General features: G+C 39.4%; 11 protein-coding genes and 4 long non-coding RNA genes across 20 annotated transcripts; 6 read left to right on the top strand and 9 right to left on the bottom strand.

Annotated features, from left to right (window-relative positions):
- The first annotated feature begins 6,176 nt into the window (after positions 1–6,176).
- On the top strand, positions 6,177–9,741 carry LOC125192158 (putative late blight resistance protein homolog R1B-14). Of its 2 annotated transcripts, none has more exons than XM_089069690.1 (4): positions 6,177–7,481; positions 7,581–8,160; positions 8,520–9,439; positions 9,516–9,741. In XM_089069690.1, exons 1-3 carry the CDS (start codon positions 6,401–6,403, stop codon positions 9,436–9,438), a joined length of 2,580 nt encoding a protein of 859 aa, XP_088925816.1. In that variant the 5' UTR covers positions 6,177–6,400; the 3' UTR covers position 9,439; positions 9,516–9,741. The 2 variants fall into 2 exon arrangements, with proteins under 2 accessions (XP_088925816.1, XP_088925815.1); XM_089069689.1 differs by having other exon boundaries at positions 6,181–7,481; positions 9,508–9,741.
- A 3,337-nt stretch (positions 9,742–13,078) lies between these two features.
- LOC125192160 (disease resistance protein RPP8-like) lies at positions 13,079–19,714 on the top strand. Its single transcript, XM_048089648.2, has 3 exons — positions 13,079–13,201; positions 16,253–16,990; positions 17,617–19,714. The coding sequence occupies exons 2-3, from the start codon at positions 16,435–16,437 to the stop codon at positions 19,368–19,370; spliced, it is 2,310 nt and encodes a 769-aa protein (XP_047945605.2). The 5' UTR covers positions 13,079–13,201; positions 16,253–16,434; the 3' UTR covers positions 19,371–19,714.
- A 3,214-nt stretch (positions 19,715–22,928) lies between these two features.
- LOC148929815 (uncharacterized) lies at positions 22,929–27,635 on the top strand. The gene is made up of 2 exons (XM_089057056.1): positions 22,929–23,031; positions 26,429–27,635. The coding sequence occupies exon 2, from the start codon at positions 26,871–26,873 to the stop codon at positions 27,633–27,635; it is 765 nt and encodes a 254-aa protein (XP_088913182.1). The 5' UTR covers positions 22,929–23,031; positions 26,429–26,870.
- On the bottom strand, positions 23,380–23,820 carry LOC125192162 (uncharacterized). The gene is made up of 2 exons (XR_016137622.1): positions 23,777–23,820; positions 23,380–23,681 (listed from the first exon to the last, which is right to left on the bottom strand). It is a non-coding gene; the product is annotated as an uncharacterized LOC125192162 (long non-coding RNA).
- LOC148929816 (putative late blight resistance protein homolog R1B-16) lies at positions 23,905–26,141 on the bottom strand. The gene has a single exon (XM_089057055.1). The coding sequence runs from the start codon at positions 26,029–26,031 to the stop codon at positions 23,923–23,925; it is 2,109 nt and encodes a 702-aa protein (XP_088913181.1). The 5' UTR covers positions 26,032–26,141; the 3' UTR covers positions 23,905–23,922.
- A 3,207-nt stretch (positions 27,636–30,842) lies between the features above and the next one.
- On the top strand, positions 30,843–36,603 carry LOC125192161 (putative disease resistance protein At1g59620). Of its 4 annotated transcripts, none has more exons than XM_048089652.2 (6): positions 30,843–30,946; positions 31,032–31,126; positions 32,361–32,458; positions 33,401–34,143; positions 34,324–36,071; positions 36,166–36,603. In XM_048089652.2, exons 4-5 carry the CDS (start codon positions 33,414–33,416, stop codon positions 36,048–36,050), a joined length of 2,457 nt encoding a protein of 818 aa, XP_047945609.2. In that variant the 5' UTR covers positions 30,843–30,946; positions 31,032–31,126; positions 32,361–32,458; positions 33,401–33,413; the 3' UTR covers positions 36,051–36,071; positions 36,166–36,603. The 4 variants fall into 4 exon arrangements, with proteins under 4 accessions (XP_047945609.2, XP_047945608.2, XP_088913180.1 ...); XM_048089651.2 differs by having other exon boundaries at positions 33,410–34,143; XM_089057054.1 differs by having other exon boundaries at positions 31,032–31,115.
- Positions 36,604–40,685: 4,082 nt separating this feature from the next.
- LOC148929817 (late blight resistance protein R1-A-like) lies at positions 40,686–46,251 on the top strand. The gene is made up of 2 exons (XM_089057053.1): positions 40,686–41,174; positions 44,020–46,251. The coding sequence occupies exons 1-2, from the start codon at positions 40,749–40,751 to the stop codon at positions 46,249–46,251; spliced, it is 2,658 nt and encodes an 885-aa protein (XP_088913179.1). The 5' UTR covers positions 40,686–40,748.
- Positions 46,252–49,328: 3,077 nt separating this feature from the next.
- Positions 49,329–52,712, bottom strand: LOC125193230 (putative late blight resistance protein homolog R1B-14). The gene is made up of 4 exons (XM_048090992.2): positions 51,605–52,712; positions 50,906–51,485; positions 49,592–50,493; positions 49,329–49,524 (listed from the first exon to the last, which is right to left on the bottom strand). Exons 1-3 carry the CDS (start codon positions 52,692–52,694, stop codon positions 49,593–49,595), a joined length of 2,571 nt encoding a protein of 856 aa, XP_047946949.2. The 5' UTR covers positions 52,695–52,712; the 3' UTR covers positions 49,329–49,524; position 49,592.
- A 25,174-nt stretch (positions 52,713–77,886) lies between these two features.
- LOC148929818 (disease resistance RPP8-like protein 3) lies at positions 77,887–78,801 on the bottom strand. The gene has a single exon (XM_089057044.1). The coding sequence runs from the start codon at positions 78,799–78,801 to the stop codon at positions 77,887–77,889; it is 915 nt and encodes a 304-aa protein (XP_088913170.1).
- Positions 78,802–79,095: 294 nt separating this feature from the next.
- Positions 79,096–82,456, bottom strand: LOC125192789 (putative late blight resistance protein homolog R1B-14). 2 transcript variants are annotated; one of them, XM_048090441.2, is made up of 4 exons: positions 81,370–82,456; positions 80,691–81,270; positions 79,443–80,314; positions 79,096–79,355 (listed from the first exon to the last, which is right to left on the bottom strand). In XM_048090441.2, exons 1-3 carry the CDS (start codon positions 82,454–82,456, stop codon positions 79,444–79,446), a joined length of 2,538 nt encoding a protein of 845 aa, XP_047946398.2. In that variant the 3' UTR covers positions 79,096–79,355; position 79,443. The 2 variants fall into 2 exon arrangements, with proteins under 2 accessions (XP_047946398.2, XP_047946397.2); XM_048090440.2 differs by having other exon boundaries at positions 79,096–79,363.
- A 9,104-nt stretch (positions 82,457–91,560) lies between these two features.
- LOC125191595 (putative late blight resistance protein homolog R1A-3) lies at positions 91,561–96,822 on the top strand. The gene is made up of 4 exons (XM_048088986.2): positions 91,561–92,039; positions 94,142–96,385; positions 96,477–96,507; positions 96,597–96,822. The coding sequence occupies exons 1-2, from the start codon at positions 91,614–91,616 to the stop codon at positions 96,359–96,361; spliced, it is 2,646 nt and encodes an 881-aa protein (XP_047944943.2). The 5' UTR covers positions 91,561–91,613; the 3' UTR covers positions 96,362–96,385; positions 96,477–96,507; positions 96,597–96,822.
- LOC148929819 (uncharacterized) lies at positions 93,395–97,370 on the bottom strand. Its single transcript, XR_016137516.1, has 2 exons — positions 97,250–97,370; positions 93,395–96,350 (listed from the first exon to the last, which is right to left on the bottom strand). It is a non-coding gene; the product is annotated as an uncharacterized LOC148929819 (long non-coding RNA).
- Positions 97,371–98,523: 1,153 nt separating this feature from the next.
- On the bottom strand, positions 98,524–99,156 carry LOC125195575 (uncharacterized). Its single transcript, XM_048093713.1, has one exon. It carries the CDS (start codon positions 99,154–99,156, stop codon positions 98,524–98,526), a length of 633 nt encoding a protein of 210 aa, XP_047949670.1.
- Positions 99,157–101,591: 2,435 nt separating this feature from the next.
- On the bottom strand, positions 101,592–103,353 carry LOC148929820 (uncharacterized). Its single transcript, XR_016137506.1, has 3 exons — positions 102,099–103,353; positions 101,921–101,988; positions 101,592–101,844 (listed from the first exon to the last, which is right to left on the bottom strand). It is a non-coding gene; the product is annotated as an uncharacterized LOC148929820 (long non-coding RNA).
- An 8,332-nt stretch (positions 103,354–111,685) lies between these two features.
- Positions 111,686–113,451, bottom strand: LOC148929821 (uncharacterized). The gene is made up of 3 exons (XR_016137507.1): positions 112,197–113,451; positions 112,019–112,086; positions 111,686–111,942 (listed from the first exon to the last, which is right to left on the bottom strand). It is a non-coding gene; the product is annotated as an uncharacterized LOC148929821 (long non-coding RNA).
- Positions 113,452–134,248: the final 20,797 nt, after the last annotated feature.

Here is a 134,248-nt window from a genome sequence, read left to right on the forward strand (position 1 = left end):
ATTGACATTTAAAACAAGTCAAATCTAGCCCTTAAAAACATGAAAAATCCGTGTTTGTCAGTGATCAAGGTAGTACTATTGACTATCTAAGTTGGGTTGTGCCATTGTCAAGCTCTTCGATTGAGGATCTAACAGAACCAGTTGTCACTACCGCCGAGCAAGTCTTACCACAAGACTCATCTCAGCCACTAACCCGAAGTCCCCCTCCGACGATATCCGAGGTAATCCCTGACTCAGAACCTGCTTCTGTACCTATTTCCACTAACCCAGTTGAAACAGAACCTCCAGTGGAGGAAAATGGCATCGATGGAGATACTGGACGGTATATACTCCCACATCGGATTACAAGGTTGGATACCGCCAAAAAGATACTCCCCTGAAAAGATAGGGAAGGAAAGCCGATACGGAGTGGCGAACTTCGTACAAGGAAATTTGACTAAAATGGCAAGAGCATTTGCGGTTGCGTTGTATGAAGAGGGAGAAATTCCACAGAACGCCGAGGAAGCAATGAGACATAAACACTGAAGAGAAACTATGTTTACTGAAATGAAGGCTTTGATGAAAAATAACACGTGGGTGAAAGGCAAGCTACCTGAAGGAGTAAAAACTGTTGGGTGCAGATGGGTGTTCACGATCAAGAGAAGGCCAGATGGCACGATAGAGAGGTATAAAGCCCGACTTGTAGCAAAGAGATATACTCAGACGTATGACGTGGATTATGCTGAAACATTCTCCCCAGTAGCCAAGATTAACACTGTGAGAGTACTCTTCTCCATTGCCGTTAATAAGGATTGGCCACTTCATCAGTTTGATGTGACTAGTGACTTTCTCCATGGAGAGTTGCCAAATCCTGTCTTTATGGAACCCCCTCCTGGGTTCACATAAGAGTTCCAAGGGGGTGAAGTATGCCAATTGAAGAAGACGTTTTACGGATTGAAACAGTCTCCAGCGAGCATGGTTTAGAAGGTTCACTGAAGTAATGAAGAAGTATGGGTACAAGCAGAGCAATTCAGATCATACTCTATTCCTCAAGAAGAAAGGGGGTAAGATCACGTGTCGGATTATATATGTAGATGATATGATCATTACAGGAGATGACGAAGAAGAAATTGGCGAGTTGAGAAAAAACTTGTTTCGAGAATTCGAGATGAAGGATTTGGGACTGCTCAAGTACTTTCTGGGGATAGAAGTACTACGGTCAAACAAGGGGATCTTCATAAATCAGAGGAAATATATACTAGACCTATTGGCCGAGATCGGGATGATAGATTGCAAGCCAGCAGACACCCCAATAGTTCAAAATCATGGGCTACAATTGAAGGAAGGAGCAAGATAGGCGGATAAGGAGAGATATCAGAGATTAGTTGGGAAACTGATCTATCTATCCCAACAAGGCCGGACATTGCCTATGCAGTGGAAGTAGTAAGTCAGTTCATGCATGCACCACATGAAGAACATTGGGAGGCGGCTCTGCGGATAGTTCGATACTTGAAGGGAACAGTTCATGCATGCACCACATGAAGAACATTGGGAGGCGGCTCTGCGGATAGTTCGATACTTGAAGGGAACAGCTGAACATGGACTTATGTTTGAAAAGCAAGGTCACATGGAGGTCCATGGTTTCACTGATGCTGATTGGACAGGCAACCCAAATGACAGAAAATCAATTGCCGGTTATTTTACCTTTGTGGGAGGTAATCTTGTGACGTGGTGAAGTAAGAAGTAGAAAGTGGTGGCGTTGTCTAGTGCAGAGGCAGAATTCCGAGGAATCAAAAGTGGGTTGACAGAGATATTATGGCTAAGAGCACTCCCAATGGGGGTGGCGAAAATCCGACGAAAAATCGCCGAACATCGCCGTATTATCGCCGGCCGTTGTGGTGAAATCGGCGATAATTCGGCGATAATCCTACCGTTATTTCGCCAAGCAGCATTTTTTCGCCGGATTATCGCCGAGCGATCGCCGGCCACTGTGGGCGACGATCGGCGATAAATCGGCGATATTTAAATTTATTTTTTTTTCGGCCCAACGGCTATTTTTACATCCCAACCCTATAAATATTTCCTCCACTTCCTCCATTCATCACCCACAATCTTCATTCTCTCCATTTTCAATCTCTTCTCCCAATCTTCAATCTTCATCAATCTTCCAAAAATTATGAGCTTTTGGAAGAAAAATTCCCGCTCGGGTAAGGGTAAGGGTAAGGGGAAAGAGTCGAGTTCACAAATTCCCAACACGGATGAAGCAAACGAGCAGTGGATGCACTCGTTGTTGGCGATGGGTTCTCCTCCCGGCCAACTTCCATACGCGGGTCCGTCTCCTTTGCAGACTCCTCCGGCGCGGAGACTTTCTCCGTACTTCAACTCCGCCGGCAGAATGCCCTCTCCAGCCGACGATGTGTATCGGCCCCAGTTCGACACCCCCGGATCAACCCCATGCGACCAAGAATCTCAGGCCGCGACACTGAGCGCGGAGGACTTCGATATGGAAGAAACGCCCACCGAGCTGCCTTCTAGGAGCGGGAGGGGGAAGGCGCCGGCGTCGTCGGCTGCGACTGATACGGGTTCCGATGAGAGGCCGAAGCGGGTAAGGACTACTTACACTCTGCAAGAGTCCGAGCTGATAGCCACCTGCTGGGCGGACACGTCACAGAACGCGGAGCACAGCAACTACCAAGACTGAGATCATATTCTGGGAGCGGGTTGCCGCGAAGTACAGGAGCCACAAGACTACCTCAATGAAGGACCATGGCAGCGAGGCGATCCGTCGGCATTGGGAGCGCCTCATGAGGGACTGCGGCCACTTCAACGGTATTTATTCTAACTTGTTGGCGAACATGCCCAGTGGCCAGAACGAGCATATGGTCTGAGATGAGGCCATGAAGAGGTATTGTGGCAAGTACTTGTCGAAGGGGTTCAAGTATTGGAACATCTACGATAAGCTGAAGGATCTCCCCAAATTCCGGACGGGGATGCACGTCGCGCTGCACGGGAAATCGGTGCGCTCGCGACTTAGCGTTTCGGAGAGCGAGGGGAGCGCGACCCACATCGACTTGAGTGGGGATGGTCCGCACGAGCGCCCGGAGGGAGCGAAGAAGGCGAAGGGGAGGCGGAAGGGGAAGGGCACAACGTCGGAAGTCGAGTCGGAACCCCACATCGACTTAGAAAAAGCCACTTATTCGAGCAATGTCGCCAATCTGACGCAGATGTACACGTTGTACTTCACCGGCGGCGGGACCCCTGAAGAAAAGGCGGCCCTCTGGAAATGCATCCAAAGCCTGCAGATTACGATGGGCCTCGATCCCGACGCCCCTCCGGCCCCTCCGTCTTAGTTTTTTTTTTTTTAAATCTTTGTTTATTTGCGTTTTTTATTTGTAGTTTTTTTTTTCTCGTTGTATTATATTTTCCAATGATTAATACAACGATGAATTGTTCATTATTAGTCTATTTATTAAATACATTTGTAGGGAAAATTAAATAATGTAAAAAATAATGATGTAAAAATGAAATGTTGAGTTAGGGAGAAATAAGGGAGAAATAAGGGAGAAACCAATGTAGCAGTTGGCTAAAAACTGGGGATAAAATGTGATGCTGATGTGGCGCTGATGTGGCAGGAGTTAGGGAGAAATAAGGGAGAAATAAGGGAGTGCCATTGGGAGTGCTCTAAGGAGACTTATGACAGAGTTGGATCTTCAGCCTACACAACCATGTAGGCTTTTCTGTGATAACAAGGCAGCAATCAGTATATCCGAGAACCCAGTTCAGTATGATCCAACCAAACATATGGAAGCAGATAGGCACTTTATCAAGGAGAACATTAGAGTTAAGGTGGTGGAGATGCCATATGTTAAATCTGAAGACCAATTGGCTGATATTCTGACAAAGGCTGTGAACTCGAAGTCATTTCGAGAAGCATTGAGCAAGTTGAGTATCGGAAATCCCGTTACTTAACTTGAGGGGGAGTGTAGGAAAGAAATCAGGAGTATGATATGTAATTAATATGCAAGAATCTTTTACCATAGATAAAATATCATTAATATAAATTAGGTTTACTATATATATTGTGTAGATGTAGCCTATATAAGATGTATAATCTCTATATATTAATCAGTGAATAAGAACGAGTTTTACCGATTTCTACGGATATACATACATGATACGTGTAGTTTCGCAATTATTCAAAATCATTATTGTTCTCGTCAAGATGATAAGGAGCTTCACATTCATAATCTAATGCCATTTTAGTAATTTATATCTAGTACCAAAAATTTCATGTTCACATATACAATTGTATCGCTATCTTTAAACTTAATATTGCAATTCAAAAAATAGCAAAGTCTACATTAATAAATTAATTTGGTAGTACAATTTAATGTAAAATTGTTTACTTTTAAAATAGGAGTACTACTTTTTGGTTCCTTCATAGTTAAGACACTCTTTTTTGGCACGTAGTTTAAATGGATACGTAAAAAATAGATCTAAGTAAGAAAAAGAAAAAAATAAAAAATTAAATAAAGTAAAAAATGAATAAAATAAAGAGAGTAGAGTCTACTGCAGTAGAAAAGAAAAATGAGTTAATTATTACCGTAATATATAAACTTATAAATTGATTGCTAATCGCTCTTCTACACCTCATAGTTGGATCTTCAAATTTGTTTGTCCCATTTGTACTCAAGATAATGTATTTAGTGATCATAAAAGTAAGATGATTGCTCTTCTACACCTAGTTGTCGACTATTATAATGTTTTTTTTCCTCATTTTGTTGTAAACTTAATACTCAACCACTTGCCGTTGGAATTATTTTTAAAGCACAAATAATGATTTAATTTATTATACGCAAGTCTAATTACACTTTTATAGTACTTTCTTTGTCCCATAAAAATACATACACTTTTTAACTCTGTCTGTCATATAAAATATAAGTATTTTAATTTATGAAAAATTATCTCTAACTCATTATTTATATACATCTATTTATTTTTATTTACATCTAATACACTATGACATATCATTACAACTCAGTTAAACAATAATAATAATAATGTGTATCTCAGTATTCACTATAACTACTTTAGCTATCTTTTCCTCATTCTCAGTTATGCATTAATCCGCGTGTATCCGCGTGTCATTTCAAACCCTGAACCCTTATTTAAGAAAACAAATACTATCAACTTGCCATTTAATATTAATGTGTCACATTCTACAAAGTGCTGGTGGGGGTGGCATTGAATTAAAATAATTGACCGTCCCATCGAAATTATCAGTCATAGAAAATTAGAAAAATGTAACTTGTCATTAAAAACTGTTTGTTCTTTAAATTAGCCATCGAAGATGACCTCTCACGTTCCTAACAAAAAAATAAAACCCACTTGCAGTTTACTAACTCTAACAACCAGCTTCATGATTCAAATCTCAAACAGATAAAATAAATTCTAACAACCATCCATTTTAGCATGTGAAATATTCACAGAATCGATGCACATGATCATTTATTGGTTAATCAAATGTCAATTTTTTTGTGTATCGAACGTTTGGCATCCAAAACCAATTAATAGTCTTAATAGTAAATGATATATACAAAGCATCATTTCTAATTAAATTTAATTAATTAATATCGAATTAGGATTTATTTCTTTCTAATTGGAACAATATAAAACTTGAGGTGGCAAACTATTTTATAAGGTAACTGATATTAATTTCTAGTTACATCATTAACTGGAGTATATTAATGAGAGTGGAATACTGAGCTTTTTAAATTCAACCTATTATTACAGCTGGTATCCCATGTTTTAAAAGTCAATGATCCTGATATTGAGCTACTAATGACTTTATGAAATTAATATTTATTTCCATAATTAATTTGGGAATCCCCATCAATGTCGACTTTAATTAAACATTGGGGCCAGATATTGATTCCTTCATTACATTATGTCGCTTAGTTAAATACTAATAAAACACAATTAGGTGTAATGCGCGTACACTAGCCAATATTTTATGCAATAATGACTCTATTTTGATTTATCCTCAATTTTCTTTTTCCTCAATAGTTTGCGACATCTCACTCTCATGTGAAATGGCTAGAAGAGCATAATCAAGCAACTATTTATCACTATTAGGCCTAATAGTAGGAAAATACACTGCCAACTTGAATATAGTGAAAAAATCCTTAACTTTGTACTTGTAGTAAATTTCTTATTATCAAGTATTTTAAATAGTTCGGAGATGACATGGCAAAATTAGTGTCGAAATTGAAAGTCAACGCAAGGTTGTTTCAATTTTTATGTATCATATGTGACAGAACGACGTCGTTTTGGTCTAGTCAGAGTTCTCATAATACAAAAACTTACTCATCAAAAACCCAACATTCCAAACTTCTTCTTCCTCTCTTCTTTCCTGCAAAATATGGCTTATGCTGTTTGCCATTCACTCATCCAAACCATAGACCGAATCCTAAATCTCGACCCTCAAAAGTACCCTATTTCCGATGAAGGAAAGAAACGGATTAAAGATCTTCTTGCACAGATCGAATTCGTCAAAGAGTTCCTCCGTAAGTATCCCAAGGAAGAAGTGATGGAGCACTTCAAGATTTCCGACGTCAGCAACGCTGCCAACCAAGCCGAAGACCTGATGGAGCACTTCATCTACGAGCACTACCGCTGGAACCTCAAGGCCGAGAAAATGGCCGCTGTCGGCCGCCCACGCAATCGCACAGAGATCCTGTACGATTTCCGTGAGCTGGACGTAGTGATGGACGAAATCTCCCCCATCGCTGAAAAGATGGCGAAGCTCCAACAACAGCTGGGTGTGCATCCAGTAACAACGGCCTCGTCCGACCCGGTGTCCAAGCCTGATCTTGATACTGAGACGGTTGGCCTCGAGGAGTATTTGAAGGATATTAAAGATTCGATGTGCGGACAGCCGTCGTCCCAACGCCAGATCATCCCCATCACGGGGATGGGTGGCATTGGGAAGACCACTCTGGCTAGAACTGTTTATAACGACGAGGACATCATCAACGAGTTTCCCGTCCGCGCTTGGATCGTTGTGTCCCATAATTATAAAGTGGAAAACATTTTTGGGGAGCTTCTGTATGCCCTGGAGCAACAGATCCCCGACACTCTTGTAGACAAAAGTGAGACTGTGGAGAATAAACTGCACAGGATTTTGACACTGAAGAAGTACCTGATTGTGGTGGATGATCTGTGGAGCGCCAAGGCGTGGGACGACATAAGGAAGGCATTTGGCGACCCCAAGAAGTGTGACGGGAGTCGGATTGTGATCACCACCAGGGATGAGACTGTGGCTAAAGATGTCACCACTTCCCCTCCTCACAAGATGGAGCTCATGAGTCGTGAGAATAGTTGGATTCTCCTCAAGAAAAAGGCGTTTCGAGACAGGGAACTTGAACCGGCTATTGAAAAGATCGCGTGGGAAGTTGTTGATGGTTGTCAAGGATTGCCCCTTGCGATCGTGCTTATTGGAGGTAATTATACAGATCTAGATTCATAATCAATATTGCGTGTTCAGTATGTAAACAGAGTAAGTAGACATATATCTTAATCTTGTTCATATATCTTTTCAGGTATCTTATTAGAGGAGAAAATGGAAGCATGGGGTGACATTGCAAGAGATGTGAAATTCGCGGTTGAGAGTACTACTGAGTTCGGAAAGAGAATCGCGTTGAGTTACACATATCTACCCGTTGATTTGAGGCCGTGTTTCTTGTACATGGGTGGTTTTCCGGAAGATCACGAGATCCGGATCTCGAAGCTTATCAAGTTATGGATAGCTGAAGGATTCGTTGGAAACGAAAATGAGGCTAAAGAGCACTTGTACAAGCTCGTGAGGCGAAATCTGCCCTTGATCACGTCTCTCAAGCCCAACGCCGATTTCAAAAGCTGCAACATACATGATATGGTCCGTGATATGGCCAAGTCGCAGTCTCTAGATGAGAACTATGAGCGCCGGCAGAGTATTGGCCATACGGATCTCACGCGCCTTGCTAGAGCTTATGCCTCAACGCTGCGGTCGTGTTTGACCTTCCAGCCTAATGAGAGCTCATTAGGCGGACTGCGAAAGTTCAAGTTGCTGAGGGTGCTGGATGTGGTGGACACTGATGCGTACTCGCTCCCAGCTCCCGTGTTCGAGCTGTTTCATTTGAGGTACTATTACATATTCTAATGCTCCATATTGGTTGTGAAAGTATCAATCCTCTATCGAATTCGCCCAAATTTAAAGCCTAGTCCAGATATACTGCTGGTTCATATTATTGGGTCAGTCTCAGTTTAAGTCCTGATATACTGTTAGGTTATATTTGGCCAAGTCAAATACCAACTCTGATACCATTATAGAAATCGACAGGGTTCCATACTAAAAGCAAACGGTGATAAGAGAATTGGCCATGAGACTTATATAGTGGTTTCAATTCTCTTTTGCTTATCGTATTTACGTACTATATGAACTTTCTCATCTAAAACATGCTAGTCTTTTGGGATAAGTTTTCATGTTTGGACTGTAACAGGTACCTTGCTTTCGGGTGTCCAATGGAGGTTCCATACGCCATATCAAGGCTTCAAAATCTTCGCGCCTTGATAGTTCGTCCTAGCAAGAGGCTGAGGCACCACTCAAGCGACAACGTGGATCTCCCCTTGGAGATCTGGATGTTGCCTCTTCTGAATCATCTCGTCTCCTTTTTCGATCTCCTGCCAGATCCAAAAGGAGCGGCCTCTGCTCTGGAGAAGCTGATCACACTGAATGTGGTGAAGAAGCTGATATGTACAGAACAGATGATGGGATTACTTTACAATTTGAAGAAATTGGCAATCACTTATTTTGGAGACAAATACCCAAATGAAGACTATCAGCTCCACAATCTTCATCTCCTGACACGACTTGAGAAGCTGACACTAGTTGTGAAAGAAGGCTCTCTTCTTAAGGTAAAATCTAAGCCTGTTTTCCCGAAGACGCTGAAGAAGTTAACCTTGAGTGGTTGGAGATTCCCTTGGGAATATATGAAGGGTATAGCTGCTCTGCCCGAGCTTCAAGTGCTCAAGCTGAGAGATCATGCCTTTGAAGGCGGTGCGTGGAGCACTATTAAAGAAGAAAGCAATGATGATGATGATGATGATGACAATGATAATGATGAAGAAGAAGAAGAGGAAGAAGAAGGGAAATTGTTTGTTGAACTGGAATATTTGCTACTTCAGGAATCTGACTTGGAGGTTTGGAAAACTAAAAAGGACCATTTCCCGGCACTGAAACGGCTAGTGCTCAATCGTTGTGGTAAGCTGAAGAAGATTTCGGAAGACATGGGTAACATTTTAGAGCTGAAACTGATTGAGGTTGATCGTACAAACGAATCTCTTCTCGAGTGTGCCAGAGCGATCCGTGACAAGCAGGAGGAGGACTATGGCAGAGTCCTTATAGTTCGACAGATATAAGGTTATCTCCTATTTAGATCTTCTTGTTATAAAGGAATTTGATCGCTAAACTGTGTTTTTGTGTTTTAGCTTTTTAGGTGCATAGACAAGAAGCTGAACTAAGGTGGATTTGATGATCAAGCTTTCAAATCAAAGGTTTTATGAAGACGTGAGATGCTCTGCTGTGGAGAAGTATCACCATTTGTGTTTTATTATGTGTCTTGCTTTCCTTTATTATTTATGTTTATGTATTTCAGAAATTGGACATGAAATGTTTACATTCTGCATATTTTGGTAGTACTTAATAAATGTTTGTTCCGTAAACGCTCGAAAGGTCTTCAGCCATGGGGAATAATCATGCAGGGAAATGATGATGTACTATTATTTGTTTGACGAAATCCCAAATCTTATGCGATTGGACTCTTGTTGAGAAAGAACCGACAAAGAAAATCCGAGAAGATTCCACAACTCCATATCTTATCATTTTTTTCTAAAAGGGGTGCAACACGAGGGGTCACCCATCCTGGTACTACTCTCGCCCAAGCACGCTTAACTTCGGAGTTTTGATGGGATCCGATGAACTCCATATCTTATCTTGCAAATAAAGCATATGCAAGATATGATTAGCTACCAACAGCACAATTTTAATTCAATCAATTAACTAGAATTTAAGTATGAAAATTAAATAACAATATTAAACTCCTAACATATAAGTATGATAAGCTATAGACCGAAAAATATTGGACTTAATTTGGGATTGTTAATTAGTTAGTAACTGATCACAACCTTTATTTATCAATAGCTCATTTTAAATTAAATCAATTAACTAGAAATAATTACGAGAATGATTAAACTAAATTAAACTCCTAGTAGTAGTATGATTAGCTCTAGACCAAAAATATAATGGGCATAACCTACATTAATATAGTGAGTTAGAAAGTTCTAATACAATGCAAGGATAATTATAGATATTAGGGCCCAATTTCGGCCCAATTAATATTGAAAGTTAATTTTTTTTAAAAAGTCAAAATTAGAGCTCTCCATACCGCCACCGCTGTTCTGTTACCCGGCGGCCGACGACGCCGCATCACTTTGTCACTTCCACCGTGTTCACCGCTCATTCCATATTAGAAATGGGCCACTCACCCCTTAAAAAACCTCATAAGGGGGGAGGGTTATCCACACTTATATAGAGAAGCTAGGATCATCACCAAGCCGATGTGGGACAATGATTTGGAGAATTTAACACGCCCCCTCACGTGTGGGCCGGAATGACATACCGGACTTCCATCACGTGGGTAGCAAGAGAAGAGATAAAGAGAATAAATTCATCATCGACTTGGGCCCTGCTTTGATACCATATTAGAAATGGGCCATTCACCCCTTAAAAGGCCTCATAAGGGGGAGGGTTATCCATACTTATATAGAGAAGCTAGGATCATCACCAAGCCGATGTGGGACAATGATTTGGAGAATTTAACATTCCATATTCTTCTATCTCCGCCAACCTTTATTGAAGGAGGAGGATTCATACCTTCAACTCAAATCCTGTGAAATTAAGGTATGAATTCATTATACTTCGCTTCAACATGTAGATTGAATTGAAGGAACTTCACCCCCTCTCTTAGCATTTGGTGACTGATTGCTAGAATTGGTGATGGATTAGTCTGATTTGGGCAGAAATTCTGAATAAAATTGGAAGGTACAAAATTTTGCAATAAACTCTATTTTCTTAGTTAATGATACATTTGTGGGGGTGTGATCAAATAAGTGATGTCAAAAATCAAAACAAATCTCAGTATTGGATCTTGTAATATAACCGTTAGATTAATGTCACGTGTCATCTAATAATGTAGATTGTGTAGTCTTAATAATGTAGCTCGGCTAATAATGTAGCGCGTTTTTAGTCTAATAATGTAGTTTGGCTAATAATGTAACGCTTTTAGTGTAATAATGTAGCTCGGATCACAACCATCCCATCTAAGAATTCAAGGACTGAGATTTGCATTGATTTTTGACAGGATTTTACTTATTGACTATAGTGCATCCCTACATTTATGTGAATTACTCCCTCCGTCCCGGATAATTCGGGTCACTTTGACCGGGCACGGGTTTTAAGAATTGTAATAAAAAGTGGTTGAAAAAGTTAGTGGAACGTGGGACCTATCTTTATATATTAGTTTTATAATAAAATGTGAGTAGGAGTGAGTTAGTGGAATATGGGGTCTACTACCAAAAATGGTAAAAGTGAAGTGGGACAAATTATGTGGGACGGACCGAAATGGAAAACTGGGACGAATTATCTGGGACGGAGGGAGTAAATAGCTCGTGAGATTAGTAAAACCATACACTGTTGTATATTCTGTCAACTCTCTGGGATTCTGTTGGATATGATTAAAGCATGAAAATGATGCCTCAGAAACAATCATATTCCATATGAAGATATGAACAATAATCATGGAAAACAACAAAACAATCACAAGAGGGACTAAATCAACAATTATTGAAACAACAACAGTCTGTCCACAGAGCTTCAAATTAGATATTCAATGTTCAAAATGTGCTCAATGAGCACATGCACATTAAGATGGTAAAAATAAATGATCTGATCCGCCACAAAGCGCGAAATAAGATCCAGTACAACACAACAAGGCAACATTTTGCAAGTTCAACGTACAAGCCGAATCAAGTGCGGCATCTATTCAAATCCGAGCAGACACACTCGACTACGCTTATATAATAACACTGCGGAATGCATACACTCGTAGAGAAATGGTGATCCAATGAAACGGGAAAGCTATTTGCATCAATGAGTTGTGGAATCCTACAAAAATACAAAGATCAGAAACACAGGCCTAACATCGAGAATAGTGGATGAAGATATCTATCCATGATTTGAAATTGTTTGTTTTGTGTATTTCATTTTTCTTTTACATTTCCTTGTTGTTTATTATGTGTTCGAAAAATAACTTCGTTTACATTTTTCATCTATAAACTATATGTACTTATTGGTGCAGTTGAAGATGATTGAAATCAGACATTAAATTTCTTTCTTATTCACCCTATTATTGCAGGTTTAGTTAGTTACCTATGCTTTGTCAAACTATATATTATATACACCATCCGTCCTGCATACAGCTGAACATTTCATTTTTCGGCACGAATTTTATGCAATTTTGTTTTGTTCTGTTTTTCAGCCCATGGCATTTAGGCCCTTTATGAATTGGGACTGCCAACCCTCAACTATGTATTCTGTCATCAATGATAATAGCAGTAATTATCATTTAATTTATAACTTTTTATTTCTAGTCAACTCTATAATGTTTTAAGCTGAAAAGTATTTTTCCAATTCTAGTTTTAATTTGCTAAAAGTAATTTTATGATTGCTTTTCCACACCTAATTCTTATGAATAATTATAATTAGAGGAGACTTATGGTGTCAAGATTCTTAAAGCAATTTATTGAGAAGGAGACTTATGGTGCAACAAAAAATTAATTTATCTGAAGGCCTCCCTTTCACATGTGATGTCTTAGATTGTTATATTATGTCTAAGCCAGCTAGTTCCCCCATTATTTTATTGTTAATTATTTCCCTTTCACATGGTTTACATTAAAGCCAGCTAATATTTGCATATTATTTTTATGTACTCCATTTACACCCAATGAATTAACTTCCTAAAGCTTGAGTTTATGAATTTGTAGTTCAAAATCCCTTTCAGCTATGAAAGAAATTGAAAGAAAGAGATAACGAAACCTGCAAAGATAAGAAGAGATTCACAAAAAGGTATTTCCTTGCCTTGCTTTGAATAGTGTCAAAATTCATCAAGATAATTATATATTTTGTTGTTGTGTTTTCTATTTAATCGAGAAGTTTGAATTTGAAATCGTTCATTTCAGAAATTTGATTCGGGCAGAATCATTTCTGTTAAATCGAGAGTTGTTAGAAGATTTAGTCAGTAATTCTGAACGGTTCAATCAAGTTAAACATTACCAAGCTTTATCTTAATTAAATTAATTAGTTTCATCTTTCATGTACCTTATTAGTTATTATTGTGTCTTTGCAAATAAGTCCGTTAACAGTTTTCATCATCAAAACAAACATCTCAACTATGATATAATGAAGGAATACTTTTTCATAATTTGATTTTTGGAGAATAAAGTTACATGATTGTAAAATTTTCAACTTTTCTAAATCTTCCATGGTGATTTTCAGAAGATTTCGTTGGTAAAACATGTAGGATTTAATTAACGCTATGTTTGTCATGTGAAGATCCAGAAGCATTATATTAATTGAAAAATGATGATTAAATCTTATTGAAATTATTTTTAATCAGGATTTTATAATTTTTTAGTTAATTAATCTCAACTTTTGCATCATACATCTGGATAGGCTGTGAAATCAGCTAAGAAGATTTACTAATTTAAGTTGAATGGAAATCTTGAACAGAGAAAATAAGCTATACAAAAACATGAATTTTCGGATACCTAAATTCCATGAAATTATGTATATTAAGAAAATAAAATATTTTCATTCATAAAATACTTTATTATTTACAATTTAATTTGATAAATACCACCACCAAAATAAAAATATCTCACTTCCTTAGGGTTCGAGTTGGGACTGTGAAAGGTCGGGATTTTGCACGCGTGTCGTAGGCGCGTGTCCCTTCCTATTCAACAAGATTTATAAGTTCCCACTTTCTAAAATACTATTAATTAGTATATGGTAAGTTAGGGTGTCGAACCCACGAGGAACGGTAGCATCCGTTATGCATTTCAACACTTAGAAAGGGTTTTGGCGATGCCGCCACGCTCTAAATTGGGGGTGAGAACTGAACTACAAAATATAAATAACACTTAAGCTAAGATTGTAACTAAACATGCAAATAAAATACAATAAGAAGAAAGCAATTAAACTGAAACGCAGACTGGGCAAGTTGGTAAACTGGGCAACTTAGCAGTGGCGAAAATAAGAACATTTCGGAAATGAAAGAGAGCAGCAACTTGCATGAGCATACTAAGTTCATAAAGCAAAAGGAACTAAGTTAAAAGACTAAGGAAAATAAACTAAGTGTTGGCTCCTAAAAGAAAGCTAGGAAACTAGGATAGTGACCCTTAAAAGTGGCTAGATTAATTAACTCCTAAAAGGTAAATTAAATCACATGCAAATGGAGGTTGAGTGCATAAATTAACTAAGCTAAAAGGGCTGCCAAAAGTGAAAAGAAAGCATGTACTTGTTGTCTCCTAAACCTTATTACCCAAGGTATAAAACCAATGGATAGCCTACAACTAATGGTCCTTTCACTTAACTTCTAAAAGTTGATATCTCTCCTAATTCTACATCATAAGGCACGAAAATATGGAGAAGAAAGAGAGTAGATGGCTGCTACATAATTAAAAATGCAAGAAAAACATAAAATCATCAATTAAACTACCTAAACATGCATTGGAAACACCAAATGAAAAGTTGAAAATTAAAGCACTTAAACATGATAGAAAGAAGCTTCAAGAACTCTTAAACATGGTGAAGAGAAACTGATTTTAAAAGCTTGAAAAAGGTTTTAACTAAACAAAAACATAACCAACACTAGAACTAAACAACAAGCTAAACCGGAAATCAAACAAGAACTAAACTTTAAAACACATTCAATACATAAACACTAAGAGCAATTACTACTTGAAATGAGCCTTTAAAACAAGTCCAACAACAACAACAACTAAGATTTAGAAAGGAGCAAAAGTACTACAAAGTTAAGAACAAGCTAACTAGAGAAGCAAACACTACTACTAAATTACTACTACTTCAACCCATGGTGAATTAAAGATCTTGGCAGCCTTGAAGTTGAAATCTCTCTTCTTAAGGAAGAGAGAAAAGTTTCCTAGAGAGAGAAATAGCTAAACTAAACTAAAGCTAAAGTGATAGAGTGATGGTTGTTCTTGGGGAAAAGCATAGTTAAGTATTTTGTTACATTTTTCCAATAAAAGTTATTTCCCCTTTCTCATGCCCTACGGACGGATGTGGACACGTGTAGCAACAAGGAAACAGTCTTGTAATTGTGCTCGAGTGGCTTCATGCAGTTTTCCCGTCGGGTGCAGCTTGGCCAAGCTTACAGCTTGGGCAATTTGCAATTTTTCTGATTTTCTTCAAATTCTTGCACTTTTTGCCTCCTTTTGGCATCACTCCACTACAAATGCCTTTCTACAATGCCTCCGAACCATAAGCTCAATTCCCTGCCAAAATAGCATCTTATCATGCAAATATTCAACTAATAAGTACGTAAAGTGATCTAATCCGAGTGACGAAAACTAGTCTATCACTGCCAAACCTCAAACTATATATTCTATCATCACTTATAATAGCAGCCTGGCCCGGCCCGGCCCGCTGTAAACTTATTTTAAGGCCCAATATTGAAAATTAGGCCCAGGTGGGAATTTACTTTGATTTGATTTATGATGCAAGCTGCATTGATTATTGGTATGGCTTTTGAAACTGGAAAGTAGGTAGTTCTAAATTCTAGCTATAATAAAAAATCAACTCACTTCCTTAGGTTGACTCAATGTTTATGTTATGGGTGGCGTGCTTAGAATAGCTAGGCTACCACATCGGATGGGACAGTTCCGAAAATTGCAAATTTTGTTAATTTTATTACTTAGGTTTTGAATTTCACTCTCTTTTGCCACTGTATCATAATAACACTCCCAATTTTTGAAACAATACACAAATAGGGGAACAAAACAAGGAAAAATACTAATTAGAAAGTTTTAAGTAAAAATGTAGGGTGCAATGGAGTATTATTTATGTATGCAACGATCTTATTAAGTGCAGTTATTGTAGAAGCATAAACATGGCGGAGGCTGCCGTAATGGGGATGATACAATATCTCGAGGGTTTGCATGTTACATGTCCATATACCTTCGAGCGTTGGATTTTTGGAATCAAAATTCAACTGCTGGAAGAGATGTTGGATTTCATGAAAGAGTTGAAAATGGAAGAGAGGGAGCAGGCTGAAATATTTAATGGCCGACTTGGTCGAGCTGGCTCAAGATGTTATGGACGTGCGAATTAAGTATAACAGTGATATGGCGTTAATGCTCATCAATGGTGACATCAAGATTACAAAGACACGGGTGATAAACTTTGTAGCTGATGAGAAAAATATTGGAGACGAAGAAGAAGCAGAAGAAGAAATTGTGGTGGGGTTGGAGGAAAACGTGAAGCAGTTGCTTGACAAAGCGATTTTGAACAATTATTCTAGCAAGCAGATTTTGTGTATAAAAGGCATGATTGGTATCGGGAAGACAACTCTGGCCAGACAAGTGTACAAGGCCGGGGCTGGCCAGTTTCAGCGTCATGCTTGGGTAAGCTATTCTAGTAACAAAGAGATGCTTATGAAACTGATACAGCAAATGGTGGTGGGATATGAAATACTTCCCTCATTGGAAGAAATGGACAACCGAAGTCTCCAATCGTTGCTTCAGCAGCATCTGCAAGGATTGTCATATTTCATAGTTTTGGACAATGTGTCAACAGAATCGCAATTGGACTACATCTTGAAATATCTTCCATACCAAGGTACTCCCTATGTTCCATAGTAGTGGAATCATTTTCTTTTTCAGTAAAAGTAATAACTCACTTACTTTTCCATCTCTTACTTTATTCTCTCTACTTTTTCCTCTCTTTTACTTTATTAGTATCTTTTTATTTAATACTCCCTCTGTCCCACTAGAAATGAAACGTTTTCCTTTTTGGGTTGTCCCATTAAAAATGAAACGTTTTGTTAAAATAGAAATAACTTTATCTCTACTTTTCGCTCTCTCTCTTACTTTACTCTCTCTTCTTTAACTCACAAAACAACACTACATAAAATCCTGTGCCGAAAAGCAAACGTTTCATATTTATTGGAATGGAGGGAGTATATTACACATTATTTTCTTAATCTCTGTGCCGAAAAGAAATGTCTATATTAATTATGGAACGTAGGGAGTATATACTTTGACCGTTTTGTTCATCTTAGAAATATATTTTTAACCGGACCATAATCGGAGTAGTAATAAACTGAAACTGAACAGAAAATTCAGACTACAATATATTTTACCAAATACCTATATCAAATAATCTAAAAATCAATCCAAATTGCACTGCTTATTAGCCTTCCAGTTAAGTTCCCTTCATGTAACAATTTTTCTTAATATATGCAGCAGGCACTAGAAGCAGGTTGCTGGTAACAAGTCGCTACAAGTTTAGAAGAATTGATGTCAGTTATACTCATGAGATGAAATCTTTGGATTCTGATAAGAGCTGGCAATTGTTTTTGAAAACAGTTGATAAAATTACAAGTGTTGAGAACAGATTCTCAAAGAACTTGGAGAGGAAGGGCAGAGAGATGTTAGAAAAATGTTGGGGTTTTCCGATGGCTATAATAGATGTTGCAAGGCAGAAAGCAAAGCAAAGACTCTCGGGGATTGAATGGGAAGAACTTTTTGATTCAATTGATTTGAGTGAATCATTGAAGTTATTGGAACCGATGTATCATCAATTGGAGGAAGATATCAAGCCACAATTCTTGCTTTTTTCCCTTTTCAAGGAAAATGCAATAACGAGAGAAAAAAAGTTAGAACAGATTTGGGCTGCAAAAGGATTACATTATACTAGAATTGCATTGGAATTTGCTGAACAATCGATTCTTGAGGTCGTAAAGCAGTACTATGAGAAAAGGAATTGTCGTCTCAATCCTCCTCTATTGCACATGATATCAATCAAAAAAGCAGAAGAGAAAATGGGTTTAGAGATCTTAAGGAGCAATGGAAACAGTAGGCCCTCTCAGAATGCCCGTCATTGTGTTATCCATTGTGGCAGAGACAAGTTTAATCATTTCACTAATGAAAATAGCAAACAACTTATTTCTCTCATCTTCCATGGAGGTGGTGGTTACTTAGACGAAGCTAGCTCGTCTTACTGGGGGAGTTTTGAAGTACTCAAGATACTTGACATGGATGATTTTGGGGTGAAGACTTTATCAGAAACAATCGGCGCATTAATTGAGTTAAGATACTTGGGATTGAGAAATAACTACATACAAGAGATCCCACACTCGTTGGGGGGCTTGAAAAAGCTTGAGGCTCTTGATATAGCTCAGAACTTTATGGTGGAGGTTCCGGATATTATACAGGAAATGGACGGTCTTCGTGATCTCCACATGTCTAATGTGATTTTTCGGAACCCTTTGAAAGTTGATGCGCTGCAGAAGCTGGGGACTCTAGCATACATCTCGATTTATGATTGGGCATATGAGGGCCCCGGCTTCGAAACAATGTATGGCTTCCGAACGTTGGGCATTGAAGAAGTTGATGAAAACTCGGATATAGGCACACTCTTTGCAACACTAGCTAAGTTTCCTTACTTTCGTCATCTTTTCATAAGAGGGTTTCGTTTTAGAAGCATGCCGAGTTTGGATGAAATTGGTGTTTTACGAGGTCTCGAGACACTAAAACTGGATGGGCGCATTGGTAGGCTACCAAGTGCAGATAACCTCCCTGAATGGATTAGGTACATAGCATTGGTAAATACTTGTCTTGATGAAGACCCCATGCAAATAATGGGGAATCTCCATTCCCTAACCCACCTCAAACTTCGAAATGCATACATTGGTCGAGAAATGGTGATCAATTACTGGGCATTTCCCAAGCTCGAAGTGCTTTGCATCAGAGAGTTGTGGAATCTTAGAAAGATACAAGTTGATGATGATGCAAAGCCTTTAGATTTCCTTCCAACAATGCGGAGTCTCCGGAAACTAGAAATCAATAACTGTCCACAGCTGGAGACACTCTCGGATCAGATTCAGTGGATGCCTAATCTGCAAGTGTTTAAAATGGTAACAACCAAACACATTGCAACAAAGATCAGAAATTCAGGTGTGACCTCCAAAATTTTGGAGGATGATATCAATCCATAATTTGAAGTTGACATATTTTGTTAGTTGTGTGTGTTTTTTTCTTCTTTCATTTTCCCTTTTTTGTATTTGCAAATAACTTGGTCTACAGGGTGCAATGTCGTGTACCTCGCGAGCAGAGGCAGAAGTTCGTATCTTGAAGATTTTGTCTATGATTGTTTCCTTGATTTATCCTTTGTATCTAATAAATTTCCATGTATCAAGTCGAGCATAATTATAAGCTCCATTCAGGGTTTTCTTTGTCGGTTCTTTCCCTGAAGGCAAAAGAGAGTCGAACCGCATTTGTACATAAGTACAAATATATTTATTGTATCCCATATCAATTATAATTTGTGAATTTCTTCTTCCCTCTTCTCTCTACCTCTGTCGTTCGAATTAGAGTTTCTAGTGTGTGTTTTAGAGCACTTCATTAAGTTATTTCATTGTTTGTGTTCAAGTTGGAAGTTGACTACGTGCACAGAAAAAGGTGGGATTGTTTATAACGATGAGGACGTCGTCCATGAGATTCATAATCAATGTTACTTGTTGTGGAATTTGCATCTTAATCTTGTACATATATCTTTCGGCGCAGAGGTGAATACGAAAGCATGCAGTGAAATTGCAAAAGATGTGAAATCTGCTGTTGAGAATAATAATGAGTTCGGAAAGAGAATTGTGTTGAGTTACACATATCTACCTGTTGATTTGAGGTCTCGTCTCCTTTTTCAATCTCCTGCCAGATCCAAAAGGAGCGGCCTCTGCTCTGAAGGAGCTGCTCACACTGAATGTGGTGAAGAAGCAAGGTAAAAGGTGAGCCTGTTTTCCCGGATATATGAAGGGTATAGCTGCTCTGCCTGAGCTTCAAGTGCTCAAACTGAGAGCCTTTGAAGGCGGTGCGTGGAGCACTATTAAAGAAGATAGTGATGATGATGATGATGACGATGATGATAATGATGAAGAAGAAGAAGAAGAAGAAGAGGAAGAAGAAGAAGAAGGGAAATTGTTTGTTGAACTGGAATATTTGCTACTTCAGGAATCTGACTTGGAGGTTTGGAAAACTAAAAAGGACCATTTCCCGGCACTGAAACGGCTAGTGCTCAATCGTTGTGGTAAGCTGAAGAAGATTTCGGAAGACATGGGTAACATTTTAGAGCTGAAACTGATTGAGGTTGATCGTACAAACGAATCTCTTCTCGAGTGTGCCAGGGGGATCTGCGACAAGCAGGAGGAGGACTATGGCAGAGTCCTTATAGTTCGGCAGATATAAGGTTACCCGATTTGATTCTCCTACTTAGATCTTCTTTTTATAAAGGAATTTGATAGTTAAACTGTGGTTTTTTGTTTTAGCTTTTTAGGTGCATTGACAAGAAGCTGAGCTAAGGTGGATTTGATGATCAAGCTTTCAAATCAAAGGTTTTATGCTCTGCTGTGGAGAAGCATCACCCTTTGTGTTTTATGTTTTCCCTTTTTATTTATGTTTATGTATTTCAAAAATTGGACATGAAATGTTTCCATTCTGCATATTTTGGTACTTAATAAATGTTGTTCTGATACGCTCGAATGGTCTTCATTAGACATGCAGGGAAATTGTGGAAATTCTAAACACAATAAAAAAAATTTCATCCAAGTTTAAATTCATTTGAAAATCTGGAATTCGGCCATAGTTCTATATTTTAACTACTAACAGCTCAAGTTTAATTCAATCAATTAACTAGAATTAAGTATGAAAATTAAGAGCATCGTCCGCCCCATTGTGGAGCATCGTCCGTCGCATCGTCTGCCACTGTGGCATCGCAGACGATGGTCTCTCCATCGTCCGCGCCCGATCCATCATCTGCAGACGATGCCTCATCGTCCGTCGCATCGTCCGCCACTGTGGCGTCGCGGACGATGCGACGGACGAAGGCGACGCGTTTTCGGTTATTATTTAATTTTATTCAATTTTCAAAACCTATATATACCTCTCACTTTTCACTTCATTTTTTACTCATTTCAATGGCAAATTCACACTACATTTTCTACATTTCAATCAAAATGAATCCCGGAGATTATCCAAGTCCGAATAGTCCGTTGTTCGGTGGTGCACGATGGCCGGGTACAGAACCCGATGAATACCGGCCATTAGACACCAATGTCCAGTACGATCCCGACTTCAGCACGGACTCGTACGGGCTGTCAGACATGGAGCCTTCTCCCAACCGCACACCCGCCACCGTCGCCGATCCCTCCGCCGCCGCGCTGCGTCAGGCTACGCCACCAAGAAGAAGCGGACCAAGGCACGAGCCCAGAAGTTGCCGCAAACGGCGGTGTGTGAAGAGTTCGCCCCGGGAAGGACGAACTACGCCCCGGAAGAATCCATCGTCTTGACGAGATGTTGGATTGATATTTCAGAGGATCCGGTGTTCGCCAACAACCAGAAGGTTAATGCGTATTGGGAGCGCATCGCCGAAAAATACAACGCGGCCAAGCCGCCGACCGCCTACAAGCGCCAAAGGGAGCCGCTCCGCAAGCACTGGGATCAAATAAAGAAGCAGGTCAATCGGTCAATCTGTTCGCGGGGGAGTACGACAAGTGCGAGAGGGAGCAGGGCACCGGCGAGAGTCTGTCAGATCTGCGCGACAAAGCGGTGCAATCGTACATGTCATTATACGGCGAATTCAAGCATTACCAGTCTTGGGCGCTCTTGAAGGAGAAACAGAAGTTCGTTGGTGGTGTGCTTCCCCAATCGACGACGGCGAAGAAGAGGGCGTCGAAGCGCACCTTCACTGATTATACAAGCAGCGAAAGCGGCGCATCTCCAATGTACCTCAACAATCCGGTGTTCGAGGATAAGAGTTCCGGCACACCGATGTCCTCCCGGCGTCCCCCTGGCATCAAGGCTGCCAAGGCCAGGGGCAAGGAGACCTCCTCCGTCGCGGCACCGCCTGACCAGGCCCCAAGCCCAACACCGAGCACGACCACGGTCCCGTCTTCGGCTGCGTCACATGCCTACACGGATTTGGTGGCCTCCTCCGACTACAGGACGTTGTTGGACGCGCACAACACCCTGATGCAGGCGACCAACCCGGCTCAAATCAAAGGCATCCAGCGGATGATCGATGGCCTCAGCCGCAGGTTGGGAGTCTAGTCAGTGTTCTTGTATATGTAGTGCACTTTTTTTTAAAATTTCTAATTTTGTAACTTTTGTTTGAATTAAGTAAATGTAGGATTTGCCTTAATTGTGTTGTTTTTATTTATTTATTTTGCTTGATATATTTGCATAAATTATATAAATATACAAAATATAAGTAAAATGCTTAGGGCAAGCTATAGTCCGTCCCATTACAAGTGTAAGGGGCAGAGGATAAAATGTTAATGTGGCAGTGCATAGGGCGGGGCTTAGTCCGCTCCACTGTGGATGCCCTAAATAACTAAATTAAACTCCTAATATAAAATAATGGGCTAATCCTACATTAAGATTAGGGTCCAATATCGGCCCAATTAGTATTGGAAGTTAATTTAAAAAGTCAAAATTAGAGCCACCGTTAGTTCTGTTACCCGACGGCCAAAGCCGCCGTATCACTTTGTCACTTCCACCGTGTTCACCGCTCATTCCATGTTCTTCTATCTCCGCCAACCTTTATTGAAGGAGGAGGATTCTAGCTTGAGGTTCCATCACCTTCAACTCAAATCCTGTGAAATTAAGGTATGAATTCATTATACCTTGCTTTTGTTTCAGCTTCAAAATATATATTGAATTGAAGGAACTTCACCCCTCTCTTAGGGTTTGGTGATTGATTGCTTGAATTGGTGATGGATTTAATCTGCTTTGGGCAGAAATTCTGAACAAAATTGAAATGTGCAAAATTTTGCAATAGAACTCTATTTTCTTAATTAAGTACATCTTATTGCTTATTGTTAATGATGCATTCATGTGATTATAAGTATGAAATTGATGGATTGAGCAAGATTCTGTTAAAATCATGATCTTCCTTGTTTATCCCTAGTGCTTCAGAGTGTCATTAAGAAAACAGAAACATTTATATTCAATATGAAGATATGATGAACAAAACAATCACAAAATGATCTCCAATGTTCAAACATGTGCATAATGAACACATAGTACATATTAAGATGGTAAAAGTAAAGGATCTGATTCGCCATAAAGAGCGAAATCAGGTCTAATACAAGTAACAACACAACAAGGCAATGTTTTGCTAGTTCAACGTACAAGCCGAATCAAGTGCGGCATTTATTCAAATCCGAGCAGACACGCTCGACTATTCGAAGAAGGGAAACAGTTCAACATAACAATGTGAAGAACAAGCCAAGTGCAGCAGTTATTCAAGCTAGCCCCTGTGAATCAATGCAAGCTATGTATCAACTATCAACCACTGAAACAACAAAAGTAATAAAAGATTTAGAAAAAGTTTAGGTTACAAAAACTCTACCTGATTAGAAGCTTGAAATGTATGACCTATGCTGCAAAAGACAGGTGATGGTAGATATGAGAGTATATAACATGAAATTATAAAAAGATTAAATTGTAGTAAGCAATTTAAAGATAACTCACCTGCCAATGGTAAATGAATCTTGATCATTTAGCAGGAGGAGGAGGAAAGATGGAGAGATTGAATTCAGAGCCTTCGCCAAATATAGTTTCCTTTTCCTTAGCAATATTCCTGGCCGCGTCAACTGCATCTTTGCATGTAGTCAAATCCAACATCTTGAAGCTCTGTATTTTAGCCAGATCAACTGGAATTTCACGAAGCTTGTCACAGTTCTTGAGCACAAGGCTTCTAAGCTTGGGGTAGTGATGGGATTTAGCCTTCCAAAAAGTTAAATCTGTCTGTTCAATCTGCAGGAATTGAAGAGACGGAAAGCCTCCATCCACATCTTCTAACTCCCAGGTGCTCCCGATAAATGCTTGATATTTTAGCTTGAGCACCTCAAGCTTCTGGAGCGATCTGAGAATAGAGATTTCTGCCCATTTGAGGGAAGTCGAGCACAGTGTGAGGCTTGTGAGTCCAGATGGGAATTGATCAACTTTAGGTAGGGAATTCAGTTGCTCCGTGTCCTGTGCCGTGTCGTTTACTAGTTTCAGCTTTCCCAGATATCTCATCTTCTTCACACTCTCAAAAGGTCCCTTTTCATCGGAAAGCAAGGCTAGTTTCCCACGGATGCCCAATTTCTTCAGATTGGGAGCCCGCTCATGAAGTCCCTTGCAACTCTCCACAGAGATTAAGCCGAGTGTTTGAAGCTCATTTGCACAATCAGATGATGACTTGGCCACGGGCAAAGTTGCAGAGGCATTTGTCTTAAAATACCTCAAGTACCTCATCTCCCATATGTTGGCTTTAACATTGAGGGTAGGAGATGTGGTGTTGATGATAAGAGTTTGCATGTTGCAAATCTTGTTGAAATCCGGAGATAGCATCGACAAAGTGATGGACAAGGCAATATACCTCATATGGATCAAAGTGTAGAGGTCAGTATCAATAGCCTTCAATATCAAGGGTTGAATATCAAAAACTCTGAGAAACTTAAAGGCTTTAATGAGGTTTGTGCTGTCTTTTCCAGACAGGTTATCACAGGGCTCCTTGGAGAAACAAACAAATGAGCGGGCTCGAGGAGTAGAAGGTTTTGATGAGATATAGCGCTTGCAATCGGAATGAATAGAAAGACGGCGGCACCACTCAGAGATTGGAGTTGCACATTGTCCATGTTCGTTGAGCCTGATCTCTTGGAGAAAGTTTTCAGTTGCAGCTTCAATGCGGCAGAAATCACGCAAGGTCTCGTGAATCTGGCATGTTTTAACATTGCCATCAGCTCTAAGCTTGAGAGTTTTGACTAAGTTTCTACTAATGAGATCCTTCAAATAATTCTGTCCGACCTCCTCCATTGGAATACGCACATCCTTCTGTTGTATGAACCCTTCTCCAATCCACATGCGGATTAATTTCGAAGCTGAAATTTCATAGTCTTCTGGGAACAGCCCCAGATAGAGAAAACAAGGTCGCAAGTAGTGAGGTAGACTCTCATAACTCAAAGATATGAATTTTGTCATGCGTTCTTGGGGGTCCTTCTCACTGAGATATGAGTTCACATCTTCCGACACTTCAGTCCAGTTCCGTTTAGTTGTATCCATATTATTTAAGTCTGATATCTCGCAAAGGATGCCTCCTATGACCACTATCGCAAGGGGCAGTCCATCACAATCGTATGCAATTTTATTCCCGACATTTACCAGTTGAGGAGGGCAATCGAGCATGCCCAATGCCTCCAACCGGAACAGCTCCCAGCTTTCTTCAGGCTCAAAGGCGCGCAATGGCACGAAAGGTCTTGGCTTACTAGCAGCCTCTCCCACAGTCTCTTCACGACTGGTGATCAAGACCTTACTTTTGTTTTCTTCTAATGGGAGAGCCTTTTTAAGTCGTTCCCAAGCAGGTATGCTCCATACATCATCCATCACTATTAGGAAAGTGCCCATCTGGAGATATTTGTATACGATTTCAGCTAATTCATCGCCATCTTTGGAGCGCAGATCGGCGTCTAGAGTGGTAAGTTGGCCGAGGATGCGTAGAAAAATATCTTTCTCTGTGAACATTGCTGAAACAGTAAGCCATATACGGGTAGGGAACTTTAAGATGATTTCAGGATCATTATAAATCTTCCATGCCAGCGTCGTCTTGCCCAGCCCAAACATACCAGTCAGAGAAATGACATCAAGACCGTCGGCTTCTTGAGTCAGACGGCGTATTAGGCGTTCAGACACGTCTGCGAAGCCCACCACATTCTTGTCCTTTCTTGGTGGTCGAGGCTGTTTGAAAAGTTTAAGTTGAGTTCAGTATACTTGTATCGTTTTTTATGGAACAGATAGGGCATGAACTATGCCACGACTCCCTCAAACATTCATAATCAGCTCAATTGGAACTTTCCACTAAATTATCTTGGTATCGTTAACGTTAAAATTCCTTGGTAAGAAGAAGAAGAATGTTACTGGTTTGGGTTTATAGACCAAGTTAGTCTTTTGTATAAGTTCTCCTATTTTGGTTTGTAATAAGGATCAAGAAGATGAGGCCATCATCGTCATCACTGTGCAGGGTAACAAGGAAGAGGAAGAATGAAGAAAGAAACAAGAAACATAACAGAAGAAGAAGAAGAACAAGAGGAGGAAAAAGGTAACAAGGAACATAACACAAAGAACAAGTAGAAGAAGGAGAAGAAGAGGCCATCATCTTGGATTGGAGCAATTGCGGGGATATCAATGAACATGAAGAAGATAACAAGGTACATAAAGAGGAAGAGGAAGACGCCATCATCGTCACTGTTGGCGATAAAGAACAGCGGATTGCAATCCAAGTTGGAGCAATTGCGGGATGCGAAAAGATGATGAAATCTTGAGGTGAAATTCGAACCGAGTCATCGCAGCCCGCTGCCACTGGCCGGAGGAAGTGGACGGAGGATGAGTACGTCGCGGTGGCCAAGGGGTGGTTGGAGGTGTGCGACGATCCACTGGTTGCGAACAACCAGCGGGTCATCAACATGTGGGCGAAGATCAAAGCTGCCTATAAGAGGCACTGCCCGCATGGGAAGGACTTCAGCAACGAGGAGGTCCGGAAGGGGTGGGAGCGCACCAGGGCCACGGTTGGCCGTTTTTCGAATTTGTACGCCAACACCCTCCGTCAGCTCAGAAGTGGGCAGACTGAGGACGACGCCCGGAGGATAGCCGCGAGTCAGTTCCCCTTGGAGGGGAGGTATAAGGAGTTCACCTTCTGGGAGTGCTTCTTGTTGTTGAAGGACTCCGAGAAGTTCCGGGCGGGGTGCGACGCTGGGTGGCCGAAGAAGCAGCGACTGAACTATAGCGGCGACTACAGCGGCAGCAGCGGCGGATCCCACGACCTCCCCCCAGATGCTGAGGAGTTTCCACACACTCCTTCATTTACTGGTCGCCCCCGCCCGGTTGGACAGAAGCGGGCGCAGCGGGCGGCGAGGGGCGGATCCCCCCTATCGCTCCGCGAGGTCCAGTCCTCCGCCCTCCCAGCCGCCCCACTCGAGTACACTCTCCATTCGCGTAACCAAACGCGGGCTCAGATGTTACAGGTCTTCCGAGAGTGGAAGAACGCCACTGACCCCACGGAGAAGAGGTTTCTTTACGAGATGCTCGAGAGCATGCGTGCTGATTTAGAGATCGCGAGGTCACGGCTGGGGGGTTCCGACGTGGGCTCAGATACCACGGATGGCGGCAACGGCGGCGGCGGCGGCAGCGGCGGCGACGACGAGGACGACGGCGACGGCGATGAGGAGTAGAGAGTGGCGGGGCTCGTGTGTTGAAGCCCATTTATTTTTTTAAAAAATCATGTATTTTTTTTTAAATCTCTGTACTTTTTTTTTATGAAATGGATTATTTTCCCGTATATGCGTCGTAAATTTAATTCCGTATATCGCAATTTTTTAATTCCGTAAATGTAGTATATTTTGAATTATTTTTATTGCGGCTGGCCTATGGCTGGCCTAAATCTGACGTGGCAGATGGTTTTTTTAGTGTTGCTGACGTGGCAGGGAAGAGAATGGCTGGCCTATTTGCCATTGCGGATGCTCTTAGAGTTCGAGAATAATTCTTAATATTTCTTTTAGCCGATCTATAATACTAACATGCCTATCTTTAATTAGTATTGAACTATTCAAAAAAATACTGTTTTAGTTAGCATAGTATTTCACCAAGGTAAGGTAACAACATTTGTAATGTGGGTCCTTCGTTTCTTATTTTATGTACATAATGTTATTGTAATATAACTAATAAGGTTGTTATATGTGAAGGTGTGTAAAGTCATGTGATTCTTATCAACAACGTATTAATCAGATTACTTAATTTGAATTACTCCGTAATTAAGGATCCGTTGACTTCACAATATAATATCGTGAGTTTTTTGAATAAATATAACTAAACTTTTATATACCAAAGTCATTAAACAGTCGAAATTTAGTATAGATTCATGTGATACAATATTCAATGGCAAGTTGATATTTGTTTATTTACATAAAGCAATAATGATGTCACTCATACCCTACCACATGACATCACTATATATTCAAATCATAAACTCTGGATATATTTACAATATCTATGCTGAAATTAGCTCATTGTAAAGGCCTAATGAGTTTGGGTTTGTTAATTATACTTTTAGGATAATAGAATTTGTATTTAAGATAAATTGTTAATGTTTAAATATAAAATTTTATTAGAAATCTAATACATGCAACTAAACCAAATTAAAAGTGTCAATAAATGAATTAAGGTTGAGCTGGTATCCAGCTTAATTTGTCTCGATCAAACCCTAATTTTATATTTATCAATATTGAACCGTCATTATATTTTTCAAAAAATAATTTAATTCATTGTTTTCATTTGAAAACTAATCCCACAAATTAAATCACTATAAGAATGAACCAGATACCAATTAGTCTATAGATGTACCTGTACCATATTAAATTCCAAGTGGTTTAATGTAAACTTACATTAATTAGTCAATGGTCATTTTTAATTAATTTTTAGGGGTGGGAATACGGGTAATCCGAAACACCGGGTATCCAAATTCGAAAATTATGTAAAATACCTATCCGATACACGAGTTGAGTTTTTTTTTGGGTACCCAAATACCCAATTCTTTACATTTGCTAATAACTAATTAAAATTTTAAATTAATATTATATTAATATTAATATTAATATAAATATAAATATAGAAAATATTTAAATAAACTAATAGATTTAATTTGCATATTTATATTGTATACAAAAAGGGGTCACATTTTTTTTGAATTACTTTATCCGTCCCACAATTAATGATATACTTGAATAATCACATAAGATTTGAAGAAAAGTATTGTTTTACTTCGTGTTCAGTGGAGACATCAACCTTGTTTATGTAAATAAACAAATATCAACTTGCATTTTGTAATTATTTTGTCACGTTCTGCAAACTGCTGATAGGGGTGGCAGTGAATTAAAATAATTAACCGTCCCACTGATTGTTTTGCATATAGTAGGCAGAGAAATTTAGAAATATGTAACTTGTCAGTAAACAATTGTTTCCTCTTTAAATTAGCCATCGGAGATGACCTCTCACGTTCCTAACAAAAAAATAAAACCTACTTGCAGTTTACTAACTCTACAACCTTCATTATTCAAACTGAAAAAATAAATTCTAACAACCATACCGTATGAGTTACTTCCTCGTATGTAATCTATTAATAATTTTAAATAGTAGTAAATGATATAAATTTTAATAAAAAATTGAGTACAATAGGGGAAAATGATTTCAGAAAAAGTTGCTAAAAATTAACTAATTGTGTTGTACAAACGAAAATGGAAAAACAAAATTAATGGATGAATGAGTATTGATTAAGTACATGACTATATATACAGTTCATCATTTTAATTAGGAGCATATTTTAATCCGATTGATATTAATCACTTACATCATTAATTAATTAATTAATTATATATTAATCTGATAGAATGGAAAATTGAGATTTTGAAAAGCATAAATAATTCAACTTATTATTACTACTGGTATACCATGTTTCTAAAGTCAATGATTTATAAAATTGTTATTTATTTCAATAATTAATTTGGAATCCCCCGTCAATGTCGACTTTTATTTAAAAATTGGGGTACATTATATCGCATTGTTGTAATAATAAAGCACAATTAGGTGTAATATGCTTTGTCAAACTATATATTATACTCTCTCCGTCCCATGCTACTCGCACTTTTCATTTTAGGCAATAAATTAGAGATTGATTTTTTTGTGTAATTAAATTAGATATTTAAGTGTAATGAGACATCACTTAATAAAGGACCTCTTAACTTAAACTAACATATTAATTAAATGCATTAATTCTAACTTAAACTATAAATAATGTAAGGAGTTTGTGACGTGCCGAAAAGTAAAAGTGCAAGTAACATGGGACGGAGGGAGAGTACCATTTAGCGAAACATTTATTTTTTCAACACGAATTTTACTTACTAAGTTTTGTTTTGTTTTTCAGCCCATGGCATTTAGGCCCTTTATGAATTGGGACTGCCACAACCTTCAACTATGCATTCTGTCATCAATGATAATAGCAGTATACTAAATTCACTTATTGAAAATAAAATAAATTATCATTTAAAATTATTATTTTTTATTTCTAGTTTTAATCTTCTAAAGTAATTTTATGATAGCTTTTCCACACCCAATCCTTAGGAATAATTATAATTAGGGGAGACTTATGGTGTCGAGATTCGTAAAGCAATTTATTGAGAAGTGCAGCAAAAAATTAATTTATCTTACATTATTATATTCGTCTAAGCCAGCTATTTACCCCATTATTTTATCGTTAATTGTATCCCTTTCACATGATTTACATTATTATTAAGCCAGCTAATTTTTGCAAATTATTTTTCTTTTCTCCATTTACTACCAATTAGTTAATCAACTTCCTAACATTTGAGTTTTGAATTTGCAATTCGAAATCCTTTTTGAGTTTTGAAAGATTTTTTTTTTTTAAAGAGAGTGACTGATTCGGAAAAGCAATTCGAAACCAGCAAAGATAAGAAGAAAGATCCATAAAAAGGTAATAATATTTTCTTTCCTTGCTTTGAATAGTTTCAAAATACATAATAGTTGAAATTGACAATATTGAGTTTATGAATTTGTAGTTCAAAATCCCTTCCAACTCTGAAAGAAATCGAAAAGAGAGTGATTGGATTGGAAAATCAATTCGAAACCAGCACAGATAAAAAGTAAGATTCAGGTAATTGTTTTACTATTTAATAATCTTTTAGACTAGAAATTTGATTAGAAGATCTGGTTCAGTTATTTAGTGTTGTTTTCTTCTTTCATTGGGGAATCTCGTTAAACATTTGGATCATTTTTGGCCAAATTCAGTGGGAATTTTCGTCGAACAGTGTATTCATTCCCCTTAGATTCAATTTATCAGTCTTAAATCCATGGATCATTGTGACCAAAGTCTTAAATTTACAAGTAAAATGAGAAAATTGCAAAATGCGAATTTATACTCCATCCGTTCAAGAAAATTAGTCTCATTTTGTCATTTTCCACGAAAATAGCCGCACTTCAAAAATGGAAACTTTCTCTCATACTCTCTTACTTTTTTTTCCCCTCTCTCTTACCTTTTATCTTTCTCATTCTTACTTTATCTACTTTTCTCCTCTCTACTTGCTTCACCAATTTCTCATTAAAACTCATGTCTTTAACAAATGAGACTATTTTTCATGCACATGAGTAGCAATTGATTATGCTTTATTAAAGTTTGATATTTATTTTTCCCTTAAAATCATAATATGCCCATTACAAAGTTCGGTTAAATTAATATTCTCTTAGTCTACTAAAATAGAAACTCATCATTTTTTTGTCCGTTTCCTAAAATTAGAAACTTTTCATTTTATGAAATGGACTCTGCAATCGACTAACACTAATTCCATTACTTTTTATCTTCTTTTGTCTTACATTACTCATTTTTCGCTTCTTTTCTCTTATTTCACCAATTTTGCATTAAAACTCATACATTTTAAAGTTCCTATTTTTAGAAAACGGAGAGAGTAGTAATTTTAGTTTTGGCTAATGAGGAAATAATATAGTTGTTCATATGGAAATTAAGTACTTTATCATTTTCTGGTTTTCTTGAAATTGTTAGTGTTGTTTCTAGCTTATGTATACATATTAGGATCAATAGTTGATACTCTATTCGTCTCATCGTAGTGGCGTTCTATTTGTTGATTCTTCGTCTCCATATAGTAATTGAGTCATTTTCCTTTATTTTCAATCAAGATTATTATTTTTCCTGATTTATTCTCTTTTCCGGTATCTATTTGACTCTTTCTTCTCTCTTTACTTATCTAATTTTTTTCAGGTACAGGGGACTCTTAAATTCTACTATTAAATATTTTAGTATTTTTAGTTATCATGCTAAAATTTGGCCATATTGAGTTTATTAATGTGTAGATCATAATCTCTCTCAACTCCAGATATATCACATTGCTCGTAGATACATCGTAAAAGGGAGTGACTGAATCGGAAAATCAATTCAACACCAATAAACAAAAAAAGAGAATTTCACAAAAAGGTATTTTCTCTACTATCTTTTATAAAATTCCTCACATGACTGTAAAATTTTTAACTTTTCTAAATCTTCCATGAAGATTTTCAGAAAATCTTGTTAGGTAAAACATGCATGATTCATTTAGTGCAATGTTCATCATGTTAAGATCCGAAAGCATAATCTTAATTGCAAAAAAAATTGTTAAATTTTAGTTAATTAATGTTAACTTGTGCATTGTACATCTGGATAGGCTGAAAAATCAGCTAAGAAGATTTACCAATTTAAGTTGGATTGAAATCTTAAACAGAGAAAAAAGGTTTAGATAAACATTACTTTTTGGACACCTAAATTACATATTCTGCAAATTATGTATATTAAGAATATAAAATATGTTCCTTTATAACCTTATTAATGATTATGATATGTAGTTAATTATCTATACAAATACAACCAATTACCAAATTCTTAAAAAGCACTCCCTCCGTTCCATTCTAATCAAAATATTTCTTTTTCGGCATGTGAGTTAATGCAGTGTTGTTTATAGTGTGTAAAATAGTGGGAGAAATAAACTAGAGAGAGTGTGTTTCTATTTTCAGCGAGGCAAATGGTCAAATTTTGGCCCATTTAATAATTACTCCCTCCGTCCACCATTAGAAGTCTCATTCATGGGCGACACGGGTTTTAAGAAATGTTAAGAAAAGTGGGTGGAAAAAAGTTAGTGGAATAGGGGTCCCACTTGTATATATTAATTTTAAATGAAATGTGATTGGAATGAGTTAGTGGAAGGTGAGACTCTATTACCATTTATGGTAAAAGTGAACCGAGACTCTTATTCGCGAACAGACTAAAATTGAAAAACGGGACTCTTATTTGCGGACGGGGGGAGTATATTATAAATCACGACGCATATTTTAGAATGGAGGGAGTAATTGTTTTTTATACATGCAACGATCTTATAGAGTGCAGTTATTGTAGAAGCATGGACACGATTGCCAGGGTGTCGGGGATGATAGAAGATCTCGAGAGTTTGCATGCTACATGTACGGATATCGACGAGCGTTTGATGTTCGAGAACAAAATTGAAGAGCTGAAAGAGATATTGGATTTCTTGAGAGACTTGAAATTGAAAGAGAGGAGCAGGCTAAAATATTTAATGGTTGAATTGGTTAAGTTGGCTCAAGATGTCATGGACGTGGGCATTAATGATTACCGTACCACTCGCAAGTATGCGAGCCTCCAGGATGAGATCAAGGCGACAAAGACGCGGATGATAAGCTTTGGAGATGGAGATGAAGCAGAGGAAATTGTGGTGGGGTTGGAGGAAGACGTGAAGAAGTTGCTTGACAATTATATTTTAACAAATTTTAAGTCCTTCCGGATGTTGTCTATAAAGGGAATGATTGGTATCGGGAAGACCACTCTCGCCAGACAACTGTACAAGGCCGGCGCTAGCCAGTTCCAGCGTCATGCTTGGTTACACATTTCTGAGTTCATGAGTGACAAAGAGATACTTATAAAACTGGTACAGAAAATGGTGGTAGGATATGTGGAACTCAATAAAAGAGAATTGGCATACGAAGAAATGGACACCGATAGGCTCCAATATATGCTTGGCTATCACCTGTACGGATTGTCATATTTCATAGTGTTGGACAATGTGTGGAAATATTCAGATTTGAAGTCCATCTTGGAAGCTCTTCCATCTAGAGGTATGTATCTCCGTCCGTTTTGTTTATCTTAGTAAGAAATTTTGTACAAAAAAGTAAATTAAAACTGAAATACCTTTCAAATAATCTAAAAAACATTCCAAATTTCACAGTTTATTACCCTTCCAAGTTTCCTTTTATGCAATAATTGTTCTTATCATGCATATGTATATATATATGCAGGCCAGACTGGAAGCAGGTTGTTGCTGGTAACAAGTTGTAACAGAATGAAAACATACGATTTTGGTTATAATTATGAGATGAATGTTTTGGATTCTAATAAGGGTTGGAAATTGTTTTTGAAAACAGTTGATAAAATTACAAGTGTTGAGAACAAATTCTCAAAGGAGTTGGAGAGGAAGGGAAGAGAGATGCTGAAAAAATGTTGGGGTTTGCCGATAGCTATAATAGATGTTGCAAGGCAGAAAGCAAAACAAAGACTTTCTGGGATTGAATGGGAAGTACTTTTTGATTCAATTGATTTGAGTGAAACGTTAAAGTTATTGGAACCGATGTATAGTTCCATGAACGATGATTACCAGGTACGTTTCTTGTATATGTCCTTTTTTAAGGAAAATGCAATAATGAGAGAAGAAAAGTTGGACCAGATTTGGGCTGCAAATGGATTAGGCTTAAGAAACCTTACAGAGGGTTTTGCTCAGATTTCGATTCTTAAAGTCGTGAAGAAGCACTTTAGAGAAATAAGGTGTCACCTCCATCCTCTATTACACATGATATCAATCCAAAAGGCAGAAGAGGAAATGGGCTTAGAGATATTAAGGAACAATGGAAACAACAGGCCCTCTCAGAATGCCCGTCATCTTGTTATCCATTGTGGCAGAGACAAGTTTAATCATTTCACGAATGAAGATAGCAACCAACTTATTTCTCTCATCTTCCATGGAGGTGGTGGCTACGTAGAAGGAGCTAGCTCGTCTTATTGGGAGAGTTTTGAACAACTCAAAATACTTGACATGGAAGATTTTGGGGTGAAGACTTTATTCGAAGAAATCGGAGCATTGATTGAGTTAAGATATTTGGGATTGAGAAACAATTACATACAAGAGATCCCAGACTCACTGGCACATCTGGAAAACCTCGAGGTTTTTGATATAGCTCGGAACTTTATGGTGGTGGTCCCAGATATTATATGGCGAATGGGCAACCTTCTTGCTCTCCACATGTCTAATGTGATTTTCCAGAAGCCTCTGAAAGTAGATGCGCTGCAGAATCTGGAGACCCTAACATCCATCTCGATTTATGATTGGTCGACATATGAGGTCTCGAGCTTGAAGCCATTGCGTAAATTCCGAAAGTTGGGCATTGAAGAAGTTGATGAAAACTCAGATGTAGGCACACTCTTTGCAACACTAGCTAAGATTGCCAACATTGAAGAGCTTTTCATAAGAGGGTTTCGTTATAGAAGCATGCCGTGTTTGGATGAAATTGGTGTTTTAGAAAGACTCAGTGTCCTAAAACTAGATGGGCGTATAGGTAGGCTACCATGTGCAGATTGTATGCCTCAGTTGCTTATGTACGTAGCATTGGTAAACACTTGTCTTGATGAAGACCCCATGCCAAATTTTGAGAAGCTCAGATCCCTAATCTACCTCAAACTGCAAAATGCATACACTGGTCGAGAAATGGTAATCCGTGGATTTCCAAGGTCCATAGAACTTTGCATCAATGAATTGTGGAATCTAAGAAAGATACAAGTTGATGATGATGCAATGTGGAGTTTCTGGAAACTAGAAATCAATAACTGTCCACATCTGGAGACACTCCCGGAACAAATTTCGAGGATGTCTGAACTGCAAGTGTTTAAGATGGTAACAACCAAATACATTGCAACAATGATCAGGAGCTCAGTTTTGACCTCCGAAATTTTTGAGGTGGATATTGATCCATAGTTTGAAGTTGATATATATCTGGTTAGTTGAGTGTATTTTTTTCTTCTTTCATTTTCCCTTTGTTTATTAGCAAATACTAACTTGGTCTACATTCTTCGTAAACAAAATGCGTTAGAGAGATACAAGTTGTAGAAGGTGCAATGTCGACTGATGTGTGTACCTCGATGAGCAGAGAGACAGAGGCCGAACTCACCGGCTTGGCCACTTCTTCACCACGGCCGACAGTTCATCGCACAACGGTATCTTGAAGATTTTGTCTACGATTGTTTCCATATTTTATCCTTTATTTTTGGTATCTCATTAGTTTCCATGAATCGAGTCGAGAATAATTATATGCTCCATTCAGGGTTTTCTTTGTCGGTTCTTTCCCTGAATGCAAAACAGAGTCGAACCGCATAGGTGTAAATAAGTATAAATAGATCTGTTGTATTCCATCTCAATCAGGAAACACAATATTACTGTATTTATCAATTTCTTCTCCCCTCTTTTCTCGACTTAGGGTTTCTAGTGTACTTTATTTCAATGTACTACGTATAACACTGGAGTTCAATTATTTATCCTTTAAAATGCAACTTATACAAGAACACAAATATACTTGAGGAGGTGTGATTAATTGCTAGCTTTCTTTAGATGATTGCTCCTCTACACCAAGTTGTTGACTGTTAAAATGTTCTTTTTTTTTTTGTTTTGACCTTTTTTGTTGTAAACTTAATACTTAAACCACTTGCCGTTGGAATTATTTTAAAGTGCAAATAATGATTTAATTTATTTTATGCAAGTCTAACTACGCTTCTATAAGTACTAATACTAATTAATACTAATCAGGTAATGAGATACATCAACATTGTTTTAATTTTATGTAAGAAAGCAAATATCAACTTGCCATTTAATATTAATGTGTCACATTGTATAAAGTGCTGGTGGGGGTGGCATTGAATTAAAATAATTGACCGTCCAACTGGTTGTTTTGCCATCGAAATTATTATATATAGTAATCATAGAAATTTAGAAAAATGTAACTTGTCACTAAAAATTGTTTGTTATTTAAATTAGCCATCAGAGATGACCTGTCATGTTCCTAACAAAAAAAAAATCAGGGAATATATCAATTTCCTAATTTGCGTGGTTCCTTCCAACAATCTCCTCTAATTATAATTATTCATAAGGATTAGGTGTGGAAAAGCAATCATAAAATTACTTTAGGAAATTAAAACTAGAATTGGAAAAATACTTTTCAGCTTTAAACAGTATAGAATTGACTAGAAATAAAGAGTTATAATTTAAATGATAATTATTTTTTTCAATAAAGTGAATTTAGTATACTGATATTATCATTGATGACAGAATACATAGTTGAGGGTTGGCAGTCCATACAGTGCCTAAATGTCATGGACTGAAAAACAAAACAAAACAACATAAAATTCGTGCTGAAAATGAAATGTTTCGCTCTATGCGGGGCGGATAGTGTAGAATAGTTGGAACTCTGATTTCAATGTTCTTGAACTTCACCAATAAGTACATATAGTTTATAGATGAAAACTGTAAACGAAAATCCTGGCTACGCCCCTAGCAGTGTATTTTCAGGCTATTTGCCCTAATAGCAATCAATAGTTACTTGATAATGCTCTTCTTGCCAGTTCACGTGAGAGTGAACATTGTCGCACGGATTAAAACACTAAATTCTTCATCAGAAAATTAAAATTGAAGACAAATTTAACGATAGAGTCATTATTACGTAGTTAGCTTACGAGTATTACACCTAAATTGTGTTTTATTATTACAACAATGCGATATAATGTACCCCAATTTTTAAATAAAAGTCGACATTCACGGGGGATTCCAAATTAATTATTGAAATACATAACTATTTTATAAAGTAATCAGTGGCACACTATCAGGATCATTGACTTTAGAAACATGGTACACCAGCAGTAATAATAAGTTGAATTTTTTATGCTTTTCAAAATCTCAAATTTTCACTCTATCATATTAATATATAATTAATTAATTATGTAAGTGATTAATATCAATAGGATTAAAATATGCTCCTAAATTGATTATTAATTAGATTTAATCAAAAATGATGAACTGTATATATAGTCATGTACTTAATCAATACTCATTCATCCATTAATTTTGTTTTTCCATTTTCGTTTGTATATATCACAATTATTTTATTTTTAGCAACTTTTTCTGAAATCATTTTTCCCTATTGTACTCATTTTTATATTAAAATTTCTATCATTTATTTAAAATTATTAATCCCTCCGTCCGCGATTAGGAGTCCCGGTCACTTTTGCGCACCCGTTTTATAAAAATAATAAAAAATAGTTAAAGTCGAGAAATGATAAATTAAGAGAGAGAATAATATTGACAAGTGTCTTCTCAACATTATTCTATTTTTAACTTTACTATTTCTCCACTTTAGCTATTTTTTATCATTTTTATAAAATAGGTGTGTAAAAGTGACCGGGACTCCTAATCGCGGACGGAGGGAGTAACAGATTACATACGAGGAAGCAACTCATACGGTATTTCACATGCTAAAATGGATGGTTATTAGAATTTATTTTTTCAGTTTGAATAATGAAGTTTGTTAGAGTTAGTAAACTGCAAGTGGGTTTTATTTTTTTGTTAGGAACGTGAGAGGTCATCTCTAATGGCTAAGTTAAAGAACAAACAATTGTTTAATAACAAGTTACATTTTTCTAAATTTCTATGTATAATAATTTCGATGGCAAAACAACCAGTGGGACGGTTAATTATTTTAATTCACTGCCACCCCTATCAGCGGTTTTTAGAACGTGACACAATAATTGTAAAATGCAAGTTGATATTTGTTTATTTACATAAACAAGGTTGATGTCTCTACTGATCACTTAGTAAAACAATACTTTTCCAAATATCTTATGTCATTATCCAAGTATATCATTTATTATGGGACCGATAAAGTAATTTAAAAAAAATGCGACCCCTTTTTGTATACAATATAAATATGCAAAAAAAATTTAATTAGTTATTAACATACGTAAAGAATTGGATATTTGGGTACCAAAAAATATACTCAAGTCGTGTATCGGATAGGTATTTTACATAATTTTCGAATCTGGATACCCGGTGTTTCGGATAGGATACCCATGAGTACCCGTATTCCCACACCTAAAAATTAATTAAAAATGACCATTGACTAATTAATGTATGTTTACATTAAACCACTTGGAATTTAATATGGTACAGGTACATCTATAGACTAATTGGTATCTGGTTCAGTCTTATAGTGATTTAATTTGTGGGATTAGTTTTAAAATGAAAACAACGAATTAAATTATTTTTTGAAAAATATAAAATTAGGGTTTGATCGAGACTAATTAAGCTGGATACCAGCTCAACCTTAATTCATCTATTGACACTTTTAATTTGGTTTAGTTGCATGCATTAGATTTCTAATAAAATTTTATATTTAAACATTAACAATTTATCTTAAATACAAATTCTATCATCCCAAAAGTATAATTAACAAACCCAAACTCATTAGGCCTTGACAATGAGCTAATTTCAGCATAATTTTGTATAATAACGTTCATATTCAAGTTTTAAAATCCTTCAACAAACATTACATTTATGATTTGAATATATAGTGATGTCATGTGGTAGGGTATGAGTGACATCATTATTGCTTTATGTAAATAAACAAATATATCAACTTGCCATTGAATATCATCGTATCACATGAATCTATACTAAATTTCGACTGTTTAATGACTTTGGTATATAAAAGTTTAGTTATATTTATTCAAAAAGCTCAAGATATTATATTGTGAAGTCAATGGATCCTTAATTACGGATTAATTCAAATTAAATAATCTGATTAATACGTTGTTGATAAGAATCATATGACTTTACCCACCTTCACATATAACAACCTTATTAGTTATTACAATAACATTATGTACATAAAATAAGAAACGAAAGGACCCACATTACAAATGTTGTTACCTTACCTAGGTGAAATACTATGCTAACTAAAACAGTATTTGTTTGAATAGTTCAATACTAATTAAAGATAGGCATGTTAGTATTATAGATCGGCTAAAAGAAATATTAAGAATTATTCTCAACTCTAAGATCGTAAAGATCTACGCTGATTCATAATTTTGTTGATTGAATTCGTAGTTTATGTTTGATTTCGCGTAAAATGTTTAATTTTTGAATTTATACAATTTTAGACAAACCATATATATTCCAATTTGGCAATTTCCACATATGATTTGTAACCTGCATTTCTATATTAAAGAGTACAATATAGCCGGTGAATGGAATTATATGTATGCATTTCCAAAAAATTAGAATCAAATAAATGTTGATTTAGTTTTAAATAAAAGGAAAATACATAAATTAAAAAAAATCCAAAGAAACAATAAAATAACATTTGCGCCCCCTTAAATGATCACAACCCTGTTTCGCAAGTCCCGTGTGAATTTCAAGTGTGACTTTTTCAACGTCGTCGACTGGAACCAGATCACATCCTAAGATGCTTTTGAAAACTAATTTGTTACGTGTGAAAGCTCAGAGTAAATTGCACTTATATATATACAAGAGTGGAGAGCATTCTACAAAAATGATGGCTACTTCTTCCCACTCCATCAAATAGAAAGATAAAAAGACATAAAGGAGAGAGACAAAGAGACAGAGAGAGAGATGGCGGACGCAGCAACAGAGTTCCTGCTGAACAACCTCAAGGAGCTCGTGCTGCACGAAGCCAATCTAATCAACGACACGGAGGGAAACATCAAGAAGTTGGAGAGCGATCTCCTCCACTTCCAAGCCTTCCTCAAGGACACAGTGAAGATGAGGAAAAGCAATGAGCGAATAAAGCAGATGCGGAAGGAGATTCACAATGTCGTTTATGATGTCGAAGACATCATTGATGCATTCACGGTAAAGAAGAAAGAAGCAGGGAAGAGTAATCGTTTTATCAAAAAAATCCTGACTGGCCACAAAAGCCAGCTCAATCTCCTCGGCATTGGGCAGAAGGTGGAGGAGATCAGCGGCCGAATCACACAGTTGAGGAATGAAATCAACCTCACCACCGATGACGACGACAAAAAGGATATACCCTCTGAGGTTACCTTTCTACACTCTTATTTTCATATTCTAACATTTACTTGATCAAGATTGGGGTTTTATTCTATATATATGATTTAATTATTGATGTAAGATATGCAAAATTAATAGTATAAATCAAATGTTATTTGGCATAGCTTTAACTTGGTACACCCAGACTATTTGCACCAGTCGTCGTGGTGTGCAACATCCCAGTACACTTGGTATGAGGGTGTTGCGTGCCACAACTGCCTCGAATAGTCCGCATTAGTACCAAGAGTGCAACATAAAAATAACTTAGAGAGCCACTAAACTATCCATCATGACTATATCAATTTCTGTCTCAGTTTTTATGTCTCTAGACTTTGATGAGTAACTTTTCTGCAGCTTATTGTAGAAAAAAGCTGCAGTATTTAAATGTCAAAAATATATTTTGGGTGCATTTCAACACAAGTCATTACATTTTTGTCTCCAATGTGTTTCCCTAAAATATTTATTTCTCTTATTGTTACTATTGATGTATCCAATGTGATTAATGTTCAAATTTAGTCTTGTGCGTTTGCTCAAAAAAACTTTTTGATCTAACACACAAAGTGTGTAAGCTTTTCGTCAAAAAATTGTTAGTTATGGAGCTTAAAGTTAACGGTCAACCATGTTCATCTCTTTTATATTTGTGATTGTATGTGTTTATTTTCAAAAAAATTAATGGTCAACCAAGTTCATCTCTTTTATACGTATTTGTTATTGTTTGTGTTTATTTCCCAACAAAATTAACCATCAACCGTGTTTTCAAGTTTAAAATTAGTCTTGAACATTTGAAAAAAAAACCTACTTGGTCCTACACATTTTGAGTGTATTAGCTTTTAGTCCTAGACTACTAAATCCATATTTTAACTCGTCGATCAAGTCAAAACTTGGTTGACTGTTAGTTTTTGACAGAACAATTTTATATAAACCCAAACATATGTTTTAGACCAAAAGCTAGCACATTTAATGAGTAGGACTAAAAAAAATTTGGACAAGTGTACAAGACCAATTTTAGACTTTAGTCTACTTTAGTTTTACTTTTACCATATTCATCTCATGTCCATTTGTCACATGTTAATTTTTGATCGTACGAATTAAGTTTGTTAGTTGTTAGTCTTAAACAATACTCTCTCCATCCGTGACATGCTGTCCAATTTTGCCATTTCGGTCCGTCCGCAAAATATTGTCCACTTTCTTTTTTCCATTTTTGGTAAATGAAGTCCACTTTCCACTAACTCATTACACTCACTTTCTATTATAAAATAAATATATAAATATGGAACCCACATTCCATATATTTTTTGCAACTAATTTTCTTCACATTTATTAAAACTCGTGTCGAGTCAAACGTGGATAACATTTCGCGGACGAAGGGAGTATGTTTTAGTCCATAACTTTTTGTCAAAAATTGACGGTCAATCATGTTTTAAAGTCCAAAATTAGTCACGAACACTTGCACAAAAATCCTATTTAGTCATGCACACTTTGAGTGTGTTTGCTTTTGGTCCATATTTTAACTCATCAATCAATTCAAAACTCGGTTGCCCGTTAATTTTTATGAAACTATTTAACATGGACTAAAACATAATGTTTGGGACCAAAAGCTAACAAAAACTTAATGTGTAGAACTAAAAAGTTTTTTTGGATAAATGTACTAGACCAATTTTAGACTTTAGTCTACTTCTGTTTTACCATTTTTCATCTCAAGTCCATATTGTCACATATTAATTTTCTAAGGATGCCTTCATGCTAGAAGCCTAGAGTGCAATAGGCTTATCTAAATTGCCAACAAATCTTCTAACTCTCAAAATCGGCTCAATATACGGAACCTTCCACTGGACGTCTTACTAACATTCTAATGTCTTTCCCACAGACATTAAATTCTTGATGCAATCATTTATCATCAAAACAAAAAACTGACTGCAATGCGGAACAAAACAGTTAGAGGTCCACAGACCGTGACATGATATGCCACTCTAGTGCAAGAAACATAAATCACCAAACCTTAAAGTCAATATTCTCGTGACCAAATGTCATCGGTTCGAATTTCACCTCAAGATTTCATAATTTTTTCGCATCCCGCAATTGCTCCAACTTGGATTGCATATCTATTATTCTTTATCGCCTACAGTGACGATGGTGGCCTCTTTCTCTTACTCTTTATGTACCTTGTTATCTTCTTCATGTTCATTGATACCCCCGCAATTGCTCCAATCCAGGATGATGGCCTCTTCTTCCTTCTCCTTCTTCTAAATGTTCTTTGTGTTATGTTCTTTGTTACCTTTTTCCTCCTCTTGTTCTTCTTTTATGTTTCTTGTTTCTTTCTTCATTCTTTATTTCCTCTCCTCTTCCTCTTCCTTGTCGATGATGACGATGATGGCCTCATCTTCATCATTATTACAAACCAAACTTATTCAAAAGACTAAGTAGTTAAGAGAAAGAACTCATTTGGTCTATAAACCCAAATCAGTTGCTCTTCTTCATCCTCTTCCCACTAAATTTATCTTGAATGCTCGAAGTCTCAGAGCTCGAGTCAACATAATTTTGATATTTAATATTTCCCATCTTTTCTCGGTTTCATAATTCCTAGAATGTGACAGTGGTGAGCATCGTACACACACAATGTCATGAGTCCTTAGGGTTAGGTTCTTGCACTAGGGATAACATTTTTGACCAAGGAATTTTAACGTTAATGATACCAAGATAATTTAGTGGAAAGTTCCTATTGAGCTGATTATGAATGTTTGAGGGAGTTGGGGCAATAGTTCATGTCCTATCTAACCATTTTTCCATAAAAATGATACAAGTATATTGAACTCAAAGTAAACTTTTCAAACAGCCTCGACCACCAAGAAAGGGCGAGAATGTGGTGGGCTTTGCAGATGTGACCGAACGTCTCATACACCGTTTGACTCAAGAAACCGATGGTCTTGATGTCATTTCTCTTACTGGTATGTTTGGGCTGGGCAAGACGACGCTGGCATGGAAGATTTTTAATGATCCTGAAATCATATTAAAGTTCCCTACCCGCATATGGCTTACTGTTTCAGCAAAATTCTCAGAGAAAGATATTTTTCTACGCATCCTCGGACAACTTACCACTCTAGACGCCGGCATGCGTGCCAAAGATGGCGATGAATTAGCTGATATTGTATCCGATTATCTCCAGATGGGCACTTTCCTAATAGTGATGGATGATGTATGGAGCATACCTGCTTGGGAACGACTTAGAAAGGCTCTCCCGTTACAAGAAAACAAAAGTAAGGTTTTGATCACTAGTCGTGAAGAGACTGTGGGATATGCTGCTAGTAAGCCAAGACCTTTCGTGCCATTGCGCGCCTTTGAGCCAGAAGAAAGCTGGGAGCTGTTCCGGTTGGAGGCACTGGGCAAGCTCGATTGCCCTCCTCAACTGGTAAAAGTCGGGAATAAAATTGCATACGATTGTGATGGACTGCCACTTGCGATAGTGGTCATAGGAGGCATCCTTTGCGAGTTATCAGACTCAAATAATGTGTTTACGACTAAAAGGAACTGGATTAAAGTGTCGGAAGATGTGAACTCATATCTCAGTGAGAAGGACCCGCAAAAACGCATGACAAAATTCATATCTTTGAGTTATGAGAGTCTACCTCACTACTTGCGACCTTGCTTTCTCTATCTGGGGCTGTTCCCAGAAGACTATGAGATTTCAGCTTCGAAATTGATCCGTATGTGGATTGGGGAAGGGTTCATACAACAAAAGGATGAACGTATACCATTGGAGGAGGTCGGACATAATTATTTGAAGGATCTCGTTAGTAGAAACTTAGTCAAAGCTCTCAAGTTTAGAGCTGATGGCAATGTTAAAATATGCCAGATTAGGGATACTGTGCGTGATTTCTGCCGCATTGAAGCTGCAACTGAACACTTTCTCCAAGAGATCAGGCTCAACGAACTAGGACAATGTGTACCTCCAATCTCTGAGTGGTGCCGCCGTCTTTCTATTCATTCCGATTGCAAGCGCTATATCTCATCAAAATCTTCTACTCCTCGTGCCCGCTCATTTGTTTGTTTCTCCAAGGAGCCCTGCGATGACCTGTCTGGGAAAGACAGCACAAACCTCATTAAAGCCTTTAAGTTTCTCAGAGTTTTTGATATTCAACCCTTGATATTGAAGGCTATTGATACTGACCTCTACACTTTGATCCATATGAGGTACATTGCCTTGTCCATCACTTTGTCGATGCTTTCTCCGGATTTCAACAAGATTTCCAACATGCAAACTCTTATCATCAACACCACATCTCCTACCCTCAATGTTAAAGCCAACATATGGGAGATGAGGTACTTGAGATATTTTAAGACAAATGCCTCTGCAACCTTGCCCGTGGCCAAGTCATCATCTGATTGTGCAAATGAGCTTCAAACACTCGGCTTAATCTCTGTGGAGAGTTGCAAGGGACTTCATGAGCGGGCTCCCAAACTGAAGAAATTGGGCATCCGTGGGAAACTAGCCTTGCTTTCCGAAGAAAAGGGACCTTTTGATAGTGTGAGGAAGATGAGATATCTGGAAAAGCTGAAACTAGTAAACGACAAGGCACAAGACACGGAGCGACTAAATTCCCTACCTAAAGCTCATCAATTCCCATCTGGACTCACAAGCCTCACACTGTGCTGGACTTCCCTCAAATGGCAAGAAATCTCCATTCTCAGATCGCTCCAGAAGCTTGAGGTGCTCAAGCTAAAATATCAAGCATTTTTCGGGAGCACCTGGGAGTTAGAAGATGCAGTTGGAGGCTTTCTGTCTCTTCAATTCCTGCAGATTGAACAGACAGATTTAGCTTTATGGAAGGCTAAATCCCATCACTTCCCCAAGCTTAGAAGCCTTGTGCTCAAGAACTGCGACAAGCTTCGTGAAATTCCAGTTGATCTGGCTAATGTAGAGAGCTTCAAGATGTTGGATTTAACCACATGCACAGATGCAGTTGACGCGGCCAGGAATATTGCTAAGGAAAAGGAAAATATATTTGGCGAAGGCTCTGAATTCAAGCTCTCCATCTTTCCTCCTCCTCCTCCTCCTCCAGCTCAATGATCTAGATTTGTTTATCATTGGCAGGTGAGTTATCTTTCATTTGCTTACTCCAACTTAATCTTTTTATAATTTCATGTTATATACTCTCATATCTGTCATCACTTGTCTTTTGCAGCATAGGTCACACATTTCAAGCTTCTAATCAGGTAGAGTTTTTGTAACCTAAACTTTTTCTATATCTTTTATTACTTTTGTTGTTTCAGTGGTTGATACGCAGCTTGCATTGATTCACAGGGGCTGGTGCAATGTAGCTCGCTTGAATAACTGCTGCACTTGGCTTGTTCTTCACATTGTTATGTTGAACTGTTTCCCTTCTTCGCATAGTCGAGCGCGTCTGCTCGGATTTGAATAAGTGCCGCACTTGATTCGGTTTGTACGTTGAACTTGCAAAACATTGCCTTGTTGTGTTGTTACTTGTATTAGACCTGATTTCGCTCTTTATGGCGAATCAGATCATTTATTTTTACCATCTTAATATGTATGTGCTCATTTGAACATTGGAGATCATTTATTCCCTCCTGTGTTTGTTTTGTTCATCATATCTTCATATGGAATATGAATATTTCTGTTTTCTTAATGACACTCTGAAGCACTAGGCATAAACATGGAAGATCATGATTTTAACAGAATCTTGCTCAATCCATCAATTTCACACTTATACTCACATGAATGCATCATTAACATAGAGTACTATCTGTATAAGCAATAATATGTACTACTTAATTAAGAAAATATAGTTCAATTGCAAAATTTTGCGCCTTTCGATTTTATTCAGAATTTCTGCCCAAATCAGACTAAATCCATCACCAATTCAAGCAATCATTCAACAAATCCTAAGAGAGGGGGTGAAGTTCCTTCAATGAGTCAATCAATCTACATTTTGAAGCTTAATGAAAAGCAATGTATAATGAATTCATACCTTAATTTCACAGGATTTGAGTTGAAGGTGATGGAACCTCAGGCTAGAATCCTCCTTCTATAATAAAGGTTGGAATGAGGTGTGTGAAATGTAGTGAACGCGGTGGAAGTGTAAGTGATACGGCGGCTTTGGCCGTCGGGTAACAGAACAGCGGTGGCGGTGTGCCGAGAGATCGGAGACAAAGTGGTTTAATTTTGACTTTTTAAAATTAACTTCCAAAATCAATTGGGCTTAAAGCCCATTATTTTCGGTCCATAGCAAATCATACTTCTAAGTTATATGTTAGGGCATTCAGAGTAGGACGGACTAAGCGACGTCCTAATCGACGTCCTATGTGCCGCCACATCAGTATTTTATCCTCCGCCACTTCCACCTGCAATGGGGCGAATTATAGCCCGCCCTAAGCCCCGCCCTAAGTATTTTACTTCTATTTTGTATTTATATAATTTATGCAAATATGTAAAGCAAAATAAATAAATAAAAACAACACAATTAAGGCAAATCCTAAATTTACTTAAATTTAAAAAAATTACAAAATAAGAAATTAAAAAAAAAAAAGGTTACAAACTATGAAATTAAAAAAAAAGGTGCACTACATATAAACTAAGTCCCAACTCGTCTAGAGTAGTCCCAACCTGCGGCTGAGGCCATCGATCATCCACTGGATGCCTCCGATTTGAGTGGGGTTGGTCGCCTGCATCAGGGGCGTTGTGCGCGTCCAACAACGTCCTGTAGTCGGAGGAGGTCACCAAATCCGTGTAGGCATGTGACGCAGCCGAAGTCTTGCTCGAGGTCGGGCTTGCGGCATGGTCAGGCGGCGCCGCGGCGGATGTGGTCGCCTTGCCCTTGCCCTTGGCAGCCTTGATGCCAGGGGACGCTGGGATATCGGAGTGTCGGAACTCTCATCCTCGAACACCGGATTGTTGAGGTCCATTGGAGACGTGCCGCTCTAGCTACTTGTATAATCAGCGGTGTGCTTCGACGCCCTCTTCTTCGCCGCCGTTGATTGGGGAATCATACCACCAACGAACTTCTGCTTCTCCTTCAAGATCACCCAGGACTGGTAGTGTTTGAACTCGCCGTACAATGACGTGTACGATCTCACCGCTTTGTCGCGCACATCCGACAGACTCTCGTCGCTGGCATGCTCCCTTTCACACTTGTCGTACTCCCCCGCAAACAGATTGACCTGCTTCTTTATTTGATCTCAGTGCTTGCGGAGCTGCTCCCTATGGCGCTTGTAGGCGGTCGGCGGCTTGGCCTCGTTGTATTTTTCGGCGATTCGCTCCCAATACGCAGTAACCTTCCGGTTGTTGGCCAACATCGGATCCTCTGAAACATCAATCCAACATCTCGTCAAGACGAAGGATTCGTCCGCGGCGTAGTTCGTCCTTCCCGGGGCGAACTCTTCACACACCACCGTTTGCGGCAATCTCTGGGCTCGTGCCTTGGGCCGCTTCTTCTTGGTGGTGGAGCCCGACGCGGCGGCGGCGGGTGTGCGGCTCGGAGAAGGCTCCATATCTGACAACCCGTATGAGTCCGTGCTGAACTCGGGATCGTACTGGGCGTTGGTGTCGAATGGCCGGTATTCGTCGGGTTCTGTACCCGACCATCGTGCACCACCGAACATCGGACTATTCGGATTTGGATAATCTCCGGGATTCATTTTGTTTGAAGTGTAGAATATGTAGTGTGAATTTGAGAGTGAAAAGTGAGAGGTATATATAGGTTTTGAAAATTAAATAAAATTAAATTAAAAATAAAAAACGCGTCGCATCATCCGTTGCATCGTCTGCGATGCCAAAGTGGCGGACGATGCGCATCGTCCGCGCTTCGTCCGCGGACGATTGTTAACCCACCCATTGTGGATGCTCTTAGTTGAAAAAATTAACGATATTTTTCGTGTTTGGAATTTCCACAATTAACATTGGATCATGCGTGCGATACACGGCCCACTTGCTGATGCAACAGCCCGATCCACCTGGCCCTCTACAGCGAGCCCAGTCAAGCCAGTTTGGTTCGGAGAAAGTTCCTATCTTTCATATGCTCTGTTATCATAATTGGTTATAGATTATGTTAATCTTCTCGGATTTTCTTTGTCAACTTTTGAGTAGTATCACAAGAGTCGAACCGCATAAAATTTTGGATTCTTATAAATGTTTGAATAGCTATAGACGTGATTTTCATGGACAAATAATACAGCACTATCTCCAGTGTTTATTGACACAAAATAAAACACAGAGGGTGATGTTTCTCCACAGCAGAACATCTCATGTCTTCATAACACCTTTAATTTGTAATCTTGATCATCAAATCCACCTTATCTCAGCTTCCTTGTTAATACACCTGCAAAACTAAAACAGAAAAACACAGTTAATTATCAATGTATGAATTTATAAAAAGAAGATCAAATCAACTAACCTTATAATAGTCGAACTTTAAGGACTCTGTCATATTCCCTATGTATGTCGCGGATTTCTTGGACAGACTCGAGAAGAGATTCATTTGTACGATCAACCTCGATCAGCTTAAGTTCTGAAATTTCACCTATGTCTTCCGGAATCTTCATCAGCTTATCACAACGATTGAGCACTAGCCGCTTCAGTGCTGGGAAATGGTCCTTTTCAGTCTCCCAATCCTCCAAATCAGATTCCTGAATTAGCAAATATTCCAGTTTAACAAACAAATCCTCTTCTTCTTCTTCATCATCATAATCATCATCATCATCATCATCATCGCTTTCTTCTTTAATAGTGCTCCACGCACCGCCTTCAAAGGCATGATCTCTCAGTTTGAGCACTTGAAGCTCGGGCAGAGCAGAAATAGCCTTCATATATTCCCAAGGGAATCGCCAACCGCTCAAGGTTAACTTCTTCAGTGTCTTCGGGAAAACAGGCTTAGCTTTTTTCTCAAGAAGAGAGCCTTTCTTCACAACTAGTGTCAGCTTCTCAAGTTGAGTCAGGAGATGAAGATTGTGGAGCTGATAGTCTTCATTTCGGTATTTGTCTCCAAAATAAGTGATTGCCAATTTCTTCAAATTGTAAAGTAATCCCATTATCTGTTCTGTACATATCAGCTTCTTCACCACGTTCAGTGTGATCAGCTCCTCCAAAGCAGAGGCTGCTCCTTCTGGATCTGGCAGAAGATCGAAAAAGGAGACGAGATGAGTCAGAAGCGGCAACAACCAGATCTCCTGTGGTAGATCCACGTTGTCCTTTGAGTGTTGCCTCAGTCTCTTGCTATGATGAACTATCAAAACACGAAGATTTTGAAGCCTTGATATGGCGTGCGGAACCTCCATTGGACATCCGAATGCAAGGTACCTGTTACAATCAAAACATGAAACTTATCCCAAAAGACTTGAATGTGTTAGAAGAGAAATTTCATTTAGTCTATAAATCCCACCCCGGTTGCCTTACAACCGACGTGGGACAATAGGTTCCGTAACAATTGACCCTCCCCCCTTAAGGCCAACATCCTCGTTGGTCATGACAGATCTTTGCCATACAACCATTCTGAGTTCTTGTTAGTCATAGCTGGTTTACTCCGAGTCAGCTCTAAAATGTTCGAGCGTCTAAGTCAAAGCACCAATGGACCAATGTTACAGATCAAACAAAAGAACTAAACAAAAAAAACTAACTAGCTTATTAGGGGAGAGAACTCATTTAGTCACCTATAAACCACACACCAATTGCTTTCACAGCTGATATGGTACACTAGAGTAAGTAACGGTACCTCAAATGAAACAGCTCAAACACGGGAGCTGGGAGCGAGTACGCGTCAGTATCCACCACATCAAGCACCCTCAGCAACTTGAACTTTCGCAGTCCGGCTAGCGAGCTCTCACTAGACTGGAAGGTCAAACACGAACGCAGCGTTGAGGCGTAAGCTCTAGCAAGGCGCTTAAGATCCGGATAACCAATACTCAGCCGCCGCTCATAGTTCTCATCTAGAGCTTGCGATTTGGCAAGATCACGGACCATATTTTGTATGATGCAGCTTTTAAATTCACCGTTGCACTTGAGAGCCGTGATCAAAGGAAGATTTCTCCTCACAAGCTTGTTCAAGTAATCTTTAGCCTCATTTTCATCTCGGACGAATCCTTCAGCTATCCATAACTTGATAAGCTTCGAGATCCGGATCTCGTGATCTTCTGGAAAGCCACCCATGTATAAGAAACATGGCCTCAGATCAACAGGTAGATATGTGTAACTCAACGCAATTCTCTTTCCGAACTCAGTAGTACTCTCAACTGCAGATTTCACATCTTTTGCAATTTCACCCCATGCTTCCATTGGTGCTTCTGATAAGATACCTGAAGGATACATGAAGTAGATTAAGATGCAAATTCCACAACAAGCTAAGTAAGCTCTCTATCTATTGTGTTTACATACTCAACACAAACACGCAATGAATCTAGATGTGTATAAATACCTCCAATGAGCACAATTGCAAGGGGCAATCCTTCACAACCGCTCACAACTTCCCTCATGATTCTATTCATATCCGGTGGTAGATCTCTGTCTCGAAAAGCCTTTTTCTTGAGCAGAGTCCAACAGTTGTCATAATCCATGAGCTGCATCCTGATAGGAGTACTAGTAGGGCTGACATCTTTAGCCACAGTCTCATCCCTGGTGGTGATCAAAATCCGACTCCCGTCACACTTCCTGGGGTCGCCAAACGCCTTCCTTATGTTGTTCCACGCCTTGGCGCTCCACAGATCATCCACCACGATCAGGTACTTCTTCAACGTCAAGATTCTGTGTAGCTTGTTTTCCACTGCCTCACTTTTGTCCACAAGAGTGTCAGGGATTTGTTTCTCCAAGGCATATAGGAGTTCTCCAAAAATATTTTCTGTGTTATAATTTTGAGACACAACGATCCAAGCTCGGACAGGAAACTCGTTGATGACGTCCTCATCGTTGTAAACAGCTCTAGCCAGAGTGGTCTTCCCAATCCCACCCATCCCCGTGATGGGGATGATCTGGCGTTGGGACGGCGGTTGTCCACAGAGCACATCTTTAATATTCTTCAAGTACTCCTCGAGACCAACCGTGTCAGTATCGATAACGGGTAGGGGCTTCTGGGCCAACGAGCTCATCGTCGTTGCTGGCTGCACAACGTGCTCCTCCTCCTCCTTTTGTTGGATCTCCGCCATCAGTTCAGCGATGGGGGATATTTTCTCCATCACTATGTCCAGGTCACGGAAATCGTACAGAATCTCTGTACGATTGCGTGGGCGGCCGACAGCGGCCATTTTCTCGGCCTGGAGGTTCCAGCGGTAGTGCTCGTAGATGAAGTGCTCCATCACGTCTTCGGCTTGGTTGGCGACGTTGGTGACATCTGTTAGGAAAGGCACTGCTTCCTTGGGATACTTTTGGAGGAACAGTTTGATGAATTCGATCCGTGCAAGAAGATCTTTAATCTTTCGCTTTCCTTCATCGGAGATAGGGTACTTTTGAGGGTCGAGATTCAGGATTCGGTCTATGGTTTGGATGAGTGAATGGCAAACAGCATAAGCCATATTTTGCAGAAATATCAAGAGAGGAACAACAAGTTTGGATTGTTGGGTTTTTGATGAGTAAGTTTTTGTATTATACTCATTTCATTAAAAATATATTCTCCATTCTATCGACTCATTTTTATTTATATTTTATTATAAAATTAAAATATAAAAATAACTTTTTAATTTACGTTTTATTTAAAATATGTGCTAGATCAAAATATAACAAATTTTGTGAAATAGAAGAGATTAGATTTTTTTTCGTTTGAAACATCAAAGTTGTTAGAGTTAGCTAGTAAACCACAAGTGGGTTTATAAATGTGAGATGTCATCTCTGAATTCTGATTGCTATTTTAAAGAAGAAACAATTGTTTAGTACTCCCTCCGTTCGCGAATAGGAGTCCCGGTTGAGTTGGGTGTGGGTTTTAAGAAAAGTTTGAGTGTAATAATTAAAGTGTGTGATAGTGGAATGTGGGACCCATTTATATTATTATTTGTTTTATTTTTTAGAATAATGAAATCTAACATCAAGAGAGAGAGTGAGAAATTGCAATCATAGTGGATTAAAATTAATTGCAGCTTCTAAATTAAGGGAACAATGGAGTCATTTTTATACTTCCAAGATAAAATGTCTAACCGGGACTCCTAATGGCGGACGGATGAAAATGGCCAACCGGGACTCCTATTCGCGGACGGAGGAGTATCAAGTTACATTTCTCACAATTGTTTATGACAACTATGTTGGACGGTTAATTATTTTAATTCACTGCCACCCCCACCGGCAGTTTGTAGAGCGTGACACATTAATACTATTAAATGGCATATTGATATTTGTTTATTTACATAAAACAATGTTGCTGCCTCTCATAACCTGATTATTAATTATTTTAATCATTATTTGCACTTTTGAAATAATTCCAACGGCAAGTGGTTGAGTATTAAGTTTACAACACAAATAGGAAAAACACATTTTAAGAGTTGTTGAGGTGTATGAGCAATCATCTTAATTTTTTGATCATTAAATACATTATCTTGAATACAAATAGAGAAGAGAAACACATTTCAAAGTCAACAATGAGGTGTAGAAGAGGAAATAGCAATAACATAACTTTAAGATCATTAAATACTTTGCGTGGAATACTAATAGAAAAACACATTTTGGAAGTCAACAACAATTTCACATTCTACAAAATTGTGCTACCAAAATTATTAAAATAATTTAGTATGTAGGCGTTGCTATTTTTTAAATTGCAATATTAAAATTTAAAGATCGCGATACAACTGTAAATATGAGCAACTGTAAATATTAACTTGGAGAACAGTTTAAACACCCTATTTTTAATCCTAAACATTTACCTGATCAATGACCAATTGAAAATGGTTAAATATAATTAGTAGATGAAAAATATAATGCAGTATTGGAAGAGTTATATTTTTAGTTTTATTTATTTTCTAGTTAATATAATTAGTAGATGAAAAATATAGAAGTATTTGTTTTTCCTACTACAAATTAGGTTTTTCTATTTTGCTTATTTTTCTTTTAGTTATTTTCCTTCTATTTTTATTTTCCATAAGTTTATTATTTCCCTTTGCCTATATAAAGGTATCATTGTTGAACTTGAAAGACAGACTTTGAATATATAATTTGATATTGAGTTTTTATACTCCGAAGTTCTCAATAAGTTTGAGTTCTTTATTTACCAGTTTAGTCATTCTCATGCGTTTCAGCATCATTTTGCAATATTGGAAGGATTATATTTTTGGTTTTATTTATTTCCTAGTTAATATAATTAGTAGATGAAAATTATTAGAAGTAATTGTTTTTCCTTCTACAAATTAGGTTTTCCTATTTTGATTATTTTCCTTTTAGTTATTTTCCTTCTAGTTTTATTTTTCATAAGTTTAGGATTTCCCTTTGCCTATATAAAGGTCTCATTGTTAAACTTGAAAGACAGACTTTGAATATATAATTTGATATTGAGTATTTATACTTCGAAGTTCTCAATAAGTTTAAATTCTTTATTTACCAGTTCAGTCATTCTCATACGTTTCGGCATCATTTTGCATCATTTCGTATAACGATCCAGGTTGATTATCAATGGCTGAACGTAGACATCGCGGCAGACGTGGCGATGCTCGTGGTGGCGGTCGTGGTGGGGGACGTGGAGATCTCCCAAATCGATGAGGCTGCACGACAGCGTGATCTGCGCGACAATGAGAACGATGATCTGAGACAACAGGTTCGAGACCTCCAGCGCGACATCGAGAACGGGGATCTGCGACAACAGGTTCGAGACCTACAGCGACGAATGGCGCGATTGGAGAGACATCGGGTGAAATCCAACCCGATGAGGTCTATTGCACCGGAGCGTCGTTCGATGGACGATCCAAAATTCAGCGTCGTCTTCACATCATATGATGCGGATGAACAGTCAAAGAATAGTGATAGCAATATATATTCGATGTCGGTGTATGATACATCTGTATATGATGAGGATATATTATATGAGCTCCCCGAACAACCGAAGAATAGTAACAACAATATATTGTCGATGCCGGTGTATGATAAGCCTGTATACAACGAGGATAAATTGCCAATGTTGGTGTATGATCAGCCCGTGTACGACACGAATATATGCTATGAGCTCCCTGGATTGATGAGCAAATGCCTGCCTCCTTCCGTGAAAGTGTTTATGTCGATAACGAGAAGTATGACAAGGCTGAAGGGGAAACCGCCTACTGGGGTTCATGTTTGGAAATGTAGTGGAGGAGACAGTTTAGGTTTAGCTGGTAATGGTGTGTTGAAAGTGAAAAGTTTTAGAATTGCAGATTCTGGGTGTATACATGAAAAAGAGAGTGAATATGACCTTTTTGTCATTGTCATGCTTTGATTATAGAGAAAGAATTATCCACTTGCATGGATTCTCATTCCAAATCCACTATGTCATGGAGTGCTACTACAAAAGCTTATACTGGGGCTAGGGCCTGGGCATACAATGGTGGCGCCAGGGGGAAGGAAAAACTGGGTAGTAGTGGTAAAGTACCTCACTTTTGGGTTATATGTAAGCTTGATAGTGTTCATGAGCTTCTAAATCGAGATAATCAGTTTCGGCTGATTGCTATTCAGATTTTTAGTATGGATGGTTGCAATGACCTATTGGTTTTCCACAAAAAGATCAATCAATTATATATGGAGTTGAACATTTGTTGTGCCTATTTGTGAAATTGCCAGAATTGTTGGTGTTATGACAAATAGGGCAATTGTGAATCGAGAAAAAAAAAAGAACGTAATAGACACAGAATTTACGTGGTTCACCAATATTGTGTTGGCTACGTCCACGGGTAAGAACGTAGAACAAATTGTATTATGACTGCGGTTTTCAGATACAGATTGGATCTGTCAAATCAAAGAATTATGTGCTCTACTCCCATATAAATAGTCACACATGAGACAGACTGGGCCTAGGAAACATAATCCTATCCCAAATAGGAAACATAATCCTATACAAATTCAAGGCATACTAACAAATCTCCACCTTGACTTGAATTCTCCATTGCAAACGCATCATCATAACACCAGACTAACAAAATTCTCCATTCTTGCCTCAAATTTGCCGTCTATGGGCAACTAACAGCTCATGACATTAAGCAAGTCCAAATAATGTTAGAACTTGCTCTGCGGGACTGACTTGGTGAACATATCAGCAGGATTATCAGCAATACCTACTTTCTACACCTCAATTCTCTCTCATCTCTTAGAAAATGATACCTCACATCAATATTCTCGGTCCTCTCGTGATGGACTTGATCCTTGGCTAAACAAATAGCGCTCTGGCTGTCACAGAACACAACAGCTTGATCTTGATGTAAACCAAGATCACCAACTAGCCCTTGCAACCATATTCCCTCTTTAGCAGCTTCTGTAAATGCCATATACTCTGCTTCAGTAGTAGACAAAGTAACTGCAACCTACAAGGTTGCTTTCCAACTAACAACAGAACCACTAAGAGTGAAAACATAACCAGTCATAGATCTTCTACTATCGACATCTCCAACGTAGTCAGAATCAGAATAACCAGTTACTAAACAGTGAATATCACCTCCATAAATGAGACCAACATCAGACGTACCTCTCAAGTAACGAAAGATCCTCTTCACAGCCTGTCAGTGCTCCTTTCCAGGAATTCCCATGAACCTGCTAACAACGCTGTCAGAATGCGCTATATCTGGCCTAGTATAGACCATGGCGTACATCAAAGTTCCTACTGCATTAGAGTATGGGACTCGAGACATGTACTCCTCTTCAACTTCAGATTTCGGTACAAGATCAGATGACAAATGAATGTTTGTGGCACTTGGAGTGTCAATAGCCTTAGATGCAGACATGTCAAATCTTGACAAAATCTTCTCAATGTAGCTCTTGTGACAGAAAAAACTTCTTCTTTTCTCTATCTCTAGAAATCTCCATGCCCAGAATTTTCTTCGCAACACCCAAATCCTTCATATCAAACTCAGCACTAAGATTAGCTTACAACTTCTGTACTTCAGACTTCGACTTCGCAGCTATGAGCATATCATCCAGATATAGAACAAGATAGACCATATAACCATCATCAGCTTTGTTGTGATATACACAGCAATCATACGGACTCCTGCAGAAAACCAGCTTGATCATGTAACTGTCAAACCTCTTATACCACTACCTCGGAGACTGCTTTAGTCCATACAAGGACTTCTTCAACTTGCACCCATAATCCTCATTGCCCGGAACCATAAATCCCTCTGGCTGAGTCATGTAGATATCCTCCTCAAGCAATCCGTGTAGGAAAGCCGTCTTCACATCTAGTTGCTCAAGCTCCAAATCATAATGTGCAACTATCGCAAGTAACACTCTGATGGAAGTGTGTCTGACCACTGGTGAGAATATCTCATTATAGTCAACCCCCTCCTTCTGCATGAACCCTCTTGCAACTAGATGAGCCTTGTATCTAATGCTCTCATCTGGCGTAGTGCCTTCCTTCTTCTTGAAAATACATTTGCAAGTGACAATCTTTCTCCTCTTAGGCCATGGAACCAATTCCCAAGTCAGAATCTTCAAAAGTGATTTTTATCTCTTCTTCTATTGCAGCGAGCCACTTGGCATGCTCACTGCCCAAAACAGCTTCCTTGTTGGTAGGTGGTGTTGGTGCACGCAGCGGAAGAGCATGTAAATAAATCACATAATAATCAGATCTATTTAGCAGATTATTTAGACAAAATCTATTCGCGTAATTATCACATGTATCATGCTCATAACTTGAATTAATCATGCTTTAAGAATATTGAAAACCTAAAACATGCTTTTCTACGGAGTAGAATAATACCTAATTAATTCTCCAAAGAATTGAAGATGGCTAGCGACTTCTCCACGTGTAGCTTTAAGTACTAGACCACAAATCTTCTCTCTGGTTCCCGAACTGTACTCTAATATCAGTGTGGGCTGATCTTACTAGAATACTAGGACTTAAATAAAGAAGACAGAAGAAATCCTTTTTGGAATAGGACTCAAATTCGAAATCTCCTACAGCTGGGAGAGATCGAAATTTTCGAAAATTGCAATATGAGATATTGTGTATTTTCTGTCTCCTTTATTCTCCTATTTATATTAAGTTCCTTTTGGGCCCAGACAGGGATCTATGGAAGGCTTTGGATATGGGCTCATCCAATTTACTTTTTACTAATTAAATTGAACCCACAATTTAATATAAGTTATAATTGGAATATTACGAGCAGCCACTACAGAAGTAATATTGAACTCTCCCCATCCAAATCCGAAATTATAAGTAATCCGGGTTTCCGTTTATCTTTCATTTCCCGTGCTTAAGATTAATATGTCCATTAATTAATTAATGTCTGCTATTGACTTAATTAATTAACTTCTTATTAATTCCAAGAGTGGACTTAGCATGAAACACTCATTTATTATTCATAGAGTAATCATACTCCAACTAGCTAGGTTCCGAATAATAAAACTTAGTTTCGCGCTCCTCTTGAGGACATTATCAAACGAGACTCACCTCGTGCACGATTCAATATAATAGCAATCCTAGCACCGCTAGATATCGATCACCACTGCCCAATATATCAGGATAATTGGGCTACGAAAAACCCGCACCATTTGATAAGTCAAAGCAATGCATAATCAATACCGTATGCTCAATGCTAACCTACATTGATTAAGAAATAAATATTTATCAAGACCTCGCCTTTCAGTAGATAGCCCAAGGCAAGTCTTGCTGTTAGATCCGTTCAGTGCTATACCACACCAATGTCATCTTATTTCAGTAAGGCTTAGAAATATACGGACTGACATTGCAACCTTTCTCGATGGGTAGTCTAATTCCATCTAGGTTGTGAAATTCATATTTTTCTTTGTTTAGAACTGACCGTATTACCTTAAAGTGGACGACGCCCACAACCGGTCTACTAAAACAAAGACTTAGACTTTGTTAAGTTAACTTATACATTTAAACATGCATTAACATCCATTAAATGTAAAACATAACAACATTATGACAAAAATAATCTGTTTTATTCATTGGAAAATAAAATAAGAGTTTTACAGTATTCAATCACTCGAAACGTGATTTCTAGTATACAAACTCTAACAATCTCCCACTTATACTCAAAACACTTTCGAGTATACAAAATGTGCTAACGTCTAAATCTCCCACTTATACTGAAAGCGGATTGAGGTCTTGAATTAGTCGAACTCCCATTCCTTCAACATGGCTTTCATACGGCTTTACCGCTAACGCCTTCGTGAAAGGATCTGCCAGGTTGTTTTCTGACTCAATCTTGACCACTTGTATGTCTCCTCTCTGCACTATATCTCGAATGATATGATACTTCCTCTCTATGTGCTTGCTCGCCTTATGAGCCCGTGGTTCCCTCGAATTTGCCACAGCACCAGAGTTATCACAATAAACGGTGATGCGCTTGGGCATATTCGTAACCACACCTAAGTCCAGAAGGAAGTTCTTAAGCCATACAGCCTCCTTTGCAGCCTCCGAAGCGGCTACATACTCGGCTTCCATGGTAGAGTCTGCAATGCATTTCTGCTTTACACTCTTCCAAACTATAGCTCCACCTCCTAAGGTAAACACATATCCGGAAGTTGATTTTCTCGAATCCAGATCAGCCTGAAAGTCTGAATCTGTATATCCTAAAGGACAGAGCTCGGCTGCATTGTAAACTAGAACATAGTCCTTAGTCCGATTAAGGTACTTGAGTATGTTCTTTACGGCAGTCCAATGTCCTTGGCCGGGATTTGATTGATATCTTGCTACCATGCCAACAGCAAAGCAGATATCGGGTCTAGTACAAAGCATAGCATACATGAGACTACCAACTGCCGAGGCATATGGTATTCTTCTCATCTCTGCTATCTCAGATGCTGTCTTAGGACACATCTCTTGAGACAACTGGATGCCATGTCTAAAAGGTAGGAAACCCTTCTTGGCATCTTGCATGCTAAAGCGTCTAAGTACCGTTTCGATGTAAGATTCTTGGGATAAGCACAACATTTTCTTACCTCGGTTCCTAAGAACCTTGATACCGAGAATGTGTCCCGCATCACCCATATCTTTCATCTCGAACTGGCTGGACAACCAAGTTCGCACTGATGACAACATCTTTTTATTGTTTCCAATTAGAAGAATGTCATCTACATACAAAACTAAGAACACAACATTTCCTTTTTCAACCTTCTTATACACGCAGCTTTCATTAGGGCATTTTTCGAATCCAAACTTTTGAACAGTTTGATCGAAACACTGGTTCCATGATCTAGATGCTTGCTTGAGACCATAAATGGCCTTCTTAAGCTTCCAAACCATGTGTTCCTTGCCCTTCACTACATAGCCTTCGGGTTGTTCCATGTAGATGGTCTCCTCAAGACTCCCGTTTAGAAACGCAGTCTTAACGTCCATCTGCCATACTTCCCAATCCATGTAAGCTGCTATAGACAAAAGTATACGGATCGATTTGAGCATGGCCACTGGGGAGAAGGTCTCATCGTAATCGATACCTTCCTTTTGGGTATACCCCTTAGCCACTAGTCTTGCCTTGAAGACTTTAACTCGTCCATCGGGTCCACGTTTACGTTTGTATATCCACTTGCTCCCAATGGCAGTACAGCCTTCGGGTAGGACAGACAAATCGTAGACGTCTTTGTCTAACATAGATTGTAGTTCCGAATCCATTGCTTTCACCCATTCGCAATGATCGACATCAGCCTGCGCCTCTGCAAAATTCCAGGGATCCAGTACATTGCTGTCCGAGGAGTGATCCATACACTCACCCAAACCAATGTATCTATCGGGCTCATGAGAGACCCTCCCACTGCGGCGCGGCACTACAATATCTGGAGTATTAGTTGAAGTTTCTGGAATTGTTGTTACACTTGGTAATTGTTCTTGGTTAATGGAAGTTGAAACTTGAGTTAGCTCTTCTAGAGCAATCTCACTGCTGGACTTATGATTCATTACATAGTCTTCCTCTAAGAATGTGGCATGAGTGCTCACAATCACTTTCTGATCTCTGAGACTATAGAATTCATAAGCTTTCGTTCCTCTAGGGTATCCTATAAACACGCAAACCTCAGTCCTAGATTCCAGCTTAGTTGGATCCTTTTCCAATACATGAGCCGGACACCCCCATACTCTGAGATGTTCTAGATTGGGCTTACGCCCATTCCACAACTCATATGGGGTAGTAGGAACAGATTTAGAAGGTAAGACGTCTAAGAGATAGTTTGCAGAAAGCAAAGCATGACCCCAAAACGAAACAGGTAACCGTGCATAACTCATCATCGATCTGACCATATTTAATAAGGTCCTATTCCTTCTTTCAGCCACGCCATTCTGCTGGGGTGTGCCCGGCGCAGTCGTTTGGGATTCAATCCCAGCTACCGATAAATAGTCCAAAAACTCGGCACTTAGGTATTCGCCTCCGCGATCAGATCGCAGGCATTTGATACTCTTACCATGTTGCGTCTCTACTTTAGCCTTAAACTCCTTGAACTTGTCAAAAGTTTCAGACTTGTAGCGCATCAAATAGATGTATCCGATTTTCGAGTAGTCATCTGTAAAGGTGACGAAATATCGAAAACCGCCCCTTGCCTCGGTTGACATTGGTCCACACACATCAGTATGAATGAGCTCAAGTACTTCTTTGGCCCTATTCCCCTTTGATCTAAAAGATCTCTTAGTCATCTTGCCTTCGAGACAGGACTCACACTTCGAAAACGGTTCCTTCTCAAGACCTTTAATAAGATCTTGATCAACCATCGCATGAATCCTTCTTTCGTTGGCATGACCAAGTCTAAGGTGCCATAAGTACGTTTCATTCATTGAAGTTGAAGGTTCTTTTCTTTTCTTAGAAATTTTCGATGTAGCATTGAGTTCTGATTTACGTTGATTAAATTGTGTAGAAGTGATCGTGTACAGATTGTTTTCCATGATACCGCGACAGATATAAGAACCATCTTTCTTAATAACGCAATTGTCATTAAAAGAAATCGAATATCCATCATAAGACAATTTAGAAACTGAAATTAAATTTCTTCTAAAAGAGGGTATCAACAAAACATTCTTCAAAATCAAAAATCTATCACTAGAAAAACGTAAATAAACGTCTCCCACTGCAACGGCCGCCACTTTCGTAGCGTCGCCCAGCTGGACCTCTATCTCACGATCATGTAGCCGTCTTGTCACCTGCATCAAGTCAGGATCAAAACATATATGATCAGTTGCTCCAGTATCAATAACCCAAGTATGAGTAGATGTCAAAGCCAAACATGACTCGACTACTAGAGCATGGTGCATACCTGTAGCCTTGCCCTTTTTAGGACAATCTGGCTTCCAATGACCTTTCTCTCCACACTTGAAGCATTTTCCAGTTTGCTTCTTGTCACCCCGCTGTTTCTTCTTTCCCTTAGCATTGTTGACTGCTACTTGGTTCGGTGCCTTTTTCTTTCCTCTTCTAGCCTTAGAGCCAGAGGAATTAGGCGCGATACTCATCATAGCTACTTTAGCTTGAACCATAAGGTCCTCCGCCGACTGAAGTTCAGTCAGCAACTCCGCTAAAGTATAATTCCGTTTGTTCATCTCAAAGTTGAGCTTGAACTGCTGGAAGCTAGGGGGAAGACTCTGAAGGATTATAGTAACCTGGGACTCGGGATCGATCGTCCCTCCCAATACCTCAATCTGGTTGAGGTGACTCATCATCTCGAGGACGTGTTGCCTCACAGACGAGCCTTCCTTCATAGACTTCGTCATGATACTCCGAAAGGCTTGAGACTTAGCCGTTCGATTCTGAGTACCAAAAAGATTTGCGAGATTTGTCATGATCTCGGCGGCAGTTTCCATGGCAGAATGCTGATGCTTGAGTACTGATGACATAGAAGCCAACATGTAGCACTTAGCCATCTCATTCGCCTTATGCCACCGTCTATGCGCATCTCGCAATGCTTGGCTGGCACTAGCAGCCGGGACAGCTGGGCGTGGAGTAGTGAGTACGAACTTGTACTCTTCTGCTGTGAGAACGATATCCAAGTTTTGTTTCCATTCGATGTAATTTTGGCCTTCGAGTTTGTTTTCTTTGAGAATGGCAGAAAGAGGATTAAAAGACATCTTGACGAATTTTATTGCACTGCAAACAGAAGATTTTACTATTTGTCATAAACTTATGTAAGGAAATTGAGTAGATTAACCATAAAACTTTTCAAAATCTTACAACAGCAAAATTAATAAATTGTATCCTCCTCAGGAGGTTAATACGCATTAATATTTCGACAATTTACTGGTCACAACACCGACATATCAATAGCTTCCTCCTCTGGAGGTTGACATGTCAAATGCTTCCTAAGCACGACCACCTGGTTTAGCATTACAGTATTTTATTTCTACAACACACTCCCATAACAATGTTCATGTGTTGATAACAAAATCAAGCTATCTCATAAATTCCGATTGAACCCTGAAACTCGCAATTCCTTAGGATTATTGTCCCTACTCTGTAGGTGGCGATAATATTAGGAATCACTTTCTAGTTCACTCTATTCATTATTTGAGAAGTCCGCCCTTATGAACTTACTGTTTTCGTAGGATTATTGTCCCTACTCTGTAGGTGGCGATAATATTAGAAAATCAGCTTCACAAAATTTGGCAGTCCAACCGATGGAGACCATATATAAACCATTAGTTCATAATTATCGCTTAGATATTTGGGTTATGGTTTTAATTAATTATCCTTTAGCCTTAAGGCAGATTAAGACTAATTAAATTCTGTTGGTATTTAATTTACTGGATAATTAAATCTTTTATAATCTTTAATATCTTAATATAGAAACTATTAATCTAGAATTTAATTCTCATTCATGTCTTACTATAAGATATATCTAAAATAAAATACATTATTTATAATCTTAATTAGACATGAAAAATCAAATTCATATAATTTCCAAGTTCAAGATTAGGAAGAATATCAATTATATTATTTAATGTATTCTTATATATATCATATCTTATAATAGATTCTAGATATATATTATAATTAGGAAACTATTAAATTATTCTTATCTATATCATCTAGGATATAAAATATTCATAGATATAGAAAATAATCCAAATATTCCTAAAATCTAGGGAAATCTTCCCAAAATGTTTTATTTCATTAAATAATATTATTTTTAATGATATCTATTAATTAAACAATTAAATAATCATTAAAATAATCTTTCGTCAATTTCTAGAGATTCGAGGTTGGCACGAATCTACACAACGAAGATACGAAGATATCCCCGGAGATTCTCGCCGGGACGGCGTGTTCGCCCCCCGACGACCGCCGGAAAACCCGCGCCTTACGGCGCGCTCTTCCTTCTCCCTTCTTCCTCCCGGCGGACAACCGCCGAGATTTCACCCTCCGTCGTCGTCGAGCCAGAAGGCGCAGCCAGAGCCACGACCTCCCGGCGATCTCCCACTGCCCGACGAGCTCGCGCGCACCAGCAGCCGGCGGCTGCTCTCGGTTGCGCCTCGCTAGGGCTGGGTCGGCTAGGGTTTCGGTATTAGGGTTAGGGTTAGGGTTTTGCGAAGAAGACCGGCGCCTCGGTGGTTCTCGGACGAGCCACCGTGCCAGGCTTCCTCCGTCCGACGCGTCTGGTGCCGCCTGGGCTCGCGGTCTCGATCGGCGGCGCGCGCGAGCCCCTGCTCGCATGCGCGTCGCCGCGTGATCGCACGTCCTCGGCTCCTGTCGCGTCGCATCGCGTTTGATCGGGGCCGGCTAGGGTTTGGCGGGCTTGGCCGGTGGCGCGCGCGAGCCCTTGCTCGCCGGCGCGTCGCCCCATGCCCGTCGCCCTCGGCTCCCACTCGATTGGCAACCCTCTTCGATCGATCATAGCGCAATTCGTCCCGGCGCAAGCGCCGACGAATCGCACATCTAGTTCGTTCGAATAATTCAAGTTCTATGATTCGAATGTTCTTGAGTTCAACATGCATAAACATAAAAAATAAAAACACAAGAACATGCTTCGTAATCAATCAAGACATGCATACATGAATTTCGCGAAATTTAAATCCAAATAATCAGAGCCAAAGACTGGCTCTGATACCAGTTGTTGGTGCACGCAGCGGAAGAGCATGTAAATAAATCACATAATAATCAGATCTATTTAGCAGATTATTTAGACAAAATCTATTCGCGTAATTATCACATGTATCATGCTCATAACTTGAATTAATCATGCTTTAAGAATATTGAAAACCTAAAACATGCTTTTCTACGGAGTAGAATAATACCTAATTAATTCTCCAAAGAATTGAAGATGGCTAGCGACTTCTCCACGTGTAGCTTTAAGTACTAGACCACAAATCTTCTCTCTGGTTCCCGAACTGTACTCTAATATCAGTGTGGGCTGATCTTACTAGAATACTAGGACTTAAATAAAGAAGACAGAAGAAATCCTTTTTGGAATAGGACTCAAATTCGAAATCTCCTACAGCTGGGAGAGATCGAAATTTTCGAAAATTGCAATATGAGATATTGTGTATTTTCTGTCTCCTTTATTCTCCTATTTATATTAAGTTCCTTTTGGGCCCAGACAGGGATCTATGGAAGGCTTTGGATATGGGCTCATCCAATTTACTTTTTACTAATTAAATTGAACCCACAATTTAATATAAGTTATAATTGGAATATTACGAGCAGCCACTACAGAAGTAATATTGAACTCTCCCCATCCAAATCCGAAATTATAAGTAATCCGGGTTTCCGTTTATCTTTCATTTCCCGTGCTTAAGATTAATATGTCCATTAATTAATTAATGTCTGCTATTGACTTAATTAATTAACTTCTTATTAATTCCAAGAGTGGACTTAGCATGAAACACTCATTTATTATTCATAGAGTAATCATACTCCAACTAGCTAGGTTCCGAATAATAAAACTTAGTTTCGCGCTCCTCTTGAGGACATTATCAAACGAGACTCACCTCGTGCACGATTCAATATAATAGCAATCCTAGCACCGCTAGATATCGATCACCACTGCCCAATATATCAGGATAATTGGGCTACGAAAAACCCGCACCATTTGATAAGTCAAAGCAATGCATAATCAATACCGTATGCTCAATGCTAACCTACATTGATTAAGAAATAAATATTTATCAAGACCTCGCCTTTCAGTAGATAGCCCAAGGCAAGTCTTGCTGTTAGATCCGTTCAGTGCTATACCACACCAATGTCATCTTATTTCAGTAAGGCTTAGAAATATACGGACTGACATTGCAACCTTTCTCGATGGGTAGTCTAATTCCATCTAGGTTGTGAAATTCATATTTTTCTTTGTTTAGAACTGACCGTATTACCTTAAAGTGGACGACGCCCACAACCGGTCTACTAAAACAAAGACTTAGACTTTGTTAAGTTAACTTATACATTTAAACATGCATTAACATCCATTAAATGTAAAACATAACAACATTATGACAAAAATAATCTGTTTTATTCATTGGAAAATAAAATAAGAGTTTTACAGTATTCAATCACTCGAAACGTGATTTCTAGTATACAAACTCTAACAGGTGGTTCATATGCCGAAGGCTCATCTTCGACCTCATTGGCAACCTGCAGTGCATATGCCATCATATCCTCAAAACCATACCTCAACGGAGGCTTCACATCTGTCCTCCTGGCTCTGTCAATAGCGATGCTTCTCTGACGAGCTTGTGGATGAACATCCGAACTAGAAGTATCAGCGGCTTCAGCAGTAGTGTGTTGATCTCCTCCACCTTGGAGTTGTGATTCACTCACGACTTGCAGCTCCACTTGTTCATCAACACCATCCAAATTCTCTGTAGTAATAAACTTCAGAGTAGAGTTAAGCATAGAATTTTCATCAAACATCACATTCCGACTGAGAATAATTCTACCCTCTGAAGATGACCAAATTCTGTACCCCTTAACTCCATCTCCATAACCAACAAATACTCCCTTCTTAGCTCTTGGCTCCAATTTACCTTCACTCACATGATAGTAAACGCACTCCCAAAAACTCTCAACATAGAGTAATCTGCAGGTGAATCAGACCATACCTCGTACGGTGTCTTGCAGTCAATGCCAGTGTGAGGTCCACGGTTGATCAGATAACAAGCCGTGTTTACTACCTATACCCAAAACTTCCTAGTCAAACCAGCTTGAAAAAGCATTCATCTAGCTCTCTCCAACAACGTCTGATTCATGCGCTCTGCCACACCATTCTGCTGTGGTGTATGTGTAACGGTGTGATGGCGAACGATCCCTTCACTCCTACAGAACTCATCGAACTCAAACGAACAAAATCCAGACTGTTATTTGTTCTCAATTGCTTGATCTTCTTCCCAGTCTGGTTTTCAATTAGCGTCTTCCACTCTTTGAACTTGTAGAATGCCTCACCTTTATATTTCATCATAAACACCAAAGTCATTGTCGAGTAGTCATCAATCATCGACACAAATACTTGTGTCCTCCAACAGACTCAACGCGTGAGGGACCCCAACAATCCATGTGAATGTAGTCAAGTGTCCCCTTCGTTCGATGAACACCCTTCTTTGGAAACTTGCTGCAATGAAGCTTCGCCAACACACAGTGTTCGCGGAAATCAAGTTTCTGCACCTTATGACCTGAAAGAAAATTGCAATTCGACATGATTCTCATTCCACGTTCTCCCATATGGTCGAGCCTCATATGCCACAGCTTGGTCATATCCTTGGTTGCAACCTCAGATGATGCAATATCAGCAGAATTTGCCACGATGGAACCTCTCAGAAAATACAAAGTACCCTGTTTCAACGCTGTCAAAACCACCTTCGAACCTTTCAGAATATGCATTACTCCACCTTCACCTTTGAAACTGAACCCCTTACTATCAAATGTACTCGGGGATATCAGATTCTTCGTCATCTGTGGAACATGCTTAACATCGTTCAAGGTGCAGAAGACCCCATCATGAGTCCTAATCCTGATTGAGTCGATGCCAACCACCTTGCAGCCAGCACTGTTGGCCATGGTAACATTGCCTCCATCTATCTGCTGATAGAGATTATATGACGCTCCAGAATCCAAAATCCACACATCATTATAGTGTGGTTGTTCATCCGCAACCAAGGCCAATTCTTCTTCCGAATTTGTGTCATCAGCTTCTGCCACAGTCGCAGAACCGTTAGCATCTTCCTTCTTGCCAAATTTCTTCTTTATCCTTGGACAATCAGCCTTTCAATGCCCTGGTTCTTCACAATATCTGCAGATATCATCTGGCTTAGGGCCTTTAGGACCTTTTGAACCTTTTGAGTTATGCTTCTTCTGTCCTTTACCCGTAACAGATTATCCCGATGGCAGATTTCTGTGGCTGAACTCATTGCCTGTTGACGATACTCTCTGATGTGGAGAGCAGATCGAACATCCTCCAACGAAAGAGTTTCATTGCCAGTCATAAAAGACTCAACAAAATTTTCGTAAGATTCAGGCAAAGACACAAGCAAAAGTAAAGGAGCATCCTCGTCTTCTACTTTAACTTAAACATTACACAAATCTAGCAAAATTTTATTCAAATTTTCCAGATGATCCCGAAGGGGCGTACCTTCCTGCATGCGTAACCGAAACTAACGTAGCTTCAAGAGCAACTTGTTGGTTAGAGACTTCGTCATGTATAGACTCTCCAACTTCGATGATAACATCGTTAGACAGGCTCAACATGATGGTCGAGTGGGCCTTTTCGCCTAGGGTTGTCCACTCCTTATCATCCTCCATAGCCTTTTTTGTTTTGAGCGGCTCCCACAAACCCTGCTGTGTCAACAGAGATCGCATCTTGATCCGCCATAAACCAAAACTATTTCTTCCAGTGAATTTGTCAACCTTCACGTTCAGAGCAGACATCTCGATTTACGAGACAAAACCCTTGCAGCGGAATTCAAAACCCTAGTTCGAAAACCAAGGCTCTAGATACCAGTTTGTTATGACAAATAGGGCAATTGTGAATCGAGAAACAAAAGAACGTAATAGACACAGAATTACGTGGTTCACCAACGTTGTGTTGGCTACGTCCACGGGCAAGAACGGAGAACAAATTGTATTATGACTGCGATTTTCAGATACAGATTGATGTGTCAGATCAAAGAATTATGTGCTCTACTCCAATATAAAAAGGCACACATGAGACAGACTGGGCCTAGGAAACATAATCTTATCCCAAATAGGAAACCTAATCCTATACAAATTCAAGGCATACTAACAGTTGGCATATGTGAAACGTGATGATGGAGACAAAGCAGACTCGAGGACGTGTCTTTTTCAAGAAGGGGCTTATGATGCAGTATTGGAAGAGTTATATTTTTGGTTTTATTAATTTCCTAGGTAATATAATTAGTAGATGAAAAATATTGGAAGTAATTGTTTTTTCTTCTACAAATTAATTAGGTTTTCCTATTTTGCTTAATTTCCTTTGTTGAACTTGAAAGACAAACTTTGAAGATATAATTTGATATTGAGTTTTTATATTCCGAAAGAAAAATAATTACTTCTAATATTTTCCATCTACTAATAATATTAACTAGGAAATAAATAAAACCAAAAATATAACTCTTCTAATACTGCATCAATTGATGCACATAGTAACAATAGTTGGACACCATGACCACTTGTGACCCGGTTGAGGACAAAAGTTACAATGATTTGGACAGGTTATGAAAGGAAGAGGTTTTACATGTGTGTTGTTTTCATGTGTCCCTTGTTGGTTTCTTGGATAAAAAGCCGGGCGTAATACAACCCAAAAGAAATACAAGAGAAATAACTGAAACTGAATTACAAGGAGATCGAAACTATAAACCGTAGGAAAAGGAAATAGCCGAGTCGAGGAGGCCTCTTTCCGCAAGACGAGATACGCCCCGGTAGTGCTCTTCGGATTGGCGTTTCGTCCGCAAAGATAAAATGGCTAGCGTCTCTGATGAAGCACCACTGCAATCAACAGAGCTCCGGCGAACTGGATGGAGGAGAGAGGCAGAGCTTCGACAGAAGAACAATGCAAAGAGGGAGAGAGCTTATGCTGTGAATGCTTTGTGAATTGGTGTGTGGAATGCATGGAATAACTAGCCTATTTATAGGCTCAGTCCACTGCAGGGTTCAACACAGCCTTGATGGCTGCCATCATGGTGAGGCTGTAACGGTCGGGCGTTACAAGCCGTTACGAGCTCAGAGCTGGAGAGGATGAATCTAGACGCGTCTAGGTTCATTCACAACGTGGACTATCACGTGTCAACCATGTTGGCTTTACCGCGTCACACTGACGAGGTGTCATCCCGCTTGGCTTGCTGACGTGGAAACGGTGGTGGTCTAAAAAGAACTAGACCCACTATCCTTGGGTCAAGCCCAAGCACCAAGCCCACGACCAGGCCCAAAGACCACCCAAAGACCAATTGCCAAGATCCCAGTCCAAGTCCAAGTCCAAGGACACGGGCATGGGCGCGGGCTCGGGCTCGAGGCTCAAGGCTCGCGGCACGCGGCGCGCGCGTGTGGGATCTACAGCCCATCTTAGTCCACTATAATTATTACATGTAGTAATCCTTCTTATTAAACACTAGTTTAATAAGGTTGTGACTTCCAATGTGAGCTTAATTATTCCCTAAGCTTCTCTCTTAGCTCATTAAGTTTAGTTTGCAATTTTGCACAACTTTAATCCATAATTTCTCACTCACCGGGAATCGGATTTGAGAAAATGAATATACCACGGTCATCTACTCCGAACGTAGATCGACGCTATATCATTTAATTTCACAAAATTAAATGTCTCGTTGAAATTATAACTGGTCAAAGTCCATTGACCGGACATAGATTCCAACAATCCCCCACATGAGTGGAAGTAGCCAAATGCATATGCATGCAGACACAAGCTCAACCCTCGAGAGGTATATAAGCACAAGGATAGGTAGCTTTTTGCTTTGAACCTTCCATAGTCAACGCCATCGGATACACAGGCGGCATAGTAGCGCGATGCTTTGAACTATCCCTCCACGGCGTGCACCGAGACAATGGTGTTAACACTTAAACACTTCAACCTCATCCGTTCTCACGTTTTGTGTCCTTTGCGGCCTTGGACACCACTTTGGATTCAAAAGTATGTAATTTGAAGCGGCCACACTTCACACTTACATAGGTGGTTCCTACTCGAGTATCTTGCCCTACTCGGTCTCTTTGAGAACTCAATCTCCTTGAGATCCTTAGTAATCATTAAAAGTCATAGACTTATTCTCACCACAAGGCAAACTTTCAACACTCTATTGCTCTTTAGGGAATAGATGTAGATGAGTGTTTCACACGAACTCTCGTAGCTTTGTTTTCCCATTGAACCAAGTTCTTGGGATCTCCAGTTATCATGGTTGGGTTACCACTATGACAATTCATTAGTTTGTGGATTTCAAACTCATTCCCTCTAGCAACTTATTCATTTGATCACAGTTTAACCCTTTAGTTAGCGGATCCGCCAGATTATCTATTGACTTCACATAGTCAATTGTAATCACGCCAGTTGTGATCAAATGTCTCACGGTATTATGTCGTCGACAAATATGTCGAGACTTACCATTGTAGAAGCGATTATTTGCCCTTCCGATAGCGGCTTGGCTATCACAGTGAATCAACACTGGAGGCACTGGCTTACACCAACCCGGAATATCTTCAAGGAAGTTCTTAAGCCATTCGGCTTCTTCCCCAGCTTTATCTAAAGCTATGAATTCTGATTCCATGGTTGAACGGGCTATACATGTGTGTTTCGTGGATTTCCACGAGACAACACCACCCCAATAGTAAAGACGTATCCACTTGTTGAAAGTGAGTCCTTATTGTCGAATATCCAATTCGTATCACAGTACCCTTCAAGTACCGGGGGTATCTTGAAAAGTGTAGCCCATGATTTTGAGTATGCTTTAGATATCTCAAAACCCTTGCAAGAGCTATCCAATGCTCTTTGCTTGGATTACTCGTGTAACGACTCAACTTGTTCACGGCGTAAGCAATGTCCGGCCGAGTGCAATTAGTCAAGTACATAATGCACCCTATGACCCGTGCATATTCTTCTTGTGCAACGGGGTTCGCCTTTGTTTTTGCTCAAGTGAACATCGAGTTCAATTGGAGTCTTAACCGGCGCGCCATCATAGGCATTGAATTTCTTCAATATCTTCTCAACATAATGGGATTGGTTTATGATGATTCCATCGGATGTTCTTAGAATTTTCATTCCAAGAATTACATCAGCTAGAACCATGTCTTTCATGTTAAAGTTTCTCTTTAACATGGCCTTTATCTCGTTAATCACTTGAGTGTTACTACCCATGATTAACCTTTCATCAACGTAAAGACATACTATAACATACCCGTTATCAGTGCTCTTAATATAGACACATTTGTCACACTCGTTGATTTTAAACCCATTTGATAACATCACATTATCAAACTTCAAGTGCCATTGCAACGGCGCTTGTTTCAATCCATAGAGGGACTTAACCAGTTTGCATACATTTTTCTCTTGTCCGGGTACTACAACCCTTCCATATAGATTTCGTCCTCTAGTTCACCATTTAGAAACGCAGCCTTAATATCCATTTGATGAATCTCAAGATTATGCAATGCAGCAATCGCGAGAAGCACTCGGATTGATGTAATCCTCGTTACAGGTGAATAGGTGTCGAAGAAGTCATGTCCTTCCTTTTGTTTAAAACCCTTTACAACCAGTCGGGCTGTATACTTATCCACTGTTCCATCGGCCTTAAATTTTCTTTTAAGCACCCATTTGCACCCTAAAGGTTTCGCACCTTCGGGAAAATAAACCAATACCCAAGTGTGGTTTAGCAAAATTGATTCAATTTCGCTTTGAACAGCTTCTCTCCAATGTAACCCATCTGGGCCATCGAAGGCTACTTTTATTGACGTTGGCTCTTCATCCAACTTAAAAGCAATGTAGTCGGGACCAAATGTTTATGGTGTTCTGACCCTACTACCACGTCTTAGTACCGCATCACTTGGATCAGGCCTCACTCGCTTGCGCGATTTAGACTCTTCTTCCGCGGATTTAGAACTGGTGGCTTCATCCACTGTTTTAGAACTAGTGGCCTCGTATTCAATTCTCTTCTCAGAATTGGTTGTGACCCCTTCTTGGTCTTTGCAAGGAAATGTATTTTCTAGAAATACGGCATTCCTTGACTCGATTGTTGTTCCTACTGTTATAGTCGATATTTCAGACTTGTGAACAACAAATCTATATGCACTACTGTTGAGTGCATATCCAATGAAGATACAATCAACTGTTTTGGGGCCAATTGTAACTTCTTTGGGTGGGGGAACCATCACCTTTGCCAAACACTACCACACTTTGAGGTATTTGTAAGATGGTTTCCTTCCTTTCCACAACTCATAAGGAGTGATGTCTTTTCCTTTGTGTGAAATTTTGTTTAGGATATAGTTGGCTGTCAAGATAGCCTCCCCCCACATTTTATGTGGTAATCTTGAACTCAGTAGCAGCGCATTCATCATCTCTTATTAGAGTTCGATTTTTGCGTTCTGCTACACCATTAGATTGTGGTGAGTATGATCTATAGAGCTATTGTTTGATGAATTATACCACTTGCGTTGCATAACTCCTCAAACAGGGCTACATACTCGCCTCTTCTATTGCTTCGAATCGCTTTGATTTTACAACTAAGTTGATTCTCAACCTCGTTCTTATAATTTTTGAACGCTTCAATTGCTTCATCTTTACTTCTTAAAAGATAAATGTAGCAATATCTCGTGCAATCATCTATAAAAGTGATAAAGTACTTTTTACCACCTCTAGTTTGCACCATTAAATCACATACATCCATGTGAATTAATTCAAGGGGTTTTGTTTTCAGTTCAACTGAGTGAAATGGTAACTTAGTCATTTTCGCTTCAAGACATATTTCACATTTGCCTTGAGTATCCACTTCAATTGCCTTTAGTAAATCCAAATTTACTAATCTTTTCACGTCTTTTGAATTTACATGTCTCAATCTACAATGCCACAAATTTGAAGACTCGGTCAAATAAGAGAAAGTAGATGCTTTATTATTAGCCAATGGCTTTGGAAGAAGGCGCGTAGCCACACTAAGCTTGAAAAGTCCGTCGGTTACATAACCTTTCCCGAGGGACTTCCCAAACTTGTACAAAACAAACCTATCAGACTCGAATACAAGTTTAAACCCTTTATTAACTAGTATTGATTGACACTAGGTTCTTGCGGATGTCCGGGACATGTAACATATCCTTCAAAGTGATCGTGACGCCAGACGTCATCATGAGGATCACATTGCCAATGCCGAGGAACTCGGACGATGCTTGATTCCCCATGTTGATCTTCTTCCCTTCAATAGCAGTGTAGGAGGCAAACTTGCTCCTATCTGAGCAGACATGAGCAGTAGCACCGGTATCGATGTACCAGCCGCCCTTGTTGTCAACAATGGTCACTTCTTCAGTGACCACGGCAACGAGGTCATCTTCATTCCAGTCCTTGAACTCTTTCTCAACGACGTGGGCTGCCAGCTTTTTCTTCTTGCTTCGGCAGTCTTTGGCAAAGTGGCCAATTTTGCCACACTTGTAGCATTTGCCTTCAAACTTCTTTGTAGGCTGCTTTCCCTTCCCCTTGTCCTTCTGATTTGGGCGAGGGCGTTTGTTGGAGGGACCGCCCCGCTCTAACAAGTTGGCTTTGGCATCAAGTGGGCTAAAGCCCTTAGCCTTTTGATCGATCTTGCGCACATCCGCTTCAATGCGCAGCTTCACGATCAAGTCTTCAAGAATCATCTTCTTTCGCTTGTGCTTAAGGTAGTGCTTGAAGTCCTTCCAACTAGGAGGAAGCTTTTCGATGAGTATGCACCGTACAAAGTTGTCGGGCAAAATCATCCCTTCAGCCACGAGTCCATGGATGATCATTTGGAACTTTTGAACTTGTTCCATGACTGGTCTAGAGTCGACCATTTTGTAGTCCGTAAATTTGGATACTACAACGTGTTCAGTACCTGTAGCATTATCGATATTGTACCTTCTCTCTAGGGTTTCCCACATCTCTTTGGATGTGGTTACAAGGGAGTATACATTGTACAAACTATCATCTAATGCACTTAGAATAAAATTTTTACAAAGATAATATCCCTTGCGCCATGCTTCATAGTCCGCCAAGATATCAAGCCTCGTCTCTTGATTACTTGGCGCGGGCGGCTCGTTCTTCCTGAGGAAGTTGGCGACGCCCAATGTTTTCAAATAGAACAACATCTTTTGGAACCACCTCTTGAAGTCAAATCCTCCAAATTAAGGTGGTTTTTCGGCGGGTGGCATCATTCTCGGTGCCAAAGGTGCCGCACTTGGTCCTTGGAGGGAACCAATTTCGTTGCCCCCGAAGGAGCCAACAACATGGTTGAGCATAGAGCCCCCACCATTCATGTTGGGCATAGAGCCCGCCATGGTCCACCGGACCCGAAGGAACCAGTACCCGTGTTGGAACCGAAGGCCCCAACACTCGATCCATTAAAGGATCCGAAGGAACCACTAAAAGTGGAACCAACCGATCCACTGGAGGATAATCCAACAGTGGGCCCAAAGGGGTTTGAAAACCCCCATGACAGTGTTGATGAAGAGGTGAACCCTGGGGTAGGGACCATCGTGGGGATCGGTCCAGTGTTCGCCATGGTGGAGGAGATGATGGCGGCGGTGGTGGCCGGAGTGGTGACAGCGGCAGTGTTGGATTCAGTCGACATCTTCAGCAAAGATGTTAAGGTTTCGAAAGTATTTAGGTTCAGTTATGTCCAAATTCCTTCAAAGGCAAGTTATATCTCGTTTTGCGATTGTTGGTTTCTGGATTACAAGAGATGAAAAGTCGGGGGTAATACAACCCAAAAGGAATACAAGAAAAATAACTGAAACTGAATTACAAAGAGATTGAAACTATAAACCGTAGGAAAAGGAAATAGCCGAGTCGAGGAGGCCTCTTTCCGCAAGACGAGATACGCCCCAGTAGTGCTCTTCGAATTGGCGTTTCATCCCCAAAGATAAAACGGCTAGCGTCTCTGATGAAGCAGCACAACAATGCAGAGATGGAGAGAGCTTATGTTGTGAATGCTTTGTGAATTGGTGTGTGGAATGCATGGAATGGCTAGCCTATTTATAGGCTCAGTCCACTGCAGGGGTCAACACAACCTTGATGGCTGCCATCATGGTGAGGCTGTAACGGTCGGGCGCTTGGCTTGCTGACGTGGAAACGGTGGTGGTCTAAAAAGAACTAAACCCACTATCCTTGGGTTGAGCCCAAGCACCAAGCCCACGACCAGGCCCAAAGAACAGCCCAAAGACCAATTGCCAAGATCCAAGTCCAAGTCCAAGTCCAAGGACACGAGCACGAGCATGGGCGCGGGCTCGGGCTCGAGGCTCGCGGCAGGGCGGTCAGCGGCGCGCGCGTGTGGGCTCTACAGCCCATTTTAGTCCACTATAATTATTACATGTAATAATCCTTCTTATTAAATACTAGTTTAATAAGGTTGTAACTTCCAATGTTGGATAATTAACTCTCTTAATTATTCCTTAAACTTCTCTCATAGCTAATTAAGTTTAGTTTGCAATTTTGTACAACTTTAATCCATTATTTCTCACTCACCGGGAATCGGATTTGAGAAAATGAATATACCACGGTCATCTACTCCGAACGTAGATCGACGCTATATCATTTAATTTCACAAAATTAAATGTCTCGTTGAAATTATAATTGGTCAAAGTCCATTGATGGGACATAGATTCCAACATCCCTTCCTATTCAACAATATTTATGCATTTCCACTTTCCAACATACTATTAATTAGCATATGGTAAGTTAGGGTGTCGAACCCATGAGGAATGGTAGTATCTGTTATATATTTCCATACTTAGAAGTTTTGGCGATGCTGTCACGCTCTAATTTAAGGGTAGGAAATGGAATACGAAATGTAAACAAGACTTAAACTAATGTGGGAACTAGAAGTGCAACGGAAATAAAAGTAAAACAAGCAAATAAACTGAAACGCAGACTGGGCAACTCAGACAGTGGCGAAAAAATTTTACACTTGAAAATAAGTACTTTTTGGAAATAAAAACAAAACAGCATGTTACACGAATATTACTATGTTCAGAAGCAAAAAGGAACTCAGTTAAAAACTAAGGAAGATAAACTAAGTTTTAGCTACTAAAGAAATCTAGAAACTAGGATTATAACCCCCAAAAGGTGGTCTAGAGTAACCTAAATTAATTGACTCCTAAAAGCTAAACTATATTATATGTAAATGGTGGTTGAGTGCAGTGTTTAATTAGCCTAAATGGTAGTTATTGGTTCACATGTCCCCAAGAGTAAAGTTGGTGTATTTTTGGTACATTTGTCTCAGTAAAAGATAGTCTCCCTTCCATTTAATCTCTAAGGGCATATATGGGCACGTGTAACAAGTGAGAGTTGTCTTTGAGAAGTGTTTGGAAGTGGCTTCAATCGTTTTCCCATCGGGTTTAAACGTGGTAGTCCAACAACTTGGGTAGTTTGGTCTTCTTTGCCTTCTTCCTTCACTTTCTTCTATTTCTTGTCATTTTGCTTTTTTTCTTGCATATTTTTCTTTTCATGTCTTCCTCAAGCATCCTTCGAACCTAATGCTCCAACCTTTGTCGCAACGTGTTTGGTTGTTACCATGGTTAAATTTTGCAGTTCAGGCATCCTCTTAATCTGTTCCGGGGGTGTCTCGAGAAGTGGACAGCTATTGATTTCTTGATTCCTGAGACTCGACATTGCACCATCATCAACTTGTATCTTCTCAAGATTCCACAACTCGTTGATGCTAAGCACTTTGAGCATGGGAAATCTGCCCTGTTGGATCTCCATTTCTTGACCAGTGTATGCATTTCGCAGTTTGAGGTACGATAGGCGAGTGAACTTCTCTAATATCGGCATGGGGTCTTCATCAAGACAAGTATTTACCAATGTTATGCGCATAATCCCTTGAGGTATATTATCTGGACTTGGAAGCCTACCTATGCGCCCATCTAGTTTTAGCGTCTCAAGACTTTGTATAACACCAATTTTGTCCAAACATGGCATGCTTCTAAAACGAAACCCTATTATGAAAAGATTATCAAAGCTCGAAAGCTTAGCTAGTGACGCAAAAAGATTGCCTACATCTGAGTTTTCATCAGCTGCTTCAATGCCCAACGTTCGGAGGTTAAACATTGTCTCCAACTCTGAGGCCTTATATGCCCAATCATAAATCGAGATGTAGGTTAGGGTCTCCAAATTCTGTAGGGCATCTACTTTCAAAGGACTGGAGCAAATCACATTAGACATGTGGAGATCACGAAGACCGTCCATTTCCCATATAATATCCGGGACCTCCACCATAAAATTCTGAGCTATATCAAGAGCCTCAAGCTTTTTCAAAGCCCCCAACGAGCGTGGGATCTGTTGTATGTAATTATTTCTCAATCCCAAGTATCTCAACTCAATCAATGCTCCGATTTCTTTGAATAAAGTCTTCAACCCAAAATCTTCCATGTAAAGTATTTTGAGTAGTTTAAGACTCTCCCAATAAGACAAGCTAGTGGTCTGACCGTTAGTATTTTGACGGAACTGTAAATAATCGGACCACTTCGACAAGGTTTTCATTTAATATAGACCTGTTTTTCAAAAAGTTAATAATTTTGATCAAATTCGTATTTTGGTCATATGTTTAGAACCAAAATTGACCTTTACTCAATTAAAATTAATCTATTGGTAAGGATAATATCTTGCATATGCTTTATTTGCAAGATATGATATGGAGTTGTACATTATGTTAATCTTCATGAATTTTCTTTGTTGGTTCTTTCTCAATGTGATTTTCATCGACAAATCATACACCATTGTGTCCCTGCATGATTATGCTCTACGTTTGAAGACCTTTCGACTGTTACAAACATTTTTTAAGTACATAAACATAAATCTAAAAAAGGGAAACAAGACACAAAATAAAACACAAAGGGTGATGCTTCTCCAGAGCAGAGCATAAAACTTTTGATTAGAAACCTTGATCTTCAAATCCACCATATCTCAGCTTCTTGTCAATACATCTAAAAAGCTAAAACAATAAAACACAGTCTAACTATCAAATTCCTTTAAAAAAAGAAGATCTAAGTAGGAGAATCAAATCAACTAACCTTATAACAGTCGAACTTGAAGGACTCTGCCATAGTCCTGCTCCTGCTTGTCGCGGATCCCTCTGACACACTCGACAAGAGATTCGTTTGTACGATCAACCTCGATCAGCTTAAGTTCTAAAATTCTTCCTATGTCTTCCGGAATCTCCTTTAGCTTATCACAACGATTGAGCACTAGCCGCTTCAATGCTGGGAAATGGTCCTTTTCAGTCTCCCAATCCTCCAAATCAGATTCCTGAATTAGCAAACATTCCAGTTTATCAAACAGTTCCACGTCTTCATAAGCACTCTCATAGTCAAAAGTGCTCCACGCACCGCCTTCAAAGGCATGATCTCTCAGTTTGAGCACTTGAAGCTCGGGCAGAGCAGAAATAGCCTTCATATCTTCCCAAGGGAATCGCCAACCGCTCAAGGTTAACTTCTTCAACGACTTCGGGAAAACAGGCTTAGCTTTCATCATAAGAAGAGAGCCTTTCTGCACAACTAGTGTCAACTTCTCAAGTTGAGTCAGGAGACACAGATTTTTGAGCTGATAGTCTTCATTCTGATATTTGTCTCCAAAATAAGTGATTGCCAATTTCTTCAAATTGTGAATTAAACCCATAATCTGTTCCGTACATATCAGTTTCTTCACCAAAGACAGTGTGAGCAGCTCCTTCAAAGCAGAAGCTGCTCCTTTTGGATGGGGCAGAAGATCAAAAGAGGAGACAAGATGAGTCAGAAGCGGCATCATCCAGATCTCCAGTGGTAGATCCACGTTGTCGTTTGAGTGGTTCCGCGATCTCTTGCTCGGACGAACTATCAAAGCGCGAAGATTTTGAAGCCTTGATATGGCGTGCGGAACCTCCATTGGACACCCAAACGCAAGGTACCTGTTACAGTCCACACATATAAAAACTTATCCCAAAGGACTTGCGTGTGTCAGAAGAAAAGGTTCATTTAGTCTATAAATCCCACATCAGTTGCCTTTACAACAATTAGGCTCTCCCCCACCGAAGGTCAACGTCCTTGTTGGTCATGACAGATCTTTGCCATACCACCATTTTGAGTTCTTGTTGGTCATGGCTGGTTCACTCAGAGTCAATTCTAAAATGAGCCTCTCAGTGAAACCACCAATTTTACAAATAAAACAAAAGAACTATACCAAAAAAACCAGCTTAATAGGAGAGAGAACTCATTTAATCACCTATAAACAACACACCAGTTGCTTTCACAACTGATATGGTACATAAGAGTAAGTAACGGTACCTCAAATGAAACAGCTCGAACACGGGAGCTGGGAGTGAGTACGAGTCAGTCTCCACCACATCCAGCACTCTCAGCAACTTGAACTTTCGCAGTGCACCTAATGAGCTCTCACTAGGCTGGAAGGTCAAACACGAGCGCAGGGTTGAGGCATAAGCTCTAGCAAGGCGCGTGAGATCCGGATGACCAATACTCAGCCGTCGCTCATAGTTCTCATCTAGAGCCTGTGATTTGGCCATATCAAAGACCATTTTTTGCATGTTGTAGCTTTTAAAATCTCCGTTGGACTTGAGAGCCGTGATCAAGGGTAGATTTCTCCTCACAAGCTTGTACAAGTAATCTTTAGCCTCATTTTCGTTTCCAACGAATCCTTCAGCTATCCATAACTTGATAAGCTTTGAGATCCGAATCTCGTGATCTTCTGGAAAGCCACCCATGTATAAGAAACATGGCCTCAGATCAACAGGTAGATATGTGTAACTCAACGCAATTCTCTTTCCGAACTCAGTAGTACTCTCAACCGCGGATTTCACATCTTTTGCAATGTCACCCCATGCTTCCATTTTCTCCTCTAATAAGATACCTGAAAAGATATATGAACTAGTTTAAAATATCTGTCTACTTACTCTGTTTACATACAGAACACGCAATATTGATTATGAATCTAGATCTGTATAATTACCTCCAATAAGCACGATCGCAAGGGGCAATCCTTCACAACCGGCAACAACTTCCCACGCGATCTTTTCCATATCCGGTTCCAGTTCCCTGTATCGAAACGCCTTTTTCTTGAGGAGAATCCAACTATTCTCAGGACTCAAGAGCTTCATCTTGTGAGGAGAGGAAAAGGTGACATGAGCAGCCACAGTCTCATCCCTGGTGGTGATCACAATCCGACTCCCATCACGCTTATTGGGGTCGCCAAACGCCTTCCTTATGTCGTCCCACGCCTTGGCGCTCCACAGATCATCCACCACAATCAGGTACTTCTGCAACGTCAAGATCCTGTGCAGTTTATTCTCCACTGTCTGACTTTTGTCCACAAGATCATCAGGGATTTGTTTCTCCAAGGCATACAGAAGCTCCCCAAAAATGTTTTCCACTTTATAATTATGAGACACAACGATCCAAGCGCGGACAGGAAACTCATTGATGACGTCCTCATCGTTATAAACAGTTCTAGCCAGAGTGGTCTTCCCAATCCCGCCCATCCCCGTGATGGGGATGATCTGGCGTTGGGACGACGGCTGTCCACAAATCAAACCTTTAATAGTCTTCAAGTACTCCTCGAGGCCAACCGTCTCAGTATCAACATCAGGCTGGGACACCGGGGCGGACGAGCTCATCGTCGTAGCTGGACGCAAACCGTGCTGCTGCTCCTCTTTACGTTGGATCTCCGCCATCTGTTGAGCGATGGGGGATATTTTCGCCATCACTCTGTCCAGCTCACGGAAATCGTACAGAATCTCTGTACGATTTCGTGGGCGGCCGGCAGCGGCCATTTTATCGGCCTGGAGGTTCCAACGGTAGTGCTCGTAGATGAAATGCTCCATCACGTCTTCGGCTTGGTTGGCGGCGTTGGTGACATCCGTTAGGAAAGTCGCTGCTTCCTTGGGATACTTTTGGAGGAAAAGTTTGATGAATTCGATCCGTGCAAGAAGATCTTTAATCTGTCGCTTTCCTTCATCGGAAATAGGGTACTTTTTATCATCGAGATTCAGGATTCGGTCTATGGTTTGGATGAGTGAATGGCATACAGCATAAGCCATATGTCGCAGAAATGTCAAGAGGAAAGAAGAAAGGAAGAAACAATTTTAGTTTTATGAGTTTTTTATGAGAAAAGAAAAATGAAAATAAATTTCAAATTAGTCTCATTATTACCCGTGCTCCCTTCTGTCCCAACTAAATTGAGGAAAAAATTTTGGACATGAAGATTAAGAAATTTTGTTGAAACATAAGAGATAGAAATAAATTAAAATATGCAATGAAAGGGCTCATATTCTAATGCTTATAGCACCTTAATTCAAAATCAAGACCAAATCTCCACCCTTAGATTTTAAAATGAGTGGATGAGATTAAATTTTACGAATCTCAATAAATAGTAGACAAAATATCAACAAAAGGGTAATATCGTCATTATGTTATCATATGATAATTTTCGTGAATGTTTTTTATATCAACATAGTGTATTACAAATATCAACAATATGACATAAGAATATCAACACTAGTACAAGAAAAATATCAACACATATTTATTGAGATTTTTACATGATTTTATTGGTATTTTTTGATGTATTTGTTGATAAAAATCTGGTTATCAACATTTGCAAAAAATAAAATAAAAATTATCAAATTTCATCATCCGAACGTTGTCAGAACATATGCAATTGAGATCTCGTTGGAATCCTTATAAAATTATCATTAATTTAATATATTTTTGCATAAAAATAATTTAAATCGAGATAGTTATGTAAATTTAAAGTTTTAAGATGATTTTATTGAGAGAGAATTGACATTAATACCCTCTAATTTTATTTATTAATTTTCTTAATTAAAAATATAATCCATATAATATTATTTTAATTCTAATCTAATAACTAAGATTTAATCTTAGTTAGGGATTGCTAATTAGTTAGCATTACTATCCTGAAATAATCGGATAAATTAATTTTTTGCTGCAGCACTTCTCAATAAATTGCTTTAAGAATCTCGACACCATAAGTGCCCTCTAATTATAATTATTACAATTTGTATCATTTACTATTAAAATTATTAATAGATTACATACGAAATCATACGGTATTTCACATTGTAAACAAGATTAACTCTACAAAACGTTCGTACACAACTTTTTTTGTCATTCGATTAACAATTCTGTGAATATTTCACATGTTAAAATTAATGATTGTTAGAATTTCTACCAACTTTTTCTTCGATCACTTTCACCCTGTTAATAATATTTTATTAAATTTATGTCATTCACTTTAAAGACTATATTGGTTGTGTACAAATAAAAGAAGTAAGTAGTTTCCGCCAAACGTTCATAAACAAAATTTTGACATTCGATTGGTCATGTGCATTGATTCTGTGAATATTTTACATGCTATAACTATAACGTAGGGTGTGGGAATATGGGAATCCGTGGATACCTGATCCGAAAAAACCAGGTACCCAAATGATGCGTATTTTAGAGTATCCAATTCAGTTCACACAGTATATCAAGTTTAATTAATCAACTCTAATAATACTACAATACTACAAGATTACAGTGTCGTAGTAGTCTTACAAGTGTCGATCCACAGGGAGGTAAAAGTTGTTTACACTTAAGAGCATATAAAAGCATGCAAAGGTTTGATTTATAATTTTGAACGATATTGACAAAGTAAAGTAAATGATTAACTAATGAAAGACTTTTCAATGGGAAAATATGTTACTCCTAGTTGCTCAATAGACTTGCATATTTCTACACCAATCAAAGCACAAATTTTGGGATTAATTCATCAACCTAATCGTTTTGCACTGAACATGTTTGCGACATATAGTTCACAGAATAAGATTTCCTAATTAAAATCTCATGCAATAATCTGTGTGTGCCTGAATGGGCTGTTAAGATAAATGTGACCTATTTTTGTATTTTTATAATACAAAAAAATATATGTAATATTAAAGATATAAGTCTATTTAAATATTATGTATTCTATATTTTATATTTTATATTTTATATTCTATATTTATATTATATTATATTATATTTTTTATTAATTATTAACATGTGTAAATAGTCAGATATTTAGTATTCAATTAGTCGGATTTGGATATTAGGAATGGGTATTTAGATTTCTGAAAATATACTCAGATAGGTATCGAATAGATATTTTTCATGATTTTTGGATTTGAATAACCCTATGTCTTGGGATCGGGTATCAATAAGTACAGTATTCCCACGCCTAAAAATGAATAAAAAATAACCATTGACTTTCTAATGTGAGACATTAAACCACTTGGAATTTAATATGGTACAAGCACATGTCGATACATCCATGGACTGATTGGTTCAAATGAAAATATATAATGAATTAAATAATGACGGTTCAATAATGATAAATATAAAATTAGGGTTGAATTGAGACAAATTAAGCTGAATACCAGCTCAACATTAATTCATTTATTAACACTTTTAATTTGGTTTAGTTGCATGCATTAGATTTCTAATATTAAATTTTTATATTTAAACATTAACAATAACATAAACAATTTATAAATTCTATTATCCCAAAAGTATAATTAACAAACCCAAACTCATTAGGCTAATTTCAGCATAATTTTGTATAATAACGTTCAAATTCAAGTTTTAAACTATTATTATATTAATGTATTTATCGTACTAAACTTAGCCAGAAGTTTGACATTTATTTTTTGATAGCCTAGCCACCAATGAATGAAAGCATATATAGATATTGTAAAAATATTCAGAGTACGCAATTATGATTGAATATATAGTGATGTGGTGGTAGCGTATGAATATTGTTTAATTTAAATAAACAAATATCAACTTGTCATTGAATATTGTATCACATGAATCGATACTAAATTTGACTTAATGACAGCATAACTAATTTTTTATTTATAAAAGTTTAGTTATATTTATTCAAAAAACCCAATATATTGTTAAGTCAATGGATCCATAATTATGGATTAATTCTGATAAGTAATACGATGTTGATAAGAATCATATGACTTACACGCCTTCACATATAACAACCTTATTACAATAATATTAGATATATACAATATTCAAATAAAAAATACAAAAATAACAATCGTAGGACCCACATTACAAAAGTTGTAGTAAGTTGTAACCACTATGCTAGCTAGAAGACTACTATTGGTTTGACTAGTTCAAAACTAATTAATTTAATTTAATTTAATTCGTTTAATTTAATTAATCAAATATCAACTTGCCATTGAATATTGTATCACATGAATCGATACTAAATTTCGACTGTTTAATGACAGCCAGCATAACTAGTTTTTTATAGTGGTGGGTAGGTACGGTATACCTTACCTAAACTACCATACCTTATACATTACCGTATTACCGTAAATACGGTATGTGAAAAAGTCATACCTTGACCTTATCAAAGTTTCAGTATACCTTATTTTCGGTATGACGAATTTCCATACCGATACCGTACCTCATTTTCGGTATACCGTACTGAAGTTTGGTATACTTTACTTTTGTGGTATACCTGACTTTCAACATCAATTAAAATAGAAAATTAGAGTATTTAGAATATTATTTATATTTTATAATTTTAAAAATGAATTTAATATAATTTATTCATAATTATATTTATATTTTACAATAGATTTTATAATTTAAAAATATATAAGATATATTTTATATATAATTGTGTTTATATTTTTGTAGTATATATACCTTAGTTTACGGTATATACCTTAATTTACGGTATATACCGAATTTCGGTATGCAATGGTATACCGCGGTATTTGAAAATTCATACCGTTACCTTACCGGAATCTTTCGGTAAGGTATCATACCGTATCAAAAGTCACGGTATACTGAAAATTCGGTATATTTTCGGTATGACAAGGCCGGTATTTCGGTATTTTTCCCCGAATCTAGTTTTTGATATATTAAAGTTTAGTAGTAGTAATATTTATTCACAAAACCCAATTATATTGTGAAGTCAACGGATCCTTAATTATGGATTAGTTTAAATAAGTAATCTGATTAATATATAGGATGTTGATAATAATCATATGACTTTACACGCCTTCACATATAACAACCTTATTACAATTATGGAGTATTAGATATATAATATTTGAATAAAAATAGTATAAACCACTACATAAAATAACAATCGTAGGACCCACATTACAAAAGTTGTAACCTTACCTTGGTGAATGATCCTATGCTAGTTTGACTAGTTCAAAACTAATTAAAGATATAAAGGAATGTTAAAATTTTCTCCATATAGATCGGCTAAAATAAAAATTAAGAATTATTCTAAACTCTAAGGCCATGCTTGGTATGATGGAATGGAATGGGGGAATGGAATGACATTCCTTTAACTAAGGAATGGTCATTCCATTCCATTTCATTTTCCTTTCTTTTTATTTTAAAATTTAATAAAATTATATAAATAGTATTTAATATTATATTTAAATTTAATATCATCTAAATTTTAGCATAAATTAAAATTTTAAAATTTTTAATAATTGAAAAAAACACACACACACAAACACACACACAGCAACTCACACAAACACACACCGCAACTCACACACAACAACTCACACAGCACACACAACACACACAGCAAAACACACACACACACACAGCAACTCACACAGCACACACAACACACACACACACAACACGCACATAGCAAAACACACACATACTAATAAGTGGTTCATTTCTAATAAGAAGTCTTTTGCCCGCAGGGGCTTAGCGCAGTTGGTTCCGGGGGAGCAGATATTGCTACAAGGAGCTGGATTCGAATCCCACTACTGACGTGTGGGAGCTTCCATCTCTCAGGCACAAGTGTGAGGCCTTGGGAGATGGGCTCCTGTCAGGACAGTGGGTTGAAGGCCTCCTCTCTAACGGGCCGCTGTGTACCCTGATTGAACCCCCTCACAAACTGTCGGGCCGGGGTGTGGGGGCGGCCAGGGTGACCGCATCACCTTTTGCTACAAGCAAAACACACACACACACACAACAACTCACACACAGCAACTCACACATACACACACACACACAACACACACACGCAGCAACACACACAGCACACAACGCACACGCAGCAACACACACAACAACAAATACGCACACACTACCACATATACACACACACATCAATAAATACATACACCACATATGCACACACTCATTTACGTGTATCGTACAAATTTATATGATCCAAAATATTGACTAAAATATTTTTGAATAAATATTTTTTTTATAGAATCAACATTAATTATTCATATTTCATTCCATTCCATTCATATATTATTTTGTAGTTACCAAGCATAGGAATGAAACCAATCAAGGAATAAAATTCCATTCCATTTGTAAACCTTACATTCACCAAGCACAAGAATGGAATGGAATTGTCATTCCATTCCCAGCTTCATTCCATTCCCATCTCCATTCCATTCCCTCATCATTTCATTCCATCATATCAAGCATGGCCTAAGATCGTAAAGATCTACGGTGGATTGGTTGAATGAATTATAGTAGTTTATGTTTGATTTCACGAAAAATATTCAATTTTTGAATTTATACAATTTCAGACAAAACATATATATTCCACATAAAATTTGTAACCCGCAATTTGTAGCATACTCCCTCTGTCCGAGAATAGGAATCTCACTTTTATCATAAATAGTAGTAATAGGGACCCACCTTTCACTAAGTTACTCCACTATATTTCATTTAAAATTAATATATACACATGAGACTCATAATCTACTAATTAGTTTCCACCAACTCTTCTTAGAGCATCCGCAGCGGTGAAGGCTGCGGTGCTCGTATGTCCGTGCCGCTGAGCACGGTGCCGTCCGTCCGTGCCGCTGAGCAGCCATACATGGCGTCTTCTTATTGGCCAACAGCTATGCCGTTGGCAAATTCGATTTTTTTTTAATTCATAAATAATTTAAAATAATACCAAAAAATAAAAAAATAAAAAATTGGATTCCCAAAAAAATAGAGCCGTTTATAGACGTTTTTTTGGGATTTTTGTGATTTTTTTTTAATCCCAAAATCATCTATAAATACACACATTCATCATCCACTTTTCACATCAAATTATCTCTCATTCATACTTTTTCATACTAAATCATCTACATCATCCTCTCTCACCCAAACTCTCTCTAAAAAATTCAAAAATGGATTTCACCAATCTCATTACGGAAGCGGAGCGCGAAGAATAAGAATATTATGAACAATATCGTGCCGCCTATGAAGCCTATGTCGCCGCCAATACCCCCGCCCCTCCTCCTCAACCAACTAGAGCAAAACGTCGCTACATCCCTCGTGATCGAGAGGGAGCCCATGAAAGGCTCGTTGCCGACTATTTTTCTGACCAGCCGCGGTATCCAGAAGATTACTTTCGGCGCCGTTTTCGCATGTCAAAACGGTTGTTTATGCGTATTGTCAACACATTGTCCACCCGCGTTGAATATTTTCAAGAAGGTGCAGATGCAACCGGTCGGCAAAGTCTCACGGCGTTGCAAAAGTGTACTTGTGCCATCCGACAACTTGCTACTAGGCAAACGGCTGACCTCTTCGACGAGTATTTGCATGTGGTGAGTCAACTGGAATCCTATGCCTCAAGATTTTTTGCGATGGCGTTCGTTCTGCTTTTGGCGAGGAATTTCTTCGGGCACCCACCACCGACGATTGTCAACGGTTGCTTCGTCTTCACGAAACAGTCCACGGTTTTCCCGGTATGCTAGGCAGCATTGACTGCATGCATTGGAAGTGGTAGAATTGCCCGACTGCTTGGAGGGGGCAACACTTAAGCGGCCACAAAGGTGGCGGCCCAACGCTTATCCTTGAAGCGGTTGCCGACTACCGCCTATGGATTTGGCATGCATATTTCGGTGTTGCCGGATCCAACAACGACTTGAACGTGTTATATTCTTCACCACTCTTCGATGATGTTTTGAATGGTGTAGCACCGGCGATCGACTTCACCGTCAACAGAAATGCATACCACATGGGTTACTATCTAGCCGATGGTATCTACCCAAGGTGGTCGACTTTCGTGAAGTCGTTCAACAATCCACAAGAGCAAAGACGGATTCTTTTTGCGCAGCGTCAAGAGTCTGCTCGGAAAGACGTCGAAAGAGCTTTTGGTGTCCTTCAAGGCCGATTCAACATTGTGAAGTCCCCTTCTCGGCTTTGGTACGTTAAGAATATCGCCGACATCATGTACACGTGTATTATCTTGCACAACATGATTATAGCTGACGAAGGACCGATGGCGGGTAACTTTTACGACGAGGATGAAGTCGGAAGCTCAACCGCGAGGTCTCCCCCACGCCGAGGTGTGCATACGACGGTGAACGAGAGGATGGAAAGAAGACACACAATGCGCGATACAAGAGCTCACACTGAGCTACAAAAAGATCTAACCAATCACATTTGGGCGAAATTTGGCAACGAGTAGTGTAATTTTTAATTTTTAGGATTTTAATTGTGTAATTTTTAATTTTATGGATTTTAATTATGTAATTTTTAATTATTTTGTAATTTGTATTCGGATATTTTAATGCATTTTAATATTGTGGAAATGTTTTTATTTAAATTGAATAATAGAATGGTGGGACCCTTGAGCTTGTCCTTAGCTAAGAGCACGGATGTGGGTGTTGTGCTCTTAGCTAAGAACAAGCAGTAAAAGTGGGTCCGGGCCCACTTCCGTGCTCTTAGCTAAGAGCACGGATGAGGATGCTCTTAATATTTCTTAAAACCCGTGATGCCAAGAAATGAGACTCCTAATGAACTGATGTATGCAATATTTTTAAAAATTTAGAATCAAGTAGTAAAACTTTGATTTAGTTTTAAATAAAATTTGATTTAGTTTTAAATAAAATGCAAATACATAAATTAGAATAGAATTAAAAAAAAATAATAAAATGACATTTACGTCCCTTTAAATGATGATCTTGGTGGAAAAATTCCATCATACATGGCTAAAGAAAAATATACAGGTTTCAATTTTAATGATATTAACTCAAAAAGAAAAATATTTTATTTTTAATGAAACAAATAGATCAGAACTTAGATAGCTAATATGTGCAAAAACATATCATTATGTTTCGGTCATTTAGTGACATTTGAGGGAAAACCTAATTTTTGATACATTTGATTCACAAAACCCAAGATGTTGCGAAGTCAACGGACGCTTAATTACGGATTAGTTCAAATAAGTAATCCGATTAATATGTTTCTGATGAGAATTTTATGATTCTAGGCCTTCCCGCCTAACTACCCTATTGCAATAATATTACATACATAAGATTTAAATAAAAATTACAAAAGCATTAAATAAATAAAATAACAATCGTAGGGCCCAACATTACATATAAATTATACGACCAGCACAAGGTTTCAGAAATTAAAAATTAGGAATCATTTTCGACTCTAAGATAGTAAAGATCTATGGTAGCTAGACTTAGTTATAAACATTTATTAAAATTAATCATTAAGAGTTCATTCATAATTTCGTTGAATGAGATCGTAGTTTTGTTTGATCTTAATATTTAATTTTTGAATTTATACAATTTCAGAGCAAAATATATTCCACATGTAATTTATAATTCGTAAGTTCTTTTTAAAGGTTTTTTTTTTAATTCTTAACCCTTCCCTACTATAGATACTTTCTATATCCTTTATTTAATTTAGCATATGCTTATTCAATTATGTAACCATGTGCATCGATATTGCTAATTTTATCGCATGCTAATTAATATGTTTTGTAGAAATTCATTTGAGCAAATATTTATGTAGGAGAATTAGAATCAAGTCAATTTTGATTTAGTTTTAAATCAAAGGGAAATACAAAAATTCAAAAAAATAATTAACCAAAGAACGTTTGCGTCCCATAAATGATCTCCGGTGGCAAAATTTCATCGTATAATGGTGTAGCAATGACATTGGTTCCTCAGGCCCCGTTTCACAAGTCCCGTGCAAATTTCAAGTGTGACTTTTTCAACTTCGTCGACTGGAACCGCATCACATCCTAAGATGCTTTTTTGAAAACTAATTTAATTAAGCTCTCATAAATTGCACTTATATATATATATGCTCTTATCAAGATGGCTACTTCTTCCCACTCCACCAAATAAAAAGATAAAAAGGCAAAAAGGGGAGAGAAAGAGAGAGAGAGGGATGGCGGAGGCAGCAACAGAGTTCGTGCTTAACAACCTCAAGGAGCTCGTGCTGCACGAAGCCCATCTAATCAACGACACGGAGGGAAACATCAAGAAGCTGGAGAGCGATCTCCTCCACTTCCAAGCCTTCCTCAAGGACACCGTGAAGATGAGGAAAAGCAACGAGCGAATAAGGCTGATGCGCAAGGAGATTCACGATGCTGTTTATGATGTTGAAGATATCATTGATGCGTTCATGGTAAAAAACAGAGAAACAGGGAAGAGTAGTCGTTTTGTCAAAAAAATCCTGACTAGCCACGAAAGCCAGCTCAATCTCGACAGCATTGGGCAGACGGTGGAGGAGATCAGCGGCCGAGTCGCACAGTTGCGGAAGGATATCAACCTCTCCCCCAACTATGAAGACAAAAAGGAGATACATTCTGAGGTTACCTTTCTAACCTCTCATTTTTTCATATGATAACAATTACTTGATCAAGATTGGGGTTCTTTTCTATATGAGTCAATACAAGTCATTACATTCTAGTCTCCAATGGGTTTCCCTAAAATATTACTCCCTCCGTCTCAAGGAAGATGGCTCCTTCCTTGGACGATATTAGATTTTATGCAATTTTATTTTGTATGTTAAATGGAGAGAATAAAATAAAATGGGAGAATAAAGTAGAGATAAATGTTTTTCTATTTTCAGTAATCGGTCATCATGGTTGGGACAAACCAAAAAGGAAAGTGAGTTATCTTCTATGAGATGAAGAGATTAATTTCTCTTATTGTTACTAATGATGGATCTATATCAATCTCTAATGAAAATTATTGTGAATCATTTATTAAATACTTTTGTGACTAAAGTTTTAATTCAGTCTTTGTACATTTGCTCAAAAACACATTTTGATCCAACACACTAATTAGTGTGTAAGCTTTAATTTGGTCTTAAACAATATGTTTTGGTCTATATATAGCTGTTTCGTCAAAAAATGGTTAATTATGGAGCCTAAAGTGAACGGTCAACAGTGTTCATCTCTTTTGTATATGTGATTGTGTGTTTTTATTCAAAATTAATGGTCAACCGTGTTCATCTCTTTTATATTTGGGATTGTTTGTATTTTTTCCCCAACAAAATTAAGTGTTTTAAAGTCTAAAATTAGTCCCAAACATTTGCAAAAAAAAAAAAAAACCTATTTGGTCTTACACATTTTGAAGTAGTTAGCTTTTACTCCTAGACAATATTACTACCTCCGTCCCCCAAAATTTGCTACACTTTGACCCGACACGAACTTTAAGAAATGTAATGGAAAGTGAGTTGAAAAAGTTGGTGGGATGTGGGTCCTACTTTTAAAATATTAGTTTTATAATAAAATGTGAGTAGAAATGAGTTAGTGGAATATGTGGTCCACTACCAAAAATGGTAAAAATGAAGTGTATCAAATTTTCAGGGACAGACCGAAATGGTAAACTGTGTCAAATTTTCAGGGACAAAGGTAGAGGTAGTATGTCTTAATCGATATTTTAACTCGTCAATCGAGTCAAAACTTGGTTGACCGTTAGTTTTTGGCGTAATAGTTTTATATATGGACCCAAACATAATGTTTGGGACCAAAAGCTAACATACTTAATACTTAATATGTAGGACCAAAAAGTTTTTTTTTTTTTTTTTTTTTTTTTGACACATCACACATGTATGGGACCAATTTTAGAATTTAGTCTACTTTAATTTTTACCATTTTCATCTCAAGTCCATGTTGTCACTTGTTAATTTTCTAAGGATGCCTTCATGCTAGAAGCATAGAATGCAATAGACATCTAAATTGCCAATCCTCTGACTCTCAAAATCGGCTCAATACACGGAACCTTCCACTGGACGTATTACTAACATTCTAATCTAATGTCTTTCTCACAGACATTAAATTTTTGATGCAATGACGATGATGGTCTCTTCCTCTTCCTCTTTATGTACCTAATTATCTTCATGTTTTGTGTTATGTTCGTTGTTACCTTCTTTCTTGTTATTTCTTCCTTCTTTATTTCCTCTTCCACTTTCCTTTTCCTTGTTACCTTGCATAGTGATGACAATGATGTCCTCATTTTCTTCATCTTCGTCTTCCTTACTACAAACCAAACAGGAGAACTTATTCAAAAGAAACATGTTAAGAAAAAGAACTCATTTGGTCAATAAACCCAAACCAGTTCCTCTTCTTAACCGACATGGGACATTAGAGTCCATAACATTCATCATCATCATCTTCACCTTCATCTTCTTCTCGGCAAATTTATCTTGTTGCTCGAAGTCTCAGAGCTCGAATCAACATAATTTTGATATTTTTTTCTTCGTTTCAAAAATCCCAGAATGTGACAGTGGTAAGCACCGTAGATGCACAATGTCATGCATCCTTAGGGTTAAGTTCTTGCACTAGGGTAAACACTTTTTGACCAATGAAGTTTAACGTTAATGATACCAAGATAATTTAATGGAAAGTTCCAATTGAGCTGATTATGAATGACAAGTATACTGAACTAAGTACACTTTTCAAACAGCCTCGACGACCAAGAAAGGACAAGAATGTGGTGGGTTTTGCAGACGTGACCGAACGCCTCATACGCCGTTTGACTCAAGAAGCTGACGGTCTAGATGTCATTTCTCTGACTGGTATGTTTGGGCTGGGCAAGACGACTCTGGCATGGAAGATTTATAATGATCCTGAAATCATCTTAAAGTTCCCTACCCGCATATGGATTACTGTTTCAGCAAAGTTCACAGAGAAAGATATTTTTCTACGCATCCTCGGCCAACTTACCACTCTAGACGCCGACATGCGCGCCAAAGATGGCGATGAATTAGCTGATATTGTATACAAATATCTCCAGATGGGCACTTTCCTAATAGTGATGGATGATGTATGGAGCATACTTGCTTGGGACCGACTTAAAAAGGCTCTCCCGTTACAAGAAAACGAAAGTAAAGTCTTGCTCACCAGTCGTGAAGAGACTGTGGGAAGCGCTGCTAGTAAGCCAAGACCCTTCGTGCCATTGCGCGCCTTTTTGCCAGAAGAAAGCTGGGAGCTGTTCCGGTTGGAGGCACTGGGCAAGCTCGATTGCCCTCCTCAACTGGTAAAAGTCGGGAATAAAATTTCATATGATTGTGATGGAATGCCACTTGCGATAGTAGTCATAGGAGGCATCCTTTACGAGTTATCAGACCCAGAAAATGTGTTTGCAACTAAAAGGAACTGGATTAAAGTGTCGGAAGATGTGAACTCATATCTCAGTGAGAAGGACCCGCTAGAACGCATGACAAAATTCATATCTTTGAGTTATGAGAGTCTACCTCATTACTTGCGACCTTGCTTTCTCTATCTGGGGCTGTTCCCGGAAGACTATGAGATTTCAGCTTCGAAATTGATCCGCATGTGGATTGGAGAAGGGTTCATACAACAGACGGATGCGCGTACTCCATTGGAGGAGGTCGGACAGAATTATTTGAAGGATCTCGTTAGTAGAAACTTAGTCAAAGCTCTCAAGTTTAGAGCTGATGGCAATATTAAAATATGCCAGATTCATGATACCTTGCGTGATTTCTGCCGCATTGAAGCTGCAACTGAAAACTTTCTCCAAGAGATCAGGCTCAACGAACGAGGACAATGTGTACCTGCAATCTCTGAGTGGTGCCGCCGTCTTTCTATTCATTCCGATTGCAAACGCTATATCTCATCAAAATCTCTTACTCCTCGTGCCCGCTCATTTGTTTGTTTTTCCAAGGAGCCCTGTGATGACCTGTCTGGGAGAGACTGCACAAACCTCATTAAAGCCTTTAAGTTTCTCAGAGTTTTCGATATTCAACCCTTGATATTGAACGATATCGATGCAGACCTCTACAATTTGATCCATATGAGGTACATTGCCTTATCCATCACTTCGTATATGCTTTCTCCAGATTTCAACAAGCTTTGCAACATGCAAACTCTTATCATCAACACCACATCTCCTACCCTCAATGTTAAAGCCAACATATGGGAGATGAGGTACTTGAGGTATTTTAAGACAAATGCCTCTGCAACCTTGCCCTCGGCCAAGGACGGTGATTGTGCAAAGGAGCTTCAAAGACTTGGCTTAATCTCCGTGGAGAGTTGCAGAGGACTTCATGAGCGGGCTCCCAATCTGAAGAAATTGGGCATCCGTGGGAAACTAGCCTTGCTTTGCGACGAAAAGGGACCTTTTGATAGTGTGAGGAAGATGAGATATCTGGGAAAGCTGAAACTAGTAAACGACAAGGCAGACACGGAGCAACTGAATTGCCTACCAAAAGTTGATCAATTCCCATCTGGCCTTACAAGCCTCACACTGTGCTGGACTTCCCTCAAATGGCAAGAAATCTCCATTCTCAGATCGCTCCAGAAGCTTGAGGTGCTCAAGCTAAAATATCAAGCATTTGTCGGGAGCGCCTGGGAGTTAGAAGATGCGGATGGAGGCTTTCCGTCTCTTCAATTCCTGCACATTGAACAGACAGATTTAGCTTTCTGGCAGGCTAAATCCCATCACTACCCCAAGCTGAGAAGCCTTGTGCTCAAGAACTGTGACAAGCTTCGTGAAATTCCTGTTGATCTGGCTAAAGTAGAGAGCTTCAAGATGCTAGATTTGACTACATGCATAGCGGCAGTTGGCGCGGCCAGGAATATTGCTGTTGAAAATGAAAATATATTTGGCAAAGACTCTGAATTCAAGCTCTCCATCTTTCCTCCTCCTGCTCCTGCTAAATGATCAAGATTTGTTTACCATTGGCAGGTGAGTTATTTTTCAAATGCTTACTACAACTTAATATTTTTATAATTTCATGTTATATACTCTAATATGTATCATCACTTGTCTTTTGCAGCATAGGTCACACATTTCAAGCTTCTAATCAGGTAGAGTTTTTTGTAACCTAAACTTTTTCTGCATCTTTTGTTACTTTCGTTGTTTCAGTGGTTGATACATAGCTTGCATTGACTCACAGGGGCTGGTGCAGTGTGGCTTGCTCATTTGGCTTGGCTTGTTCTTCACATTGTTATGTTGAACTATTTCCCTTCTTCGAATAGTCGAGCGTTTATGCTCAGATTTGAATAAATGCCGCACTTGATTCGGCTTGTATGTTGAACTTGCAAACATTGCTTTGTTGTGTTGTATTAGACCTGATTTCGCTCTTTGTGGCGGATCAGATCATTTATATTTTACCATCTTAATAGGTATGTGTTCATTAATTACGCACATTTTGAATATTCTTGTGATTGTTTGCTGTTTGCCAAGATTATTGTTCATATCATAGGGAATATGACTGTTTCTGTTTTCTTAATGACACACTGAAGCATTAGGCATAAACATGGAATATCATGATTTGAATAGATGGCATAATCATATCCAACAGAATCTAGCTCAATCTCTCAATTTCATTCTTATACTCACATGAATGCATCACTAACATATTTTATTAAGAATTTCTAAGAGAGGGGTGAAGTTCCTTTCAATTTATTAAGAATTTCTGCCCAAATCAGACTAAATCCATAACCAATTCAAGCAATCATTCACAAATTCCTAAGAGAGGGGTGAAGTTCCTTCAATTCAATCTATATTTTGAAGCTTGAAGAAAAGAAAGGTATAATGAATTCATACCTTAATTTCACAGGATTTGAGTTGAAGGTATGAATCCTCCTCCTTCAATAAAGGTTGGCGGAGATAGAAGAATATGGAATGAGCGGTGAACGCGGTGGAAGTGACAAAGTGATACGGCGGCGTCGGCCGTCGGGTAACAGAACAGCGGTGGCGCTCTAATTTTGACTTTTTAAATTAACTTCCAATATTATTGGGCTGATATTGGGCCCTAATATTAATGTAGGATTAGCCCATTATTTTTGGTCTATATCTAATCATACTATGCTAGGAGTTTAATTTAGTTTAATCATTCTCATAATCAATTCTAGTTATTTTTCGGTTTATAGCTTATCATACTTCTATGTTAGGAGTTTAATTTAGTTATTTAATTTTCATACTTAAATCTAGTTAATTGATTGAATTAAAGTTGAGCTATAGGTAGTTCAAATATAGAACTATGGTCTAATCCGGCCAGATTTTCAAATGAATTTAAACTCGGTTAAAAATTTAAGAATTTTTATCGTGTTTAGAAATTTCCACATTTAGACGTGATTTTCATCTATGTCATTAACCGTCTCATCTTTTCACTATTCATGTACCACACTGTACTTTTTACCCCATCTCTCAACTAAGAGACAACATCTGCATCCCTCCATCTCTTAATTATCTCACCCCTTAACTATTCATTTAATTTTATTTTTATTTTTATTTTCAACAAATTCAATTAATAAAAACACACTTCATTAAATAAAATAAAATTACAATTCAAAATCCTAAAAAAACAAAAAAAAACACATAATTAAAATCCTAAAAAAAATAAAAAAAATACATAATTTAAAATCTTCCGCTCACTCTCTATAAGTTCAAAATCTCAAAACTCAAAGAAGCAGAAGAAGAAGTTCTCTAATGAGATCATGTGCGTCTACCCGTTGCCAAATTTTGCCCAAATGTGCTCCATTAGATCATCCTGGAGTTGGGCGTGGGCGGTAGAATCACGTGCCCTTGCCCGAACACATAGCCGCTCTTGCAAAGATGGATGCAGTCCAATGCGAGGCGGACTACTTGCGGTATAGCTTCCCGGGGTTTCAGGGTCAAACCAATTTCCCGCCTCAGGTCCTTCGTCAGCGACAATCATGTTGTGCAAGATTATGCGCGTATACATGATGTCGACCATATTCTCCATAAACCACGTACAAGCCGGAGCTTTGATAATGTTGAATCGAGCTTAGAGAACCTTGCACGCTCTCTCCACATCCTTGCGACCAGCCTCTTGCTTATGTGCAAAAACAGCCCGTTTATCGTTCATCGGCCTGCGTCTTCACGAAGGTTGGCCAGTTCGGATAGATGCCTTCCGCAAGATAGTACCCTATTTTATACTGGCGGTTGTTAGCGATGAAGTTGATGGCCGACGCTTTACCATTCAGAACTTCGCTGAAGAGTTCGGATTGGTTGAGCACATTGACGTCGTTGTTCGATCCGGGGACCCCAAAATACGCATGACAAATCCAAAGCCGATAGTCGGCAACGGCCTCGTGTATAACGGTGGGGTGGGTGCCTTTGTGGCCGCTCATGTATGACTCCCTCCACGCCACTGGGCAATTCGTCCATTGCCAATGCATGCAATCGACGCTGTCGAGCAACCCGGGGAATCCGTGCACTTGTTCGTGAAGTCGGAGCAGAAACTGAAAATCTGCGGTGCTTGACTTCTTCAGAAATTCATCGGTGAAGGCTCCCCGGACGCCTTTGCAGAAGTTCATCAAACAAAGTCTCCCTGTGCTTTCCCCGATGTGCAGGTATTCGTCGAATAAATCCGCCGTTTGTCCAGGATCAAGTTGACGAATTGTAGCATTACATTTCTGGAGTGTCGTATGACTGAGACGGCCAATAGCGTCGAACCCTTTTTGGAAGTAATCTTCCCGGACCACCATCGTATTTGCGATATGCAGAAATAGCTCCCGCCGCATGCGGAAATGGCGACGGAAGTAGGTATCTCCCAATACCGGGTTCTCACAGAAGTAATCGCGTACCAACCTTGCTGCGGCTTCCTCCCGGTCACGATGGATGTATTTCCAGGGTCGCTTTTGACGCACCGCGGCTTCCTCATCATCCCTACGTCGATCTTCTTCTAGCGATTCTTCCATTATTTGACGCATTTGCTCAAATGGATCCATGAATGGATTAAAATTTGGGAGAAGAATAATGTTTTGATATGAAGAATGTACAGGGTTTGAGTGAGAACGGAGAATTTTTTTTTATGGTGGATAATTTGTGGGAATGACTTGATATTTATAGAATTGATTGGGGGATTAAAAAAAATAGAAAAAAAGAATTTTAATTTGAAAAAAAACGGCTAGTAATTTTTGAATTTTTTCCTGAATTTAAAAAAAACAATAAAAAAAATTATTTTTAACGGATATAAACGACGCCCACTAGCGGGCCGGTAAGTGGGCGTCACGGACGTACGGGAGCTCGCCAACTTCCTCTCCCGGACGAGCCGCGCGACGAGATAGAGATGAGAGGGGAGCTTGCATCGCTGTCTCGATGCGGTCTCGTCTCGGAGAGACGAGATAGAGACCGCATCGAGACGCGATGCGGATGCTCTTATTCTCCTTGTCTGAAGAGCGAATATGTTAAGGCCTTTTCTATTAACTATGATCGACGACTACCTTCAGCGATCGATATTCTCTCCGGCGTCCAATCGTAGGATCGGCGGAGGCAAGATTCGATTGTGCGTGGAAGTCTTTTCCATCGGGCAACACAAGATCTGTGGTTTGTAAAACACACGTTTATCATTGGGGAGAAATAACATTTCATTAATTGATTGATTGAATGAATACAATATCTCATATTTATAATACTAGAATACTACTACCCTAACTTATCGAGCAAGAAACAAATATCTAAACAAATATGGAAAAGATATGGTAAATCAAATATAACTAAATAATATGGATATCCTATGATATAGAGGATCGTATCAACTCCCCTAGAGATGTCAAGTGGGTCGGGTCGGCCCAGGCCCATGTCTGAGGTGGGCTGGGCTGGGCCGGGCTTTTTTAAATTTTGCTTAGCCCGGCCCGGCCCATGCCCACTTGCCATGTGGGCCCGGGTTGGGCTGGGCTTTATTTCATTTTTGTGTTTATGTATTTTTAAAATATCGTAAATGTATTATATGCAAAAATAAAATATATAATTGTATTTATATCTCATTAGCTACATCTAAATTAAAATAATGTGTTTAAGTTCATTTTATTGCCTTTGTATTAATAATATTTTTCATATTCTTTATTCTATTTAAAAGAAAGTGTATAACTAAAGGAATAACCAATATTGGTAGTTTTGTTAGTTATTAATGACACATGAGTTGATGTTGAATTTTATTAATGGGTCACTCGGAGACATAGTCAAAATTGAATGTCGTAATCATGATTTAGTAGGAAACTTTTGTTGACATTAAACTATTACTATTTGAATCCATTCGGAGACACCAAAAAAATTGGAACAATAGACAAAATTAACATGTCTCGTGCACAAGATGACATGCATAAATAGGGAAATATGCTATTATTAGTAATTAATCACCTAGTTACATTAAAAAACACTAATTATAGAAGGTGGGCCTCTGATGGGCCTGGGCCTAGGTTGGGCTTGGGCCTGGGCTGGGCTTCAGATGGTCCTGGGCCTGGGTCGGGCTTGGGCTGGGCTTCAAATGGTCCTGGCCTGGGTTTACAAAACGGCCCAATTGGAGCCCATCTCAACTAATGAGCCCAGCCCAGGCCCACTTCGTTTCACTAGTGGGCCGGGCCAGCCCGGCCCAGTTGACAACTCTAACCCCCACGGTTAAAATTCACCTTGTCCTCAAGGTGGAAACCACGAACCAAAGACGAGAGTTGAAAACAAAAGCTTTGGCGAGGCGTCTCCTCCCGGATCAAACACATACAGAATAGTTGAACGTATCCCTCGATCACCTCCATCAAAAATCAACCAAGGTGACCTAATGTGGCCGAAAAAATTCCATGCCAAAATGAAAAGCATGTCCACACCTCCAAGAATGCTCAAACATGGTGTGTCATTGTGCGGAGGGATCAACCTTGCATCAGTGTCGAGTGATGTTGATCGATGATTCATACTTGGAACATTACCGACATTCAAATCCGCATAAACACAAGCAATTACGGGCAAACCGGTATAAGAACCTGTAATACCCGCTCTTTGTTACCTTTTCTTTAAGACTAATGTCAACCTAGAGAAATGTTTGTTGTTTTCAAATCAGAAATATTAGTCGATGGTCTTGCTTGGTTGCTAATTTGAAGAGTGTCGATCAAACTAAAACAGATTTTCGTATATACGTGTGAAATACAATAAACGTCAAGAAATAAAAATGATTTACACATGTGTTGACAAAAAAAAAAAAAAAAAAAGAATTTAAGAATACAAATATACAAAGAGTTGGGCCTCGACTCTCGAACACGAGATTTCTTTCGGCCCAAAGACTTAGAGGGCAGCCCGAAGGCCCGTGCAGCCAGCCCGACTGCCTCGTCTCGATCCCAGGCCACATCCCCAATTTTTTTTTAAAAAAACCCTTTTCCTTTATCTGCCATTAAACCTGCAAGAACCTACAAAACTAATAAATATTTTAGATTACTTTTCCCAACATCAAACCAAACAAGGAAGGAGGCATCCTTTCTTTACCAAAGGAGGTCTAAATGATCCCAAAATGGGAGGTACACTCCTACACAGCCAATGCACCAAACCGAGAGCTGTATGTGAAAACAAAAATTCTTAAAACTTAGGAGTACAAGGCTGCAAACCTGTGTACTAAGTAATAAATGAATGAAGGGACAACTGAGATAAAACATTTAGAATTTACCTCTCATTGCTGCCAAGAATTTGAGACTTGCCTCTTTTGGAGTGGCAACCTATCCTTTGACCGATACCTTGCTGATCAGCTAGCCCAAAACGTGTCCCTCCAGCTGCGCCAAATCAGCCCAAACCGAACAGCCACCTGCTTCCCCTGCACATCAAACAAAGTAACCTAATGAAGGTAGTACTTATGTTTCAAGAAAGAGACAAAGGAAGTAAACTAAAGGTGCCATCTGCAGCATGAAAACAAAGAGCTTTGACAGCCATTTAAGGCCTCACGAGTACACCACACTTCGCCTATATAAACCACCATAAACCGCCCCTGACTCCCTCCCCAGAAACCACAAATTCACTCACAATCAAGGAGTGCAGCAAGGAATCGGGAGGAGCAAGAAGGCGAGGAGGGGCAGCGGCAACACGGAGAAGCAGCCGTAAAACGAGAATCGCAAAGGAGAGGTATTCCATAGCCCACCCTCACCAATGCATCATGATAGCCAATCATAGATAATCAAGAACTTAGAACTATAGGTGCTCAAAAATCCAATGTGAACTTAGCAATATCGACTGATAGAACCCATACTTTGAGTAAGAATACAAACCAACACAGTAGGCCTCATGTACAAGTTTTGATATCAAAGTTTTCCCCAATTAAATTACTACCCAAGATGGTTTCAACATCACACAGTAAGATACACTAAGACTTCATCTTTGAAACATAGTATTGTTACAAGGAAATAAATGAGAGGAAAAAAACTTAGCTTTGGAGCAAGGAGTGATGGGAGAGCTGCCGGACGGCGAGCTGCGATGACGGCGGTAGAGAATTCGCCGGAGGGAGCCAGGAGAACGCCGGAGGCAGGGAGAAAGAGAGGCGATGCCTCCTTCCTGTCGGCGACTCCGCTAATAAAGATGAGGCGACGGCGGGCTGGTCTTCAAGGCGGGCCAAGCCGCGTCTACCTCAGCCGGAGACGTCGGCGACGGCGCTGAATCGCCGAGAACGAGCAAAGGATGAGCGGAGAGGGGAATTTCAGAGGCGCGGCGTAGCAGCCGAAGGAGGGAGAGATTAGAAGGGAAGAAGGAGAGAGAGAGTTGGAGCAGCGGCGACGGCGGAGCTCGCCGCGCGATAACGGCGACACAGGCGCGCCGTCGATCCAGAGCTGGAGCCGGCGACGAAGGGGGGGGAGATGCGCCGTCGTTCCTCTCCAAAGCAAGGATTAGGAATTGGGGTTTTTGATTTTGATTTTGGGGATTTTGTGTTTTGAGAGAGAGAGGCCGATAGTTTTGAGGGAGGAAGAAATTGGGCCTCTTTCATTTGGGCCTCTCCTTTTCTTCTTTTGGGCCTCTATAAATTAAATGCATGGGCTAAGGTTTTGTTAATTAATGGACCAATTCTTTAAATAATCTAAGGAGTTGGGCTAATAATTAAAATAAAATGGGAGTTTGCTCTAGCCTAATTAAATCATGAGCCCACCTATGTTGCTAAATCAAATAATTGAGGTTAAGTAATGGTCCGCTAAATTTTTTTCACGATGATAAATTTAATTCCCAGACTTTAGTATTAGCGCTCGAGTAATTTATGGTGCGAAATGATGAAAAGACCTCGAGTCTATTTTAGTACTCAGGGACTCTTTTTTATGAATTAAGGAAAAGGAATAAAATGATCACGCACTTAGGATGCATCCACGTTTAAGCTTAATTGATTTATCAAAGTCTAATTAAATATTATGCTATTTCCTAAAGGGGCGTCTACGAACGTCATCTAAGGCCAAGTTAAGGAAATTACGGAAAGAGCTTTAGCTTTTGAGGTGGGCATTTCTTTCAAAATGTGATTTCAGTATGAAAATGTGAATCTTTGCTCAAGTATGTTGTCATGCCATGTTTTGTTTTATGATTACCTATCTGCTTGGCTATGCCAAATCAAGTTAAATCGAATTCGGGTCCCAGTAGGGCCGCAAACCCTACTCGGACTAGTGTACACATAAGGGGACCGTGAGCTAACAAAAGGGGTTGGCCGGTCCAGTGACCGTCGTGGAATGTGGCCACATTCCCGGTTCACATCAGTTTCAGATATGGTATATCTATGTTATGTGATTGCGCAATCAAATCTTTACTAAAGGAAAAGTATTTTAGTGACTCGGGTCTTTTTAAGTAAAACCCCGTGATCACTCAACTCTGGCATTGACAATTAAAGATAAAACCATTTTTGGCAATGTGCCCACTGAGTATATCAAATACTCAGCCCTGCATGTTATTTTCAAATGTGCAGGTTGAACGTGTACGAGGAGGCGAAGGTGTTGGGACAAGACTTTTAAATAAGTAGTTAGGTAACCCAAAGTAGCATGTCTTCATACGTGCTATTTTGTCTTGGACTCTTCCGCTGCAAATCTAGAATTAAGTGCTAGAAAGCTATGAACTTAGTCTTGATACTCTGAACACGTTTTGACTATGAACCCATATGCCTTTGATACTATTGATTTAAGTGATTTCATCCTTTTATTGTTGTCCCTTGATTATTGAGAATTTTTAGTCGCGAAATAGCTACGCTCACTAGCACTAGGGAGTTGTGGTCGTGACAGAGTGGTATCAGAGCACCGTTCTTTCGCTCTGGACCCAAGAACCTTCTTTTCAAGCCTTAGTCGAGAATGATAGTACTAGACTAGGATAGTACTAAAATGGAAAGCTTAAAAGGACCCAACACCTCGACTCGTCACGTTCAACTGCAGCAATGAGGTAAGAAAGAAGTTTTTACCAGAAAAATTTTCAGTTATTCATGAAAGAACTTGAAAAAAAAAAATGATTTCTTTTTGAAGATATTGTGAAAATATTCAGGGTTTTCAAGGAAAAGCATGTAAATTCCATTTTTCCTACGAACCATGGAATTTCAAGTTTAAATTGTTAAGCATAAGGATGTCTTTGAGACAAATGCTAAAGTATTATCAGTTACACATGCTCGATTATGTGAAGTATGATGATAGATTAAGGAACTTTTTAGGAAGTTACGGAATGACTAACGCATGCGAACATAGAATGCCTAAGAAGTACGTTAGACTAAACGCTCTTGAACAGAGTTGTAAGTTGATGACTTCCTTACCGCTTTTCTAAGCGATAAAATGAACGAGTATATGCAAGTTAGGGCAAACCCCTAATTTTGTTTTAAGAATGAGGAAATATAGATGAATGTGTCTAAAAGTGGACCCCACACCTTTTCCTCTACCCTATCTCTTGACGAGACCACGATCCATGATGTTGTAATTGGAACAATTCCAAATGTACAAGAATGAACCTAACAATTTATAAATAACCCATCTATTCTTAGATGGTAACGATCAGACGAGATACGAGAAACTACCTACGGCACATGGGCGTCTGTTGAACGTTTTAAATGATGGGAACAACATGAAGTTCCCTTTGTCTTCATGAACTCAATCATAATCAAAATGAGCGTACCCTTGATCTAGTAAAGGAGGTGTATCCTTACACGAAAAGATATCGTACTTACGATCAAATTAAGTGATCCAGTCTTGCGTAGCAAGTCAAGGAGGCTACGTGATCTAGAAACAATGCTTATAGCACGCTGTGAAGCACGATGGAGAGTGCAATGTTTTACGAGAATGAACGTCCTGACTTATCGAGATCATTATGAAAATATGACCTTCAACGACAGCTATTAGTTGTAACACCAGGAATCCTAGCTTGGAATCTATGGTTTCCTGGAACGCTCTGATCATGTACAAGCTCCGAAAGAACAAACAAGAAAGTGTCACATAAGTGGAACAGATGATTATGATCAACAGTACTTACTTGGATTCCCATCGATTTCTTTCTATGAACCTCCTTAATGAAAATGCCCTCGTCTACTTTAGACCTTAGATTGACTTGGATTTATGCAACTAATGCCTCATTTTTTTTTTTCTCCTACGAAAGTTGTGACTCTCTTTCAATTTGTTGGCTATAGTAGTTGAGCTCATTGTTCAGAAAATGTAAGGTGTTGACTTCATAAGCTCCGGTCATAAACCTTCGACTCTAAAGTTGCTTACGGCCATGCCCTCCAGAATAATCTCATTTTGAACATCCTGAACAAGGGTGTCCTGCCGTCTTTTTAAGACTTTTGATTGACTCACGTTTTTGCAAGTAATAAGTCACTATCATTTTATTTATTTATTTTTTTTTTACGAAAATGGTGACTTACTTTCAAATCTTAAATTCGAAAGACTTATATGTTCTCAAGCATCTTTGTTGTTTGTTGTCCCCCGTATGACCCACCATTGATAAAATCAATATCCCAGATTCTTTAACTCTCACGGTATAACTTCACCCTTAAGTTGCTGATTTTTTCAGACATTTCTTCTCAGAGAATGGCACAATAAGTGGAACTTTTGTTCACCTCCTTATTTGGCAACCATATTGTGACTATTTCGTTCTTATATGAGTGAATTTTTCTTGTCCAGTTCCACTACATGCATTATTTCTAGCTCAAGATTTCTTTCTGAAACACTAAGTTAAGGCTAATGTATTGCATTTTCCTTGATGGTAGTTGACTTTTCCAAAAATATTTCTTTCACTTTGGTCGCTACCTGTGAATCCATTGATGTATTTCCATGATTTCCACATTATAATGTTGGTGAACCATGATCAACGTTAATCAATGGCAATTGTTTACATTTCTAAACCCTCTTGCGACTAATCATCTGAGATCTTGACATGTTGAAATCATCATCCTTGATGTCCGGATCTAGTCAATTTGAACGGACAATTTAACCATCTTATTTGACAAGCCTACTATGGAAATTGAGAGTTCATACAGTATCATCTTATTCTCATGACCTACCTCATGTTCTTTCAAGTTCCCATAAGAATTGAATTCACAAATTCGATGGGTTTAAGTATTTGAAACCATTTGAACCTTGAAGTTCTTTGAATGGATACGATAAGTTCAATTGAACTTAGTACTTGCCTTCAAAATCAATTGTCACGATTTGAGGTCGAAAATTCACAACAGTCGAGCAAGAGATGTTATTCTTATCCCTTTGGATATTCTATAGTCCTTTCAATAAAAGAAATTTGCAGTCATGCTTCTTCTAGGTGACATCAGTACCTATCCAAGTTAAGACTGTTTGATTAATCATCGAGTTCTTAGTACAAGGCAATCACGAAGGGCATAGTTGTTTGGACTTTTCGCACTTGTGTGCCGCCGGTCACGAGCTGCTATGGGATGGATCGTTACGCTATATACATAGAATGTAGGCCACAAAAAGAGAAATGTAAAGGAATCTTATATACGTACAGACCTAATGACTTTTCGTTGTGCAAGACTTATTTATCTAAGTGATTAATCGTTTGGGGCACAAATAACAAAGTGAACTAGGAGAGCCACGAGGAAATGGAGATCAAGATCATCGTTAGGTAACGAAATCTAGTGAAAATATGAACACTCTCATAGATTACGTTTTAATGAACGGATGTCTTCGACAAGAGGAAAATCATCTGAGATATGGCGCAATAAAACCAACGAATGAAGGAACGATCGGGAAAACGAAAACGTACTTCAAATGAGAATAAGAAGCAACAACTTGCCCCAAAACCATCGCAGAATGGCGGTAGAGAAGCCGATCTCAATAAGAAGGTTGAGTACCGACCTAAGGCCCATCCCCGCGCTAAGTGGTCAAGAAACCACCGTGGAAAGTGCATAGTTAGGACACATAGGTGCCTTAATTGTGGCAGAAGCGGACATTTCTCCAGGGAATGCTGTACAAGAATACTAGGACAGGAGGGAGGCAGGACTATTAAGGGCAGCGTCCGTAGTTGCGGGCACTTCAAGCTGAGCCAAGAAGAAAGACAGTCCTAATCACCATATCACCAGCGGCAGCTACGCCAGAGGTTTCCCACTCAGACTATAGTTACTGCACCGAGGCAGAAACAGCCTAAGATTGAGCAGGGAACCAAGAGCAAGACAATTTAGCAAGTATGGGAACTCTCCTCAACATACCTATTGTCATTCTTTCATGTCAGCACCTTGCGTGGATACTTTAGAATTGCCTACTGATGAAATCGAACATAAGATGAGGGTGTTCTCACCCATAGGAGGCCTTAAAGATACCTCACGAACTTGCTCGAACGTAGAATTCACTATGGGAAACCTTAAGTTAGTGGCTCACAATTTACATGTAACGTTGATGTGGAACGTCGACATCATATTGGGAATGGATTGGTTAGCCGAGAACTACGCTACCATTCTTTGTAAGGAAAGGCAGATCTCTGTGCAATACCCAGGGAAAGAACCCACAATCTTTCACGGAATATCCGTGAGGCGACGAAAGTCCATAGATTCTGCGCTACAAGCGGCCACTATGATAAGGAAAGGATGCTCTGCATACCTCGTTTATCTGAATGGAGAAGAGAAAGAGGACCGTAAGATTGAGGATGTAGAAGTGGTACGAGAATTCCCAGATGTCTTTTCGGACGCACTACCAGGATTGCCGCCAGACAGGCAATTAGAATTCACAATCGATCTCGAACCAGGATCGGCCTCGGTATCGAAGGCACCATACAGAATGGCGCCTAAAGAGTTAGAAGAACTCAAGATACAGCTACAGGAATTACTAGACCTCGGTTTCATCCGACCCAGTGTGTCACCATGGGGCGCACCAGTGCTCTTCGTGAAGAAGAAGGACGGAACACTGAGAATGTGTATCGACTACCGAGAGTTGAACAAGCTGACGCTCAAGAACAAGTATCCTCTACCAAGGATTGATGACCTTTTGACCAACTTCGAGGGGCGGGTGTATTCTCGAAGATGGACTTGAGATCAGGCTATTACCAACTGAAAGTCCGACATGATGATGTACCCAAGACGGCGTTCCGCACTAGATGCGGCCATTACGAATTCACTGTAATGCCTTTTGGACTTACAAATGCCCTGGCAGTGTTCATGGACTTAATGAACCGCGTGTTCCATCCATACTTGGACAAGTTCGTCCTAGTCCTTATAGATGATGTACTAGTCTATTCGAAGAACGAGAAGGAACACGAGAAACGTCTGAGAACCACCTTAGAGACGTTGAGAGCCGAGAAACTCTATGCTAAGTTTGGAAAATGTGAGTTCTGGCTTAACAAGGTGAACTTCCTTGGACACATAGTAACGGCAGAAAGGACCCGAGTGGACCCTGCAAAGGTGGAAACAGTACAACGTTGGCAGTCACCAACAACGCCTAATGAGATTCGAAGTTCTTAGGTTTGGCTGGATATTATCGAAGGTTTATTGAAGGATTTTCTAAAATAGCCAGACCACTGACTCAACAGCTCAAGAAAGGAGCTAAGGTCAATTGGACGCCGGAGTGCGAAGCAAGCTTCCAACTATTAAAAGAAAAGTTGACCACCGCACCAGTCCTAGCCGTGCCAGCACCAGGAGCAGGCTATGTAGCGTACACCGATGCATCAAAGATTGGACTTGGATGCGTACTGATGCAGAATGGCAAGGTGATTGCGTACGCGTCACGCCAACTCAGGCCACATGAGCTAAATTACCCCACTCATGACCTTGAACTAGCAGCAGTGGTACATGCCTTAAAGATTTGGAGACATCACCTCTACGGAGTTCGATGTGAGATCTTCACGGACCACAAGGGCCTTAAGTACTTCTTCGAGCAGAAGGATTTAAACATGCGACAACGCAGATGGCTCGAATTAGTCAAGGATTATGACTGTGGTATAAATTACCACCCAGGCAAGGCCAATGTAGTGGCAGATGCCTTGAGCAGGAAGACTATGCCCCAAGTGGCCACCTTCCTCACACAGAATGAGGAGCTCATACGGGAATTTGCTAAGATGCGGCTGGAGGTAGTAAGAGCACCAGAGACGGTGGAAGGTAGGATCGCCCCTTTAGTGATTGAACCAGACTTAAGGGCCATAATTGTTGAGGCTCAAAGGAGTGATGAAGCATTAGAGAAAGTTCGTCTTAAAGTGAGGTCGGGAAAAGAGGTGAGTTATCATGAAGAAGCGGATGACGCCCTCACTTTTGAAGGGAGATTATGTGTACCCGATGACGAGGTTCTCAGAAATGAGATCATGAGCGAAGCGCATGAAACACCCTATACTGCCCACCCAGGAAGTACGAAAATGTATCAAGATATGAAGAAGCAGTTTCGGTGGGATGGCATGAAGAGGAGCATAGCGTCGTTTGTAGAAAGGTGCCTAGCATGTCAACAAGTGAAGGCTCTACATCAACGACCCTATGGGAAATCGCAACCCCTAGAAATCCCCGAGTGGGAATGGGAACACATTGCTATGGACTTCATGACAGGGTTGCCAAGGTCACAAAAGCGCGCACTTCGTGACAGGATTGTTATTTGGGTGATTATAGATCGCCTCACCAAAAGCGCGCACTTCGTGACAGGATTGTTATTTGGGTGATTATAGATCGCCTCACCAAAAGCGCGCACTTCATACCAGTTCGTATTACTTACGAATCGAACAAGTTAGCTCAAATCTACGTGCAAGAGATCATACGATTACATGGAATACCGGTGACGATCACATCAGACCGTGATACGAAATTTACTTCTAGATTTGGATAAGCCTGCAGCAAGAGCTAGGCACCAGATTGAATTCAGTACGGCATTCCATCCACAGACTGATGGGCAGTCTGAGAGGACAATCCAGACCTTGGAAGATATGCTGAGAGCCGTAGTGCTCAACCGTGGAGGAAACTTGGAGCTAGTACTACCATTTATAGAGTTTGCTTACAACAACAGTTGTCAGCATCTATAAACATGGCCCCAAATGAAGCATTGTATGGAAAGAAATGTAGACCACCGCTTTACAGGAATGAAGTCGGAGAGAGAAAGATACTCGGACCGGATTCTGTAAAAGAAATGATAGAGATTGTCCGTCAGATCCGTGAGAGAATCAAGGAAGCTCAAGATAGGCAGAAGTCTTACGCGGATGCTCGCCGAACCAATCTGCAGTTCAAGGCGGGAGACAAAGTTTTTCTGAAAGTATCTCCGTCTAAAGGGATTACGAGATTCGGCGTCAAGGGCAAGCTAAGGCCACGTTTCATCGGACCCTACGAGATTCTAGAAGAAGTGGGTCCTGTGGCGTACGGATTGGCACTCCCACCGAGTTTCGGGAATGTACACAATGTCTTTCACGTATCACAATTGAGGAAATACGTGTTCGACCCGAAACACATAGTCCACCAAGAGGAAATGGTTTTGGAACCAGACTTAAGCTATGAAGAGAAGCCAGAGGAAATATTGGATAGGAAGGTCAAGGAACTGAGGAACAAATCTATTGTAACGGTGAAAGTTTTATGGAAACACCATGGTCACGAGGAAGCTACGTGGGAATTTGAAGACAAGATGAAGGAAAGGTACCCAGAGCTGTTTGAGTAACATAAGCAAAATTTCGGGACGAAATTTTTGCTAAGGTGGGTAGAATGTAATACCCGCTCTTTGTTACCTTTTCTTTAAGACTAATGTCAACCTAGAGAAATGTTTGTTGTTTTCAAATCAGAAATATTAGTCGATGGTCTTGCTTGGTTGCTAATTTGAAGAGTGTCGATCAAACTAAAACAGATTTTCGTATATACGTGTGAAATACAATAAACGTCAAGAAATAAAAATGATTTACACATGTGTTGACAAAAAAAAAAAAAAAAAAAAGAATTTAAGAATACAAATATACAAAGAGTTGGGCCTCGACTCTCGAACACGAGATTTCTTTCGGCCCAAAGACTTAGAGGGCAGCCCGAAGGCCCGTGCAGCCAGCCCGACTGCCTCGTCTCGATCCCAGGCCACATCCCCAATTTTTTTTTAAAAAAACCCTTTTCCTTTATCTGCCATTAAACCTGCAAGAACCTACAAAACTAATAAATATTTTAGATTACTTTTCCCAACATCAAACCAAACAAGGAAGGAGGCATCCTTTCTTTACCAAAGGAGGTCTAAATGATCCCAAAATGGGAGGTACACTCCTACACAGCCAATGCACCAAACCGAGAGCTGTATGTGAAAACAAAAATTCTTAAAACTTAGGAGTACAAGGCTGCAAACCTGTGTACTAAGTAATAAATGAATGAAGGGACAACTGAGATAAAACATTTAGAATTTACCTCTCATTGCTGCCAAGAATTTGAGACTTGCCTCTTTTGGAGTGGCAACCTATCCTTTGACCGATACCTTGCTGATCAGCTAGCCCAAAACGTGTCCCTCCAGCTGCGCCAAATCAGCCCAAACCGAACAGCCACCTGCTTCCCCTGCACATCAAACAAAGTAACCTAATGAAGGTAGTACTTATGTTTCAAGAAAGAGACAAAGGAAGTAAACTAAAGGTGCCATCTGCAGCATGAAAACAAAGAGCTTTGACAGCCATTTAAGGCCTCACGAGTACACCACACTTCGCCTATATAAACCACCATAAACCGCCCCTGACTCCCTCCCCAGAAACCACAAATTCACTCACAATCAAGGAGTGCAGCAAGGAATCGGGAGGAGCAAGAAGGCGAGGAGGGGCAGCGGCAACACGGAGAAGCAGCCGTAAAACGAGAATCGCAAAGGAGAGGTATTCCATAGCCCACCCTCACCAATGCATCATGATAGCCAATCATAGATAATCAAGAACTTAGAACTATAGGTGCTCAAAAATCCAATGTGAACTTAGCAATATCGACTGATAGAACCCATACTTTGAGTAAGAATACAAACCAACACAGTAGGCCTCATGTACAAGTTTTGATATCAAAGTTTTCCCCAATTAAATTACTACCCAAGATGGTTTCAACATCACACAGTAAGATACACTAAGACTTCATCTTTGAAACATAGTATTGTTACAAGGAAATAAATGAGAGGAAAAAAACTTAGCTTTGGAGCAAGGAGTGATGGGAGAGCTGCCGGACGGCGAGCTGCGATGACGGCGGTAGAGAATTCGCCGGAGGGAGCCAGGAGAACGCCGGAGGCAGGGAGAAAGAGAGGCGATGCCTCCTTCCTGTCGGCGACTCCGCTAATAAAGATGAGGCGACGGCGGGCTGGTCTTCAAGGCGGGCCAAGCCGCGTCTACCTCAGCCGGAGACGTCGGCGACGGCGCTGAATCGCCGAGAACGAGCAAAGGATGAGCGGAGAGGGGAATTTCAGAGGCGCGGCGTAGCAGCCGAAGGAGGGAGAGATTAGAAGGGAAGAAGGAGAGAGAGAGTTGGAGCAGCGGCGACGGCGGAGCTCGCCGCGCGATAACGGCGACACAGGCGCGCCGTCGATCCAGAGCTGGAGCCGGCGACGAAGGGGGGGGAGATGCGCCGTCGTTCCTCTCCAAAGCAAGGATTAGGAATTGGGGTTTTTGATTTTGATTTTGGGGATTTTGTGTTTTGAGAGAGAGAGGCCGATAGTTTTGAGGGAGGAAGAAATTGGGCCTCTTTCATTTGGGCCTCTCCTTTTCTTCTTTTGGGCCTCTATAAATTAAATGCATGGGCTAAGGTTTTGTTAATTAATGGACCAATTCTTTAAATAATCTAAGGAGTTGGGCTAATAATTAAAATAAAATGGGAGTTTGCTCTAGCCTAATTAAATCATGAGCCCACCTATGTTGCTAAATCAAATAATTGAGGTTAAGTAATGGTCCGCTAAATTTTTTTCACGATGATAAATTTAATTCCCAGACTTTAGTATTAGCGCTCGAGTAATTTATGGTGCGAAATGATGAAAAGACCTCGAGTCTATTTTAGTACTCAGGGACTCTTTTTTATGAATTAAGGAAAAGGAATAAAATGATCACGCACTTAGGATGCATCCACGTTTAAGCTTAATTGATTTATCAAAGTCTAATTAAATATTATGCTATTTCCTAAAGGGGCGTCTACGAACGTCATCTAAGGCCAAGTTAAGGAAATTACGGAAAGAGCTTTAGCTTTTGAGGTGGGCATTTCTTTCAAAATGTGATTTCAGTATGAAAATGTGAATCTTTGCTCAAGTATGTTGTCATGCCATGTTTTGTTTTATGATTACCTATCTGCTTGGCTATGCCAAATCAAGTTAAATCGAATTCGGGTCCCAGTAGGGCCGCAAACCCTACTCGGACTAGTGTACACATAAGGGGACCGTGAGCTAACAAAAGGGGTTGGCCGGTCCAGTGACCGTCGTGGAATGTGGCCACATTCCCGGTTCACATCAGTTTCAGATATGGTATATCTATGTTATGTGATTGCGCAATCAAATCTTTACTAAAGGAAAAGTATTTTAGTGACTCGGGTCTTTTTAAGTAAAACCCCGTGATCACTCAACTCTGGCATTGACAATTAAAGATAAAACCATTTTTGGCAATGTGCCCACTGAGTATATCAAATACTCAGCCCTGCATGTTATTTTCAAATGTGCAGGTTGAACGTGTACGAGGAGGCGAAGGTGTTGGGACAAGACTTTTAAATAAGTAGTTAGGTAACCCAAAGTAGCATGTCTTCATACGTGCTATTTTGTCTTGGACTCTTCCGCTGCAAATCTAGAATTAAGTGCTAGAAAGCTATGAACTTAGTCTTGATACTCTGAACACGTTTTGACTATGAACCCATATGCCTTTGATACTATTGATTTAAGTGATTTCATCCTTTTATTGTTGTCCCTTGATTATTGAGAATTTTTAGTCGCGAAATAGCTACGCTCACTAGCACTAGGGAGTTGTGGTCGTGACAGAACCATTTCCTTTCTTGCCCCAACAATTCCCAACAACATTTTTGGATGACACTTGAACGTCATTGAGTGAGGCGACGACCTTATTCACTTCATTAATGGAATCGTCCTCCTCTACATCATCTAACAATGCCACTTCCCGATGTGTTGGAAAAATAAGATCACCAATCTTCTCATCATATACCCCGACGAGCACTTGCAGCGGCATATTGTCGGTCTTGACGATCTCTTCAAGGGACTCGTCGATTGGAACATCAACATCAAGATTAGCGCCCTCGTTGTGAGTGGCGTTGTTGGGAACATCTTTAACTAGATTTTCGTCATCAATATTCTCCTCAAACCTCACATTCAACTGGCCGAGAAGGGTGGCTTGCTCCAATCTATAAATACGCAATTTCTCGTTGTATTCACTTACTGCAGCTAGTTGGGCTGGGCAAGGTGAACAAACCTTGAGATTGGGAATATTGGGCAGACCACGCTGCTTCCCCGAATCAATAAACTGGTTGGACTAGGCAATAGAGCTGTGTCGTGACTCAGCAATCGGTCGGACTGCGGTGACCGGTACGTAGGCTGCTCGACGCGGCCATTATGAAGATGTTGGTGTCGCCTCGGATACTCCTCAAAACCCTGTCGCTGACGGTGGTCTCTGTTGGTGCACGCAGCGGAAGAGCATGTAAATAAATCACATAATAATCAGATCTATTTAGCAGATTATTTAGACAAAATCTATTCGCGTAATTATCACATGTATCATGCTCATAACTTGAATTAATCATGCTTTAAGAATATTGAAAACCTAAAACATGCTTTTCTACGGAGTAGAATAATACCTAATTAATTCTCCAAAGAATTGAAGATGGCTAGCGACTTCTCCACGTGTAGCTTTAAGTACTAGACCACAAATCTTCTCTCTGGTTCCCGAACTGTACTCTAATATCAGTGTGGGCTGATCTTACTAGAATACTAGGACTTAAATAAAGAAGACAGAAGAAATCCTTTTTGGAATAGGACTCAAATTCGAAATCTCCTACAGCTGGGAGAGATCGAAATTTTCGAAAATTGCAATATGAGATATTGTGTATTTTCTGTCTCCTTTATTCTCCTATTTATATTAAGTTCCTTTTGGGCCCAGACAGGGATCTATGGAAGGCTTTGGATATGGGCTCATCCAATTTACTTTTTACTAATTAAATTGAACCCACAATTTAATATAAGTTATAATTGGAATATTACGAGCAGCCACTACAGAAGTAATATTGAACTCTCCCCATCCAAATCCGAAATTATAAGTAATCCGGGTTTCCGTTTATCTTTCATTTCCCGTGCTTAAGATTAATATGTCCATTAATTAATTAATGTCTGCTATTGACTTAATTAATTAACTTCTTATTAATTCCAAGAGTGGACTTAGCATGAAACACTCATTTATTATTCATAGAGTAATCATACTCCAACTAGCTAGGTTCCGAATAATAAAACTTAGTTTCGCGCTCCTCTTGAGGACATTATCAAACGAGACTCACCTCGTGCACGATTCAATATAATAGCAATCCTAGCACCGCTAGATATCGATCACCACTGCCCAATATATCAGGATAATTGGGCTACGAAAAACCCGCACCATTTGATAAGTCAAAGCAATGCATAATCAATACCGTATGCTCAATGCTAACCTACATTGATTAAGAAATAAATATTTATCAAGACCTCGCCTTTCAGTAGATAGCCCAAGGCAAGTCTTGCTGTTAGATCCGTTCAGTGCTATACCACACCAATGTCATCTTATTTCAGTAAGGCTTAGAAATATACGGACTGACATTGCAACCTTTCTCGATGGGTAGTCTAATTCCATCTAGGTTGTGAAATTCATATTTTTCTTTGTTTAGAACTGACCGTATTACCTTAAAGTGGACGACGCCCACAACCGGTCTACTAAAACAAAGACTTAGACTTTGTTAAGTTAACTTATACATTTAAACATGCATTAACATCCATTAAATGTAAAACATAACAACATTATGACAAAAATAATCTGTTTTATTCATTGGAAAATAAAATAAGAGTTTTACAGTATTCAATCACTCGAAACGTGATTTCTAGTATACAAACTCTAACAATCTCCCACTTATACTCAAAACACTTTCGAGTATACAAAATGTGCTAACGTCTAAATCTCCCACTTATACTGAAAGCGGATTGAGGTCTTGAATTAGTCGAACTCCCATTCCTTCAACATGGCTTTCATACGGCTTTACCGCTAACGCCTTCGTGAAAGGATCTGCCAGGTTGTTTTCTGACTCAATCTTGACCACTTGTATGTCTCCTCTCTGCACTATATCTCGAATGATATGATACTTCCTCTCTATGTGCTTGCTCGCCTTATGAGCCCGTGGTTCCCTCGAATTTGCCACAGCACCAGAGTTATCACAATAAACGGTGATGCGCTTGGGCATATTCGTAACCACACCTAAGTCCAGAAGGAAGTTCTTAAGCCATACAGCCTCCTTTGCAGCCTCCGAAGCGGCTACATACTCGGCTTCCATGGTAGAGTCTGCAATGCATTTCTGCTTTACACTCTTCCAAACTATAGCTCCACCTCCTAAGGTAAACACATATCCGGAAGTTGATTTTCTCGAATCCAGATCAGCCTGAAAGTCTGAATCTGTATATCCTAAAGGACAGAGCTCGGCTGCATTGTAAACTAGAACATAGTCCTTAGTCCGATTAAGGTACTTGAGTATGTTCTTTACGGCAGTCCAATGTCCTTGGCCGGGATTTGATTGATATCTTGCTACCATGCCAACAGCAAAGCAGATATCGGGTCTAGTACAAAGCATAGCATACATGAGACTACCAACTGCCGAGGCATATGGTATTCTTCTCATCTCTGCTATCTCAGATGCTGTCTTAGGACACATCTCTTGAGACAACTGGATGCCATGTCTAAAAGGTAGGAAACCTTTCTTGGCATCTTGCATGCTAAAGCGTCTAAGTACCGTTTCGATGTAAGATTCTTGGGATAAGCACAACATTTTCTTACCTCGGTTCCTAAGAACCTTGATACCGAGAATGTGTCCCGCATCACCCATATCTTTCATCTCGAACTGGCTGGACAACCAAGTTCGCACTGATGACAACATCTTTTTATTGTTTCCAATTAGAAGAATGTCATCTACATACAAAACTAAGAACACAACATTTCCTTTTTCAACCTTCTTATACACACAGCTTTCATTAGGGCATTTTTCGAATCCAAACTTTTGAACAGTTTGATCGAAACACTGGTTCCATGATCTAGATGCTTGCTTGAGACCATAAATGGCCTTCTTAAGCTTCCAAACCATGTGTTCCTTGCCCTTCACTACATAGCCTTCGGGTTGTTCCATGTAGATGGTCTCCTCAAGACTCCCGTTTAGAAACGCAGTCTTAACGTCCATCTGCCATACTTCCCAATCCATGTAAGCTGCTATAGACAAAAGTATACGGATCGATTTGAGCATGGCCACTGGGGAGAAGGTCTCATCGTAATCGATACCTTCCTTTTGGGTATACCCCTTAGCCACTAGTCTTGCCTTGAAGACTTTAACTCGTCCATCGGGTCCACGTTTACGTTTGTATATCCACTTGCTCCCAATGGCAGTACAGCCTTCGGGTAGGACAGACAAATCGTAGACGTCTTTGTCTAACATAGATTGTAGTTCCGAATCCATTGCTTTCACCCATTCGCAATGATCGACATCAGCCTGCGCCTCTGCAAAATTCCAGGGATCCAGTACATTGCTGTCCGAGGAGTGATCCATACACTCACCCAAACCAATGTATCTATCGGGCTCATGAGAGACCCTCCCACTGCGGCGCGGCACTACAATATCTGGAGTATTAGTTGAAGTTTCTGGAATTGTTGTTACACTTGGTAATTGTTCTTGGTTAATGGAAGTTGAAACTTGAGTTAGCTCTTCTAGAGCAATCTCACTGCTGGACTTATGATTCATTACATAGTCTTCCTCTAAGAATGTGGCATGAGTGCTCACAATCACTTTCTGATCTCTGAGACTATAGAATTCATAAGCTTTCGTTCCTCTAGGGTATCCTATAAACACGCAAACCTCAGTCCTAGATTCCAGCTTAGTTGGATCCTTTTCCAATACATGAGCCGGACACCCCCATACTCTGAGATGTTCTAGATTGGGCTTACGCCCATTCCACAACTCATATGGGGTAGTAGGAACAGATTTAGAAGGTAAGACGTCTAAGAGATAGTTTGCAGAAAGCAAAGCATGACCCCAAAACGAAACAGGTAACCGTGCATAACTCATCATCGATCTGACCATATTTAATAAGGTCCTATTCCTTCTTTCAGCCACGCCATTCTGCTGGGGTGTGCCCGGCGCAGTCGTTTGGGATTCAATCCCAGCTACCGATAAATAGTCCAAAAACTCGGCACTTAGGTATTCGCCTCCGCGATCAGATCGCAGGCATTTGATACTCTTACCATGTTGCGTCTCTACTTTAGCCTTAAACTCCTTGAACTTGTCAAAAGTTTCAGACTTGTAGCGCATCAAATAGATGTATCCGATTTTCGAGTAGTCATCTGTAAAGGTGACGAAATATCGAAAACCGCCCCTTGCCTCGGTTGACATTGGTCCACACACATCAGTATGAATGAGCTCAAGTACTTCTTTGGCCCTATTCCCCTTTGATCTAAAAGATCTCTTAGTCATCTTGCCTTCGAGACAGGACTCACACTTCGAAAACGGTTCCTTCTCAAGACCTTTAATAAGATCTTGATCAACCATCGCATGAATCCTTCTTTCGTTGGCATGACCAAGTCTAAGGTGCCATAAGTACGTTTCATTCATTGAAGTTGAAGGTTCTTTTCTTTTCTTAGAAATTTTCGATGTAGCATTGAGTTCTGATTTACGTTGATTAAATTGTGTAGAAGTGATCGTGTACAGATTGTTTTCCATGATACCGCGACAGATATAAGAACCATCTTTCTTAATAACGCAATTGTCATTAAAAGAAATCGAATATCCATCATAAGACAATTTAGAAACTGAAATTAAATTTCTTCTAAAAGAGGGTATCAACAAAACATTCTTCAAAATCAAAAATCTATCACTAGAAAAACGTAAATAAACGTCTCCCACTGCAACGGCCGCCACTTTCGTAGCGTCGCCCAGCTGGACCTCTATCTCACGATCATGTAGCCGTCTTGTCACCTGCATCAAGTCAGGATCAAAACATATATGATCAGTTGCTCCAGTATCAATAACCCAAGTATGAGTAGATGTCAAAGCCAAACATGACTCGACTACTAGAGCATGGTGCATACCTGTAGCCTTGCCCTTTTTAGGACAATCTGGCTTCCAATGACCTTTCTCTCCACACTTGAAGCATTTTCCAGTTTGCTTCTTGTCACCCCGCTGTTTCTTCTTTCCCTTAGCATTGTTGACTGCTACTTGGTTCGGTGCCTTTTTCTTTCCTCTTCTAGCCTTAGAGCCAGAGGAATTAGGCGCGATACTCATCATAGCTACTTTAGCTTGAACCATAAGGTCCTCCGCCGACTGAAGTTCAGTCAGCAACTCTGCTAAAGTATAATTCCGTTTGTTCATCTCAAAGTTGAGCTTGAACTGCTGGAAGCTAGGGGGAAGACTCTGAAGGATTACAGTAACCTGGGACTCGGGATCGATCGTCCCTCCCAATACCTCAATCTGGTTGAGGTGACTCATCATCTCGAGGACGTGTTGCCTCACAGACGAGCCTTCCTTCATAGACTTCGTCATGATACTCCGAAAGGCTTGAGACTTAGCCGTTCGATTCTGAGTACCAAAAAGATTTGCGAGATTTGTCATGATCTCGGCGGCAGTTTCCATGGCAGAATGCTGATGCTTGAGTACTGATGACATAGAAGCCAACATGTAGCACTTAGCCATCTCATTCGCCTTATGCCACCGTCTATGCGCATCTCGCAATGCTTGGCTGGCACTAGCAGCCGGGACAGCTGGGCGTGGAGTAGTGAGTACGAACTTGTACTCTTCTGCTGTGAGAACGATATCCAAGTTTTGTTTCCATTCGATGTAATTTTGGCCTTCGAGTTTGTTTTCTTTGAGAATGGCAGAAAGAGGATTAAAAGACATCTTGACGAATTTTATTGCACTGCAAACAGAAGATTTTACTATTTGTCATAAACTTATGTAAGGAAATTGAGTAGATTAACCATAAAACTTTTCAAAATCTTACAACAGCAAAATTAATAAATTGTATCCTCCTCAGGAGGTTAATACGCATTAAAATTTCGACAATTTACTGGTCACAACACCGACATATCAATAGCTTCCTCCTCTGGAGGTTGACATGTCAAATGCTTCCTAAGCACGACCACCTGGTTTAGCATTACAGTATTTTATTTCTACAACACACTCCCATAACAATGTTCATGTGTTGATAACAAAATCAAGCTATCTCATAAATTCCGATTGAACCCTGAAACTCGCAATTCCTTAGGATTATTGTCCCTACTCTGTAGGTGGCGATAATATTAGGAATCACTTTCTAGTTCACTCTATTCATTATTTGAGAAGTCCGCCCTTATGAACTTACTGTTTTCGTAGGATTATTGTCCCTACTCTGTAGGTGGCGATAATATTAGAAAATCAGCTTCACAAAATTTGGCAGTCCAACCGATGGAGACCATATATAAACCATTAGTTCATAATTATCGCTTAGATATTTGGGTTATGGTTTTAATTAATTATCCTTTAGCCTTAAGGCAGATTAAGACTAATTAAATTCTGTTGGTATTTAATTTACTGGATAATTAAATCTTTTATAATCTTTAATATCTTAATATAGAAACTATTAATCTAGAATTTAATTCTCATTCATGTCTTACTATAAGATATATCTAAAATAAAATACATTATTTATAATCTTAATTAGACATGAAAAATCAAATTCATATAATTTCCAAGTTCAAGATTAGGAAGAATATCAATTATATTATTTAATGTATTCTTATATATATCATATCTTATAATAGATTCTAGATATATATTATAATTAGGAAACTATTAAATTATTCTTATCTATATCATCTAGGATATAAAATATTCATAGATATAGAAAATAATCCAAATATTCCTAAAATCTAGGGAAATCTTCCCAAAATGTTTTATTTCATTAAATAATATTATTTTTAATGATATCTATTAATTAAACAATTAAATAATCATTAAAATAATCTTTCGTCAATTTCTAGAGATTCGAGGTTGGCACGAATCTACACAACGAAGATACGAAGATATCCCCGGAGATTCTCGCCGGGACGGCGTGTTCGCCCCCCGACGACCGCCGGAAAACCCGCGCCTTACGGCGCGCTCTTCCTTCTCCCTTCTTCCTCCCGGCGGACAACCGCCGAGATTTCACCCTCCGTCGTCGTCGAGCCAGAAGGCGCAGCCAGAGCCACGACCTCCCGGCGATCTCCCACTGCCCGACGAGCTCGCGCGCACCAGCAGCCGGCGGCTGCTCTCGGTTGCGCCTCGCTAGGGCTGGGTCGGCTAGGGTTTCGGTATTAGGGTTAGGGTTAGGGTTTTGCGAAGAAGACCGGCGCCTCGGTGGTTCTCGGACGAGCCACCGTGCCAGGCTTCCTCCGTCCGACGCGTCTGGTGCCGCCTGGGCTCGCGGTCTCGATCGGCGGCGCGCGCGAGCCCCTGCTCGCATGCGCGTCGCCGCGTGATCGCACGTCCTCGGCTCCTGTCGCGTCGCATCGCGTTTGATCGGGGCCGGCTAGGGTTTGGCGGGCTTGGCCGGTGGCGCGCGCGAGCCCTTGCTCGCCGGCGCGTCGCCCCATGCCCGTCGCCCTCGGCTCCCACTCGATTGGCAACCCTCTTCGATCGATCATAGCGCAATTCGTCCCGGCGCAAGCGCCGACGAATCGCACATCTAGTTCGTTCGAATAATTCAAGTTCTATGATTCGAATGTTCTTGAGTTCAACATGCATAAACATAAAAAATAAAAACACAAGAACATGCTTCGTAATCAATCAAGACATGCATACATGAATTTCGCGAAATTTAAATCCAAATAATCAGAGCCAAAGACTGGCTCTGATACCAATTGTTGGTGCACGCAGCGGAAGAGCATGTAAATAAATCACATAATAATCAGATCTATTTAGCAGATTATTTAGACAAAATCTATTCGCGTAATTATCACATGTATCATGCTCATAACTTGAATTAATCATGCTTTAAGAATATTGAAAACCTAAAACATGCTTTTCTACGGAGTAGAATAATACCTAATTAATTCTCCAAAGAATTGAAGATGGCTAGCGACTTCTCCACGTGTAGCTTTAAGTACTAGACCACAAATCTTCTCTCTGGTTCCCGAACTGTACTCTAATATCAGTGTGGGCTGATCTTACTAGAATACTAGGACTTAAATAAAGAAGACAGAAGAAATCCTTTTTGGAATAGGACTCAAATTCGAAATCTCCTACAGCTGGGAGAGATCGAAATTTTCGAAAATTGCAATATGAGATATTGTGTATTTTCTGTCTCCTTTATTCTCCTATTTATATTAAGTTCCTTTTGGGCCCAGACAGGGATCTATGGAAGGCTTTGGATATGGGCTCATCCAATTTACTTTTTACTAATTAAATTGAACCCACAATTTAATATAAGTTATAATTGGAATATTACGAGCAGCCACTACAGAAGTAATATTGAACTCTCCCCATCCAAATCCGAAATTATAAGTAATCCGGGTTTCCGTTTATCTTTCATTTCCCGTGCTTAAGATTAATATGTCCATTAATTAATTAATGTCTGCTATTGACTTAATTAATTAACTTCTTATTAATTCCAAGAGTGGACTTAGCATGAAACACTCATTTATTATTCATAGAGTAATCATACTCCAACTAGCTAGGTTCCGAATAATAAAACTTAGTTTCGCGCTCCTCTTGAGGACATTATCAAACGAGACTCACCTCGTGCACGATTCAATATAATAGCAATCCTAGCACCGCTAGATATCGATCACCACTGCCCAATATATCAGGATAATTGGGCTACGAAAAACCCGCACCATTTGATAAGTCAAAGCAATGCATAATCAATACCGTATGCTCAATGCTAACCTACATTGATTAAGAAATAAATATTTATCAAGACCTCGCCTTTCAGTAGATAGCCCAAGGCAAGTCTTGCTGTTAGATCCGTTCAGTGCTATACCACACCAATGTCATCTTATTTCAGTAAGGCTTAGAAATATACGGACTGACATTGCAACCTTTCTCGATGGGTAGTCTAATTCCATCTAGGTTGTGAAATTCATATTTTTCTTTGTTTAGAACTGACCGTATTACCTTAAAGTGGACGACGCCCACAACCGGTCTACTAAAACAAAGACTTAGACTTTGTTAAGTTAACTTATACATTTAAACATGCATTAACATCCATTAAATGTAAAACATAACAACATTATGACAAAAATAATCTGTTTTATTCATTGGAAAATAAAATAAGAGTTTTACAGTATTCAATCACTCGAAACGTGATTTCTAGTATACAAACTCTAACAGTCTCTGCAATTGTCACTCCCCTTAATCCCAATTGTTAGCAATGGTTCACGGATGGGGTTGGTCATGAAAGCGCGTTAGCATGTCGTGGAGTAGTTGGTCTATCTTCGAGCAGGAGCGGCGGTGGGTCACGCCATGGCTGTCTTGCACTTCGACGCTCTCCACCGTTGTGAGCAGGCTCAGGTCACGGCAGAGCATGTAATTTTCCGACATGACGATCTGTGGTATCCCACTTGTTCTCCCACTTATAAAACGCAGCAAGGAGATAATCCAGCTTGGCATGGATCTCTGTACCACGTGCGGTCTCTGTCATTCTAGGAATCTTCCAGCGGCCGTAGCTGTCCTGCTAGTAAAATGTAGGCGGTCGTATTGCAAGGGCTCTCCTCCCTCGGCATGCCAAGCTGCTATAACATGTTTGGGTGGCTGTTGAATTCTGTGTGGCGGTTCGGGCAGTGGCTGTGTATGGTTGTGATCGAATTGGCGATGATGATACTTTGATGACATGATGGTAGTTGACTTCGACGCAGCGCGTGGGAATCCTTCCCGTCGGGCTTTGCAGAAGAAGACTTGTCCGGCGGCTAGAGCTCGGCGGACAAGCGGGACTCGACAACCCAAGCGTCGCTGTGCGCGGAATGTTTTCCGTCGGGCAGCGGTGTAGCTTCGGTTCGAGTTATTGGGAGCGTGAGATCACGATGAAAACACCAGGGCTTTTCCCTTCGACGACTACCTTCGGAGATCGATATTCTCTCCGGCGTCCAATCGTAGGATTGACGGAGGCAAGAATTGGTTGTGCGCGGAAGTCTTTTCCATCAGGCAACACAAGGTCTAGGGTTTGTAAAACACACGTTTATCTTTGGGGAGAAATAATATTTCATTAATTGATTGATTGAATGAATACAATATCTCCTATTTATAATACTAGAATACTACTATCCTAACTTATTGAGCAAGAAACAAATATGGAAAAGATATGGTAAATCAAATATAACTAAATAATATGGATATCCTATGATATAGAGGATCGTATCAGAAGATCTTTCGAGTATTTACGGAACAAACATTTATTAAGTATCAAACTACGCAGAATGGCAACATTTCATGTTCAAATCAAGAAATACATAAACATTAACAAAAAAGGAAAACAAGACGCATAATAAAACACAAATGGTGATGCTTGTCCACAGCAGAACATCTCATGTCTTCATAAAACCTTTGATTTGAAACCTTGATCATCAAATCCACCATACCTCAGATTCTTGTCATTACACCTAAAAAGCTAAACAAAAAAACACAGTTACTTATCAAATTCCTTGTCAATGTATGGGTCTATAAAAAGAAGATCTAACTAGGAGAATCAAATCAACTTACCTTATAACTGTCGAACTTGAATGACTCGGAACTTGAATGACTCGTTCATAGACCTCCTTCTGATAGTCGCGGATCCCTTGGACACACTTGAGTAGAGATCCGTTTGTATGATCAACCTCAATCAGTTTAAGTTCTAAAATGTTAGCTTGTAGTCAATTAAGTTGGATAGAGGAGTATGAATATTTAGCTTGTAGTCAGTTTCCCACAAATCAAATTCATCCAATATGCATCCAAGGTGGCATGCCGAAATATGCTAGACGATGTTGTCTTGGTAAGAGGTGACATGTCGGAATGTCCAACTAGACTAAAACGAAATCGTTCTTTCATAAAATATACTCCCTCCGTCCACAAAAATATAGAGCAATTGGTGTATGACACTGGTTTTAATGTAGAATTGGTAAAGTAAGAGAGAATGGAAAAAAGTAATACAAAAGGAGAAAAAGTAAGTGAGAAGTAGTGTTAGTGGAATGATGTGTAGGGTTATTATTTGTTTAAAAAAATTTCATAAATGAATGTTCTCTATTTTTGTGGACGGCCAAAAATGATAAATGTGCTCTACTTTTTATGGAGTATAAAAATTCAAACAACCTTGTTTGTGTGGGTTGACTTTCCATTTCGACACTAATTTTGTCATGTCATCTCCGAGTTATTTAAAATTGCCTTAATACCACACATAGGATTTAATCTTGCCAAATTATTTTATTTTAAGAAATTCACTACAAGTTCAAAGTTCTTGGGTTTTTCACCGTATTCAAAGTGGCAGTGTATTTTCCTACTTGGCTAGTGTACGCGTGTTACACCATACCATATTACTTATAACGGGTCACTCAACCTTTTAGCAAAATATTGAATAAAATTAAAAATAGTCATTAGTACGTAAAATATTGGCTAGTGTACGTGTATTGCACCATAGTGACCCATTAATAATATGGTATAAGAGCGGGCCTAAGTCGATAATGAATATTATTTCTTTATTTTTTCTTTTGCCTATCCACGTGATGGAAGTCTGATATGTCATTCCACACGTGAAGGGAGACGTGTTAAAACTCTTAGATCTTGTCCACGTTGACTTGGTGATGATCCAAGCTCATCGATCAATATAAGTATGGATAACTGACAAACACGGATTTTGTGTTTTTAATGTGTTTGTTGATAAATGATAGAAAAAGATAGAAAAAAAGGTGCAAAAAGGCCAAGGTGCAGCAGCCTCTGTTCGAGCCCATTCTGCCATCAGATTTGGAGTCCAATCAGTGATTTATGCATATCATTCTCTTCCTCTTCGAAAGAGCTTCGCGTGGATATCTTGCACGTCTCAATCGGAGTTCTGTGGAGAAAGTTATGTCTATTCTACGAACGTTGCGCAGTGCAGTCAAAGCTGGCGAAAATTAGGCGGAAATTCAAGGAAGGAATATATTATTGCTCAAATCTCTCCTTTTAATTGAAGGATCTGAAACTATCATATTTTCAATTAATTGGAGGATATTATTTACCATTCTAAACCTTTTTTTTTTCCAACCTATAAATACCTCCTTAACCTAATTCATAATTCATCTCAGAGCCTCCAATCCTTCTCCCCTCTACACATCCATCCATCCCATATTCCACACATAACCATCCATCTTCCATTGGAGCGGAGCTCTGCAGATCAGGCAAGAGAAGACTAGAGATTGAAGATTCAACCTTGGGTTTTATCTATTTCTTTCATGTCTCGTACTTTATTTGTAGTTTTTACTTGTCTATGAGTAGAACAACTTTTGTGGATTTTTTGTTGAAGATATTCAATTGATTTTCCGTGTTAGCTCTTGCAGTTATTTGATTTATCCTTGTGCCTTCTATATTCAATTGATTAGCTACCTCTTGAATATATGTTAGAGTTGATTAGAGTACTCGGGAGACGAAATAGTGACTTGGAAAAGGGATAATTCACACTTTAATTCAATAGAACTCGGGAGAGTTGAGGTTTCACGTGAGGCCATTGGTCTTAACGATCTTTTAGGAGTTAGGTCTAAGAATTAGAAGGGGACTTCAATTATTGCACCTAATCTACAGATTTTTCACTCGGGAAGGGGTTTAATCTAGTCAAGTGACCGACTTAATAACTCTAGAGACCGTAATTCAAGGAGGTCGATTGTGTTTTGGATCCTAAAATTCTACGTCATTAGCCTGATTTGTATCATATGTTTTTATACTTCTTTTTATTTGTTTATTTATTTCTGTCTAGTTTAATAAATCAACCCAAAACCTCAGTGTCTCTAGATAGTATATGATGCTTAGTATATGGTAGTCAGTTGCAATTCCCTGTGTTCGATATCCTGGTACTGACATTTGGCTATACTAAATCTACCCTGTATGCTTGCAGGTATTTTTAGTGCTAATAAATAGTGCATCAATAACCCTCCTCCTCCTTATAAGGCTATGTCCAATCATTTACACCAAATTCAAATCTTTTATCTAGCAATAGCTTAATATTAATTAAATCAATTAACTAGAGTTAACTTTGAGAATGGTTAAACTAAATTCTGAACTCCTAAGAGCATCTACAGCGGCGCCTGATACGCTCGGGTTTTGCGCGGTTTTAATTTCATTATTTGGCCCATTTTTAAGGTCAAAGTTGCATTACATGTCCATTATTTGCATATTTTATCTATTTTGGTATTTTGACGTGTTTTGTGAGAAATGTGCATATTTGAGCCAAAAAAGGGAGTAAAAACGCGAAGTAGGAAATCTGGAGCTTCTCCGGCGACCGCCGCAACACTTCTGGCAACCGCCGGCACTTAGCGGTGACAAAGACACGCCCGGCGACCGCCGGGAAGTGCGTGGCGACCGCCACAAGGAGTCAGAAGCTACTGGACTGCGCGCGGCGACCGCCGGCCAAGGTGCGGCGGCCCGCCACAGAAACGCGCCGCGCGACAGCTGTCTTCAAACTCAATTTTCCGGCGATCCTGAAGTCCGATCGGAGCGGTCTACACACCATTCTCTTCGTCTTGAAAAGAGATTCAAGATGGTTCAAGAATTAACTCAATCAGAGTTCTGTGGAGAGAGTTATGACCGTTCTACCAAGGTCACGCAAAGCTGCCAGCTGCAGTCTATGCGGGAATTTGAAGAAGGCAAGAAGATATTACCTTGTGAAGCCAAATCTTTTCCTTCTACTGTGAGGAACGAAAATTACATATTTCCTAATGCTTGGAGGACACTTATTACCAAATTTAAATCCTTCTAAAGCCTATATATACCCCATAACCTCATTCATAAAATTCAACCCTTCCTTAGCCCCCAAAAGGGGAGCTTTCATAGTTCCTCCTCCAACCCTAATCTTTCATCATCTTTTTGCCAATTACTTCCATAGCATAAATTTGAGAGTTCTTCATTGTGCAAGGGGTTGGAGAAAGAAGCAAGAACATCAAGAACGACAAGGATTCAACCTACGTGTTTTATTTGCTTTAGTTCTATGTTCCAATTGTTTTCACTCCAATCTATGTTTTTAGCTTATTCAATTATGTCTAACTAAATTCATAGGTTTCTTCGGATGTGTTAGTAACTTTTATTAGTTTATACAATTTCGTTTTCTATTTAATATCCGTTTTGTTTTTACTTTGTTTCTTCCCTAAGTTAATCTTGATGCTTCATGATTGAGTGACACAATCGTGTATGATTTAACATAACTTGCTTCATAACTGTGACAGAGTTCTAGCGAGTTAGATCCACTTAGTAGACGCTACAGTTAGCTTCCCTTAAAACGGCGGAAGGGCATGCGGACGTTCGCCATTGTGGCGACTCGCGGACGTCCGCCTTTTTAAAAAAAAAAAAAACTCTATATATACGACTCGTTGAACTTCATTTCAATCGCACCACTTGTGTTAATGAGTTTCTCTCTCTCTAAATTTCTATTCTCAAGTATATCTAGAATTGCTAGTAGTGGTGCGGGTGGTAGTGGCGGGGGCGTAGTGACAGTGATAGTAATAAAGAATTGCAGGCCGCTATGACAGGGGCGATAGATCGCCTACTATGCCAGGCGATCCAGCGGCAGCAGCATGCGGCGGTACCTCGGCCAATCCGTCATCAAACTATAATACCGCGGGACCACATCGTTACACATCATCGATTGTATCAAGACTACTTCGCTCTGGAGCCGCATTTTGGGGATGTCTTATTCCGGCGACGTTTTAGGATGCATCGTACGCTATTTATGCGTATCGTGAATGCTTTAGAGCATCGATACGAGTATTTCAGGTTCAGGGAGGACGTTGTTGGCGAACCCGGTCACACGCCCATACAGAAGTGCACGGCAGCAATCAGGCAACTGGCGTACAGAGGCGCGGCCGACATGTTCGACGAGTACCTCCACATTGGCGAGTCGACAGCCAACGAGTGTCTGGAGTATATTTGCCAGGGAGTTAGAGAGATATTCGGGGATTGGTATCTTCGGAAGCCCAGCCCCGCAGACTGCTAGCAGCTGATAGATATGCACGGGTTTTCCGGGATGTTGGGCAGCATAGATTGTATGCATTGGGAGTGGAAGAACTGCCCCGCCGGCTGGAAAGGGATGTACACTACCGGCTTCAAAGGCAAGCATCCCACGATGATCCTTGAAGTTGTAGCTGACTACCGGCTGTGGATATGGCAAGCTTATTTTGGAGTAGCCGGGTCGAACAATGACATCAACATCCTCAAGTCGTCGCCCCTATTCAACGATCAGTGCAATGGCGTTGGTCCCGCCATCAGTTTCATCGCTAACGGCAACCAACACAATATGAGATACTATTTGGCTGATGGGATATACCCAAATTGGCCCGTCTTTGTGAAGACGATCAAATGCCCATTAGAAAGTAAAAAGATCTACTTTGCGGGTCGTCAGGAGGCAGCGCGCAAAGACGTTGAGCGGACATTTGCTGTGCTCCAGAGTTGATGGGCGGTAGTGAAGGGTCCTTCACGGATGTGGTATATTGACAGCATCGATGATGTCATGTATGGATGTATTATTATGCACAATATGATTGTCGAAAGTGAAGGTGTTGAACTGACTCAGTGGACCAATGAAGATTCTATGAGTGCCGGTCCAAGCCACGGCGTGTCCACCGCGAATGTACATATGGGGGTACCTCATGGAGGGGCCGATCAGATCCGCGCATTTGCCAACATGCGGCAAACACAAGCCCATATACAACTTCAGAACGATATCATGGAAGAGCTTTGGACACGGAGGGGTAGACGTTGATATTTTAATTTTCTGTTGTTTGCATTGTAAATTTTTTTTATATAATTATGTATGTTTTTTTTAATGAAGTTGTTGCATTTTCCCCTTCCGATTTCATATCGGAATTTTAATTCCGTAACGTAAATTGAATATTTGTGAATTTGTGAATTTTTTTTATTGCCGGAAGTCCGCGCGGGAAGGGCGATAGGAAGTCTAGATTGTGTAGTGGGAAGTCCTTATGACGTGGTAGGAGGGTGAGAAGTCCTTATGACGTGATAGAAGGTGTTTTTGGAAAGTCCGATGGAAAGGGCGATGGGAAGTACGTAGCATTGGAGATTCTAACATAGAACTTAGAAGTACGATTTGTTATGGACCGAAAATAATGGGCTTAACCTACATTAGATTAAGAGCCCAATTGATTTTGCAAGTTAATTTTAAAAAGTCAAAATTAGACCACTTTGTCTCCGGGCTCTCGGCACACCGACGCCGCCATATCACTTTGTCATTTCCACCGTTTTCACACAGCTTATTCTTAAAGAAGGAGGTTTAAAAGAGAATAATTCGGCAGTCTCCTTTTAGTTGTTATAATTGTTAAGTCAGTTTCTACTTTCATGGGTTATTAGAGTTGTTAGGTATTCCCTATTTTATTTTATTAGATTTGCTATATAAAGTGGACGACAGATAAGTTAATATCATCTTGGGAAGAACATCAGTTTAGGACGACGTAGCCGGCCTCTGCGGAGGATTTATATTTCAGTACTTGTTCTTTTTGTCTTCAATAAATGTGCCGAGAGTTATTTCCTATTTCAGATTGACAGTTCATTTGAGAGTGAGTTATTTTATCCAAGCACCTCTCGTGTTTATATATTTTCGAGGATTAGCCTTTTACTCCTATCATAGCGCTTGCAATCGGAATGAATAGAAAGACGGCGGCACCACTCAGAGATTGTAGTTGCACATTGTCCATGTTCGTCGAGCCTGATCTCTTGAAGAAAGTTTTCGGTTGCAGTTTCAATGCGGCAGAATTCACGCAAGGTATCATGAATCTGGCATATTTTAATATTACCATCAGCTCTAAACTTGAGAGCTTTGACTAAGTTTCTACTAACGAGATCCTTCAAATAATTTTGCCCGACCTCCTCCAATGGTGTACGTTCATCCTTCTTGTTAACACAGCAAGATCTAAACCCTCAGATTCACTCACACACTCACAGTATGAATAATCTCACTCACACAGAAAAAACACACACTAATCTTGAAGAAGAACGAGAGAGTTTCTTGGAGAAAAGGGATTCTTTTTTTTTCTTGATTTCTAGCTCTACAAGATACAATAATCGAGCTATTTAAAGCTGGCACGAGAGTGGTAACTGCCACTAACTAACTGATACAAGAAAACAAGAAACTAAGCCTCCATAAGCTATTTCCTAACAAACTAACTAACTCCAACGGCTAGTTTCTGGAAGCTATTTCTTCTTTCTTTCGCATTTCCTTTTCTAAGTCTGAGACTAAGTGTGCACTCATTATTACAATTCTCCACCTGAGTACACACTTCAGTCCTTACAGCAGATCTTGATCAAAGCCTTGCAATGATCAAACTTGTCTCTCCCTAGAGACTTTGTTATCATATCAGCTGGATTGTGTAAAGTGTCAATCTTGACCACCTTCACTCTTCCCTTCTCTGTTTCATCTCTAATAAAATGTAGTCTCACATCTATGTGTTTGTTCCTTTCATGGAAATACTGATGTTTAGCCAAACACATAGCTGAGCTACTGTCACAATGAACAATCATGGTTCTCTGATCAAAACCAAAATCTGAGATCACACCCTGAATCCAGAAGCTTTCTTGTACTGCTGCAGTAATGCCATATACTCTGCCTCTGTTGTTGATAGAGAAACAACACTTTGTAACCCTGACTTCCAACTGACCACAGTTCCAAACATAGCGAACAAATAGCCAGTTTGAGACTTCCTATTATCCAGATTAGTGGCATAATCTGCATCACAGTAACCCACCACTACTTCCTCAACCTCCTTATCACAGCCATTAAACACAATACCACAGCTACCAGTGGTCTTCAAATACCTCAGAATCCACTTGAGGGCATTCTAGCCATGTATCTGCTAGTAACTGAGATAGCATGAGCCAAGTCTGGCCTAGTACAGATCATGGTGTACATAACACTTCCAACCACACTAGCATAAAGAATAGACTCCATCTCCTTTGCCTCTTGCATAGATTTAGGGGCCTGCTCCTTAGATAGCTTGAAACTCTGTGACAAGGGTGTTGAAGCAGCTTTGGCATTTTCCATGTTGAACCTCTTCAGTACTTTCTCAATATAATCTGACTGAAAGAGCCATAACTTCTTACTGCTTCTGTCTCTCTGGATGTTAATAGCAAGGATCTTCTTAGCCTCTCCTAGATCCTTCATCTCAAAACTAGACTTCAAATCATCCTTGACTTTCTGTATCTCAGCCAAAGATGGTCCAGCAAGGAGCATATCATCTACATATAGTAACAAATAGGCTACTGGAGTGTTGCCTTTCTTCTTAATGTAGATACAATCATCAAACTTAGATCTTAGAAACCCAATCTTCACCATCTGCCCATCAAACTTTCTATTCCACTACCTCGGACTTTGCTTTAGCCCATACAAGCTTCTTTTAAGCAAGCAGACCTTACTCTCATTACCAGGCTTCACATAGCCCTCAGGCTGATCCATGAAAATTGTTTCCTCAAGATCACCATTGAGAAAAGCAGTCTTAACATCAAGCTGCTGCAATTCCCAATCTAATTGGTTCACCACAGCCAGCAAAATTCTAATAGAGGTGTGCTTCACAACAGGAGCAAACACCTCATTGAAGTCCACACCTTCTTGCTGTGTAAATTCTCTAGCCACCAAACGAGCTTTGAACTTAACTCTATCTTTATCAGTAGTTTCAATCTTTTTCTTGAACACCCATTTGCAGCTACTAACCTCCTTTCCTTCCCATCAGATTTCAGCTGAGACTTATCCACCAAAATCCAGGTTTTGTTCTTGAGTAAGGACTCACTTTCTTCATTCATGGCTTCTACCCATTTATCTCTGTCCTTACTTCTCATAGCCGCCTTATAAGTGAGAGGATCTGTGAGCTCAATGTTTTCAGCAGCACACAAAGCATAGTAAACTTCATCAGAGAACTTCTGGGAAGGTCATACATTTCTCTTTCCTTTATCTCTAGCAATCTGGTACTCTCTAGTAGTCTCTGAAGTACCTCCACCTTGACTAGAAGCACCTACATCTTCAGCCTCTGACTCACTCTCAGAATCACTAACTCCACCAACATCTTGGCCACCTGACT

The sequence above is a fragment of the Salvia hispanica genome, chromosome 4 (assembly GCF_029641045.1).
Source record: "Salvia hispanica isolate PSC_SH4W2 chromosome 4, Shi_PSC_v1, whole genome shotgun sequence".
Classification (NCBI taxonomy): Eukaryota; Viridiplantae; Streptophyta; class Magnoliopsida; order Lamiales; family Lamiaceae; genus Salvia; species Salvia hispanica.

Excerpts from the sequence above, each read along its gene's own strand:
- LOC148929817 (XM_089057053.1), top strand. The coding sequence starts at position 40,749 with ATGGCGGACGCAGCAACAGAGTTCCTGCTGAACAACCTCAAGGAGCTC. Across the intron at positions 41,175-44,019 it reads AAAAGGATATACCCTCTGAG|CCTCGACCACCAAGAAAGGG; the intron begins GTTACCTTTCTA and ends CTTTTCAAACAG.
- LOC125192789 (XM_048090441.2), bottom strand. The coding sequence starts at position 82,456 with ATGGCTTATGCTGTATGCCATTCACTCATCCAAACCATAGACCGAATC. Across the intron at positions 81,271-81,369 it reads TGCGATCGTGCTTATTGGAG|GTATCTTATTAGAGGAGAAA; the intron begins GTAATTATACAG and ends ATATCTTTTCAG. Across the intron at positions 80,315-80,690 it reads TTCGAGCTGTTTCATTTGAG|GTACCTTGCGTTTGGGTGTC; the intron begins GTACCGTTACTT and ends GGACTGTAACAG.
- LOC148929818 (XM_089057044.1), bottom strand. The coding sequence starts at position 78,801 with ATGGAAGATTTTGGGTTGAAGACTTTATTCAAAGAAATCGGAGCATTG.
- LOC125193230 (XM_048090992.2), bottom strand. The coding sequence starts at position 52,694 with ATGGCTTATGCTGTTTGCCATTCACTCATCCAAACCATAGACCGAATC. Across the intron at positions 51,486-51,604 it reads TGCAATTGTGCTCATTGGAG|GTATCTTATCAGAAGCACCA; the intron begins GTATTTATACAC and ends TGTATCCTTCAG. Across the intron at positions 50,494-50,905 it reads TTTGAGCTGTTTCATTTGAG|GTACCTTGCATTCGGATGTC; the intron begins GTACCGTTACTT and ends TGATTGTAACAG.
- LOC125192160 (XM_048089648.2), top strand. The coding sequence starts at position 16,435 with ATGGCCGACTTGGTCGAGCTGGCTCAAGATGTTATGGACGTGCGAATT. Across the intron at positions 16,991-17,616 it reads GAAATATCTTCCATACCAAG|CAGGCACTAGAAGCAGGTTG; the intron begins GTACTCCCTATG and ends TAATATATGCAG.
- LOC125191595 (XM_048088986.2), top strand. The coding sequence starts at position 91,614 with ATGGCGGAGGCAGCAACAGAGTTCGTGCTTAACAACCTCAAGGAGCTC. Across the intron at positions 92,040-94,141 it reads AAAAGGAGATACATTCTGAG|CCTCGACGACCAAGAAAGGA; the intron begins GTTACCTTTCTA and ends CTTTTCAAACAG.
- LOC148929816 (XM_089057055.1), bottom strand. The coding sequence starts at position 26,031 with ATGTTTGGGCTGGGCAAGACGACGCTGGCATGGAAGATTTATAATGAT.
- LOC125195575 (XM_048093713.1), bottom strand. The coding sequence starts at position 99,156 with ATGGTGGTCCGGGAAGATTACTTCCAAAAAGGGTTCGACGCTATTGGC.
- LOC125192161 (XM_048089652.2), top strand. The coding sequence starts at position 33,414 with ATGGACACGATTGCCAGGGTGTCGGGGATGATAGAAGATCTCGAGAGT. Across the intron at positions 34,144-34,323 it reads GGAAGCTCTTCCATCTAGAG|GCCAGACTGGAAGCAGGTTG; the intron begins GTATGTATCTCC and ends ATATATATGCAG.
- LOC148929815 (XM_089057056.1), top strand. The coding sequence starts at position 26,871 with ATGTGGGCGAAGATCAAAGCTGCCTATAAGAGGCACTGCCCGCATGGG.
- LOC125192158 (XM_089069690.1), top strand. The coding sequence starts at position 6,401 with ATGGCTTATGCTGTTTGCCATTCACTCATCCAAACCATAGACCGAATC. Across the intron at positions 7,482-7,580 it reads TGCGATCGTGCTTATTGGAG|GTATCTTATTAGAGGAGAAA; the intron begins GTAATTATACAG and ends ATATCTTTTCAG. Across the intron at positions 8,161-8,519 it reads TTCGAGCTGTTTCATTTGAG|GTACCTTGCTTTCGGGTGTC; the intron begins GTACTATTACAT and ends GGACTGTAACAG.